Here is a 132,178-nt window from a genome sequence, read left to right as displayed (position 1 = left end):
GAGGTCAGGAGATCGAGACCATCCTGGCTAATGCAGTGAAACCCTGTCTCTACTAAAAATACAAAAAATTAGCCAGTTGTGGTGGCGGGTGCCTGCAGTCCCAGCTACTCGGGAGGCTGAGGCAGGAGAATCTCTTGAACCCGGGAGGCGGAGTTTGCAGTGAGCCGAGACCACATCACTGCACTCCAGCCCGGGAGACAGAGGGAGACTCCTCCGTTTCAGGAAAAAAAAAAAAAAGAAAAAAAAAAAGGTCATTTGAAGTAAGGAACGTCAGAGCCAGGGGCTGAGGGCCTGGAAATGGGGGCACAAAAGAGGGTGATAAATGGGCATGCAAGAGAGCATTGGAAAATGTAGGGGGCAAAGGAGGTCTGGGAAATGTGGACTCAAGGGAAAGCAGGAAAATGGGGGTGCAAAGGAGGGTGCAGAGAAGGGGGACGCAAAGATGCGAGATGGAAACTTGGCTGCAAATGAGCAGTGGGAAAATGGGCTTAAAGGACGGTGGGAAAATGAGGCTCAGATACAAGAGAGCTGGGTGAGTAGCAGAGGGCGCTGTAGACGTGGGAGCAGCTCCTGGAAAGAACTGGCCAGAAAGGAATCTGGGCCGGCTGCACGCGGCCCCGCCCCTCGACCGCCCCAGCCCCTCGACCCTCCCAGCTTCTCTGCAAAGCCGCATCTGCAGCCTCGCGCGTCTCCTGGCGGCGGCCCGTGGAAGCGCGGCCCTACGTGCCGGGGCTGGGCCAGGACTCTCCCTGCCAAACACGTCCAAATGTGCCCGGGTGCCCCAGGGACCCCGCCCAGCCCGTCAGCGTCAGGAAATGAAGCAAGAATACCTTCCCGTGCCCCAGATCCCTACATCACACACCCACGGAACTGTGCAGGCATCCGACGAATTGCAAATGCAAGATACTTGCTTTTTTTTTTTTTTTTTTTGTAGAGACGCTGTCTCGCTATGTTGCCTGGGCTGACCTCTAACTCCTAGGTTCAAGCCATCCTCCTGCCTCGGCCTCCTAAAATGCTGGGATTACAGGGATGAGCCACTGCGCCCGGCCAGGACGTTTAATACCATTGTCAAAGTAATAGAAGGGCCACTCCAATACATCCTTATGGTGTGTTGAGACATTTATTTCTCCACATGCTTGGTCTCCTTTTTTATTTTTAGGGGATTAAAATTGTTTAATTTTTAATTATGTGGGCACATAGTAGGTGTACATATTTATGGGGATGGGAGATATTTTTTAAAAGCACAATTAACCAGCCGGGCGCGGTGGCTCACGCCTGTAATGCCAGCACTTTGGGAGACCGAGACGGGCGGATCACAAGGTCAGGAGATCGAGACCATCCTGGCTAACACGGTGAAACCCCGTCTCCACTTAAAAAAATACAAAAAAAAAAAAAAAAATAGCCGGGCGTGGTGGCGGGAGCCTGTAGTCCCAGCTACTCGGGAGGCTGAGGCAGAAGAATGGTGTGAACCCGGGAGGTGGAGCTTGCAATGAGCCGAGATCGCGCCACTGCCCTCCAGCCTGGGCGACAGAGCGAGATTCCGTCTCAAAAAAAAAAAAAAAAAAAAAAATCACAATTAACCAAAAAATGAAATGTGTTGAATACAATCACACACAGAATATTTATGTCAACGACCCATATTAGTCAACAAACTCTCCTCTTTTTTTTTTTTTTTTTTTTTTAATTTTCAGACGGAGTCTTTCTCTGTTGCCCAGGCTGGAGTGCAGTGGTGCGATCTCGGCTCACTGCAACCTCTGCCTCCCAGGCTCAAGCAATTCTCCTGCCTCAGGATCCTGAGTAGCTGGGATTACAGGCGCAACGCCACCACGCCCGGCTAATTTTTGTATTTTTAGTAGAGATGGGGTTTCACCACGTTGGCCAGGCTGGTCTCAAACTCCTGATCTCAAGTGATCCACCCCCCTCGGCCTCCCAAAGTGCTGGAATTACAGGCGTGAGCCACCGTGCCTGGCCTGAACTCCTCTTCTTAAATTCATGTGTTTGTTGTCAAGGGCAACAATTGGGTGTTTGGGAGCACTGAACAACAAATAGTGAATGAATGAGACCTGAGCTTGCGCCCACCCTTCAAGGTCAGAGAGGAGCACGGCAACAGGTTTGCCTGCTCACTTGTTCATGTAAACTTTGCGGCAGAAATGTATTTGTCTGTTTACGCCTCACAAAACCTAGATCCATCCTTGACAAAGGGGCATTTTATGGTTTCAGGTATTTTAATAGCCATCGTTGGGGAAGGAGGCAAATCAGAATCCACCATCCAAAAAAAAAGTCTGGGACACACAAAAGAAAGGTGTCTGTCCTTGCAGAGGCTGGTCCATACCTTTGGCATCAGTCACTTGTTCTAGGAGTTCCCAGGTTGTGCACCTCAGCCCTCACTGGGGACAAGCACAGAAGTGTCACCAAGTTTCAGCATCAGGGGCTGACGTCATTGTGGCAGGAGAGGAGCATGATGGTAATCATTGCTACCAAATGAAAAAAAAAACAAACAGCATTTCCACCATTAGGGATTTTTTTGTTTGGCTGGTTGTTTTTTAAAATTGCATTTGTTTCCCCATGTTCACATTCTGCCTTAGGGTTAACACTTTGTGCTCTGTATGGTGGGTTGGGAGGCACTGAGGAGTGATCAGAAGACCCCTGTCAGGCCAGGCACGGTGGTTCACACCTGTAATCCCAGCACTTTGGGAGGCCGAGGCGGGTGGATCACCTGAGGTCAGGAGTTCAAGACCAGCCTTGGCCAACATGGGGAAGCCCCGTCTCTACTAAAACTACAAAATTAGCTGGGTGCGGTTAATTACAGGTGGGCACCTGTAATCCCAGCTACTCAGAAGGCTGAGGCAGGAGAATTGCTTGAGCTGGGGAGATGGAGGTTGCAGTGAGCTGAGACCGCACCACTGCACTCCAGCCTGGGCAACAAAGCGAGACTCTGTCTCAAAAAAATAAAATAAAATAAAATAAGAAGACCCCTGTCCTACAGGGACACTCACTGCTTTCCCAGTTCCTCTCTCTTGCTACATAAAGAAAGATCTGCAATTTCTACCCCTTCAGCTACCTTAGCTTCTGGCTGGAAAAGAGGGGAGTGAAATTAAGGAGAACCAAGAGATGGGTTTTTGTTTGTTTGTTTGTTTTTTGAGACAGGGTCTTGCTTTGTCTCCCAGGCTGGAAGTACAGTAGTGTGACCTCAGCTCCCTGCAAGCTCGCCCTCCTGGGCTCAAGCGATCCTCTCGCTTCGGCCTTTAGAGTAGCTGGGACCAATGGCACGTGCCACCATGCCCGGCTAATTTTTTTTATTTTTTGTGGAGACAGGGGTCTCGTTATGTTTCCCAGATTGGTCTCGAACTCCTGGGCTCAAGCAGTCCTCCTGACTTAGCCTCTCAAAGCGCTGGGATTACAGGTATGAGCCACCACACCCAGCCAAGATCCTTGATAATATTAAAAGTATTTAGTATATAAGGTATACCCAGGCAGTGATGAGAAGGGAGGGTCTCAGGGGTATCAACCTTGAAGGGTTAGGAGGACTGGAGGGTCCTGATGAGAGTTCAGGAAGCAGCGAGTGGCCCCAGACCAGTGCATGCAGGTGACACATCTCGAGGGGGCTTCTGTTCTTGTTAGCACGGGGGATCGGGTTCTAATTCCCTCTGTTGTCTGGGCAGCTGGTCCCAGGGTGGCCAAGACTGTTCCCATCCCATATTCCTCAAGTATCTCACTTAAACACATTGAAAAGGTTGGCCAGGTGCAGTGGCTCACGCTTGTAATCTCAGCACTTTGGGAGGCCAAGGCAGGCGGATCACTTGAGGTCAGGAGTTTGACACCAGCCTGGCCAACATGGTGAAACCCCGTCTCTACCAAAAATGCAAAAATTAGCCGGGCATGGTGGTGCATGCCTGTAATCTCAGCTACTCAGGAGGCTGAGGCAGGAGAATCGCTTGAACCCGGGAGGCAGAGGTTGCGTTGAGCCGAGGTCTTGCCACTGCACATGCCAGCCTCGGCAACACAGTGAGACTCTGTCTCAAAAAAAAAAAAAAGGACCTCATAAATAGCTTTTGGAGATTTTATTACAGGCGGACCTGTAACAACCGCAAATGGACTTTTAAAACTTTGTGGGGAATGTTTCTCCTTCTAGGAATTCCTACTACAGATTTATTCAAATGCACATAGGCCAAGAGCTGGCAGATTTTTCTGGAAAGAGCCAGAAAGTAAATATTTTCAGCTTTGCGGACCATACCGTCTCTGTTGAGACTCTGCTATTGCAGCCATAGAAAATATGTAAATGGACAATATGTAAATATATGTAAATGAACAAGTGTGACTCTGTCAAAATAAAATGTTATTTATAATATGAGATGGTTTTGTTATTTACAAAAATGGGTGGCAGAATGTAGTTTTGCTAACGCCTGCTCTTAAGCCTCGCTTGACTTGTGAATGATTGGAAACAACAACTTAAGTGCCCTTTGTTTTTGTTTTTTTGGTTTTTTTTTAGACGAAGTCTCACTCTGTTGCCCAGGCCGAGGGCAGTGGTGCAATCTCAGCTCATTGCAACCTTCACTTCCTGGGTTCAAGCGATTCTCCTGCCTCGGCCTCCCCAGTAGCTGGGACTACAGGCATGCCCCACCACGCCCAGCTAATTTTTGTATTTTTCGTAGAGACAGGGTTTCACCATGCTGGCCAGACTGGTCTCGATCTCCTGACCTCAGGTGATCCACCTGCCTCGGCCTCCCAAAGTGCTGGGATTACAGCCGTGAGCCATCGTGCCCGGCCTTAAATGCCCTTTGAAAGTATTAGTAGCTGATTAAGTATAAGATTGTCCAACTAGAGGAAAAGATGCTCAAAAGCTGAGAAAATGAATGCAGAAATCTTTGTTGCTTTTTTGCAGACTGGATCTCACTTTGTTGCTCAGGCTGGAGTGCAGTGATGCGATCATAGTTCATTGTAGCTTCAAACTCCAGGGCTCAAGTGATCCTCCCGCCTCAGCCTCCTGAGCAGCTGAGACTACAGGCACACACCACCACGCCTGCCTTTTTTTTTTTTTTTTTTTTTTTTCCGTTTTTGGTAGAGACAGGCTCTAGCAATGGTCTTGAACTCCTGGACTCAAGTGATCTGGCTGCCTCGGCCTCCCAAAATCCTGGGATTACAGGCATGAGCCACCACACCTGCTCAAATTCTTAACTAAAAGAATTGACAACGGGAGCCAGGCGTGGTGGCTCATGCCTATAATCCCAGCACTTTGGGAGGCCAAGGCTGGCAGATCACTTGAGGTCAGGAGTTTGGAGCCTGGCCAACATGGTGAAACCCCGTCTCTACTAAAAATACAAAAATTAGCTGTATGTGGTGGCAGGCGCCTGTAATCCTGGCTACTTGGGAGGCTGAGGCAGGAGAATCATGTGAACCCGGGAGGCGGAGTTTGCAGTGAGCCGAGATCACGCCACTGCACTCCAGCCTGGGCGACAAAGCGAACTCTGTCTCAAAAAAAAAAAAAAAAAAAAGACAAATACTGCATGATTCCACTCATTTGAGGTCCCTAGAGTCATCAAATTCATAAAGACAGAAAACAGAATGGTGGGTACCAGGGAATGGAGAGGAGCGTGGGGAGTGAGTGTTTCATGGGGACAGAGTTTCAGTTTGGAAAGATGAGAAAGTTCTGGAGATGGATGGTGGTGATGGCTGCACAGCGATGTGAATGTGCTTAATGCTGCTGAACTGTACTTTTCTTTTTTTTTTTTGAGACAAAGTCTTGCTCTGTTGCCAAGGCTGGAGTGCAGTGGTGTGATCTTGCGATCTCAGCTCCCTGCAACCTCCACCTACTGGGTTCAAGCAACTCTCCTGCCTCAGCCTCCTGAGTACCTGGGACTACAGGAGCGTGCCACCATGCCCGGCTAATTTTTGTAATTTTAGTAGAGACGGGGTTTCACCATGTTGCCCAGGCTGGTCTCAAACTCCCGACCTCAAGTGATCCGCCCGCCTCGGCCTCCTAAAGTGCTGGGATTACAGGTGTGAGCCACCACACCCGGCCTGAACTGTACACTTAAAATGGTTAAAATGACAAAATTTTAAGTTGTATATATTTTGCCACAGTAGAAAAGAAATAAATGTTGTAAAAGGAACAGGACTACAAGGCCTCCTGGTGGGAAGAGAAGGAAATGACTCGGCCCAGTACCTGCTAATGTTCTTGCAGTTCCTGTAGAACTTCATGTCCAGCTCTGGTTACCGTGGGCACCACAGTGGGTTAAGTCATGTCACCACAAAATTCATATCCATCTGGAGCCTCAGATGAGACCTTATCTGAAAACAGGGTCTTTGCAGATGTCATTGGTTAAACATCTTGAGATGAAGTCAGCCTAGATTTAGGTCAGGTCCTAAATCCAATATCTGGTCAATATCTGGTGTCTTTATAAGACATAGGAGAGGGGTTAGGGGTGGTGGCTCATGCCTGTAATCCCAGCACTTTGGGAGGGCAAGACCAGAGGAGACAGGAGGCTTGAGGCCAGGAGTTCAAGACCAGCCTGGGCAACATATCGAGACCCTGTCTCTACAAAAATAAAAATTAGCCAGGTATGGTGGCGTGTATCTGTAGTACTAGCCACTCTAGAGGCAGAGTCGGGAGGATGTCTTGAGCCCGGGAAGTCGAGGCTGCAATGAAGTATGATGGTGCCACTGCATTCCATCCTGGGCAACAGAGCAAGACCTTGTCTCAAAAATAAATAAATAAGGTTGTTGGTTAAAAAAAAAAAAAAAAAAAAAGACCAGGCTCTGTGGCTCACACCTGTAATTCCAGCACTTTGGGAGGCCAAGGCGGGCGGATCACAAGATCAGGAGATGGAGACCATCCTGGCTAACACGGTGAAACCCCGTCTCTACTAAAAATACAAAAAAAATTAGCCAGGCATGGTGGCGGGCGCCTGTAGTCCCAGCTACTAGGGAAGCTGAGGCAGGAGAATGGTGTGAACCCAGGAGGCAGAACTTGCAGTGAGCCGAGATTGCACCACTGCCCTCCAGCCTGGGTGCCAGAGCAAGACTCTATCTCAAAAAAAAAAAAAAAAAAAAAAGGAGGCCGGGTGTGGTGGCTCATGCCTGTAATACCCAGTGCTTTGGGAGAGCGAGGTGGGTGGATTTTGAGGCCAGGAGTTTGAGGTCAGCCTGGCTAACATGGCAAAACCCTGTCTCTATTAAAAATAGAAAAATTAGCTGGGTGTGGTGGCGGGCGCCTGTACGCCAGGCTACTAGGGAGGCTGAGGAAGGAGAATCACTTGAACCCAGGAGGCAGAGGTTGCAGTGAGCTGAGATTGCACCATTGCACTCCAGCCTGTGTGATAGAGTGAGACTCTGTCTCAAAAAAAAATGAGAGAGAGAAAGAGAGACAGGAGAGGAACATTTGGACACAGACAGAGAGGAGAAGGCCACAAAATGATGGAAGAGGCAGTGATTGGAGTGACGTGGCCACAATCCAGCGACCACCAGGGGCCACCAGAAGTTGGAAGAGGCAAGGAAGGAACCTTCCCCAGAGCCTTTGGGGGCAGCACGGCTCTGTTGACACCTTGATTTCACACTTCTGGCATCCAGAACAGTGAAAGAATAAATTTTAGGGGGCTGGGCGTGGTGGCTGACGCCTGTAATTCCAACACTTTGGGAGGCCAAGGCGGGCGGAGCACCTGAGGTCGGGAGTTTGAGACCAGCCTGACCAACATGGCGAAACCCTGTCTCTACTAAAAATACAAAAATTAGCCGGGCATGGTGTCACATGCCTATAATCCCAGCTACTCAGAAGTCTGAGGCAGAAGAATCGCTTGAGCCTGGGAGGCAGTGGTTGCAGTGAGCCAAGATCGCCCCACTGCCCTCCAGCCTGGGTGACAGAGGGAGACTGTGTCTCAAAAAAAAAAAAGAATAAATTCTTGTTGTTTTAAACCAGCAAGCTGGTGATGATTTGTTATGGCAGCTCCCAAAAATCTAACACAGACAGGAAGCAGTGGGTGGGCGATGACATATTTCGGCTGCCTGTGGGGGCTGAGAAACACAGCACAAGATTTGGGAAAAGGGTTCACATCCGGTGAAGGAGACCTTTCCTTCCTTCCTTTTTTTATTTATTTTTATTTTTTATTTTTTTATTTTTTATTTTTGACAAGGTCTCACTCTGTTGCCCAGGCTGGAGTACAGTGGCTCCATCATAGCTCAGTCCAGCCTCCAGCTCCTAGGCTCAAGGGATCCTCCCAGCTCAGCCTCCCTAGTAGCTGGGACCACAGCCATGCACCACCCCACCCAGCTAGTTTTTTTTTAATATATATATATTATTTGTAAAGACGGGGTCTCCCTATGTTGCCTAGGCCACCACCCCTGGTCCCTTTCTTCCTTAAGAAGAGAGAGAATGTTCATGGCTTGCTGGTGACTTTGACTTTAAAAAAATCAAGGCACGAGGCCAGGCGCGGTGGCTCACACCTGTAATCCCAGCACTCCGGGAGGCCAAGGTGGGAGGATCACTTGAGCCCAGGAGTTCGGGACCAGCTTAGGCAAAATGGTAAAACCCTGTCTTTACCAAAAATACAAAAAATAAGCCAGGTGTGGTGGTGCACGCCTGTGGTCCCAGCTACTCTGGAGCCTGAGGCATGAGAATTGCTTGAACCTGGGAGGCAGAGGATGCAAAGAGCTGAAATCGTGCCACTGCACTCCAGCTTGGGTGACACAGTGAGACCCACTTTCAAAAAAAAAAAAAAATCAAGGCAAGCTGTGGTGGCTCACACCTGTAATTCCAGCACTTTGGGAGGCCGAAGCGGGAGGATCCGCTTGAGCCCAGAAGGTCAAGGCTGCAGTGAGCCATGATGGTACCACTGCACTCCAGCCTGGACAACAGAGTGAGACTCTGTCTAAAAGAAATAATAATAAAATAAAAATTCAAAATATTTTCAATGGAGAAGTCTGGATTTGAGGCATCTCGAAAAATCCAGCCAGGCATGGTGGCTCATACCTGTAATCCCAGCACTTTGGTAGGCCAAGGAAGGTGGATCACTTGAAATCTGGAGTTCGAGACCAGCCTGACCAACATGATGAAACCCTGTCTCTACTAAAATACAAAAATATGCCGGATGTGGTGGTGCACACCTGTACTCCCAGCTACTCGGGAGGATGAGGCAGGAGAATTGCTTGAACCCGAGAGGCGGAGGTTGCAGTGAGCTGAGATTGCGCCACTGCACTCCAGCCTGGGCGACAAAGCGAGACTCTGTCTCAAAAAAAAAAAGAGAGAGAGAGAGAAAGAGAGGAGAGGAACATTTAGACACAGAAGGGAAGAGGCCACGAGACATCAGAAGAGGCAGTGATTGGAGCGACCACTGCCTCTTATCTCAGCATGCACTATGCAGTTATTATTACTATAATAGGATAAAAAGACCAAGAAGAAAAAAAAAGATCTGCCTTTATTATTATTATTTTATTTTATTTTTGAGAGGGAGTCTTGCTCTGTCGTCCAGGCTGGAGTGCAATGGCGCGATCTCAGCTCACTGCAACCTCCGCCTCCCAGGTTTAAGCAATTGTCCTGCCTCAGCCTCCCAGGTAGCTGGGATTACAGGCATGTGCCACCACGCCCCGTTAATTGTTTGTATTTTTAGTAGAGACGGGGTTTCACCATGTTGGCCAGGCTGGTCTCAAACTCCTGACCTCAGGTGATCCGCCCGCTTCAGCCTCCCAAAGTGCTGGGATGACAGGTGTGAGTCACCGTGCCCGGCCTATTATTCTTATTATTTTTGATAGAGACGGTGTTTCACCATGTTAGCCAGGCTGGTCTCAAACTCCTGGACTCAAGCCATTCACCCATCTTAGCCTCCTAAAGAGCTGGAATTACAGGCACGAGTACATTGATTATACTCCTGGCCTTACAATTGTTTTTAAAGGGTGACCGGAGCCGGAGCCCAAGCTGAATTACAAGTGCTGTCCTCAGCTGAGGCCTCTGCATTCTTGGGTGGGTTTTCTTGCTGTCTCAGCGGACGCTCCCTGCTGCGCCTGGCGGGAAGGGGGTGGGGGCGGGGGGACACTGGGAACCAGGATCTCCACTTGGCCCAGAGCAAATGAGAGCATTTTGGGGGAAAAAAAAATACAGCTCTGACCTGAAACTTAGCCAGGTCCTCAGGGTTCATGGAAAATAACCCACCCAGCACAGGAATTCTCCTTCCAGGCTGTGTTCAGACTGTTTTCTGTGCTTCTCTTTCAGAAGATCTGGGAGAGTTGGTGTTTACATTTATTGAAGCCTTTACTTCATGCCAGGTGCTAGAATGATCTAGAATCTTCACTCCCATGCTTAGAGGTAGGTGCTATTGTCATGTCCACTTTACAAATGAGGCTTGGCCGGGTGCGGTGGCTCACACCTGTCATCCCAGCACTTTGGGAGGCTGAGGTGGGCAGTTCACCTGAAGTCAGGAGAAGTCAGGAGATCAGCCTGGGCAACATGGCAAAACCCTGTCTCTACAAAAAATACAAAAATTAGCCGGGCACAGTGGTGCATGCCTGTAATCCCAGCTACTCGAGAGGCTGAGGCAAGAGAATCGATTCACCTTGGGAGGTGGATGTTGCAGTGAGCCAAGATTGCACCACTGCACTCCAGCCTGGGCAGTAGAGCAAGACTGTCTCAAAAAACAAAAAACAGATGAGGCTCATTGCCTGGAACAGAGGAGCCCAGATTTGAAGATGGGTCTCCTGACTCCAAGGTCAGTGATTCTTTCTGATGGGTGACATCTGCTCATTCACTAATTCATTCAACTTTTCATTCAATAAGCATCCATTGAGCACCTAGTGTATGCCAATTGTGATGCCAAAAAAGACAGATGTAGTCCCTGCCATCCTGAATTCAAATATTTTTTAAATTTTTAACTTTTTTTTTCTTTTTATTAAGGCAGGGTCTCAGTCTGTTACTGAGGCTGGAATGCAGTGGCGTGATCTTGGCTCACTACCATCTCAACCTCCCCAGGCGCAAGCAGTCCGCCCACCTCAGCCTCCTGAATAGCTGGGACTACAGGCATGTGCCCCCATGACCAGCTAACCTTTTTTTTTTTTTTTTTGAGAAGGAGTCTCGCTCTGTCGCTCAGGCTGGAGTACAGTGGGAGCACTGCACTTTGGGAGTGCCTTACCGATGACCAGCTAAGTTTTAGATTTTTTGTAGAGATGGGGTTTCACCATGTTTCCCAGGCTAGTCTCAAACTCCTGGGCTTAAGTGATCATCCCGCCTTGACCTCCCAAAGTGCTGGGATTACAGGTGTACACCACTGGGCACTGGCCTATTATTATTTTAAGCTATCTGAGTCCTTTCTACATTGGTTTGTTCACTGTGTGTCTTCAGTGCTTGGTATGTAACAGGAGCTCAATAAAGATCCACAGAGTCTTTGTTAAAGCCTTAATGAAATGAGCAAATCCTGATGTCTGGAGTCTGGATACCTGGGCACCTGCCCCAGCTCTGTGTCTCAGTAGCTGTGGGAACTTGAGCTCGTTGCTGGGCCTCAGTATATTTTAGTCTTATCTGTAAAATTGGTTCAAGAAGTATTTTCACACAAGGACACAAAGAAATCAGAACCCTCATACACCACTGGTGGGAATGTCAGCTGGGGCAGCAGCTTTGGAGAACAGTCTGAGAGCTTCTCAAGAGGTTACACATAGGGCCGGGTGCGGTGGCTCATGCCTGTAATCCCAGCACTTTGGGAGGCCAAAGTGGGTGGATTACCTGAGGTCAAGAGTTGGAGACCAGCCTGGCCAACATGGTGAAACCCTACTAAAACCCTACTAAAAATACAAAAAATTAGCCGGGCGTGGTGGTGAGCACCTTTAATCCCAGCTCCTTGGGAGGCTGAGGCAGGAGAATTGCTTGAACCCAGGAGGCAGAGGTTGCAGTGAGGCAAGATCGTGCCGCTGCACTCCAGCCTGGGCGACAGAATGAGACTGTCTCAAAAAAAAAAAAAAAAGATTACAGAAAGGGCTGGGTACAGTGGTTTATGCTTGTAATCCCAGCACTTTGGGAGGCCAAGGCAGGAGGATCATATGAGTCCAGGAGTTAAAGACCAGCGAGAATCCACCTCTACAGGAAAAAAAAAAAGATTAAAAGTGGAATTACCATATGACCGAGCAATTCCACTCCTAGGTATATACATACCCAAGAGAAATGAAATCATATGTCCATGGAAAAATGTGTAACTCAAATGTTCGTAAGAGCACTGCTAACAATAGTCCATAGGGGCCATCCACTGATGAATGGATAAATAAGATGTGGTCTATCCATACAATGGAATATTATCCAGCCTTTAAAAGGAATGAATGTCGGCCAGGCGTGATGGCTCACGCCTGTAATCCCAGCACTTTAGGAGGCAAAGGAGGGCGGATCACCTGAGGTCAGGTGTTCAAGACCAGCCTGGCCAACATGGTGAAACTCCTTCTCTACTAAAAACACAAAAATTAGCCAGGCGTGGTGGCGCATACCTCTAGTCCCAGCTACTCAGGAGGCTGAGGCAGGAGAATCGCTTGAACCCAAGAGACAGAGGTTGCAGTGGGCTGAGATAGCGCCACTGCACTCCAGCCTGGGTGACAGAGCAAGACTCTGTCTCAAAAAAATTAAAAAAAGGAATGAATGTCCAGACACGGTGGCTCACGCCTGTAATCCCAGCACTTTGGGAGACTGAGGTAGGAGGATCGTTTGAGCCTAAGAGTTCAAGACAAGCCTGGACAACATGGGAGATTCCATCTCAATTTTAAAAATTAAAACAAAATTTAAAGGAATGATACAGTCACACAGGCTGCAGATGAATCTTACAAACTTTAAGCTATGTGAAATAAGCCAGACACGAAATGACAGATGTTGTATGATTGCACTCGTCATAGTCCAGACTAGTAGATTCGTAGTTGCTTAGGGGTGAGGCGGCAGGGACGAGGGGATAGGGGAATGATAGCTAAAGGCTGTGGAGCTGCTTTTTGAGGAGATGAGACAGTGTTCCAAAATAGGCTGGGTGATGGTTGTACAATTCTGAATATAGGAAAAACCACTGAACTGTACACTTTCGAGGGGTGAATTCTATACTGTGTAGACTATATCTCAGTAAAGCTGTTTTTAACAAAAAGAAAGAAAAGTTTTTGCCTCTAGGCTGAGAGTGAGGAGAAGCTGCAAGCCAAACCTTGGCCCAAAGCCAGTCATCCATCCACAAGGCTGAGTGTGCAGCCCAGGGGCTCAACCTTAAATTAAGAGTAAACCTGGCTGGGCGCGGCGGCTCATGCCTGTAATCCCAGCACTTTGGGAGGCCAAGGTGGGCGGATCACCTGAGGTTGGGAGTTCACAACCAGCCTGACCAAGATGGAGAAACCTCGTCTCTACTAAAAAAAAAAAATACAAAATTAGTAGGGCATGGTGGTGCATGCCTGTAATCCCAGCTACTCGGGAGGCTGAGGCAGGAGAATCGCTTGAAACCGGGAGGCAGAGGTTGCAGTGAGCCGAGATCATGCCATTGCACTCCAGCCTGGGCAACAAGAGCGAAACTCTGTCTCAAAAAAAAAAAAAAAAGAGTAAACCTGGGGGCTGAGCGGCAGTGCCTCATGCCTGTAATTCCAGCACTTTGGGAGGCCGAGGCGGGTGGATCACTTCAGGTCAGGAGTTTGAGTCCAGTCTGGCCAACATGGTGAAACCTTGTCTCTATTAGAAATACAAAAAAATTAGCTGGGGGTGGTGGCACGCACCTGTAATCCCAGCTACTCAGGAGGCTGAGGTGAGGCACGAGAATCGCTTGAACCCAGGAGGCAGAGGTTGCCGTGAGCCGAGATTGTGCCACTGCACTCCAGCCTGGGCAACAAGAGCAACATACTGTCTAAAAAAAAAAAGAGTAAACCTGGGCCAGATGTATTGGAGGCAATAGGATTGTTTGAGGCCAGGAGTTCAAGACCAGTGTGGGCAACATAGCAAGACCCCATCTCTACAAAAAAAAATTTTAATTACTGGGTCAGGTGATGGACACCTGTAGTCCCAGCTACTCAGGAGGCTGAGGCAGGAGGATCACTTGAACCCAGGATTTCAAGGCTATAGTGAGCTATGATCATACCACTGCATCCAGCCTGGGCAACAGAGCAAACCCCAAATAAATTCTTTTTAGAAAGAGTAAACTTGGGCCAGGTGTGGTGGCTCACGCTTGTAATTCCAGCACTTTGGGAAGCCGAGGTAGATGGATCACTTGAGGTCAGGAGTTTGAGACCAGCCTGGCCAACATGGTGAAACCCCATCTCTACTAAAAATACAAAAATTAGCCACTGAGCATGGTGGCACATGCCTGTAATCCCAGCTACTCGGGAGGCTGAGGCATGAGAATCGCTTGAAGCCAGGAGGTGGAGCTTGCAGTGAGCCGGGATCGCGCCACAGCACTCCAGCCCGGGTGACAGAGTGAGACTCCGTATCAAAAAAAAAAAGAGTAAACTTGAAAAACAGGAGAGAGAAGATGCCGGAAGAGAAGATGCACCATTGCCCAGGGTGCAGCAGGAAGGTTGAGGTCAGATCCTCCCAGCAACCCAAGCGAACCATCACCCAACTGGAAACCATTTCCTTTGTGGCCATGAAACAATGGGCTACAACTTTCTTTTGTGGCTCAAAACCACAGAGAAGCTTCCTATTGTGGGATTCACCACCACCACCACAGCAGAAGTTTTTTCTCATGGGTTCTGGGAGCAAATACAATGGCTTCTGAAACTGAGGTCTGGCTCTACTTCCTTGAAGACCTCTCCTTTCCTTTCTCTGCATGACAATGCTCCCCAGAGACTCTCTTCTTTCCCCATGCCACTTTTTGTACCCTGGGGTGGCCTTGTCTTAGTTTGGGTTCCGTGGAAGCCACCACTGAAACAAGGATTTAATACAAGTACTTTGTCTGAGAGGTGGTGATGCCAAGAAGCAGCAGTTGGGAAGAGGGGACGTGTATGAGTTTGCTAAGGCTGTCATGACCAAGCACCACAGACAGGGAAGCTTAAAAAACAGGGCATCTCACAGTTCCGGAGGGTGTATGTGCAAGAATAAGGTGTCAGCAGGGTTGATTCTTTCTGAGGTCTCTCTCCTTGGCTTAGAGCCAGTTGCCTTGTTTCTGTGTCTTCACATGGTCTTTCTTTAATGCTTGTCTCTGTGTCCATATCACCTCATCTTTTCTTTTTTTTTTTTCTTTTTTTGAGACAGAGTCTTCCTCTGTCCCCCAGGTTGGACTGCAGTGGCACAATCTGGGCTCACTGCAACCTCCACCTCCCAGGTTCAAGCAGTTCTCATGCCTCAGCCTCCCAGATAGCTGTGATTACAGGCATGCGCCACCACACCCAGCTAATTTTTGTATTTTTGGTAGATACAGGGTTTCACTACGTTGGCCAGACTGGTCTTGAACTCTTGACTTCAAATGATCCACCTGCCTCAGCTTCCCAAAGTGCTGGGATTACAGGCACGAGCCACTGCACCCAGCCCATACCTCCTCATTTTATAAGGATAGTGGTCATTTGGATTAGGGTCCATCCTAATGACCTTGTTTTAATTTGTTCTTTATTTTTTCAATTTATTTTTATTTTGAGGGGAGGGGATGGAGTCTTGTTCTATCACCCAGGCTGGAGTACAGTGGCCTGATCACAGCTCACTGCAACATGGAGCTCCTGGGATTAGGCGATCTTCCCACCTCAGCCTCCTGAATAGCTGGGACTACAGGCTGATTTTTAATTTTTTTTTTTTTTTTTTTTTTTTGGAGACGAGGTTTCTTTTTCTCTTTCTCTTTTTTTTTTTTTTTTTGAGACAGAGCCTTGTTCTGTTGCCCAGGCTGTAGTGCAGCAGTGTGAACACGGCTCACTGCATCCTTTATCTCACAGGGTCAAGGAATGTGGAGCCTCAGCACTAACTTCCCCTCCTCTGTGTTCCTTGGAGATTTCTCTTACTTTTTTGTGAACTTAGCTGATAACTTAAAAGCATGTTTGCTGTATTTCATTCAGCGTTTTTGTTGCTATTGTCTTTTACTCTGTCACCCAGGCTGGAGGGCAGTGGCACAATCATAGCTCACTGCAGCCTCAAATTCCTGGGCTCAAGCGATCCTCCCTTGTCAGCCTCCCAAGTAGCAGGGACCACAGATATGCGCCACTACACCTGGCTAATTCTTTATCTTTTTTATAGACAGGGTCTCACTATGTTGCCCAGGCTGGTCTCAAACTCCTGACCTCAAGCCATTCCTCCCGCCTCACCCTCTGGAGGCACTGGGATCACAGGTGTGAGCCACCACACTCAGCCTTGCCCAGCTCATGTACAGGTTTTTTGTGGTTTTTGCTTGTTTGTTTGTTTTTGAGACAGAGTCTCGGTCTGTCGCCCAGGCTGGAGTGCAGTAGCACCATCTCAGCTCGGTACAACCTCCACCTCTCAGGTTCAATTCAAATGAATTCTGAATGTGCAGGGCTGGGCAGGGCATTCATGCACAATCTAGAAATTTCATGCACAATCTGGAAAAGTTAGGGCGAGAAGGGGAGGAGAGAGGAGGAGGCATGTGGAAACTGGAAGATTCAGCGATTAACAATTGCCTGGCTGGGCACGGACGCTCACGCCTGTAATCCCAGCACTTTAGGAGGCCGAGGCATGTGGATCACCCGAGGTCGGGAGTTTGAGACCAGCCTGACTAACAGGGAGAAACCCCGTCTCTACTAAAATACAAAATTATCCAAGTGTGGTGGCGCATGCCTGTAATTCCAGCTACTCAGGAGGCTGAGGCAGGAGAATCACTTGAATGCAGGAGAATCGCTTGAACCCAGGAGAATTGCTTGAACCCAGGAGGCGGAGGTTGCAGTGAGCAGAGATCGTGCCATTGCACTCCACCCTGGACAACAAGAGCAAAACTCCATCTCAAAAAAACACAAAAAAACAATTGCCCATGCCTCCCTTGGAATACTTTCTGCTTCTCCCAATCATTCACTCAGAAAGCACTTACTGAGCACCTACTGTGTGCCAGGCTGTGTGCAGCGCACTAGGGATAGAGTGATGCACAAGAAACCACATAGCCAGCTGGGTGCAGTGGCTCACACCTGTAATCCCAGCACTGTAGGAGGCTGAGGCAGGAGGATCACTTGAGGCCAGGAGTTTGAAACCAGCCTGGGCAACATAGCAAGACTCTGGCCTCTACAAAAAAAATTAAAAAGAGCTCTCCCTCTCCCTCTCCCCACAGTCTCCTTCTCCCTCTCTCTCTCCCTCCACGGTCTCCCTCTGATGCCGAGCGGAGGCTGGACTGTAATGCCGCCATCTCGGCTCACTGCAACCTCCCTGCCTGATTCTCCTGCCTCAGCCTGCCGAGTGCCTGGGATTGCAGGCGCGCGCCGCCACGACTGACTGGTTTTTGTATTTTTTTTGGTGGAGACGGGGTTTCGCAGTGTTGGCCGGGCTGGTCTCCAGCTCCTAACCGCGAGTGATCTTGCTAGCCTCGGCCTCCCGAGGTGCCGGGATTGCAGACGGAGTCTCACTCAGTGCTCAATGCTGCCCAGGCTGGAGTGCAGTGGCGTGATCTCTGGCTCGCTACAACCTCCACCTCCCAGCCGCCTGCCTTGGCCTCCCAAAGTGCCAAGATTGCAGCCTCTGCCCGGCCGCCACCCCGTCTGGGAAGCGAGGAGCGTCTCTGCCTGGCCGCCCATCGTCTGGGATGTGAGGAGCCCCTCTGCCCGGCCGCCCAGTCTGGGAGGTGAGGAGCGCCTCTTCCCGGCCGCCCAGTCTGGGAGGTGAGGAGTGCCTCTTCCCGGCCGCCATCCCGTCTAGGAAGTGAGGAGCGTCTCTGCCCCGCCGCCCATCGTCTGAGATGTGGGGAGCGCCTCTGCCCCGCCGCCCCATCTGGGATGTGAGGAGTGCCTCTGCCTGGCCGCGACCCCGTCTGGGAACTGAGGAGTGTCTCTGCCCGACCGCCACCCCGTCTGGGAGGTGAGGAGCGTCTCTGCCCAGCCGCCCCGTCTGAGCAGTGAGGAGACCCTCCGCCCGGCAGCCGCCCCATCTGGGAAGTGAGGAGCGTCTCCGCCCGGCAGCCGCCCCCTCCAGAAGGTGGGGGGCAGCCCCCGCCCGGCAGCCGCCCTGTCCGGGAGGTGGGGGGCGCCTCTGCCCGGCCGCCACCCCGTCTGGGTGGTGTACCCAGCAGCTCATTGAGAACAGGCCATGATGACGATGGCGGTTTTGTCGAGTGGAAGGCGGGGAAGTGTGGGGAAAGGAAAGAGAAATCAGATTGTTGCTGTGTCTGTGTAGAAAGAAGTAGACATGGGAGACTCCATTTTGTTCTGTACTAAGAAAAATTCTTCTGCCTTGGGATGCTGTTAATCTATAACCTTACCCCCAACCCCTTGCTCTCTGAAACATGTGCTGTGTCCACTAAGGGTTAAATGGATTAAGGGCGGTGCAAGATGTGCTTTGTTAAACAGATGCTTGAAGGCAGCATGCTCGTTAAGAGTCATCACCACTCCCTAATCTCAAGTACCCAGGGACATAAACACTGCGGAAGGCCCCAGGGTCCTCTGCCTAGGAAAACCAGAGACCCTTGTTCACATGTTTATCTGCTGACCTTCCCTCCACTATTGTCCTATGACCTTGCCAAATCCCCCTCTCCGAGAAACACCCAAGAATGATCAATAAATACTAAAAAATAAAATAAAATAAAAAATAAAAATAAATAAAAATTAAAAATTAAAAATAATAAAATTAGCCAGATGTGGTGGCACGCCTATGGTCCCAGAAACTTGGGAGGTTGAGGCAAGAGGATTGCTTGAGCCTAGGAATTCGAGACCAGCCTGGGCAACATAGCAAGACACCATCTCTACAAAAATAAAAATAAATTAGCTGGTCATGGTGGTATGCGTCTGTAGTCCCAGCTACTTGGGAGGCTGAGGCGGGCAGATCTCTTGAGGTCAGGAGTTCGAGACCAGCCTGGCCAACAATGTAAAACCCCGTGTCTACTAAAAATACAAAAATTAGCCGGGAGTGGTGGTGCGCGCCTGTAATCCCAGCTACTAGGGAGGCTGAGGCAGGAGAATCGCTTGAACCTAAGAGACAGAGGTTATGGCTAGCCAAAATCACGCCACTGCACTCCAGCCTGGGCTACAGAGTGAGACTACGTCTCAAAAAAAAAGAAAAAAAGAAAAAGAAAGAAAGAAAGAGAAAGAAAACTTTGCAAAGTGGGCTGGCTGGCTGCAGGTTGCACAATGGGTCACCCCTATTGTCTCAGCAGGGGTGACTGGGATTTACAAGGATAAATAACCACATTCCTAGAATCTCACGGACCCATTCCCCCTGCAAATGTCTCTCTCTCTAGGTATAAATACAGTAAAATTTCCTCCTGGAGAGGTGGACAGTTCTATGAATTTTAACCCATGTCCAGATTCATAGAGCCACCAGGGCCATCAGACAGAGCTGCTGCATCCCCCTGAAGCTCCCTGGCGCTGCCCCTCTGTCATCAGCCCCTCCCCCGAGCCCTAGGCAGGCCCTCATCTGTCTGCTATCTCACACTGTACTTTTGTCTTTTTGAGAATGTTATATAACTGGAATCATACACTATGTGGCCTTTTCAGTCTGGCTTCTTTCAGGCAGCATAATGCATTTGAGATTCATCCAAGTACTTGCCTGTCTCAATAGTTTGCTCATTTTTGTTGCTGAAGAATATTCCATTGTAGGGAAAGACCCTGGTTTGTTTTACATTCACCCACTGAGGGACAACTCCATTGTTTTAAGCCATGTGTGATGATGAATAAAGCTGCTATCAACATTCACGCACAGCCTTTTCTTCTATTTTACTTTTTATTTTTTGAGACACAGGATCTCGCTCTGTCACCCAGGCTGGAGGGCAGTTGACGTGATCATAGCTCACTGCAGCCTTGAACTCCAGGCTCAAGTGATCCTCCTCCCTTAGCCTCCCAAAGCGCTAGGATTACAGGCATGAAGCACTACACTGAGGCTTTTAAATTATTAGTTTATTTTTTAGAGATAAGGTCTTGCTATGTTCCCCAGGTTGGAGTGCAGTGGTGCAATCGTAGCTCACTGTAACCTTGAACTCTCAGCCTCAAGTGATCCTCCCACTTCAGTCTCCCAAGTAGCCATGCCCAGCTCATGTACAGGTTTTTTTGCTTGTTTGTTGAGACAGAGTCTTGCTCTGTCACCCAGGCTGGAGTGCAGTGGCACCATCTCAGCTCACTACAACCTCCGCCTCTCGGGTTCAAGCTATTCTTGTGCCTCAGCCTCCTGAGTAGCTGGGACTACAGGCACCCACCACCATGCCCAGCTAATTTTTCTATTGTTAGTAGAGACAGGGTTTCACCATGTTGGCCAGGCTGGTCTCGAACACCTGGTCTCAAGAGATCCACCCACCGCAGCCTCCCAAAGTGTTGGGATTACAGGTGTGAGCCGCCACTCCTGACCGTATACAGGTTTTTATGTCAATATCCATTTTCATTTCTCTTAGGTCACTACCCAAGAGTGGGGTTGCTGGGTCATACAGTGCTTGCATGGTAAGCATTTTAAGAACCACCGTTTTCCAAAGCAGCTGCACCATTTTGCATCCCCACCAGCAGCGTATGAGGGTCCAGTTTCCCTGAATCCTCCTCAGCACTTGGTGGTGTTGGTATTTTTCATTGTAGCCATTCTAATAGGTGTGAGCAACCGTCTATTAAAGCTGGTGTTGTGAGCTGAGGTGTAGGATTTGAACTCAAGTGTCTGGTTGTCTAACTACTGCGTGATGTCACCTCCTTTTCTTTGCAGAGCTACTGGGCTAAGAAAATGTGGTCCATAGGCTGGGCGCAGTGGCTTGCACCTGTAATCCCAGCACTTTGGGAGGCCGAGGCGGGCAGATTACGTGAAGTCAGGAGTTGGAGACCAGCCTGGCCAACATGGTGAAACCCCGTCACTACTAAAAATACAAAAATTAACCGGGAGTGGTGGCACATGCCTGTAATCCCAGCTACCTGGGAGGCTGAGGCAGGAGAATTGCTTGAGCCCAGGAGATGGAGGTTGCAGTGAGCCAAGATCATGCCATTGCACTCCAGCCTGGCTGATGGGGCAAGACTCTGTCAAGAAAAGAAAGAAAGAAGGAAAGAAGGACAGAAGGAAGGAAGGAAGGAAGGAAGGAAGGAAGGAAGGAAGGAAGGAAGGAAGGAAAATGTGGTCCCTCTAAAAGACAGAGCTTTATCAAAGTCATTGCCACCTGCTCTGAAAGGTTGTGCTAAGAAGGAAATACAGGCCAGGCACCGTGACTCACGCCTGTAATCTCAGCACTTCAGGAGGCTGAGGCGGGCAGATCACATGGTCAAGAGATCGAGATCATCCTGGCCAACATGGTGAAACTCTGTCTCAAAATAAATAAATAAATAAATAAAATAACCTCCATCTTTTGGTGGCCCCTTTACTGGCCTTATTTCACTCAATCGTTAGGGCACCTTGTCTCTGTGAGATGGGGCCTGCAAGGCCCATTCACCAGATAAAAAATCTTGGACCCCATAGGACTTGGGCTTCCCAGCTGGCAAGTGACAAAATTAAGATTTGAACACAGAGCTAGACTTTGCACCAAGACTCTATTTCTTTCTTCTTATTTATTTATTTTTTTGAGATGGAGTCTCGCTCTGTTGCCCAGGCTGGAGTGCAGTGGTACAATCTCAGCTCACTGCAACCTCTGCCTCCTGGGCTCAGGCCATCCTCCTACCTCAGCCTCCCGAGTAGCTGGGACTACAGGCATGTGCCACCACACCCAGCTACCTGTTGTGTTTTGGTTTTTTGTTTTGGTTTGTTTGAGAGACAGAGTCTCCCTCTGTCACCAGGCTGGAGTGCAGTGGCGCGATCTCAGCTCACTGCAACCTCCGCCTCCTGAGTTCAAGCGATTCTCCTGCCTTAGCCTCCTGTGTAGCTGTGACTACATGCATACACCACCACGCCCAGCTAATTTTTGTATTTTTAGTAGAGACGGGGTTTCTCCACGTTGGTCAGGCTGGTCTCAAACTCGCTACCTCAGGTGATGCATCCACCTCGGCCTCCCAGAGTGCTGGGATTACAGGCGTGAGCCGCCACACCCAACCTGGGTGGAGGTTATTAAGGGGGAAAGGGGCTGGGCAAGGTGACTCATGCCTGTAATCTCAGCCCTTTGGGAGACCAAGGTGAGAGGATTGCTTGACCTCAGGAGTTGGAGACCAGCCTGGGCAACATAGCAAGACCTTATCTCTACTACCAATTTTAAAAATTAACTGGGTGTGGCCAGGTGTAGTGAGTGGCTCATGCCTGTAAAGCCCAGCACTTTGGGAGGGCGAGGCAGGTGGATCACTTGAGGTCAGGAGTTTGAGACCAGCCTGGCCAACATGGTGAAACCCCGTCTCTACTAAAAATACAAAATTAGCCAGGTGTGGTGGCAGGCGCCTGTAATCCTAGCTAATCGGGAGGCTGAGGCAGGAGAATCGCTTGAACCCAGAAGGCAGATGTTGCAGTGAGCCGAGATCGCACCACTGCACTCCAGCCCAGGCAACAAGAGCAAAACTCCATCTCAAAAAAAGAGAAAAAAAAAAAAAAAAAAGCCGGGCGTGGTGGCTCACACCTGTAATCCCAGCACTTTGGGAGGCCGAGGCAGGCAGATCACAAGGTCAGGAGATTGAGACCATCCTGGCTAACACGGTGAAACCCCATCTGTACTAAAAATACAAAAAATTAGCCGGGCATAGTGGTGGGCGCCTGTAGTCCCAGCTACTCGGGAGGCTGAGGCAGGAGAATGGCGTGAACCCAGGAGGCAGAGCTTGCAGTGAGCAGAGATGGCACCACTGCACTCCAACCTGGGCGACAGAGCGATACTCCGTCTCGAAAAAAAAAAAAAAATTAGCTGGGTGTGGTGGCACACACCTATAGTCCCAGCTACTTGGGAGGCTGAGGTGGGAGGATCGTCTGAGCCCAGGAGATGGAGGCTGCAGTGAGCTTATGATTGTGCCACTCTGCGCTCCAACCTGGGCAACACAGCGAGACCTTGTCTAAAAAAAAAAAAAGTGGGCCAGGCGTGGTGGCTCATGCCTGTAATCCCAGCACTTTGGGAGGCCAAGGCAGGCAGATCATCTGAGGTCAGGAGTTTGAGACCAGCCTGACCAAAATGGCAAAACCCCATCTCTAATAAAAATACAAAAAAATTAGCCAGGCGTGGTGGTATGTGCCTGTAATCACAGCTACTAGGGAGGCTGAGGCAGGAGAATCGCTGGAACCAGGAAGCGGGATTGTAGTGAGCCAAGATTGCGCCATTGCACTCCAGCCTGGGTGACAGAGCAAGACTCTGTATCAAAGAAAAAAAAAAAAAAAGGTCAGGATTGCCCAGGGCCTATGGGAAGGGAGAGATGAATTGGCAGATTTTTAGCACAACGAATATGATACTGTGCACTGTGAATATGATACTGTATGATACTATAATACCAGATACAAGACGTGCACCTTGGCCAGGCACAGTGGCTCATGCCTGTAACCCCAGCACTTTGGGAGGCAGAGGCAGGCAGATTACCTGAGGTCAGGAATTCAAGACCAGTCTGGCCAACATGGCAAAACCCCGTCTCTGCTAAAAATACAAAAATTAGCTGGGCGTGGTGGCACATGCCTCTAGTCCCAGCTACTCGGGAGGCTGAGGCAGGAGAACAGCTTGAACCCGGGACACAGAGGTTGCAGTGATCCGAGATCGCGCCACCACACTCCAGCTTGGGTGACAGAGCAAGACGCCATCTCAAAAAAAAAAAAAAAAAAAAGCCGGGTGCGGTGGCTCACACCTGTAATCCCAGCACTTTGGGAGGCTGAGGTGGGCGGATCATGAGGTCAGGAGATCGAGATCCTCCTGGCTAACGCAGTGAAACCCCGTCTATACTAAAAATACAAAAAAAAAATTCGCCGGGCGTGGTGGTGGGCACCTGTTGTCCCAGCTACTTGGGAGGCTGAGGCAGGAGAAGGGCGTGAACCCGGGAGGCAGAGGTTGCAGTGAGCTGAGATCGCGCCTCTGTACTCCAGCCAGGGCCACAGAGCAAGACTCAGTCCCAAAAAATATATATATATATAGCTGGGAACGGTGGCTCATGCCTGTAATCCCAGCACTTTGGGAGGCCAAGGCGGGCAGATCACTTGAGGTCAGGAGTTTGAGACTAGCCTGGTCAATATGGCAAAACCCCGTCTCTACTAAAAATACAAAATTTGGCTGGGTGCGATGGCTCACACCTGTAATCCCAGCACTTTGAGAGACTGAGATGGGCAGATCACCTGAGGTCAGGAGTTCAAGACCAGTCTGGCCAACATGGTGAAACCATGTCTCTTTTTTTTTTGAGGCGGAGTCTCGCTCTGTCGCCCAGACTGGAGTGCAGTGGCGCAATCTCGGCTCACTGCAAGCTCTGCCTCCTGGGTTCACGCCATTCTCCTGCCTCAGCTTCCCGAGTAGCTGGGACTACAGGTGCCCGCCACCACGCCCAGCTAAGTTTTTTGTATTTTTAGTAGAGACGGGGTTTCACCATGTTAGCCAGGACGGTCTCGATCTCCTGACCTCTTGATCCACCCGCCTTGGCCTCCCAAAGTGCTGGGATTACAGGCGTGAGCCACCGCACCCGGCTGAAACCGTGTCTCTACTAAAAATACAAAAAATTAGCCGGGCGTGGTGGTGGGCACCTGTAGTCCCAGCTACTAGGGAGGCTGAGGCAGGAGAATGTCTTGAACCTGGGAGGCAGAGGTTGTAGTGAGCCAAGGTCCTGCCATTTGCACTCTAGCCTGGGTGAAAAAGCGAGGGTCTGTCTCAAAACAAACAAAAAAAAATTAGCTCGGCGTGGTGGCAGGTGCTTGTAATCCCAGCTACTCGGGAGGCTGAGGCAGGAGAATCTCTTGAACCCAGAAGGCAGAGGTTGCAGTGAGCCAAGATCGCGCCATTGCACTCCAGCCTGGGCGACAGAGCGAAACTCCATCTCAAAAAAAAAAAAAAAAACATATGCACTTGCCAAAAACCAGTAGGATGTATAACAGGAACAGTGCATCGGAATGTAAACTATATGAATAATGATGTATCAAGATTGGGTCATCAATTATAACAAATGTTCAGCAGGATGCAAGTTGTTAATAGGGGAAACTGCTGGGGGCGGGGGTGGAAACTCTCCTCTGTCTGCTCCATCTTCTGTCATTTACACGACTCTAAGCAATAAATCTGTCAGTTAAAAAGCAAAGCATCCCTCCTGCTTATCCTCCAGTCCCACCAGTTTCTTGGAAGTCTGAAGAGAATGTCTGGAAAACCAAGGAAATACAGATATATACATTTTTCCAAATATTTTACACAAAAGTGGCCTCAGCCAGGTGTAGTGGCTCATGCCTGTAATCCCAACACTTTGGGAAGCTGAAGTGGGAGAATCACGTGAGGCCAGGAGTCGGAGACCAGGCTGGGTAACATAGTGAGACACCATCTCTAAAAATAAAGTATTTTAAAAAGAAGCAAGTTCCTTGGACAATGCACACGTGTCCGGACAGACAAGCATCTGGTGGCTGGGCCATCTGTTCAAAGAAAAACAGGAAGCCTGTGTCCTGCCCTTCTGACCTGTCTAGGCCCAGCTTTTGTCTTTGTAACTTAAACTCCCAAAGGCAGGCCTGGACACCCTGTGTTGGCTTCTGGCTTCCTTCCCCGGCTCCGGAAACAGCAGAAAAAACAATCCAACACGTCAGCGTCTCCCTCGGTTTTGTGCTCTCCTGACGCCACCTCACTGGCCCCGTGCCAGTGGAGCACTGAGGTTGCTGCGCCCACTTTGCAGATGAGGAAACTGAGGCCCAGAGAGGTCCAGGTCACGCAGTCCAGCTGTGTGGCCAAGCCAGAACTCCAATCCACGTCTCTCGGGACTCCAAATCCTGCTCATGCCTGTTCCTACTCTGAGCTCACCACTGACTGCAAGACACCCATTCATTCACTCAAGTAATTCACCAATTGCCGAAATGCATCTGAAAAACCACAGGAGAGAGTTCCCTGAAGTTGACAGACGTGGGTTCGAGTCCTACGACTCCAGTGTTATGTGATTTTATTTTTTTTTGAGACGGAATCTTGCTTTGTCGCTCAGGCTGAAGTGAGGGCAGTGGCGCAATCTCAGCTCACTGCAGCCTCTGCCTCCCAGATTCAAGCCATTCTCCTGCCTCAGCCTCCCGAGTAGCTGGGACTACAGGCGCACACCACCACACCCAGCTAATTTTGTATTTTTAGTAGAGAAGGGGTTTCAACATGTTGGCCAGGTTGGTTTTGAACTCCTGACCTCAAGTGATCCATCCACCTCAGTCTCCCAAAGTGCTGGGATTACAGGCGTGAGCCACCGTGCCTGGCACACCAGTGTTGTATGATTTGAGGCTGGTGACTGCTCCTCTCTCAGCCTCAGTTTCCTGCACCTGTAGGAGGGTGACCCGGGATGATGATTCCACCTCCCGGGGTGAGTCGGCGCCTGCAGATGGCAGATGCTCCGTGGATGCCTGTTGCATGGATGTGCCTTGCATGCTCTTGCTCCTCAATTCTCCACGTAGCAGCAGGGTCCTCTGCCTATGGGCAGGATGGGGCAAGTGTCCTAGGCTGGCTGGGCCCACCATTTCCACCACAGGCACCAGGGGCCAGTGGGCAGCCTCACTCAACCTCCCTCTTCACCATCACCCCCGACACCTCTCAGTTTGGGAGGCCCAGGCAGATTCCCTCTCCACAAGGAAGCTATCTCCCTGCTGTGGGACTGGTTGCTCTTGCCACATTGGTGGTATCAACAGCGGACACCAGGGGACAGAGAGGCACTGAGGTCCTCTGGCCAGTGAGGCCCTGTACTACTCTGGCTCACTCATTCTCTTACTGAGCACCTATAGTATGCACAGCTGCGTCCTGGGTGTTGGGGATACAGCAGTGAATAAGGCAGAGAGGCCAGGAACGGTGGTGGCTCACGCCTGCAATCCCAGCACTTTGGGAGGCTGAGGTGGGAGGATCGCTTGAGTACAGGAGTTGGAGATTGCAGTAAGCTATGATCATGTCATGGCACTCCAGCCTGTTTGACAGAGCAAGACCCTGTCTCCAAAAAAAAGCCTGGGCAACGTAGTGAGACCCCATCTCTACAAACAATTTAAAAACTAGCTGGGCATGGTGGCATTCACCTGTGGTCCCAGTTACTCAGGAGGCTGAGGCAGGAGGATTGCCTGAGCTCAGGAGATCAAGATTGCAGTGAGCTATGATTGCATCACTACACTCCAGCCTGGGTGACAGAGCAAGACCCTGTCATGGAAAGAAGGAAAAAAGGAAAAGAAAAATTTCTGTCCTCATGGAGCTGACATTGGAATGCGAGGAGCAGACACCACAGAACCAGACAGTTATTCTGAGGGTGATCAGGACTGCGATGGGGAGACCCAGGGGCTGGAGGGGACGGGAGCCCAGAGGAGCCCCTGACCCAGCTTCCACAGGGGAGGGAGGTGGTCACGGAAGTCTTCCAAGAGGCATCAGACCTGAAGAATGAATAGAAGTTTGTTTAGGTGGCAGGGTGCAGTGGCTCACGCCTGTAATCCCAGCACTTTGGGAGGCCGAGGCGGGCGGATCAGCTGAGGTCAGGAGTTCAAGACCAGCCTGACCAACATGGAGAAACCCCATCTCTACTAAAAAGGCAAAATTAGTCGAGCGTGGTGTCGCATGCCTGTAATCCCAGCTACTTGGGAGGCTGAGGCAGGAGAATTGCTTGAACCTGGGAGGCGGAGGTTGTAGTGAGCCGAGATCACGCCATTGCACTCCAGCCTGGGCAACAGGAGCAAAACTTTGTCTCCAAAAAAAAAGTTTGTTAAGGTAAGGAGTCGGGGAACCATGTTCTGGGCAGAGGGGATGGCCTGTGCAAAGGTCTGGAGGCAGCTGCACCCAGCACAGAAAGATACAGAAGCATATTATGATGCTACAGTGATTCCAACAGCGAGGTCGGGGACAAGCTCTGAGCAGCAGATCAGGAAAACAAAAGAGGGCACGTCTGTAATCCCAGCACTGTGGGAGGCCAAGTTGGCAGCATCTCTTGAGGCCAAGAGTTTGAGACCAGCCTGGGCAACATAGTGAGACCCCTGTCTCTACAAAAAAAATCAGAAAAATTAGCTGGCCATAGTGGTGCATGCCTGTAGTCCCAGAGTTGGGGACTGAGGTATGAAGGTTGCTTGAGCCTGGGAGGAGGAGGCTGCAGTGAGCCGTATTGGAGCCACTGCACTCCAACCTGGGCAACAGAGTGAGATCCTGTCTCAAAAAAAAAAAAAAAAAAAAAGAGCAAAACCAAAAAGTCAATATTTATGGAGCTCCTACTAAATGTCAGGTGCTGGGAACCCCACAGAGAAAGGTAACCCAGCAACTGGGGCGTGACTGGGGCCTCCATGGCGGAGGCAGCGGGCAAAGGCAGGGATGTCCAAGCTGAGATATAAGGGACAAAGAAGGGTGCAGGCAGACGAGGAGTGGATGAACAGCATTCCACGTGGAGGGAGCAGCATTAGGCAGCAGCGTGGGTGAAGGAGACGGTTTTTGACTCGTCTCTTACTCTAATGTGCAGATGGACTCACTGTCCAGCCACCAGTGAGTCCATCTGCTCGGAGCCCACCGACTTCTCGCCTCCCCTGTATCCTCACCCCATCCAGGCCTATCATCCCTAACCTGGACCAGTGCAGCCCCTCCTCCCTGGTCCACCAGCTCCAGCCTCATGTCCGCAACGTGTTCTCCACGCAGTAGAGCAGAGGAGGCCAAAGTCCCCGCCACCACGCTCAGCCTCTGTTTGATCAGCTGTCAGGGGTACCCCAGCCACACCCAGCTGAGTCAGGGCTGGTGGTGCTCTGGAGAGAAATAGCCTCACCAGTCAGGTCTGGCAGGCACTGGGGCGGGTACTGGGCTCGAGGCATCTGGGGTAGGGCCTTTGATTGGAGCAATCTCTGAAGCAGCGTTTCCACGAAGGCAGGACGTGGAGTCGCTGAGCTCAAAACCCCCTTGGGCTTCGACAGGGAATGGGCCCTGACAAGGCCCTGAAGTTTGTTGCTCCATGGCTCAACCTACCTCCTGATGTCTGGGTCTCAAGCTGTGACCAACCACAAACTCTCAGGGAGCAAACAAGGAAACTGGGGCTCAGAGAAGTTGAGCAATTTATCCTGGGTCACACAGCCAGGTCTGATGGAGACCCAGTGAGACTTTAGAGACAACCGCTTTGGGGTCAGGCTCCCTGGAGTCAAATCTTGGATCTGACACTGATTCACTAGGCTACTTTAGGGCGAGTCCCCTCTCTGGGTGTTCTTGTTTCCTTATCTGTAAAAGGGGGCTACTGGCAACACCCATATGTGGGAAAGGGAACAGAACATGCAAAGGTCTTCGAGTGGAGCTGTGTCCTGGTGTTTAGAGGAACATCCAGGAGGCAGGGGCAGCTGGAGTGGAGTGAATGAGGGAAATAAAAGGAAGAGGCAAGCCGGGGAGGTGACAGGGTTGATCATGCTGGGCCTTGTGGGTTGTGGGAGGACTTTGGTTTTGTTTGTTGGTTGTTTTGTTGTTGTTGTTGTTTTGAGACAGGGTCTCACTCTCGCCCAGGCTGGAGTGCAGTGGCGCAATCTCAGCTCACTGCAACCTCCACCTCCTGGGTTCAAACGATCCTCATGCCTCAGCCTCCCGAGTAGCTGGGATTACAGGCTCCCACCACCACGCCCGGCTATTTTTTGTATTTTTAGTAGAGACGGGGTTTCGCCATGTTGGCCAGGCTGGTCTGGAGCTCCTGACCTCAAGTGATCCACCCGCCTCGGCCTCCCAAAGTGCTGGGATGACAGGGAGCCACTGTGCCCGGCGGGTTGTGGGAGGACTTTGGCTTTTACCCTGAGTGAGGTGGGAGCCATGGAAGGTTCTGAACAGAGGAGGGAACTGATGTGATGCAGGTGTTCCCAGGCTCTTCCTGGCCACTGATGCAGGAACAAGCTGGGGGGAGGATGAGAAAGGAAGCTGGGAGACCGGATATAAAGGGGGCTGGACTGGAACTAGGCTAAGAAATGTGCAAATCTTCGCTCATCTGCATATTTCCTGCCCAGCCCAGCTCCCAGCCGCCTGAGAGGCAAGGCGGGGACACTTGGTGGGGCATGGCGGGGAGTGATGGGCGGAGCTCCACCTGGCCAAAGTGGCTGGACCACTCTGGGCAGGCACGTGGGCTGTGTGCACATGTCACATGCCAGGCTGTGAGCAGCTCTACTGCGGCCTGACTAGCAGGATGCTATCCTGCGTCTGACTGGCAGGGTTTGGGGGTTCCCCTACAATCCAGGCCTCTCTCCTGTGGGTTCAAGGTCTGACATGGATTCATTGGGCAGCAAGGCAAGAAACTGTGTCTCGGGGGCGCATGGTGACTCAGGGTGGGCATGGTGGCTCATTCCTGTAATCCCGGCACTTTGGGAGGCCGAGGCGGGTGGATCACCTGAGGTCAGGAGCTCCAGACCAGCCTGGCCAACATGGTGAAACCCTGTCTCTACTAAAAATACAAAAAATTAGCCAGGTGTGATGGTGGGTGCCTGTAATCCCAGCTACTCGGGAGGCTGAGGCAGGAGAATTGCTTGAACCTGGGAGGCAGAGGTTGCGGTGAGCCGAGATTGTGCCATTGCACTCCAGTCTGGGCAACAAGAGCGAAATGCCACCTCAAAATAAATAAAATAAAATAAAATAAATAAATAATAGAGGATAAAATGCCAGCAACCCATAGATGGGAATGAGAACAGCACGTGCAAAGGCCCTGAGGCAGAGCCACGGCCTTGTCTGATTCAACCTCAAATTCTCCCTGGGGCATTTGCTGACCAGGGAAAGAAGGGCTGTCCAGGAGGAAGGACCTGCCGGTGCAGAGGCATGCAGGTGAGAAAGGGGTGAGCTCCTCCAGAGGGGAGTGTCGGCTGGAGAATTCTCTAAAAACGCTGCAGCGGTGCTGGGAGAGAGGCCAGTGGGGAGAGATTTGAGACCATAGATTAACCAAGACATCCCCACCTCTTCCTCTTGGTAGAGGCGGCCCCGAAAGTCTAGACTCCCAAACTGGCTCACTCAGGTCCCACCATCTGGACCTGGGGCACATCTCTGAGCACCCCAGTGCCTAGCCAGGCTCCTCTGCCTCCCATGCTGTAGACTGGGAGCACGGACAATGCAGGCGCTGGAGACCCCTGTGAGTCACACTGAGCAAGCACCCGAACACCTCTGTGCCTCAGTTTACTCATCTGTAAAAGGAGGAAAACAATCATTTCTTCTGCATGTGTGAACTGCAGGGCCAGGCTCAATGACATCTTAGCAATTAGACTTTTTGAGACAGGGTCTCGCTCTGTCACCCAGGCTGGATTGAAATGGCACAATCACAGCTCACTGCAGCCTTGACCTCCCAGGCTCAAGCGATCCTCCTCCCTCAGACTCCCAAGTAGCTGAGATTACAGGCACACACCACCATGCCTGGTTAATTTTTGCATTTTTTGTGGACACGGGGTCTCATTATGTTGCCCAGGCTGGTCTCCAACTCCTGGGCTCAAACAATCCTCCTGCCTTGGCCCCCCAAAGTGCTGGGATTACAGGCGTGAGCCACCATGCACGGCCACGATTATACTTACAGGTATGATTATTAGATACATGAACATCGTTATTGTTTTCCAGCCAGGAGTCAGAGGGCAGAAAGAGCGACCCCCAAACCCCGGAAATCTGGGGTCTACCCTGCCTGGGTCCCAGCGCCTCCCCTCCCTCCCTCCCTCCTGAGCTTCAGTTTCCCCAGCCCTGCTCCTGGGGTGGGAAGACCACCCCACTAAACCCCGGGAGCCTGGGGTCCACCTAGCCCGGGTCTCAGCGCCTCCCTTCCCTCCCTCCGGCCTCAGGCTCAGTTTCTCCAGCCCAGCTCCCAGGGTGGAAAGAGCGCCCCCGCCAGCCCGGGAGTCTGGGGCACCCCCAGTCTGGGTCCCAGCGCCTCCTCTCCCTAACTTCCCTCCTCAGCCTCAGTTTCCCCAGCCCTTCTCCTAGGGTAGAAAGAGCGTCCCCCCAGCCCGGGAGTCTGGGGCCCGCCCAGCCTGGATCCCGGGGCCTCCTCTCCGTCCCCAGCCTCAGTTTCCCCAGCCCCCAGGACTCCAGGCGACCCCTCCGGCCTGCAGGGGCAGCACGGAGCGGCCCGGGCCACCCGGAAGGGCCCCGCCCCCGCGCCGGCCCCGCCCCGCCCCGGCTGCCCAGAACCGGGAGGCGGCGGCGGCGGCGGGGCCGGGGCCCGGGGCGGCGGCGGCGGGACGCGAGGACCATGGCGGCCTCCGAGCGCCGCGCCTTCGCGCACAAGATCAACAGGTAGTGTGGCCGCGGGGCCCCCTCCCACCTCCCCCACGTGGCCCGGCTCCGCCCCGGGGCGGTGCGACCCTCCCCGCCCGGGCGCCCCCAATTCAACCCTTTTCCGCCTCGGCCCGGGTCCCGCCAGCTTCCTCCGGCCGGGGCTGGGAGCGGGAGAAGGCGGGGAGGGCCGCGGGGGTCCCGGCGGGGGTCCCAGATGGGAGTCGCGTCGGGACTGGGAGCGCGATGGCGGCTGCCGTTCTGCCTCCGTGACGCGCGGGGGTGTGTCCGGAGGGCTTCGCGGAGGAGGTGGCGTGGGGATGCGGATCACCGGCGCCCCCTGAACTCCCTGCGCTCCCCGTCCGCCTCTCTTGGCCCCTCACTGTCCCCGCGCTCTCGGAGATCGGGGTGGGCCGGACTTTCTGTTCCTTCCTCAGTGCCTGGTTTGGGGCAGGGAGGCTCCAGGCTCTGAAATTTGGGGACAGAGATGGGCTCCTTGGTGGCGTTTGAAACCCCTCGAGGAGTTTCCCGTGCCCTTCCCCCTCCAGGGTCCAGTGCCCAGCTGTCGGGGGGGGGAAGGGGGACAGCTGTGGACGCCCCCCCACCTTCTGCTTCAGGCTCTCCCATCACGGGCTGGACCGCGCTGGGGATGGATGGGTGATTGAATGGAGGGAGTGGGGGCTGGGGACAGAACCAGTTGGTGGGCAGACGGGGGAGGGGACAGGCCCCAGGCGCTGGGCGATCCATTTCCGTGGCCACTGGGGATTGTGAGAGTCACAGCCTGGGAGGGGGATATCAGACTCTCTGGGGCTGAAAAGCCTCGCCCCCAGTTGGCGGGGGGGTCTTTGCGACAAGGGTGCGTTCAGAAGCTCAGGTATCCTCTCCCCGGGGGACCTGTCCTGACTGCCCCCAGGTGAAAGAGCTGCCCTGTGGGTTGGGCCCTGGTCTTATGGAGACAAAAGATCCCCCTCTTGGGATATAGTGGCGGAGAGAGACCAGAAGCCTGATCAAGTAGATTACCTGTCAGTGACAAGTGCTGTAGGGACAAGAAGACAGGGAAGGGGGATGGGAGGGTGGGGGCTGCTTGAGATGCGGGAGGTGGGTCAGAAAGGCCTGGATGAGCAGGTGCCTTTGAGCAAAAACCTCAAGGAGATGAGAGAGGCCTGTTTGTGGGGGGAAAGAGTGGGAAGGGTTTGTGCAAAGGCCCTGAGGCAGGAACAGAGAGCTGGAGGGGGACAGTAAGAGTAGAATGTACAGGGTCGTGTGGGCTGTGCAAGGGACTTTGACTTTGGACCCCAGGTGAGGTGGGAGCCATGGGGAGTTCTCAGCAGAGGAGGGATGAGACTTGGTGGCTGGGGCATAATGGCTGGGCAATTTTTATGTTCTATCATTATCTTTGTCTGTAAATTGGCTTTCTGTCTTAGACCTTTGGCGTCTTTGAGGCTGCAAACATTATTGCTGTGTGTTTCTTTTTCTTTTCTTTTCTTTTTTTTTTTTTTTTTTGAGACAGAGTCTCGCTCTGTCACCCAAACTGGAGTGCAATGGCACAATCTCGGCTCACTGCAACCTTCGCCTCCTGGGTTCAAGCGATTCTTGTGCCGCAGCCTCCTGAGTAGCTGGGGTTACAGGCCCCACCACCACACCCAGCTAATTTTTGTATTTTTAGTAGAGAGGGGGTTTCACCATGTTGACCAGGCTGGTCACGAACTCCTGACCTCAGGTGATCCGCCCACCTCCCAAAGTGCTGGGATTACAGGTGTGAGCCACTGCACCCAGGCTTTTTTTTTTTTTTTCCTTTTCTGTTTTTGAGACAGGGTCTTGCTCTGTCACCCAGACTGGAGTGCAGTGGTGATACCTTGGCTCACTGCAGTCTCAATCTCCCAGGCTCAAATGATCCTCCTGCCTCAGCTTCCCAAGTAGCTGGGACTACAGGTGTATGCTGCAACACTCAGCTAACTTTTTAACCTTTTGTAGAAACGGGATCTCACTATCTTGCCCAGTAGAAACGAGATCTCACTATCTTGCCCAGGCTGGCCTCAAACTCCTGGGCTCAAGTGATCCTCCTGCCTTGGCCTCCCAAATGCTGGGATTACAGGCATGAGCCATTGCGCCCAGCTTGCTGTCTGTTTCTTTGCATTTTGGTCTGTATGTCCTTGGGTCCTGGTTTTTACTCAAGTGAGAAAGAGAGGTTTTGGATACTGTAGAGCTCAGGGTAAGAGTAGAGAATGATCCTGGGGCCCTAGTGAACTGTGAGGGAGTGGCCCAGGGCTTCCAGAGCAACTTCGCTCTTGGGCACCCAGGTGTCTACATACTCAGAGCTGGTCCTATATTCATCTGTTCATCTATTCAGTCATTTATTCCACAAATACCAGATTAACCAGAATATTAGACAATCTTCCAGCTACTCCAGAGGCTGAGGCAGGAGGATCACTTGAACCCAGGAGGTGGAGGTTGCAGAGATCGTGCCACTGCACTCCAGCCTGAGTGACAGAGTAAGACTCTGTCTCAAAAAAAAAAAAAAAAAAAGGCCGGGTGCAGCGGCTCACGTCTGTAATCCCAGACTTTGGGAGGACGAGGCAGGTGGATCACCTGAGGTCAGGAGTTCAAGACCAGCCTGGCCAACATGGTGAAACTGTCTCTACTAAAAATACAAAAAGTTAGCTTTTTGTAACTTTACAAATTTACAAAAGCGTGGTGACGCATGCCTGTAATCCCAGCTACTCGGGAGGCTTAGGCAGGAGAATTGCTTGAACCTGGGAGGTAGAGGTTGCAGTGAGCCGAGATCCCGCCACTGCACTCCAGCCTGAGCGACAGAGTGAGACTCCATCTCAAAAAAAAAAAAAAAAAGAAAAAAGAAAAGAAATAATGATTCATTGGAGGGGTGGGAAGAAAATGAGGTATTTATTGACAAATTTCAAAATCCCAAAGTTACCAGTGAAATTTCAGGTAAACATCTCTCTCCCTCTCTCTCTCTCCCCCATCCTTGAATATATTGGCAAACACAAGCACATACATATATTGTTATTTTTTACCATTTAAAAAACTGTAACATACAACATTCATACCAAAAACTACAAATTTTGGGCCAGGTATGATGGCTCACACCTGTAATCCTACCACTTTGGGAGGCCAGGAGTTCAAGACCAGCCTGGGCAACATAGCGAGACCCTGTCTCTACAAGAAACAAAATTACCCAGGTGTGATGGTGGCTCATACCTGTAGTCCCAGCTCCTGGGGAGGCTGAGATGAGAGGATTGCTGGAGCCCAGGAGGTTGAGGCTGCAGTGAGCCGTGATTGCGCCACTGCACTCCAGCCTGAGTGACAGAGTGAGACCCTGTCTCAAAAGAAAGAAAAAGAAAGTAGCCTGGGTATGGTGGCTCATGCCTATAATCCGAGCGCTTTGGGAGGCTGAGGCAGGTGGATCACCTGAGGTCAGGAGTTCGGGTCTGTAGATGGTGAAACCCCGTCTCTACGAAAAATATAAAAATTAGCCAGGCATGGTGGCGAGTGCCTGTAATCCCAATTACTGGGGAAGCTGAGGCAGGAGAATCACTTGAACCCGGGACGTGGAGGTTGCAGTGAGCTGAGATCACGCCACTGCACTCCAGCCTGGGTGACAGAGACTCCGTCTCAAGAAAGAAAAAAGAGAAAGAAAAGTGCAAAGTTTAAAGAATAGTTATAGGCCGGGCGCGTTGGCTCATGCTTGTAATCCCAGCACTTTGGGAGGCTGAGGTGGGCGGATCACCTGAGGTCAGGAGTTCCAGGCCAGCTTGGCCAACATGGTGAAACCCCATCTCTACTAAAAATACAAAAATTAGCTGGGCATGGTGGTGGGTGCCTGTAATCCGAGCTACTCGGGAGGCTGAGGCAGGAGAATCGCTTGAACCCGGGCCGTGGAGGTTGCAGTGAGCTGAGATTTCACCACTGCACTCCAGCCTGGACGACAGAGACTCCATCTCAAGGAAAAAAAAAGAGAGAGAGAGAGAGAAAGAAAAGTGCGAAGTTTAAAGAATAATTATAAAGCAAAGGGCAAGGAAATGAGGAAATGGCCACTTGGTCAATTTCCCATGGGGACTATCTCCACCTTCCTGGCTCCCTCCCGCATGCCAGCACCCCTACCTGATCTGGCCTGTTTTATATTGTCATATAAACTGAATCATGAGATGTTGCATCCATGTGCCCAACTTTGTTCACTCAGCATCATGTCAGGAAGGCTCAGCTGGGCCATTGCCTGCAATCCTTTTTCATTGCTGGGTAGTATTCCCCTGCCTCATGCATTTATTTCCCTCTTTGGTCAGTGAACATGTGAGTTTCACTTTGGAGCTGTCATGATCAGAGGTGTCAACATTCTTGGCCATGTGTTTCCTTCTGAGTAATCTACACCTTGGAGTAGAATTGCTGGATTGGCATGTTTTCAACCTTGCTTAATAATCACAGATGGTTTTTTCTGTGTGCGTGTGTGTGTGTACATTTGTGTTTATTAGAAATGGGGTCTCGCTATGTTGCCCAAGCTGGTCTTGAACTCCTGGCCTCATGTGATCCTCCCACCTCAGCCTCCCAAAATGCTGGGAATATAGGCATAAGCCACAACACCTGGCTTATAGATGGATTTTTTTTTTTTTCTTGAGACAGCGTTTCATTCTGTTGCCCAGGCTGGAGTACAGTGGCGCAATCTCGGCTCACTGCAACCTCCACCTCCCGGGTTCAAGTGATTCTCTTGCCTCAGCCTCCCGAGTAACTGAGATTACCGGCATGTGCCACCATGCCTGGCTAATTTTTGTATTTTTAGTAGAGACGGGGTTTCACCATGTTGGCCAGGCTGGTGTCAAACACCTGACCTCAGATGATCTGCCCGCCTCGGCCTCCCGAAGTGCTGGGATTACAGGCATAAGCCACAGTGCCCAGCTTTTTTTTTTTTTTTTTTTTTTTAAGAGGCAGTGTCTCTGTAGCCCAGGCTGGAGTGCACTGGTGCCATCACTGCAGCCTCAAACTCCTGGGCTCAAGCGATCCTCCCGCCTTGGCCTCCCAAAGCACTGGGATTATAGGTGCAAGCCACCATGCCGGACACTCATGGTTGCCATCTACATCTCACCTTGGTGTAAAAACAGGGTCAGAGGCCAGGCACAGTGGCTCACACCTGTAATCCCAGCACTTTGGGAGGCTGAGGCGGGAAGATCAGGGGAAGTCAGGAGTTTGAGACCATACTAGGCAACATAGTGAGACCCCATTTCTACAAAATAATAATAATAATAATAATTAGCCAAGCATGGTGGTGTGCATCAGTTGTCCCAGCTACTCAGGAGGCTGAGGCAGGAGGATTGCTTGAACCCAGGAGGTTGAGGCTGCAGTAAGCCGTGATTGCACCACTGCATTCCAGCCTGGGCAACAGTAAGACCTGTCTCAAAAAAACAGACACAAAAAAACAAAAACAGGCCGGGCTTGGTGGCTCATGCCTGTAATCCCAGGACTTTGGGAGGCTGAGGTGGGTGCATCACCAGAGGTCAGGAGTTCGAGACTATCCTGGCCAAGATGATGAAACCCCATCTCTACTAAAAATACAAAAAATTAGCCGGGCATGGTGGTGGGTGCCTGTAATCCCAGCTACTTAGGAGGCTGAGGCAGGAGAATCGCTTGAACCCTGGAGGTGGAGGTTGCAGTGAGCTAAGATCATGCCACTGCGCTCTAGCCTGGGCAACAAGAGCTAAACTCTGTCTCAAAAAAATAAATAAAAATTTTTTTAAAAATGAAAACAAAAAACCAGGGTCAGAAATCCCAGCTGCCTAGGATTGTCTTAGAAGACAACATGGTGGCAGCAAGCCCTAATTGAGCACTTACTGTGTGCAAAGCCTTACACTCAGAACAGCTCAAGAAGGTGGTCAGTGGCCTGAGCCCCGAGGCTGAGAGACTGATGGTCACTCATCCACGCTTGACGGCTCTCCGTGCAGAGTCCTGTGATGCAGTCAGCTGGCTCTGTGGCTGTGGTGTTGCAGACCCGGCGTTTTCCCACTGCAGGGGCCTCTCTCCAAGGCCAAGGGGAAAAGGAAGCTGGAGGCCCAGCCGTCCCTTCTCCCGTCTCCCTCCTCTGGAGCAGCAGCTGCAGAACAGCTGGGACCAGGGCACAGCTTCGTCCCCTGTCCCAGCATCTTTTGTAAATTATCCCCCAGCCCCTGTGTGCCCACGGTTCTGGAGGCAGCAGCCCGACTTTGGGAATTTGAAGACAAAAGCCCTAATTTTTCACATCCTTTGAATTCCCCACAAGCGCTTTTCTCAACCCCCCCAGTCAGTAGAAGCAAGACTCCAAGACTGTTAAGAGCAAAAATGGGGCCGGGCACGGTGGCTCACACCTGTAATCCCAGCACTTTGGGAGGCCGAGACGGGCGGATCACCTGAGGTCAGGAGTTCGAGACCATCCTGGCTAACACGGTGAAACCCTGTCTCTACTAAAAATACAAAAAATTAGCTGGGCATAGTGGTGGGCGCCTGTACTCCCAGCTACTCAGGAGGCTGAGGCAGGAGAATGGCGTGAACCCGGGAGGCGGAGCTTGCAGTGAGCCGAGATTGCGCCACTGCAGTCTAGCCTGGGCAACAGATCGAGACTCCGTCTCAAAAAAAAAAAAAAAAAAATTTACAATTACACAGGGAATTGGGAAGCAGAAGGGAGTAAGCCCTGAAAACCCAGGCAATCAGCTTGTCTATTTTAAGAGGGACTAAGGCCCAGAGAGGGTATCCTACCTGCCCAAAGCCACACAGCCAGAAGACCTGGGGCTTCCCCTCACTCAGCAGATTTGGGCAAGTTGTAGAAAAAGACTGGAAGGGACTCACTCATTCTGTCAAAAAAAAGTACAAGGCGGGCAGATCGCTTGAGCTCAGGAGTTCGAGACCAGCCTGGGCAACATGGAAAGACCCTATCTCTACTGAAAATAGAAAGATTAACCAGGCATGGTGGTGCACACCTGTAATCACAGCTACTTGGGAGGCTGAGGCTGAGGTGGGAGGAGGATCACTTGAGCCTGGGAGGCGAAGGTTGCAGTGAGCCGATATCATGCCACTACACTCCAGCCTGGGCAACAGAGCAACCCTGTCTGTCTCAAAAAAAAAAAAAAAAAAAAAGTAGGTCGGGAGCGGTGGCTCATGCCTGTAATCCCAGCACCTAAGGTCAGGAGTTTGAGACCAGCCTGGCCAACATTGTGAAACCCCGTCTCTGCTAAAAATACGAAAAATTAGCCGGGCGTGGTGGCGCATGCCAGTAATCCCAGCTACTCAGGAGGCGGAGGCAGGAGAATCGCTTGAACCCGGGAAGCGGGTGTTGCAGTGAGCCGGGATTGTGGCCATTGCACTCCAGCCTGGGCAACAAGAGCGAAACTCCATCTCAGAAAAAAAAAGGAGTGTGTGCCTAGTATGTGCAAGGCCCTCTTTGGGGGACACACAGCCCTAGCTCCTGCCTTCACAGAGACCCCAGGGAGCAGGAGTCTCCACACTCAAAGCACGGAGCCCGAACTCAGGTCCTTTGCACCTGCTGTGCCCCCTGCTGGGCACCCTCTACCCTCAGGTAACTGTATGGCTCTCTCATCCACTTCTGAGCTCAGCCAGAGGAATTGGAGGGCTGAGCCATCCCTGTCCCCACTGGCTCTGCTCCACATTCCTGCAGAGTCCCCTCTACTGCGAGTCTTGCCCCTTTACCCCCATCCTCCCTGATTTTTTTTTTTGAGACAAAGTCTTGCTCTGTTGCCCAGGTTGGGGTGCAGTGGCGCGATCTCGACTCATTGCAACCTGCGCCTCCCGGGTTCAAGCGATTCTCCTGCCTCAGCCTCTTGAGTAGCTGGGACTACAGGAGTCTGGCTAATTTTTGTACTTTGAGTAGAGGCGGGGTTTCCGCTTGTTGGCCAGGCCCTTCTTGAACTTCTGACCTTAGGTGATCTGCCTGCCTCAGCCTCTCAAAGTGCTGGGATTATAGGTGTGAGCCACCACGCCTGGCCAACCTCCCTGATTTTGAAGGCCTGCTCAGATCCAGGTGGCCCAGGAAGGCCCCAGGGCCCACCTTGGTTGCTTGGGGTTACTTAAAAGGCCTCCCAGCTCTGGGCCCCGCAGGCCAGGTTGACCTCTGACACAATGGCCTCATCTCAGGATCTCTGTGACTTCAGGCCAGGCCCCAGGCTCCGCTCTGCCCAGCAGCTCTGTGAAGTCAGGGCATCAGCTACAGATGGGTAAACTGAGGCTCAGAGGTGGAAATGACTTATCCAAGGCCCCAAAGCAAGGATGGGAAGGGATGTATGTTCTGGATGGGGTCCAGGGGCAGGGCTGGGTGTGTCGGGGAACAGCAGGATGGACAGAGGTCCCCCAGATGAGGGAGCAGAGGCCAGGGACCCGTGGGCCTCCCTCCAGACCTGGAAGGCCACAGGCCCAGCCGGGAGGGGAAGGAGAGTCCATGATGGCTTCAGACCCCACTGGTGGCAGCATTCTCATCTCCTGATCTGTGCTTGATGGGGAAGGGGTTGGGGGAACTGGGGAGCTGTGGGCCCTTAAAGCCTCAGCACTCCTGGTTCTCTTGGCCCTCAGCCTATTTATTTCATTCCACAATCTGGATTTTCCTCATAGAAAGAATCTGTCCGCTCCGCTGCCTGAGTTTTCCCGTCCGCAGTGTCCCCCTCCCTGTCTTTCCAGGACGGTGGCCGCAGAGGTGCGGAAGCAGGTGTCCCGGGAACGCAGTGGCTCCCCCCACTCCAGCAGGCGCTGCAGCAGCTCCCTGGGGGTAAGTATTTGGGGGGTCCGCCCCCAGCCCCCTGCCCTCTCTCAGACAGAGGTAGGGGCTTCCTTGGCCTAGGTTCTATCCCACCCCCTCCCTCCTGTGGCCTGTCCTGGGGGGAAACCGAGAGGGACCCAGCAGTGTTGGGGGAGGGAGTCCCTGTCCTGGTCCTAGCAGTCTCACCAATTCCTGTGGCCACTCTCCCTGCCGCTGCTTGTCACCCTGTGGGTGGTCGGGGGAGTGGCTCCCTCCTGATGTCCCCCATCTCCAGCCACCTGGACCACCTAGATGGGGATGGAGGAGGGAGAAGTTGGGGAGGGGAGTGACTTTCGCCTGAGAGGGGTGGGGCCATGTTGCCCACAGGGTTGCGGGGGCTTTAGGAATTGTCTCTTGCCTGGCCTCTGTCAACATTTGTTTCCTTCCACTGTTAGTTTCTGCCCTTCCAGGCATGGGGTGTGATTTCCTTCCTGGAGCCCCTGGAGGGAGGGGCAGGGCAGGGAAATCTGAGGTGGGGGTGGAGAGTCTGAGGTCATCATCCTCCATGGTTCCTCCGTAACTCCAACACCCTCCATGGCTCCCACCGCCCTCCTATTTGAGTTTGAAGCCATCACGCACCCACCCCTGCCTCGTGCCCCCACTCTCAGCCTCCTAGGCAGTGCAATCACAGCCACTTTGCTCCAATCCAGGTCCCACTGACTGAGGTTGTCGAGCCCCTGGACTTTGAGGATATACTTCTGAGCCGGCCACCAGATGCTGAGCCCGGGCCCCTCAGGGACCTGGTAGAATTCCCAGCTGATGACTTGGAGCTGCTGCTGCAGCCCCGGGAATGCCGGACCACGGAGCCCGGGATCCCCAAGGATGAGTGGGTTCAGCCCCACGCCCTCTCTGCCTGTGATTCCACTCTGTCTCTGCCATCCCCATCAACAGCCCAACTTCAGCTCCTGGCTTGGCCGTGACGTTGGACAAGCCATGCTTCTTCTCTGAGCCTCCATCTCCCCTTGTCTGGAATAGGGAGGACAGTGCTAACCTTACAGGCTAGCAGAAGGATTCACAGAGGCCTTGCCTCTGTTTACCCTGATCTTCTTTTGCTGCAGAAAACTGGATGCCCAGGTGAGGGCCGCGGTGGAGATGTATATTGAGGACTGGGTCATTGTCCACAGAAGGTGAGTCTGACTTGGGGGCAGCTCAGGGGGTTCGGAACCCAAAAGGGCTGAGCTGATGTCTGCAGCCGGTCCTACTGTGTATCTGCCCATTGTCCCTGCAAGACCAGGCAAACTTGTCTGGTGGAGCACAAGGACGGTGGCTTTGAAGGTGCCATGTAGGTGTGTCAGAACACACTGGGGACCCCCTGGGGGCCCTCAGCCCTCCCTACCTGCCCAGCCCCGTTTCCTGCTAGGTATCAGTACCTGAGTGCAGCATACAGCCCCGTCACCACGGAGACACAGCGGGAGCGACAGAAGGGCCTCCCCCACCAGGTCTTTGAGCAGGACGCTTCTGGAGACGAGAGGTCCGGCCCTGAGGACTCGGTGAGGAAGCCCCTGGCTGGGGTCACTGAAGGGGTATGTGTGGAGGCTCCGGCCTCAGCTTTTGGTCACATGTGACAGGAAATGACCCAAACAGCCTTGAGCTCAAAAGGAATTGCATCAGTCCCCATGAGTAAAAAGTTAGGGGTCATAATTATAAACATTTATTGAGTGCTTAGGGTGTACTGAAGGCTTCATATGTGTCCTCTGCTTTCATCCTAGGAGTCAGGGCAGCCATTACACCCAGGTAAGGAAACTGAGGCACAGCAAGGTTCTTAGAGGCCGTGAGCCTGTATTTTGTCAATCAACATTTACTGAGCACCTACTGTATACCAACCATAATTATTCCAAAGATTATTGTTGTTTTCATTATTATTATTATTTTAATTAATTAATTATTTTGAGATGGAGTCTCACTCTGTCGCCCAGGCTGAAGTACAGTGGTGCAATCTCAGCTCACTGCAACCTCCACCTCCCGGATTCAAGCGATCCTTCCACCTCAGCCTCCCGGGTAGCTGGGATTACAGGCATGCGCCACCATGCCGGCTAATTTTGTTATTATTTTTAGATGTACATAGGGAAACTGAGGCCCTTAGAGTTGGGGGTCAGAGACCCAGTGTCACAGAGCTGAGCTGGGATTTGATCCAGTGCAGGAAGGTCAGGAAGAACTCTCTCCTTCCCTGGCGACAGTGAACAAAGTCCCAGGGAAGGCTTTCATTGGCCAAGCCCAGGCCCTTGGAGCCAGTCCCTAGGGTGGGTAGATGTGTTTTGATTGACCAGATAAGGATCATCTACCCCAAATGTGGGATAAGGAGTAGCCTCCCCCAGCAATGGTAAAAGTTGGGAGGCTCTCCAGACAGAATTTTCTGGAAAGAGGGTAGGCAAAACCCCCAGGTGACCCTTAGAGTGATGACCCTCACCCCCTGACCTTCAATTTCCCCATCTCTAGAGTGAGTATGAGGACACTCTCACCAGAGTGAGGTGAGGGTGTATACAGCTGGCACTCAGTGCTTGCACATTCTCCACTGGCAGAATGACTCCCGGCGTGGCTCGGGCTCCCCGGAAGACACCCCTCGAAGCAGTGGTGCCTCTAGCATCTTCGACCTGAGGAACCTGGCAGCTGACTCATTGCTGCCCTCTCTGCTAGAGCGGGTGGTCCCAGAAGATGTGGACCGGCGCAATGAAACCCTTCGACGGCAGCACCGGCCCCCGGCCCTGCTCACCCTCTACCCGGCGCCTGACGAGGTGGGTGCCCCTTCCCAGATATCAGCCAACCAGCATTTACTGGGTGCCTATTGTATACTTCATGTTTATTCAATAGCTTCTATAGATGGACATCTACTATATACACCTGTATTAATCCAATCAGTGTTTATTGGGCACCTACTGTATATCCTATGTTTATTCAATAGCTTCTATATGTGGACACCTACTATATACCCCTATATTTATCCAACCAGCATTTATTGGGTGCCTATTGTATACTCTATGCTTATTTAATAGCTTCTAGGCCGGGCATGGTGGCTCATGCCTGTAATCCCAGCACTTTGGGAGGCTGAGGTGGGCAGATTGCTTGAGGCCAGGAGTTTAAGACCAGCCAACATGGTGAAACCCCATCTCTACTAAAAATACAAAAGTTAGCCAGGCATGGTGGCAGGTGCCTGTAATCCCAGCTTCCCAGGAGGCTGAGGCATGAGAATCGCCACAACCCGGGAGGTGAAGGCTGCAGTGAGCCGAAATCACCGTCACTGCACTCCAGCCTGGGCAGCAGAGCAAAACTGTGTCTCAAAAAAAAAAAAAAGTAGCTTCTGGCTGGGCATGGTGGCTCACACCTATAATCCCAGCACTTTGGGAGGCTGAGGCGGGTGGATCACCTGAGGTCAGGAGTTTGAGACCAGCCTGACCAACATGGTGAAACCCCATCTCTACTAAAAGTACAAAAATTAACCAGGCATGGTAGTGGGCGCCTGTAATCCCAGCTACTCTGAAGGCTGAGACAGGAGAATCACTTGAACCTAGGAGGCAGAGGTTGCAGTGAGCCAAGATCACACCACTGCATTCCAGCCTGGGCAACAGAGCGAGACTCTGTCTCAAAAAAAAAAAAGATAGCCTCTGTATATGGACACCTACTATATACCTTTATAGTTAGCTAACCAGTATTTATTGGGCACCTACTCTATCCCCTATGTTTATTCAATAGCTTTTTTTTTTTTTTTTTTTTTTTTGAGATGGAGTCTCGCTCTTGTCGCCCAGGCTGGACTGCAGTGGCGCTGTCTCCGCTCACTGCAAGCTCCGCCTCCCGGGTTCACGCCATTCTCCTGCCTCAGCCTCCCGAGTAGCTGGGACCACAGGCGCCAGCCACCACGCCCGGCTAATTTCGTATTTTTTTTAGTAGAGACGGGGTTTGGCCATGTTGGCCAGGCTGGTCTCAAACTCCTGACCTCAGGTGATCCGCCCACCTCGGCCTCCCAAAGTGCTGGGATTACAGGCTTGAGCCACCGCGCCTGGCCTCAATAGCTTTTATATATGGACACCTACTATATACTCCTATATTTATCCAACCATCAACACCATAGGAAAGGTAAAAAAATATATAAAATAATTTTTTTTTAATTAATTAATTTATTTATTTATTTATTATTATTTTTTCTTTTCTTTTTTTTAATTGATCATTCTTGGGTGTTTCTCGCAGAGGGGGATTTGGCAGGGTCACAGGACAATAGTGGAGGGAAGGTCAGCAGATAAACAAGTGAACAAAGGTCTCTGGTTTTCCTAGGCAGAGGACCCTGTGGCCTTCTGCAGTGTTTGTGTCCCTGGGTACTTGAGATTAGGGAGTGGCGATGACTCTTAAGGAGTATGCTGCCTTCAAGCATCTGTTTAACAAAGCACATCTTGCACCACCCTTAATCCATTCAACCCTGAGTGGACACAGCACATGTTTCAGAGAGCACAGGGTTGGGGGTAAGGTCACAGATCAACAGGATCCCAAGGCAGAAGAATTTTTCTTAGTACAGAACAAAATGAAAAGTCTCCCATGTCTACCTCTTTCTACACAGACATGGCAACCATCCGATTTCCCCACCTTTCCCCCCTTTCTATTCCACAAAACCGCCATTGTCATCATGGCCTGTTCTCAATGAGCTGTTGAGTACACCTCCCAGACGGGGTGGTGGCTGGGCAGAGGGGCTCCTCACTTCCCAGTAGGGGCGGCCGGGCAGAGGCGCCCCTCACCTCCTGGACAGGGTGGCTGGCTGGACGGGGGGCTGACCCCCCCACCTCCCTCCCGGACAGGGCGGCTGGCCGGGCAGAGGGGCTCCTCACTTCCCAGTAGGGGTGGCCGGGCAGAGGCGCCCCTCACCTCCCGGATGGGGTGGCTGGCCGGGCGGGGGGCTGACCCCCCCAATTTTTTTTTTTTTTTGAGACAAGTCTCGTTCTGTCACCCAGGCTGGAGTGCAGTGGCGCCATCTGAGCTCACTGCAACCTCCACCTCCCAGGTTCAAGCGATTCTTCTGCCTCAGCCTCCTGAGTAGCTGGGACTACAGGCACGTGCCACTATGCCTGGCTAATTTTTGTATTTTTAGTAGAGATAGGGTTTCACTATGTTGGCCAGGCTAGTCTCAAACTCCTGACCTTGTGATCTGCCCGCCTCAGCCTCCCAGAGTGCTGGGATTACAGGCATGAGCCACTGCGCCTGGCCAGAAAATAAATTTTTAAAAATTATTTATCCAACAAGCATGTATTGGGTACCAACTGTATATCCCTATATTTATTCAATACATGAATGCCTACCGTATAGTTCTCTATTTAATCAACCAATATTTATTGAACACCTACCACATATGTCTATTTTTATCCAACCAACATTTATTTGGTACCTAGTATATACTCCTGTGTTTGTATTTGGCCATTTATTGAGTGCTTACTATATACACCTATATTTATTCAATCAGTACTTACTGGGTGCCTTATTGGGTGTATATCCCTATATCTCCAGTCAACATTTATTGAATGCTTTCTGTATTTGCTTATGTTCATCCAACTAACTTTTAGTAGGTACCTATTGTATACCTCTATAATTATTCGACTAACATGTTTGGGTACCCACTGTATTGTTGGCATTGGGGATATAGCCATGAATAGAGAGACCCAGTCCCTGCCTTCAGAGTTCACTAGCGGAGGAGAGACCTCTCTACTAGGAACGTATAATCCAGACAGAGTAGTGCCATGATGAGGTGCTGGTAATTGTCCCTCACACGGTCCTCAGTGTCCCAGCCACCATGGCTCCTTACACCAGGACATTGTGGGCACCCGAAAGAGGTGCCTGCCCAGGACTCAGGGGTCAGGGAGGACTTCCTGGAGGAAGTGTTGGCTAAGCTGTAATCCCAGCTACTCCGGAGGCTGAGGCAGGAGAATCACTTGAACCTGGGAGGCAGAGGTTGCAGTGAGCCAAGATCACACCACTGCACTCCACCATGGGTGACAGAGCGAGACTCCATCTCAAAAAAAAAAAAAAGCTTCTATATATGGACACCTACTATATACCTCTATATAGTAGAAGTATATATGAACAGTGAGCAGACATTAGCAAGACAAGGAGGAGTGGGAGAAGACGGGCATTCCAGGCAGGGGAACAGCACGTGTAAAGGCTCACAGGCAGGGACGGAAAGACGGTTAGTCAGGCTGGGGTAGAGCTGGTCTGAGGCTGGGCATTCCAGACCCTTCCTGGAGGATGTCCCAGCTCCTCCCGCCCAGCTCCCACCCCCTACTCTTGGCAGGATGAAGCCGTGGAACGCTGTAGCCGCCCAGAGCCACCCCGCGAGCACTTTGGGCAGAGGATCTTGGTCAAGTGTCTGTCGCTCAAGTGAGTATACTGACATGTCTCTCTTCTTAGATGCGTGAAGCGACCACATGGGTTCCGGTGGGGTGCACACTACGTGAGTAGTGCCATTACCGTGTGCAGCCCTGTCACCTATGTGGCCACCTATGTATGGGCTTTTATGGGGGAAGGAAGACTTCCTTTTTCATTATCCTGAGTCTCCAATCCTTAAGTGCCAATTGTATGCCAGGATCAGTTCTCAGCCTTTCATGTATATGAACCCCGTCTAATCTTCACCACAACCTCATGAAGTGGGCACAGGTGGGGAAACTGAGGCACAGAGTGGTAACATGACACCAAGACCATACAACTTGTAAGGCTGGAGTCTGGCGCTTGCCTGCTCTGCTGCTGGGATCCAGGGTTTGGCCGGGAGGCTTTGGGGCGGGTGCTAGTGGCCCCGGGCCTGGCTCTCAGCCGCCCAGGGCCCCTCCACACCAGCCCCCGGGGAGCAGCAGAAGTGCGTGGGAACAGAGTTGAACAGGATGTGGACTTGGACCTGAGCCTGGCCCTGCCTCTCCCCACCCCGAGTTCTTGCCTGGATCGGGGCAGGAAAGGGAGGCTCCATTCTGGCCTGAGGCCTGGGTGGGCCTCCTGCCCTAAACACAAGGATTGGGAACTGGCTCTGTGGGCTCATCCAGTCATTCAACAAACACTTATTGGCCGGGCACGGTGGCTCCCACCTGTAATCCTAATACTTTGGGAAGCCAAGGCGGGCGGATCACCTGAGCTCAGGAATTTGAGACCAGCGTGGCCAACATGGCAAAACACCATCTCTACTGAGAAAAAAAAAAAAAAATTAGCCAGACGTGGTGGCAGGCACCTGTAATCCCCACTACTTGGGAGGCTGAGGCGGGAGAATCTCTTGACCCGGAGGGCAGAGGTTTCAGTGAGCCGAGATTGTGCCACTGCACTCCAGCCTCAAACAAACAAAGAAACAAAAATAAAACATTTATGAAGTCCCTACTGTATACAGGACACATAACCATGCGATGACCACACAGAGCCGGGGTAAGCGATGCTGAAAGTGCCTAGAGTCCTGGAGGAGTCCCCTGGCCCAGCTTGAGGGGTGCGAGCGGGTATCTGGGACAGCTTCCCTTGCAGGGGGACGTGTACATGAAGACCCAGTGAGGAAGAGGAGCTGGCTGAATAGAGAGGATGGAAGGGGTGTAACGGGGAGTGCTCAGTGTTTCAGTTTGGAGGTGCATGGTGAGCGGAGGCCAGCAAGGTGGAGTAAGACAGGGAAGGACTTTTATGGTGGCCATTCAGGTGAGCAAGATGGGAACTCCGTGCAGAGTGACAGTGGCTGCAGATGACACCCCAGAAAGGAGGGACAGGGAAACCCGGAAGTTGAGAATTTCAAGATGTGGGGATTGTTGAGCCCAAAACTGCCCCCATGCCGACTGAACAAGGGCCGTGGTTGCAGGGAGGAGCGCTGTGTGAGTTACTTACTGAGGGTGTAGGGAGGGGGAAAAAAAACTTCAGTGTCGGCTGGGCGTGGTGGCTCACGCCTGTAATCCCACCACTTTGGGAGGCTGAGGCGGGTGGGATCAGCCTGGCCAACATGGTGAAATCCCACCACGCACTTCAGCCTGGGCAACAGGGGAGACTCTGTCTAAAAAAATAAAATAAAAAATTCACAGCAAGCGGGGGACGTGATGGCTCATGCCTATTATCCCAGCACTTTGGGAGGCAGAGGCGGGGGCATCACTTGAGCCCAGGAGTTTGAGACCAGCCTGGGCAACATAGCGAGACCCCGTCTCTATATAATAAATACATACATACATAGAAACCCTGTCTCTACTAAAAACACAAAAAATTAGCTGGGCATGGTGGCATGTGCCTGTAGTCCCAGCTACTCAGGCGGCTGAGGCAGGAGAATTGCTTAAACCCGGGAGGCAGAGGTTGCAGTGAGCCGAGATCGCACCACTCCACTCCAGCCTGGGCAACAGAGCGAGACTCTGTCTCAAAAAAAAAAAACCAAGAAAAAACTTCAGTGCCTCAGTTTCCCCTTTTGCAAAATGAGATGTACCTTTTCTGCAAGCCCTTAAGTGGCGGTTCCATGCGGCCCAGTGGGAGTCAGATGCCCCCCACCTTGGGCCTCAAGAGGGAGTGGGGTGTGTGGACAGCGGGAAGTGTTAAGGAGAGCCCCCTCCCTCCCATTTACTTGTAGGTTCGAGATTGAAATTGAGCCCATCTTTGGGATCTTGGCTCTGTATGATGTGCGGGAGAAAAAGAAGGTAGGAGGCCCTTTTTTCTCTTTCCTCCCCTTCCTTCTCCTTGTTGGGGGGCTGTGGGCTTCCCAGAGCTGGTGGCCCAGCTGCCTCTGGTGTCCCCAGATCTCGGAGAACTTCTACTTCGACCTGAACTCGGACTCCATGAAGGGGCTGCTTCGGGCTCATGGCACCCACCCTGCCATCTCCACCCTGGCCCGCTCTGCCATCTTCTCTGTGACCTACCCCTCACCTGACATCTTCCTGGTCATCAAGGTGCCTGCTGGGGCTGGGCAAGGGGGTGGTAATGGCGAATGTCACTGATTTAGTCCCTGCCTTCACAGAATGAGACAGATACATCACCAAGAAGGGTAATCAGGGCTGTTGTGGGGGAAACACAGGCAGGGAGGAGGCCCCTGACCCAACTCAGGTGGGGAGAAATCACCAAGGGCTTCCAGGGAGAGGCGACAGTTGAGCTGAGAACCATATGTGGGCAGCCTGGGGAGAAAAGCCATCCCTGGGCACATGTGACAGGCTGGGGTCCTTGGAGGTGGGTGAGATGCTGTTGGGAAGTTTGTGGACAGATGAAAGACATAGTTGGCACCCTCATTTGAGATTTTCTGTTTCTGGGAGGGAGGTCAAATTTCTTTTCTCAAAACCTTCAATTAGTTTGCAATGATGAAATGAATCCAGTGTCCACAGGCAAGTGCTGCTATGGTCACGCTTCACAGGGATCCCTCCTTCAGTCCTCACCACAGGGCCCAAGGTGGAGGGGTGCCATGGCTCCCATTTTCCAGATGGGGAAACTGAGGCACAGAGTGGATAGGGTCCCACTGCCCAGGGTCCCACAGCCCCTGAGTGGTCAGGATTGGAGTCTAGGCCTCATGGCTCAGAGCCATGCCCAGAGTGGCCTCTGTTTACACTAACAAAGAAAAATGTAGGGAAGGCCAGGCACAGTGACTCACAACTGTAATCCTAGTACTTTGGGAGGCTGAGGCGGGAGGATCGCTTTAGCCCAGGAGTTCGAGACCAACCTGGCCAACATGGTGAAACCCATTCTCTACTAAAAACACAAAAATTGGCTGGGCGCGGTGGCTCACGCCTGTAATCCCAGCACTTTGGGAGGCCGAGGCAGGCAGATCACCTGAAGTTGGGAGTTCCAGACCAGCCTGACCAATGGTGAAACCTCGTCTCTACTAAAAATACAAAAATTAGCCGGACGTAGTAGCAGGCGCCTGTAGTCCCAGCTACTCGGGAGGCTGAGGCAGGAGAATTGCTTGAACCCGGGAGGCAGAGGTTGCAGTGAGCCGAGATTGGGCCATTGCACTCCCGTCTGGGTGACAGAGCGAGAACCCATCTCAAAAAAAAAAAAAAAAAAAAAAAAAAGCCAGGTGTGGTGGGTCATACCTGTAATCCCAGCTACTCAGGAGGCTGAGGCAGGAGAATTGCTTAAACTCAGGAGGCAGAGGTTGCAGTGAGCTGAGATCCCATCATGCACTTCAGCCTGGGCAACAGGGAGACTCTGTCTAAAAAAAAAAAAAATTCACAGCAAGCCGGGAACGTGATGGCTCATGCCTGTTATCCCAGCACTTTGGGAGGCAGAGGCAGGGGCATCACTTGAGCCCAAGAGTTTGAGACCAGCCTAGGCAACATAGCGAGACCCCTGTCTCTATATAATACACACATACATACATACATACATACATACATACATACATAAATGTAAATAAATAAGTAAATTTAGGGAAAATATCACCAGCTAAAGGTAGGCTTGGAGTTTAGGGGTAGATCTGAAGAATGGGAGGGAGTAGCCACCAGGCAGGCCAACACTAACCCTTGATCCCAAGGACAGCGGGAGCCATGGGAGGTGTTGGAGCAAAGGCCTTCATATGATAGGAGTGTCCGAGGGCCCATGAGGGGTCCAGGAGGCTGGGGAGCCAGCACGGGGGAACAGAGCGTTCGGGCAGCGCCTAACTGGATTCATTCATCTGCCCCGCAGTTGGAGAAGGTGCTTCAGCAAGGGGACATCAGTGAGTGCTGTGAGCCTTACATGGTATTGAAAGAAGTGGACACAGCCAAGGTAAGCGTGTGGAGGCTGGACTAGGGGCAACAGATCCCTGACTCAGCAGGGCTAGGATGCTGAGCTGGCAGGGGACGGGGTCTCCCCATAGAACAAAGAGAAGCTAGAGAAGCTGCGCCTGGCGGCCGAGCAGTTCTGCACCCGCCTGGGCCGCTACCGCATGCCCTTCGCCTGGACGGCCGTGCACTTGGCCAACATCGTGAGCAGCGCTGGGCAGCTGGACCGGGACTCTGACTCGGAGGGCGGTGAGGAGGCGGGGCTAACAGGCTTGGGGCGGGGCTAAAGGGTGGTGCTGACAGGCCTGGGGCGGGGCTACGGGGCGAGGGGGTGCGCCCTCTGCTGGCCGAACTGTGCCGCCCCTGAGTCTCCCTGTTTCATCTTGGTCCCCCTTTTGTCATTGTCATTCCCTCCCCTAGAGCGCCGGCCAGCCTGGACAGACCGCCGCCGTCGGGGGCCCCAGGACCGGGCGAGTAGTGGGGACGACGCCTGCAGCTTCTCTGGCTTCCGTCCAGCCACGCTAACTGTCACAAACTTCTTTAAGCAGGTGTCCTACCCTGGGGCCAGGCACTCCCCCACTCCCTGCTGGCTGCATTAGCCCTGGGGACCCCTAGCCCCCTGGCCCAGGCTGACGGGAACGGGTCCCATGTAGGAGGCTGAGCGACTCAGTGACGAGGACCTCTTCAAGTTCCTGGCTGACATGAGGCGCCCGTCGTCCCTGCTGCGGCGACTACGTCCTGTGACTGGTGCGTGGCACACCCCATACACAAGAAGTATCACTCTCACTCAGCCACTCAACAAACCTACACTGAGAGCACCTACTGTGCCAGGGGCATCAGAGACCCAACGATGACCATGATAGACAAATCCCTGACCTCAGGGGCTGGCTACAGCTTCTAATGGGGACCATAGACAAGAAGCAGAATAAATAAGATGGATACAGCGTCAATAGGTGGTTAATGGCAGCGGGGCAGGCAGGGGTCCTGGGGGCAGAGTTGGTCAAATGTAGGGGTAAGGCTGGGGTGCAGTGGCTTAAGTCTGTAACCCCAACACTTTGGGAGGCTGAGGCAGGAGGATGACTGAGCCCAGGAGCTCAAGACCAGCCTGGGGGCCAGGTGTGATGGCTCATACTTGTAATCCCAGCACTTTGGGAGGCCGAGGCGGGCAGATCACTTGAGGTCAGGAGTTTGAGACCAGCCTGGCCAACATGGTGAAATTCCATCTCTACTAAAAATACAAAAATTCACCAGGTGTGGTGGCACACACCTGTAATCCCAGCTACCTGGGAGGCTGAGGCAGGAGAATCACTTGAACTGGGGAGGCAGAGGTTGCAGTGAGCCGAGATCGCCCCACTGCACTCCAGCCTGAGCAACAGAGCGACTCCACTTAAAAAAAAAGAAAAACAAAAACGAAAAAAAATTTAGGGTGACAGACAGCAGAGTTGAGGGCAATTTCTGGCCTTGGCGCCTGAGGGACACAGCCCCCAGTCCCCAGAGAACATCGTGGGAGAGTCTGCCCTGACTCCACAGCCCAGAAAGGGTGGGCTGGGCCAGGAGGCTCCCAGGCAGGTGCAAACCGGTTCTTCCCTTCCCAGCCCAGCTCAAGATCGACATTTCTCCGGCTCCTGAAAATCCCCACTTCTGCCTCTCCCCTGAGCTGCTTCATATCAAGCCCTACCCGGACCCCAGGGGCCGGCCCACCAAGGAGATTCTGGAGTTCCCCGCCCGCGAAGTCTATGCCCCCCATACCAGCTACAGGTACGGCCTCTGGGGCCCAGCTGGGCACTTGAATGGGAGGTATTCATACATCATGCTGGGTGGGGTCTCCCTAAGCCGAGGACACACACGGACACCCTGGGTGAGATGCCACGACTCTGCTTTAATGAGGGGTGTGTAGGCATGAAAGGGTACACGTCCTTCCTCCACCCCTCCCCAATGGGGCTACATCCTCTGCCTTTGTCCCCGCCTGCGTCTGTCTCTGCTCTGTGCTCAGAAGTGGGGCCCGGCGCCCTGGCTGATCCCAGTGAACAGGCAGCTCCTCCCTGCACACGGGCCTCACGGGGCGGGGAAGTGCTCCTTGCAGCATGATTGGTCCTCAGTTCCATCCAGGCAGATTCAGGCTGGGAGCGCCGCTGTGTGGAGTCTGGGGAGGGAGATGTGGCTCAGCCCAGGTGAGGGGGCCCCTTTCCAGCTGCCCTGTGCGCCCCCCATCCAACTGCCCTGCCTGCCAAACCCCTGCCAGGCTCACCTCTCCTGGATCTGTCGCAGCCGATGCTGCTGTGCCACCATCTCCCGCCTCTGCCGCTGCACGTGGCCTGTGAGGGCCCATAGGATGTGGCTCTGCTTGTCAGCGTGAGCCTGTAGGGGTCAGAATGGAAACCTCAGCCGACAGCCACCTCACCTCCCATCCCCTGACCCTCTGCCCCAGCCCCCCATTGTATCTATGTGACCCAGCAAGTCAACAATGCTCTTTGGCCTCAGTTTCCCCATCTGTAAAATGGGGATAAAATAGGACTCACTTCATGGGGAGGTGATGAACATCCTATGGATTTTTTTTTTTTTTTTGAGTCTCACTCTGTCACCCAGGCTGAGTGCAATGACACGATCTCAGCTCACTGCAACCTCCGCCTCCCAGGTTCAAGCGATTCTCCTACCTAAGCCTCCTGAGTAGCTGGGACTACAGGCATGTGCCACCACACCCAGCTAATTTTTTGTATTTTTAGTAGAGACGGGGTTTCACCATGTTGGCCAGGGTGGTCTCGAACTCCTGACCTTAAGTGTTCCACCCACCTTAGCTACCCAAAGTGCTGGGATTACAGGCATGAGCCACCATGCCCGGCCATCATATGGATTATTAAAGGGCATAGAACAGTGCTGGGTACTTACTGGGTGCTCACGAAATGTTACCAGTTTCTCTAGTAGTAAGAATTTATTGGCCAGGTGTAGTGGCTCACACCTGTAATCCCAGCACTCTTTGAAACCGAGGCAGGCAGATCCCTTGAGGTCAGGAGTTCGAGACCAGTCTGGCCAACATGGTGAAATCCCATCTCTACTAAAAAGTACAAAAATTAGCTGGTGCACCTGTAATTCCAGCTACTCGGGAGGCTGAGGCAGGAGAATCACTTGAACCTAGGAGGTGGAGGTTGCAGTGAGCCAAGATCACACCACTGCACTCCAGCCTGGGCAACAGTGAGACTCTGTCTCAAAAAAAAAAAAAAAAGAGTTTATTGAGCACCAACTGTGTGCCCGCCCCATGCTGAATATTTTACCTGCATTGAGTACCTGGCCCTACTGTGAGATATCAGGTGTTGCCCTTATTTGCAACTGAGGCACACAAAAGGGAAACTGAGGCACACAAAAGGACTTGAGTTTTGTCTGGGGACATGCAGGGTAGAGGCCACAGAGCTGGGAGGCTGATCTGGGAGGTCTTTGGGACTCAAGGTGCAGAAGCGAGTTCTGGCCAGAAATCAGGGTCTCAGCCCACTAGGGTTGGGGGAGCTCCTTACCTTTAAGACCTCAAATTCTCGGTAGGCAGGGCCCAGCCAGGCGCTCCTCAGCTGGACTTCTAGCCGCCGCACGCTGTCCCGTAGCACCTTCTGTGCCTGGGCCACCTCCCCCAGCACCTCAGCTGTGGCCTCTGCCTGCAGCTGCAGAATATCCTCCTCCATCTGCTTAATAAACAGTGGGTCACTAGTAGGATGACCAACTCATCTTTGTGTACCTAAGGACTTGCCTGAGTTTATCGCTGAAAATCTTGTATCCCAGGAATCCCTTCAGTCCTGGGCAAACCAGGATGGTTGGTTACCCTAGACACGAACTCCTCTTCGGACTCCTGGCCACCCTACAGTGTCGCAGCTACGGTGCCCACCTGAGTCTCCAACAGGCTTGCCCGAAGTTCCTGGGCTGCATCCCGGCCCCGGCTGACCTCCTGCCCCAGGAGTTCTATTGTGCGGCCATAGAGACCCAGGCTGTTCCTGGCCTTTGTCAGCCGTCCCTCCGTGGTCCTGTACACACCGTTGAGGGCCTGGCCCAGCTGCAGGGTCCCGTGGAAGAGCAGGGTCAGCTCCTCATGCTGTGCCAGTTCTGGGCCGCCCATGGGGGCCGCTGAGGCAGGCCGGGTCACCATTGCCAGGGCCCACAGCAGGCACAGAGCAGGCACTGGCATGACTGAGGGTCTCAGTGTGTAGCCACAGCACTGTCACTGAAGCCTTTTATGCCTCACACCCCCACTGATCCCCAGTCAATCGTTAACTGGCCAACCTGGTGCCCCGCATTGCACAAGGGCCTGGCGGTGGTGCGATAGTTGCATCAGGCGAATGTCCGGCTAGGCCACGCCGGGATCACGCTTCCTGGGGCTCAGGGCCAGGTGTGGGTGGGGGGCATTGGGAGAGGACGGGCCCCAGACCCTGCTGGGAGTTCCTGAGACTCACCATGCTGAGCCTGTTTCTCCATCTATGAATAGGCATCGCAATTATGACGGTAATAACAGTAAAGATTTTATAAGCATTGATGGTTTGCCCTGAGCTGTTTGACCTGCCATTACAATATCTGCTCTTTTTCCCCTCCCACACACTTGCCACGTGGGGGCTTTTATTGGCCTGGTTAGTATCCAAGGGGGCAGGTGCAGGTGGCAGAGACTCTCCCAAGGTCACACAGCCTGATCTCCAAGACCTGCATATGCCCAGATCACCACTGACTGCCATTTTACTCCCTGGGTGATTGTGCAAGTACCTCAGTTTCCCTGCTTGTAAAATGGCGGTGATGTTAGTCCTGCCTCATGAGCTACTTGTGAGAAGTAAATGAGTTATTTCATGTTGAGTGCTTAGAACAGAGCCTGGCACACAGTAGGCGTGATTATTTCATTGTTGTAGTAATAGTGTTTGGTGCAATTATTGTCATTGTTGTTATTTATCATCATCAGTATCATTACAAAGGCTCAGCTGGAAGGCCTGAAGTGCCCATTATACACATAGGGAAACTGAGGCCCAGAGAGGGTCAAGGCTTGCACAGAGTTGCCCCTGGGGGAAGGAGGCATGACTCGGACTCTGGCCTCAGTTTCCCCACCTGAGAAATAGGCCACATAACTCTAGTGACCTCCTGGGGGAAGGGCAGTCAGGCCCTTGGGTGGGGCTTAGGCTTGACCACTGGCCACCTGAGGTACCTTGGAACTCTGGCCCTGAGTGCCTCGCTATTCTCTGCCTTCTGTGTGTCACTGTGCCCCATGAGTGCCTCCAATGTCCTTCTGTATTCCCACCCTCTACCACACTGTTCCCAATCTGTGTTTGTAGGGTGCTCGTTTGTCCCCCACCCTCTGCCTTCTGTCCTGTCTCCTGACTGATACCTGTATTACCTCTCGCTGGGCCCTCAATGCCCCAGCCTCATGACCTACTCTTCCTGGACTGTCTGTGCTCCCAGCCAGCCTTGTCCCATCACCCCAGCCTTGTATGTGCACCTTCAGGGCCCCTGTCCCTCTGACACCCCCATCCTGCCCCCCACAGGAACCTGCTGTACGTGTACCCACACAGCCTCAACTTTAGCAGCCGCCAGGGCTCCGTGCGCAACCTTGCTGTGCGAGTGCAGTACATGACAGGCGAGGACCCCAGCCAGGCTCTGCCGGTCAGTGGCTGTGCCCCAGGGAAGGGGGGTAGGGCATCCCCCATGGGTCTCTCATGAATCCACTCTCCCAGGTCATCTTTGGCAAGTCCAGCTGCAGTGAATTTACCCGCGAGGCCTTCACACCGGTGGTCTACCATAACAAGTATGTAGGGGGACACATGAGGAACTTGGGGGCACTCATGGGGGTAGGAGGATGTCCCTTATATATACACATAAGGCAGCATCGATGGGAAGATGGGGGACAGGAAGAAGAGAGGTAGAGGCTCCCAGAGTGCTAATGAGGGAAGCTGGGGCAGACAGCAGAGACAGTGGGGCCTAGCAGCAATGAGGGCGTGGCATGGCAGAGGTGATGGGGCAGACAGTGGGGACCCCAGCCCCCAGCAGATCCCCCAGCCCGATTCTGCCAGGTCCCCCGAGTTCTACGAGGAGTTCAAGCTGCATCTTCCAGCCTGCGTGACAGAGAACCATCACCTGCTGTTCACCTTCTACCATGTCAGCTGCCAGCCCCGGCCGGGCACTGCCCTGGAGACACCCGTGGGCTTTACTGTGAGCCGTCCCCTCCCTCCCTCCCCCTGAGCCCTCCTCGTCCCCCAACCTGGCCGCAGACCTGACCTCCAGCCTCTCCCCAGTGGATCCCACTGCTGCAGCACGGGCGCCTGAGGACCGGCCCCTTCTGTCTCCCAGTGTCTGTGGACCAGCCGCCGCCCAGCTATTCCGTGCTCACACCCGACGTATGTGCCCTGGAGCTCCTGCCTGCCAATGCACTGTCCCCAGAAGCACTCCCGAGTCACCTGCCTTCCTTCCTGTCAATCCTGGGAGGCTTGTTATCCTCTACTGGTGCCTCCAGGGCCCCTGTGTAGCTCATTATCCCCCTATTAATGCCTCTCTGTGTCCTACATGTCCTCCCCAAAGATTCCCATTGCCTCTCTGCTCCATTCCCACTTTAGCGACCCTGACTGCCTTCCTGATCACTGTCCCCTGCCCTCGTAGTACCTTATCATTCCCCATGAATGCACCATCGTTAATGACCCTAGGCCTCAAATCCTCCTATCCTGTTTCCTGACCTACTCAATGAATATTCATTCACCCTGTGTCTCCATTCTCTGCCCCCCTCTTGGCATGTGGATTTCCAGCCTGCCCAGTGGACCCTCTCAGTCTACTGGGACCAGGGCTGGGGGCAGGGTGCTTGGCTGCACCCCCAGACCGGGCTACACTCACGCTGCAGTGTCGCAATGGCTGGGGCCGCTGGGTGACCTGATCAGTTGGGGAGGGCTGACCAGTGCCCACCTGGTGCCTCCCTCCCACAGGTGGCGCTTCCGGGCATGCGCTGGGTGGACGGTCACAAGGGTGTGTTCAGTGTGGAGCTCACGGCCGTGTCCTCTGTGCACCCCCAGGTACGGGGTGGGGCGGGAACCAAGAGTCCCGCCCTGCTCCCCTCTTGCCTGCCCTAGGATTGAGTAACAGTTGCCGATGGCCGGGGAGGTCTGGCCTCAGGCCTTGGACGTGACTTTGGTCAGCTGGACCCAGCTTTAAGGGAAGCTGCTGATTCAGGCAGGGGTGGTCTTCATCCCCTGAGGCCCCACCCTGCTCACTCCACATCCCTACCCAGGACCCCTACCTGGACAAGTTCTTCACCCTGGTGCACGTCCTGGAGGAGGGAGCCTTCCCATTCCGGCTCAAGGACACTGTGCTGAGCGAGGGCAACGTGGAGCAGGAGCTGCGGGCCAGTCTTGCAGCACTGCGCCTGGCCAGCCCCGAACCCCTCGTGGCCTTCTCCCACCACGTGCTGGACAAGCTCGTGCGTCTGGTCATCAGGCCCCCGATCATCAGTGGCCAGATTGGTAAGCGAATGTGGCCTCAGACCTCAGTTTCCCCATCCACATGGCTCCTCAGTCCTGAGGTCCTGAGGGATCTTCTATAAGCCCATTTACCTCTCTGGCCATTTTTCTCATCTGAAAAATGACCTCCAGTCCCCTGCACCCAGAGAAGGTCTTCTGTGACCCTTTGGCTCGGGTGCAGCGGTTCACGCCTGTCATCCCAGCACTTTGGGAGGCCGAGGCGGGCAGATCACCTGAGGTCGAGAGTTCGAGACCAGCCTGACCAACATGGAGAAACCCCTTCTCTACTAAAAATACATAATTAGCTGGGCGTGGTGGCGCATGCCTGTAACCCCAGCTACTCGGGAGGCTGAGGCAGGAGAATTGCTTGAACCTGGGAGGCGGAGGTGACAGTGAGCTGAGATCATGCCACTGGACTCCAGCCCGGGCAACAGAGCAAGACTCCATCTCAAAAAAAAAAAAAAAAAAAAAAAAAAAAAAAATTTGTGACCCCTTAATGAGCACATGATCCCTCAAATCCTGATGTCTTTATATTTGGAAAGTGGGCGGGGAGGTGAGAGGCCTTGGGCCCTGGAACTTGGCCTCTGCTCTGCCCTGCAGTGAACCTGGGCCGTGGAGCCTTTGAAGCAATGGCCCATGTAGTCAGCCTTGTTCACCGGAGCCTGGAGGCAGCCCAGGATGCCCGCGGTCACTGCCCACAGCTGGCTGCCTACGTCCACTATGCCTTTCGCCTGCCTGGCACTGAGCCCAGCCTCCCGGATGGTGAGTTTGTAGAAATCCCTGGGAGACGAGAAATATCTGGGAGAAGAGGCTGGGTGCGGTGGCTCACGCCTGTAATCCCAGGACTTTGGGAGGCCGAGCTGGATGGATCATTTGAGGTCAGGAGTTCGAGATCAACTTGGCCAACATGATGAAACCCTGTCTCTACTAAAAATACAAAAATTAGCTGGGGCCAGGCATGGTGGCTAATGCCTATAATCCCAGCACTTTAGGAGGCCAAGGCAGGGGGAATCACTTGAGGGGGTCAGGAGTTCAAGACCAGCCTGGCCAACATGGTGAAACCCCGTCTCTACTAAAAATACAAAAATTAGCCAGGCATGGTGGTAGGTGCCTGTAATCCCAGCTACTAGGGAGGCTGAATCATTTGAACCCAGGAGGCAGAGGTTGCAGTGAGCCAAGGTCATGCCACCGCACTCCAGCCTGGGTGACAGAATGAAACTCCATCTCAAAAAACAAAAACAAAAACAAAAATTAGCCAGGTGTGGTGGCACATGCCTGTAGCCCCAGCTACTCAGGAGGCTGAGGCAGAAGAATCACTTGAACCCGGGAAATGGAGATTGCAGTGAGCTGAGATCACGCCACTGCACTCCAGTCTGGGCAACAGAGCAAGACCCTGTTTCAAAAAAAAAAAAATAAATAAGAAAGAAAGATCTGGGAGAAGAGCATCCAGGTAGTGAGAATAGCATGTGCAAAGGCCCTGAGGCCTCACAGGCCTTGGCTGGTGTGAGCAACTTGCAAGAGAGATAATGTCTTGCCCACTTTTGCCCCATCCCTGGGGTGTGGCTTCTGTGTGCTTGGCTGGAAAACGATTCAGATAGTCAGCAAGCCTCTTCAGTAGCTTGGAGCGGAGACTGAAGCTGAGCTGCCTAGATGTGAATCCTGGCCCTGCCACCTACAGTCTCTGTGACCTTGGGCAAGTGACGTCACTTCTCTGAGCCTGTTTTTCCTTTTGTAAAACAGGGATAATAATAGTACCCACCTCATGGGGGCACTGGTAATAGTAAGTGACATAGTAATCCACACAAAATGGTTAGCACATAGTGAACCCTCAATAGAGTTGGATTTTTTTTTTTTTTAATTTGCCAAATAAACACCAATCCCTATGTGTCAGGCATTATTCTCAGGGTTTTTTTCTTTTTTCTTCTTTTTTTTTTTTTTCTTTTTTTTAAGAGTCAGGGTCAGCCAGGCATGGTGGCTCACAGCTGTAATCCCAGAACTTTGGGAGGCTGAGGCAAGTGGATCACCTGAGATCAGGAGTTTGAGACCAGCCTGTCTCAAAAAATAAAATAGGCCAGGCACAGTGGCTCACGCCTGTAATCCCAGCACTTTAGGAGGCTGAGGCAAGTGGATCACCTGAGATCAGGAGTTTGAGACCAGCCTGTCTCAAAAAATAAAATAGGCCAGGCACAGTGGCTCACGCCTGTAATCCCAACACTTTGGGAGGCTGAGTCAGGCAGATGACAAGGTCAACAGATCGAGACCATCCTGGCCAACATGGTGAAACCCCGTTTCTACTAAAAATGCAAAAATTAGCTGGGCATGGTGGCTCACGAATGTAGTCCCAGCTACTTGGGAGGCTGAGGCAAGAGAATCACACGAACCCAGGAGATGGAGGTTGCAGTGAGCCAAGATCTCCCCACTGCACTCCAGCCTGGCGACAGAGCAAGACTCCGTCTCATAAAAAAAAAAAAAAAAAAAAAATTAGCTGAGCATGCTGGTGCGTGCTTGTAATCCTAGCTACTCAGGAGGCTGAGGCAAGAGAATTGCTTAAACCTGGGAGGCAGAGGTTGCAGTGAGCTGAGATCGTGCCATTGCACTCCAGCTTGGGCAACAAGAGTGAAACTCTAAGAAAAAAAAAAAAAAAGTCAGGGTCTTATTCTGTCGGCCAGGCTAGAGTGCAGTGTCACGATCATAACTCACTGCTGCCTTAAACTCCTGGGCTCAAGTAATCCTGTTGCCTCAGCCTCTCCAAGTAACTGGAACCACAGGCGCACACTGCCATGCGCGGCTAATTTTTTCATTAATTTTTTTGTAGGGACAGAGTCTCGCTATGTTGGCTGGGCTGGGCTTGAACTCTTGGGCTCAAGTGATCCTCCTGGCTCGCCCTCCCAAAGTGCTGGGATTATAGGCATGAGCCACTGTACCTGGCCTATTCTCAGTTTTTCAGTGCCCCCCCAATCTCTGTGAGGCGGCAGCCATTATGACTATTTTATAGATGAGGAACTTAGAGGCTCAGAGAAGGAAAGTGATTTTGCAGAGATTAGCTGAGTAGGAAGGGACTGGGAGGCATCACATCAGGTGGGTGGGTAGTTGACCCTATTCACTCCATCCTCAGGGGCCCCTCCAGTGACAGTGCAGGCTGCCACACTGGCCCGTGGCTCTGGTCGCCCCGCAAGCCTCTACCTGGCGCGTTCCAAGAGCATCAGCAGCAGCAACCCTGACCTCGCCGTGGCCCCTGGCTCTGTGGATGACGAGGTTTCCCGCATCCTGGCCAGCAAGGTAGGGCAACGGGGGCCCTGGAATCTCCAGCCTCAGTGGTTGTGGTTGCCACATGGGTGGGCGAAGAATCTTTGTTGATGAAGCATGGGAAACAACAGAGACGACAGCGTGAATGAAGGCGTAACTCTGGGCAGCAGAGTTGGGCTGGGCTGTCACAGGTTGTGGGGTATGGATCAGACTTTGTGTTGAGCTCTGTACTCCATGACTGACCCGAGGATGGGTGGCAGAGCTTGGCGTGGCTGAACAAAGAGCAATATGTACCTAGTGTGGCAGGTACATATACACATTCACCTTATGCATATACCTACACAGGTGCATATACACATTCACCCCATGCATATATGTACATGGGTGCATATACACATTCACCCCCCATGCATATACATACACAGGTGCATATACACATTCACCCCATGCATATATGTACATGGGTGCATATACACATTGACCCCCACATGCATATACCTACACAGGTACATAGGCACATTCACCCTATGCATATATGTACATGGGCACGTATACGTGTTCACCCCATGCATGTGTGGACACAAGTGTGTATACACATTCACCCCATGCATATATGTACACAGGTGCGTATACACATTCACCCCATGCATATACAGACACGGGTGCGTATACACATTACCCCATGCATATACAGACACGGGTGCGTATACACATTCACCGCATGCATATACTTACACAGGTGCATATACACAGTCATCCTGTGCCTGTATGTACCTGGGTCTGTATACACATTCACCTGATGCATATATGTGTACGGGTGTGTATACACATGCACCCCATGCACAGACTTACAGGGGTGTGTATGCATGCACCTGTGGACCCACATACACAAGTTATGTAAAGGCATGCACCCAATGGACCTATATACACGTGCACATTTTTCAGGATTGTGTGTAGGTGCACATGTGGGCACATGTATGGTCGAGAACCGTGTCCACACTTGGTATTTCATGCTGCTTTCCCTGTCCTCCACTGGGGATGCTACCACTTCTCCGTGTATCTCCAGGGCATCGATCGCTCACACTCCTGGGTGAATTCCGCTTATGCTCCAGGAGGCAGTAAGGCTGTGCTGCGGCGGGCGCCCCCTTATTGTGGGGCCGACCCCAGACAGGTGCCCTTCCTACCTGTCCCTGCACTCATGTGACACCACCTCAGCATGAGCTCCTCCCACCTTCCTGGCTGCATCTGACTAACCTAGGGGGTCTGCCTGAAGGAGGTGGCAGACCCCTCTCCTGCCTTTGTTTGGGGCTGTGAAGTCTGTGTTTAGGCATCACTGGGTCATCTTAACTGGCCTTTTGCTGCCACATAGGCCACAGTCTCAGATGGAGACAGAAGGCACAGGGGTAATATGCAAATAGCATGCAAATGAAGTGCAAATCCAGTCACCCATAACCTCACTGCCCTGCATGGCCTATTCACCTCCCTTTAATCCACCCCTGATGATGGGACTCTCAAAGGGCTGGAATGGAACCTCTCGGCTCCCCTATCCCATTTTAGACAAAGAGCTCCCCTTACCCTGCCTCTTTCCAGGTACCTGGTGTAGGGGGACGCTTTGCCTCCAAACAGACCTGGGTTCAAGTCCTAGCTCTGCTATGAGCTCACCCCATGCTCTGAGCAATTGGATGCATCTTCCTGAGCCTCAGTTTCTTCATTTGTAAAATGGAGATAACACTCCAAATTTTCGGATGCAGTTTAGACTCAAAATATAGTGCTCCCCCAGCAGTCCTGAGCCTGTGCTTGAGTTAGGGCTGAGGGCACTGCAGTGGGATTTTGTTGGGATGATAGATTCTTGGTCTGGCCTTGACCCTGAGCTTCCAGCTAGTTGGGGAAATAGACCGGATCAAACAAATGCATAAGTATATGATCACACAGCGTGGAAAGGAAGCAAGTAGCAACCGAATACCAGCTTCCCTCTGGGTGGTCTTGGGGGCTTCTCCAGGGGAGTGACATCTTTTGCTGGGACCCGAAGGGTAAGATAGAGTCAGCTAGGGAAGGGTGGGTGGGTGTGGGTGTTCAGGAAGAGGGAAAGGCATGTACAAATATTGGGACCAAGGTCAGAGGACTGTACGCACAGAGAGGAGGCCACAGGGCTTGCTTCCTTACACACTTGGCCCTAGGGCCTATTCCAGCTCTGTGCCCATCACCAAGGTAACCTGTACCCTATGACAGGCCCAGGGGACTCCTAGCAGAACAAGCAGGGGGGCCTTTGGGCAGTCATTTCCTTGGATTGCTGGGAATCTGGAAATCAGGGTGACACTGAGGCTGGGCCTTTTCAATGGAAGGCCCTCACGGTGCACAGTGAGTTGCCAGGGCATGGCTGGGACTGGGGTAGCGGGAGAGCCCTCAAGTGTCAGAGTAGGTCCCAGGGTTGGGTCGTCTCTGTCATCAGACCTCCTGTTCCTGCAAGCAGCCTCACCCCCTAACCAGCGAAGGAGGAAGCGAGAGTGGAGCTTGAACTCCTCTGCCTATACCCATTTCACAGATGGGGATACTGAGGCCCAAGCCAGGCTTGGGCAGGGCCAGGCCTGGAACCTTGGGCTCTCTCTGCTATTCCTGGCACCTCACCAACATCTCACCTCCTCTGTCCTTATCTTCCTGCCTTGTCTTTCTCCTCCTTCCCCATCTTGTGTTTAACCTCCTCTGTCCACACTCACCCTCCTCCACCTCTGCGTCCTCCTCTCTGTCCTCTAGACTCACTGACTCGGTCACACTCTACACCTCGTCTACACTCACCCTCACCTTCTCTGGCCACACACATTCTTGCTGTCTACACTGATTTCATCTCCTCTGCCTTCACCCCACACACCACGTACCCATTCCCAGCCTTCGTGTGTTCTCGGTCCCGTTCCATCCACACTCCTCCTGCCTGTTGTGGTTGCACTGCTGTCACTGGTCACTGGCGTACTGTGTTTTCATTGTTATTCTCACCTCCTCCATCACATTCTTTTTTTTTTGAGACGGAGTCTCGCTCTTATCACTCAGGCTGGAGTGCAATGGTGCAATCTCGGCCCACTGCAGGCTCTGCCTCCCAGGTTCAAGCGATTCTCCTGCCTCAACCTCCCAAGTAGCTGGAATTACAGGTGCCTGCCACCACACCCAGCTAATTTTTGTATTTTTAGTAGAGACGGGGTTTCACCATTCACCATGTTGACTAGGATGGTCTCGATCTCCTGACCTCGTGATCCACCTGCCTCGGCCTCCCAAAGTGCTAGGATTACAGCATCCTCCTTTTTTTTTTTTTTTTTTTTTTTTTGAGATGGAGTCTTGCTCTGTCACCCAAGCTAGAGTGCAGTGGTACCATCACAGCTCACTGCAACCTCCAAGTCCCAGGGTCAAGCAATCCTCCTACTTTGGCCTCCTGAGCAGCTGGGACTACAGGCACACGCCACCAGGCCCAGCCATATATATATATTTTTGTTTGTTTGTTTGTTTGTTTGTTTTTGTCTTAGTAGAGTCAATGTCTGACTGTGTTGCCCAGGCTGGTCTTAAACTCCTGGGTTTGAGCAGTCTTCCTGCCCCAGCCTCCCAAAGTGCTGGGATAACAGGTATTGAGCCACCCCGCCCAGCCTCACGTTCTTCTCCCATACCCACACACCTTGATCTTGACTCACCCAGCTCTCTCCAGCGACTCTTTTATTTGTCCCTGCCTCCACTGCCCCGTCTACTCCCACAGCACCCTGGCCATTCCAACCAGCCTCCCCTCCCAACCCACGCCGGCCCATCTCTCTTTCTTGCCTGCCCCCATTGGCATCCATGGCCCTGGTCCATCCATGTGGAAGCATTTCTTTCTCTATATTCACACTAACCCACCTCTTTTCCCCATCCCTGTCTGTGTGGACACGTCTTTCCTCCAACCACGTACCCCTTCACCTCATCCACACTAACCTTCTCCTCGCCATCACATCCCATCATAGGCCATCGACCGCACCTCTAGCCGAGCCTCCTCCTACCTCGAGGGTTCCTCCTCGGCCCCACCAGCCACCCAGCTGAGACCCACTGTGCAGAAGGTAGTGGGGGGAGGGGCGGATGACTCTATTTTTGTCCTGGTCCCCAGCAAAGGGGTCCAGTGCTCCTCCCCCATCCAGAGTCCAGGGGGGTCTGGCGAGCCCAGGGAAAGGGCACTTCCACTCCTCTTGTCCCCCTCCTCCTGCCTGGCTCCTGCTGCACTAACCCCGAGCCCTCCAGCTGCATCTTCCCCTGGCATGTCTCCAGAGGGGGTACGGGAAGGGGTGGCACCTCGTACTCTGTGACCCCTGCCTCTGTCCCCAGCTGCTTCACGAGGAGCTGGCTCTGCAGTGGGTGGTCAGCAGCAGTGCCGTACGCGAGGCCATCCTCCAGCACGCCTGGTTCTTCTTCCAGCTCATGGTGAGACCCCCTCCTCCCTGCCTGGTGGCAAGAGACCCCCAGTGGAGCCCCTTCCTTTTTTAAAGAGAGAAGCCCCCTGGCCAGGCATAGTGGCTCACGCCTGTAATCCCAACACTTTGGGAGGCCGAGGCGGGCGGATCACGTGGTCAGGAGATCGAGACCATCCTGGCTAACACGGTGAAACCCCGTCTCTACTAAAAATACAAAAAAAAATTAGCCGGGCGTGGTGGCAGGCGCCTGTAGTCCCAGATACTTGGGAGGCTGAGGCAGAAGAATGGCGTGCACCCAGGAGGAGGAGCTTGCAGTGAGCCGAGATCATGCCACTGCACTCCAGCCTGGGCGACAGAGCGAGACTCTGTCTCAAAAAAAAAAAGAGAGAAGCCCCCTGAAATTGCACCTGAAATATTTGAAAAATAGCCCCAAGAGACCCCCCCCCCCCAACCTAGGGAGGTGAGAGGCACTTAAGGTGGTGTCTCCCTGGAGAGACTGTACCTGAAACCACCTTTAGAGAGAGCCTCCCTTCCCCATGAGACTCTTTAAGGAGAGAAACCATTAAGAGACCCTCACCTAGACGGGAGACCTCCATCCTGCAAGAGATATTCCTGGATAGAGAGAGAAAGCTGTGGTCAGGCACAGTGGCTCACGCCTGTAATCCCAGCACTTTGGGAGGCTGAGGCGGGTGGATCACTTGAGGTCAGGAGTTTGAGACCAGCCTGGCCAACATGGTGAAACCCCATCTCTACTAAAAATACAAAAGTTAGCCGGGCGTAGTAGTGCGTGCCTGTAATCTCAGCTACATGGGAGACTGAGGCAGGAGAATCGCTTGAACCCAGTAGGCAGAGGTTGCAGTGAGTCAAGATTATGCCACTGCACACCAGCCTGGGTGACGGCAAGACTCCATCTCAAAAAAAAAAAAAAAAAAGAGGGAAAGCTTTCTGATCAAGGTAAGACACATCCCTAAAACTCTTCAATAGGTTATTTGAAGCCTCCTTCCCAGGGCCTGCTGGCTGCATCCCCTCTGGGCCTCCAATAAAGCTCCCTTCAAATCCAGTGCCTCAAGCCCCACCCTTTGTCCCACCTCTGGACTTGCCCTGGGGAGACCCGCATAAGCCCCTTCCACATCCTCTCAGCCTTCCCACTCTCTACACTTTGCCTGGGATGCTCACAGGATCTGCCCACGGCTTTCTTAAGCCCCATCCATAGGTCACAAGCCCCACCCACATCCCTCAGGCCCCAGCTTCTACCTGCAGCTACAGGGCTCAAACCTACCTTCAGCCCACCTCCATTGCTAATAAAGCCCCGCCCCTCCTGTCAAGCCTCCTCCACCCACAGCCCTTCAAGCCCCACCCACAGCCCTTCAAGCCCCACCCACAGCCCTTCAAATCCCACCCACAGCCCTCTCACCTCACCCCCAGGTGAAGAGTATGGCGCTGCACCTGCTTCTTGGACAGCGACTAGACACACCCCGCAAGCTGCGCTTCCCCGGACGCTTCCTGGACGACATCACTGCCTTGGTGGGCTCTGTGGGCCTGGAGGTCATCACCCGTGTCCACAAGGTGAGAGATGCAGGGTCTCAATGTGGGAAGAAACCTGAGGGAGGACATAGAGCCAGCCAGGTGGTGGCGCCAATCCTGCCCAGTGCCTCCTGGCCGTAAGACCAGGAATCCACTTTGCTGGGTGGATCCGTTCATTCATTGTCTGTTTCTTAAGTGCCTGTGACGTGCACAGCCCTGTGCTGGGTGTAGCAATATAACAATAAACAAAACAGACCCAAATCCTTACCCTTGTGTAGCTTTTAAGGGGAGACTTGAAGAAAGTAAGGGATCATTCCATGCAATGTCTGGGGAAAGAGCATTCCAGGCAGGGGGGAATAGCAGGTGCAAAGGCCCTGAGGCAAGACCATGCTTGGGCTAACAGTAGAGCAGTAAGGATGGCTAGATTGTATTGAATGAGGAAGGAAATGAGGGTTAGTGGGAGCAGGGAAGTGACAAGGCAGATCCATTAACCCTTAGCACAGTCAGAGTATACAGCAAGTGCTCAATAAATGGATGTTGATGTTCTGAGACCCTGACAGTGGACTTGTTCAGGCCCTGGATTACCAATTCCAATGCCCTCGGGGGCTAGGCAGGCAATATTAATCATAATAGTAATAATATCGAGCATTTATTGAGCACTTACTGTATAAGCAATTTATATAGATCGCATCATTTTTCTGTTGTTGTTTTTTTTCTGAGACGGAGTTTCACTCTTGTTGTCCAGGCTGGAGTGCGATGGCGCAATCTTGGCTCACCACAACCTCCGCCTCCCAGGTTCAAGCGATTCTCCTGCCTCAGCCTCCCAAGTAGCTGGGATTACAGGCATGCACCACCACGCCCAGCTAATTTTGTATTTTCAGTAGAGACAGTGTTTCTCCATGTTGGCCTGGCTGGTCTGGAACTCCTAACCTCAGGTGATCTGCCCGCCTTGCCCTCCCAAAGTGCTGGGATTACGGGCGTGAGCCACCGCGCCCGGCCTTGGATCGTATCATTAAATTCTCACAACAACTCATGAAGTTAGTATTATTGTTATCTCCATTTTACTGATGGGGAAACTGAGGCATCGAATGAATGAGTAGCTTAATCTTGTACCACGTGACTGAGAAGGGGCAGAATGAGGCTTTTGAATCTGAGCCACCAGCTCCAGACCCCTCACTGTCAATACCAGTTTCAGTTGGGAAAGTGGGGCTTATGGTGGAGCAGAGGGCAGATGTCCCACCTAACAGGGGTGACCATCACTCAATCCAGCCAACAGAAACCCTGCAGGAATGTGGCTCAGCTATGTCCAGATTGGCTGTTTTGTTTTTTTTGGAGATAGGGTCTTGCTGTGTTGCCCAGGCTGGAGCGCAGTGGTGCAATCATAGTTCACGGCAGCCTTGACCTCCTGGGCTCAAGGGATCCTCCCTCCTCAGCCTCCCAAGTAGCTGTGACCAGAGGCACAAGCCAACATACTCGGCAATTTTTTTTTTTTTTTTTTTAGTAGAGTCAGGGTCTCACTATGTTGCCCAGACTGGTCTCCAACTCCTGAGCTCAAGGGCTTCTCCCACTTTGGCTTCCCAAAGTGCCAGGATTACAAGCGTGAGCCACCATGCCTGGCCAGATTGTCTGGGGTTTTTTTGTGTGTGGTTTTGTTTTTGTTTTTTTATTTGTTTTTGTTTGAGACACGGTCTTGCTCTGTTCTCCAGACTAGAGTGTGGTGGTGTGATCATGGCTCACTGTAGCCTCAAACTCCTGGGCTGAAGCAATCCTCCCACCTCAGCCTCCAGAGTAGCTGGGGCTACAGGTGCGTGCTACCATACCCACCTATTTTTGTGTGTGTGTGTGTGTAGAGATGGGGTCTTGCTATGTTCCCACGCCAGGAGATGGCCTGGTGTCTAAGGAGAAATGGGACCTCTGGATTTGCTGGGAACTTTCCAGATTTTTGAAATGGCGTTCTGGCCCAGGCCAACCCTTACACAATCACATGTGACCTCCAAGCTGGTCTCAAAGGTTCTGGCCTTGTCTCACTGGAGCCTTCCCAAAGACTGACATTCCCAGGGGCTGATCCAGATGGTGAGGAAACTACCCCAAGAAAGAGATCCAGAGAAGAACAATGCCCGTGATAATCCACTTTTTTTTTTGAGATGGAGTCTTGCTCTGTCCCCCAGGCTGGAGTGCAATGGCACGATCTCGGCTCACCGCAACCTCCGCCTCCCAGGTTCGAGCAATCCTCCTGCTTCAGCCTCCTGAGTAGCTGGGACTACAGGGGTGCGCCACCATGCCCGGCTAATTTTTTTTTTTTTTTTGAGACGGAGTCTCATTCTGTCGCCCAGGCGGGAGTGCAGTGGCGCAATCTCAGCTCACTGCAACCTCCTCCTCCTGGGTTCAAGCGATTCTCCTGGCTCAGCCTCCCAAGTAGCTGGGACTACAGGCGCCCGCCACCACCCCCGGCTAATTTTTTGTATTTTTAGTAGAGATGGGGTTTCACCATATTGGCCAGGCTGGTCTCAAACTCCTGACCCTGTGATCCACCCACCTCAGCCTCCTAAAGTGCTAGGATTACAGGCATGAGCCACCATGCCTGGCCGGGTTGCGGGGATTTGAGGGCCACTGAGGCTAACTTGTGAGGCCTCAGAGTGGCTCAAGAGAGTATGAGGGCAGAACGAATACCAGCTGGGCCTCGGGGCCACATCAGCCACCTCACTGTTCCCCGGACTTGCTAGTCACATCCTGCCTCAGGGCCTTTGCACTGACTGTTCCCTTAAGCCAGGATGCCATTCTCCCCATGGCTCTTTGGTATCCTTCAGTATCTCTGAAAATGTCATCCCCGTCTGTTAAGGTTGGTGAAAAGTAATTACAGGCCGGGCATGGTGGCTCACGCCTGTAATCCCAACACTTTGGGAGGCCGAGGAGGGTGGATCACCTGAGGTCAGGAGTTTGAGACCAGCCTTACCAACATGGTGAAACCCTGTCTCTACTAAAAACACAAAAGTTAGCCAGGTGTGGTGGTGCACACCTGTAATCCCAGCTACTCAGGAGGCTGAGGCAGGAGAATCGCTTGAACCCGGGAGGCAGAGGTTGCAGTGAGCCGAGATCGCGCCATTGCACTATAGCCTGGGCGACAGAGCAAGACTCCGTCTCAAAAAAAAAAAAAGAAAGAAAGAAAGAAAGAAGTAATTACAGTTTTTGCCATTGAAAGTAATTGCAAAACTGCAATTACTTTTGCACCAATCTAATATTGTCTTTGAAGCACATAGAACTATCTGAAATTCTTGTTTATTTTGTGTCTCCCTGCCCCCGCCCCCCACACACACACTGGACTGAGTTGGACCCGCAGCAGGGATGGCATCTGCCTCATTCACAGGGTTTGGCACAGAGTAGATGCTCAGTAAAGCTCACATTAAATGGTGCTGAGAGGCCGGGTGCGGTATCTCACGCCTGTAATCCCAGCACTTTGGGAAGCCAAGGGAAGCAGATCACCTGAGGTCAGGAGTTCGAGACCAGCCTGACCAACATGGCAAAACCCCATCTCTACTAAAAATAAAAAAATTAGCCAGGCGTGGTGGTGGGTGTCTGTAATCCAAGCTACTGGGGAAGCTGAGGCAGGAGAATCGCTTGAACCCGGGAGACAGAAGTTGCAGTGAGCCGAGATTGTGCCACTGTACTCCAGCCTTAGTGACAGAGCAAGACTCCATCTCAAAAAATAAATTAATTAATTAATAAAAATAAAAATAAATGATGCTAAGAGTCGATCAGTTAGGGCAGAGGCTAATTCGCTTCAACACAGTCACAAGTGATTTAAATAACCATAGCTTATTTCTGAGTATTAAGTAGGTTGTAGAGGCATCACTGTGTGGGCCTGGCCCTGGCAGTTCCCCGGCACCCACCTGCTTCTGCCATATAAGTGGCCACCTCACTTTCCCCTCAAATCCCATTGTCCAGAATTGGTCATGTGGTTCGACTGGAAGGGAGGCTGGGAAATATAGTCTCTCCCCAGCTCTGAACTCTGGACAGAGAGAGCGAGAGGATCTTGCAGGGAGTTAGCCCATATCTGCCTTGGTGTCTTAAGGAGCATGGGAGGGGAAGGCAGCCTGAGGAGGACAACCAGGAAGTCCCAGAGTCACCACAGCCCACAGACAAAGGCTTTGGGGCAGTGATACAGCTCCTAGGGGTGGCAGATGATCTTGGTGAGAGCCAAGCCCCTGTCGGGTCTAAGGTTTGGGGAGGAGGTATGGGTGTGTGGGTTGACAGGCACCTGTGTCCCCAGGATGTGGAGCTGGCCGAGCACCTCAACGCCAGCCTGGCCTTCTTCCTCAGTGACCTTCTGTCCCTGGTGGACCGGGGCTTTGTCTTCAGCCTGGTCCGGGCCCACTACAAGCAGGTAGGAGTGGGCGTGGGCAGGGTGGGCATGGCATGGATGGAAGGCGGAGCAATGTTGACATCACTGATGGCCGCCCCTCTCCCGCAGGTGGCCACGCGGCTCCAGTCGTCCCCTAATCCAGCAGCCCTGCTGACCCTGCGCATGGAATTCACCCGCATCCTGTGCAGCCACGAGCACTACGTGACCCTCAACCTCCCCTGCTGCCCCCTGTCACCTCCAGCCTCGCCCTCCCCCTCTGTGTCCTCCACCACCTCCCAGGTGGGCTGGCTTCACTTCTGCCTCCCTCTCTTTGACCTACAACCTCTCACCTTCAGTCCATCTCCTATGGTTCCCTCATCTCTGTCCCTTTCACGGTGGACCACTGCCTAGGTGAACTAATCCCTTATGTTTGACTTTTGACTTCTGACCCTTCACCTCTCTTGTCATTCTCAGCAATTTCCCAGAAGGACTAACTTCTGATTTCTCTCCCCTAAATCCTAACTCCCAGCCCAGTGTTCCATCTGCTATTTCTCAGTCCTCTGACTTTTGACTCCATGCCCTGTTACATCACAGATGGGTTAATGTCAGCCCCTCACTTCTGGCCTTGAAACCCATACCCACTGTCACCTCCAGATGACTTAACATCAGTCTTTCATCTGTGGCTATTGGCACCGTGATTTCTGTCACCTCCAAGATGGCTTTAATGGTGACCTCCCACCTCTGACCCTTGACCACTGGCATCCCCCATTTTTCCCCCACTCTCTGCAGAGCTCCACCTTCTCCAGCCAAGCCCCAGACCCCAAGGTGACCAGCATGTTCGAACTGAGTGGACCATTCCGGCAGCAGCACTTCCTAGCTGGGCTCCTGCTGACGGAGCTGGCACTGGCCCTTGAACCTGAGGCTGAAGGGTGAGCAGAGCTCCTGTCTAGCCCCAGGACAGGTGGGACAGTCCAGGAGCCATGTCCACCCTGTCCTGAGCACCTCATTACCCCATAGGGCATTCCTGTTGCACAAGAAGGCCATCAGTGCTGTGCACAGCCTGCTATGTGGCCATGACACTGACCCCCGCTACGCCGAGGCCACTGTGAAGGCTCGTGTGGCCGAGCTGTACCTGCCACTGCTTTCGATTGCACGGGATACCTTGCCACGGCTGCATGACTTTGCTGGTCAGTGGGCCAGGGGAAGATGGGGTCACATGATCCAGGGACTTGGTCACAGAAGGCACAGGATAGCAAAGGTGGGAGAACACAGTCACTGGTATGAGTATAGACATTAGGATTAGCAGAGCAGGTTAAAGTGCTAGGACAGACTACTTAAGTCATAACATCTCTGAGCCTCAGGTTTCTCCCCTGTAATGGAGACAGTAACAACACTAACTACTTCATAAGGTTATGTGAAAATGTGGGGGGCTGCAGTACTGAGATATTGTCAGCCTACAATAGATGGAAGATATTATTGTACCATTTATTATTTTCTAAGAAGAGCAGAAAGTAGGGAACATCCAAGTGAGAAAATGATTGGAGTTCATTCATTCACTCATTTTCAACAAACATTTATAGGCATTGTTGAGGGGGGTGGTATAACAGTGGTTGGAAGTACAAAATTGGGATTTGTGGGTGGATGCCTTTCATCAATTTGGGGAAATTCTCAGCCATTCTCACTTGAATTTTTTTCTGCCTCATTTTCACTCTTCACTCCTGGGACTCCAATTACACATATATTAGGCCTTTTGATCACATCTGTTATGTCCTGTTCTGTTTTTTCCATTCTTTCTTCTCTGTAATCCAACTGGGAAGTTTTTTGTTCACTTGTCTATGAGTTCACCACTTATGTCTTCTGTTGTGCCCAGTGTCCTGTTGACCCCATCTGTTGAGTTCTTAATTTCAGATATTAGGCCGGGCGCAGTGGCTCATGCCTGTAATCCCAGCACTGCAGGAGGCTGAGGCAGGCAGATCACGAGGTCAGGAGATCGAGACCATCCTGGCTAACATGGTGAAACCCTGTCTCTACTAAAAATACAAAAAATTAGCTGGGCATGGTGTTGGGTGCCTGTAGTCCCAGCTACTCGGGAGGCTGAGGCAGGAGAATGGCATGAACCCAGGAGGCGGAGCTTGCAGTGAGCTGAGATCACACCACTGCACTCCAGCCTGGGCGACAGAGCGAGACTCCGTCTCAAAAAAAAAAAAAAAAAAAAAAAAATTCAGATATTATATATTTTTTTCCATTGTAAAATATCCATGTGATTTTTTTGTAGATCCCAATTCCCTGTTGAAATTCTCCATCTTTTGTCTCATTTTTGCTCATCTTTTCTTCTAACTTTAAAAGTTTCTGTTTGCTGACTTCAAGATTTGGTCATCCATGTGTCTGCTTCTGTTGTCTCTTTTTCTCTCTTATCCACCACATTTTCCTGCCTCATCCCTTGCCTTGTAGTTTTTTATTATATTCTGGACATTGTATAAAAAAGAACCATAGGGATGAGGCAATGTCATCTTTGCCCAGTGAGAAGTGTCCTTTCCCTCTCTTAGGCAGATAGGATAACAGGCTGATCACCTCAGTCCAATCAGGAATTGAGCTAGGCTGGACTGGGCTAGAGCTTTATTTACACTCAGTCTACCTTTTGTTTCAGGAGACTCTAGGGCAAGATCTGCTATATATTTGTTGACAACTCCTCCCTCTGTTGAGACTTTTTAGGGGAGAGAATGGGGGTTACCTTTTTAAGAGCATAGACTTGGGAACCAGACTGTTGAGGATAAAATTGTAGCTTTTGGGCTGGGCACATGTGGTTCATACCTGTAATCCCAGCACTTTGGGAGGCCGAGGCAGGTGGATCACCTGAGGTCAGGAGATCAAGACCAGCCTGGACAACATGGTAAAACCCTGTCTGTCCCAAAAATACAAACATTAGCTCGACGTGGTGGTGGGCACCGGTAATCCAAGCTACTTGGGAGGCTGAGGCAGGAGTATCGCTTGAACCTGGGAGATGGAGGTCGCAGTGAGCCGGGATCGTGCCATTGCACTCCAGCCTGGGCAACAAGAGCAAAACTCTGTCTCAAAAAAAAATACAAAAAACAAAACAAGAAAATTGTAGCTCTTCCATTTACCTGCTATGTGACCCTGGGCAAGTAACTTAACCTCACTGTACCTCAATTTCTTCGTCCATAAAGTGGGACTAATGAAAGTACTTATCTCCATATGGTTGTTTTGATGATTAAGAGTAAATTTTTTTTTTTTTTTTTTTGAGACAGAGTCTCGCTCTTGCCCAGGCTGGAGTGCAGTGGCGCTATCTCGGCTCACTGCAAGCTCTGCCTCCTGGGTTGACACCATTCTCCTGCTTCAGCCTCCCGAGTAGCTGGGACTACAGGCGCCCGTCACCACGCCTGACTAGTTTTTTTTGTATTTTTAGGAGAGACAGGTTTCACTGTATTAACCAGGATGGTCTCGATCTCCTGACCTTGTGATCCTCCCGCCTCGACATCACAAAGTGCTGGGATTACAGGCGTGAGCCACCACGCCCAGCCGATTAACAGTGATTTTTTTAAGCCGGGTGCAGTGGCTCATACCTGTAATCCCAGCACTTTGGGAGTCCAAGGTGGGCGGATCACTTGAGTCCAGGAGTTGAGGACCAGCCTAGACAACCTAGTGAGACCACGTCTCTGCAAAAACTACAAAAATTAGCTGGGCGTGGCAGCACGCACCTGCAGTTCCAACTACTCAGGAGGCTGAGGTGGGAGGATCACTTGAGTTCAGGAGGTTGAGGCTGCAGTAAGCCAAGATTGTGCCACCGCACTCCAGCCTGGGTGACAGAGTGAGATCCTGTCTGAAAAAAATAAAATAAAATTGGCCAAGTGCAGTGGCTCACGCCTGTAATCCTAATACTTTGGGAGGCCGAGGCGGGCAGATCATTCGAGGTCAGGAGTTTGAAACCAGTCTGGCCAATGTGGTAAAACCCCATCTCTACTAAAAATACAAAAATTAGCCATGCACGGTGGCGCACACCTGTAATACCAGCTACTCGGGAGGCTGAGGCACGAGAATTGCTTGAACCTGGGAGGCAGAGGTTGCAGTGGGCCAAGATGGCGCCACTGTACTCCAGCTTATGCGACAAAGCAAGACTGTATCCAAAAAAAAATAAAATAGGCCAGGTGCCATGGCTCATGCCTATAGTCCCAGCACTTTGGGAGGCTGAGACGGGCGGATCACAAGGTCAGGAGTTTGAGACTAGCCTGGCCAACATGGTGAAACCCTGTCTCTACTAAAAATACAAAAATTAGCCGGGTGTGGTGGCGGGTGCCTGTAATCACAGCTACTCCAGAGGCTGAGGCAGGAGAATTGCTTGAACCTGGGAGGCAGAGGTTGCAGTGAGCTGAGATCAGGCCACTGTACTCCAGCCGGGGCAACAGAGCAAGACTCCATCTCAAAAAACAATAATAAATAAAATAAGTAAAATAAGTGAATTCCAGGAGCAGACAACCAGAAACCCACTCTTGGGGACTGTTGTGAGGGAAGACTTCTTTTTTTTTTTTTTTTTTGAGACAGAGTGTCGCTCTGTTGCCCAGGCTGGAGTGCAGTGGCGCGATCTCGGCTCACTGTAACCTCCACCTCCCAGGTTCAAGTGATTCTCGTGCCACAGCCTCCCGAGTAGCTGGGATTACAGGCGCCCGCCACCACATCCAGCTAATTTTTTGTAATTTTAGTAGAGATGGGATTTTGCCACGTTGGCCAGGCTGGTCTCGAACTCCTGACCTCAGGTGATCCACCCGCCTCTGCCTCCCAAAGTGCTGGTATTACAGGCGTGAGCCACTGTGCCTGGCCATGAGGGAAGACTTCTGAAATTTGAGACAGGGACAGCACTTACCAAGGGTTTATCTTTCTTTCCCTCTGTCTTTTCCTGCCAGAGGGCCCAGGTCAGCGGTCAAGACTGGCCTCAATGCTTGACTCAGACACAGAAGGCGAAGGGGACATTGCGGGTACCATCAACCCCTCTGTGGCCATGGCCATTGCTGGTGGCCCCCTAGCCCCTGGCTCCCGTGCCAGCATCTCCCAGGGGCCACCAACGGTGAGTAGGGAGGCTTGTCCCCATAGACATCATCCACTTTGAATGAGAGAAGCCATGTATCAAGATACAGATTGGCCAGGATTCATCTCACATGGAGAAAATGGAAATTGACTTTGATTCCTCTCTGGCCCCAGGCTTCTCGCGCAGGCTGTGCCCTCTCTGCTGAGTCAAGCCGGACCTTGCTGGCGTGTGTGCTGTGGGTGCTGAAAAACGCCGAGCCGGCGCTCCTGCAGCGCTGGGCCACTGACCTGACACTCCCCCAGCTGGGACGTCTGTTGGACTTGCTGTACCTTTGCCTGGCTGCCTTTGAGTACAAGGTTTGAGGGCGTGGGCAGGAGATGATGGAGGAGGCAGGCTAAGGATGCACCCAGGGCCCCAGCGTGCTGCGGGCTGAGTGGGAAAGGGTGGACTGTCTTTGTGCAGAGGACTCTGTGGGACTGAGAGGAAAGGGGTGGACTGTTTCTGTGCTGAGGCAAGGAATAAAGTCAGAAGTGCTTTGTGAATAGAATTTGGAAGGTGGAGGCCGAGTGCAGTGGCTCACACCTGTAATCCCAGCACTTTGGGAGGCCGAGGCAGGTGGATCGCCTGAGGTCAGGAGTTCAAGAGCAGTCTGGCCAACATAGTGAAACCCCGTCTCTACTAAAAATACAAAATAATAGCTGGGTGTGGTGGCGCGCACCTGTAGTCCCGGCTACTTGGGAGGCTGAGACAGGAGAATCACTTGAACCCGGGAGGTGGAGGTTGCAGTGAGCTGAGATTGTGCCACTGCACACCAGCCTGGGCAACAGAGTGAGGCTCCACCTCAAAAAAAAAAAAAAAGAAGAAAAGAAATTTTTTTAAAACAGGGCCTGGTGCGGTGGCTCACACCTGTAATCCCAGCACTTGAGGAGGCTAAGGCAGGCAAACTGCTTGAGCCCACAAGTTTGAGACCAGCCTGGGCAGCATGGTGAAACCCCATCTCTACGAAAAATACGAAAATTACCTGAGCATGGTGGCACATGCTGGTAGTCCCAGCTATGGAAGTGGCTGAGGTGGATTGCCTGAGCCCAGGAGGTGGAGGTTGCAATGAGCCAAGATCATGCCACTGCTCTTCACCCTGGGCGACAGAATGAGAGAGACTCTGTTTCAAGAAAAAAAAAAAAATTTTTTTTTTGGTAAGTGCTAAGAATTTAGAGGAAAAAGGTAATCTGTCTTTAAGCACAGGGGCCCAGAGGTGAGAAAGAGCACAAAGAAAGGGATGGGGCCAGCCGAGGTCCCCCCGAAAAGAGCAGAGTCAGCCTTGAACCCCAGTTCTCTGCACCCCCAGGGGAAAAAGGCCTTTGAACGCATCAACAGCCTCACATTCAAAAAATCTCTGGATATGAAGGCACGGCTGGAGGAAGCCATCCTGGGTACCATCGGAGCTCGACAAGAAATGGTTCGGCGAAGTCGTGGTAAGAGGGTGACATACCCACGTGTCCCCATCCCACCAGCTGCTCCCACCTTGTGTCAAGGGGACCCCATGAAGGGGGCCATCCCTAGCTTACTTTCTGCCTCACTTTTCCTGGAGAGAAGTCCACAAATCATCACCGTACACGTGCGCCTGTGCGTCCCCATCTGTCACTCGTGTTTGCCCCCGTGCGTCCACCCGGCAGGCTTCTGCTCCACCCAGTGCCCTCATGGGTCAGCCCACCTGAATATCTTCATGCCTGTGCATTTCTCCTGATGTTCACGTGTGCCCTGTGTTTTTACGCATCTGTGATCGTGCGCCCACGCGTCTCAGAGAGGAGCCCGTTTGGGAATCCGGAGAACGTGCGCTGGCGGAAGAGCGTCACACACTGGAAGCAAACCTCAGACCGCGTGGACAAGTAGGTGTGGGCAGGAGGGTGTCTGCTGAGTTCAGAACAGTTCGGGCCGAGGCAGGAGGATTGCTTGAGTCCAGGAGTTCGAGACCAGCCTGGGCAACATAGTGAGACCCTCTCTACCAAAAATTTAAAAATTAGCCGGGCATGGGCCGGGCGCAGTGGCTCATGCCTGTAATCCCAGCACTTTGGGAGGTCGAGGCAGGCGGATCACAAGATCAGGAGATCGAGACCATCCTGGCTAACGGTGAAACCTTGTCTCTACTAAAATATATATAAAAAATTAGCCAGGTGTGGTGGCGGGTGCCTGTAGTCCCAGCTACTAGCGAGGCTGAGGCAGGAGAATGGTGTGAACCCGGGAGGCGGAGCTTACAGTGAGCCGAGATCGCGCCACTGCACTCCAGCCTGGGTGACAGAGCGAGACTCCATCTCAAAAAAAAAAAAAAAAATTAGCCAGGCATGGTGGCATGTGCCTGTGGTCCCAGCCACTCATGAGTCTGAGGTGGGAGAATGACTTGAGCCTGGGAGGTTGAGGCTGCAGTGAGCTGGTGATCACACCACTGCACTCCAGCCTGGGCAACAGAGCAAGACCCTATCTCAGAAAACAAAAAAAACAAAAACAAAAAACAGAACAGCTTCCAGGGAGCCAGCGCCCCCTGGGCTGCCAGGGGAAGGAGAGAGCTCAGCCATGGAGTAGGATCTCACCCTGAGTGGGCCCCCAAGACCTCCTTTCCCCTTCCAGGACCAAGGATGAAATGGAACACGAGGCCTTGGTGGAAGGGAACCTGGCAACCGAGGCAAGCCTAGTGGTTCTGGACACACTGGAGATCATCGTGCAGGTAGGGCTTGATCCAGCATCTGCCTTGTGCTCTGAGCCCAACTGCAGTGCCCTGTGGTCTCTGACTCCATAATCCTTCTCCTTCCCTTTCCCCATAACCACCCTAGGCTCTAACACCTGGATTTCTGACCCCCTCCCCTCCAGACGGTGATGCTTTCAGAAGCCCGAGAGAGCGTCTTGGGGGCAGTGCTGAAGGTTGTGCTGTACAGCCTGGGCAGTGCCCAGAGTGCCCTCTTCTTGCAGCATGGCCTGGCCACCCAGAGGGCCCTTGTGTCCAAGGTGAGCACCACTCAACAACCATGATTCTTAGAAAAACAGTAGCAGCTCTAGGCTGAGCACGGTGGCTCATGCCTCTAATCCCAGCACTTTGGGAGGCTGAGGTGGGAGGATCGCTTGAGGCCAGGAATTTGAGACCAACCTGGGCAACATAGTGAGGCCCCTGTCTCTACAAAAAAATTAAAAATTAGCTAGGACTAGGCATGGTGGCTCACACCTGTAATCCCAGCACTTCGGGAGGCTGAGGCAGGAAGATCATGTGAGCCTAGGAGTTCGAGACCAGCCTGGGCAACACAGTGAGACCCCATTTCTACAAAAAAATAAACTGAGTGTGGTGGCATGCGCCTGTGGTCCTAGCTACTCGGAAGGCTGAGGATCACTTGAGCCCGGGAGGTCAAGGCTATAGTGAGCCATGATCGTGCCACTGGACTCCAGCCTGGGCAACACAGTGAGAGCCTGTCTCAAAAAAAAAAAAAAAAAAAAAAATGTTAGCCAGGCAGGATGGCACACACCACCTGAGATCCCAGCTACTAGGGAGCTACTAGGGAGGCTGAGGCAGGAGGATGGCTTGAGCCTGGGAGTTCAAAGCTGCAGTGAGCTGTGATTGTGCCACTGCACTCCAGCCTGGGAGACAAAACTCCGTCTCAAAAAAAAAAAAAAAAAAGGAGCTCATTCATTGAGCACTTACTGTGTGCTCTGCAACTCCATGGAGCTGACTGCTTTGCCACAGTTTACAGTGGAAGGAAGGCAGAATCAGAGTGGCCAAGTCACTCACCCGGGGTCACACAGCAAGGGGCTTAAACCCAGGTCTGACTCCGAACCCAGTGGTACTTGGCCAAAGAGGACAGAACACAAACCCCTGCCCAAGCAGTCCTCATTTGGGCCAGTCCCCTTCTGAGCCAGAACGGGGAGGGGCTGGACAGTGTCTGTCTGGGTCCTTGGGGGCAGTTCCCGGAGCTGCTGTTCGAGGAGGACACGGAGCTGTGTGCCGACCTGTGCCTGAGGCTCCTACGACACTGTGGCAGCCGCATCAGCACCATCCGCACGCACGCCAGCGCCTCGCTGTACCTGCTCATGCGACAGAACTTCGAGATCGGCCACGTGAGTTGGGGCTAGGAGGCATGGTCCACACATGGCTCTGGTCAGGGTGGCCAGTGGGGTCTCAGCCATACAGGGAGTGAGGGAGGGGGAGACAGTCATTGAGCATAATGGGCAGGAGGAGGGCTCAGAATGCAATTGGGGGTCAGGTGACGTGGCTCATTCCTGTAATCCCAGCACTTTGGGAGGCTGAGGTGAGAGGATCACTTGAGGCCAGGAGTTTGAGGCTGCAGTGGGCCACGACTGTGCCACTGCACTCCAGCCTGAGCAAGAGTGAGACCTTGTCTCAAAAAAAAAAAAAAAAAAAAAGCCAGGCACAGTGGCTCATGCCTGTAATCTCAGCACTTTGGGAAGCTGAGGCAGGTGGATCACTTGAAGTCAGGAGTTCGAGACCAGCCCAGCCAACATGATGGAACCCCGTATCTCTACTAAAAATACAAAAGTTAGCTGGGCATGGTGGCGAGTGCCTGTAATCCCAGCTACTTGGAAGGCTGAGACACGAGAATCGCTTGAACCTGAGAGGCAGAGGTTGCAGTGAGCCAAGATTGCACCACTGCATTCTAGCCTAAGTGATAAAGTGACACTCAGTCTCAAAAAAAAAAAAAAGAAAGAAAAAAAAGAAAAAACGCTGGGTGCAGTGGCTCACACCTGTAATCCCAGCATTTTGGGAGGCCTAGACAGGTGAATCACTTGAGTTCAGGAGTTCGAGACCAGCATAGCCAACACAGTGAAACCCTGTCTCTACCAAAAATACAAAAATTAGTAGGGCGTCTTGGCGTACGCCTGCAGTCCCAGCTACTCGGGAGGCTGAGGCAGGAGAATTGCCTGAACTCGGGAGATGGAGGTTGCAGTGAGCTGAGATCATGCCACTGCACTCCAGCCTGGGCGACAGAGTGAGACCCCCATCTCAAAAAAAAATAAAGAACGCAAGGGCCATGTTGGCAGGTTGAGCAGACCCTGATGTGGGGTCTGGGGTCTGAGACTCCCGGCTCCACTCTCCCGCCCCTGTCCCTGCAGAACTTTGCCCGTGTGAAGATGCAGGTCACCATGTCTCTCTCGTCCCTGGTGGGGACGACGCAGAACTTCAGTGAAGAGCACCTGCGACGTTCACTCAAAACCATCCTCACCTATGCTGAGGAGGACATGGGGCTGCGGGACAGCACCTTCGCAGAGCAGGTGACACCTGCTGGGTCCCCGCCCCGCCTCCCCTTCATATAACCCCCAACCCCACCACCTTGGCTCCCTTCACTTCCTAATGCTGTCATTGGCCCCTGGACGTTCCCCGGCTCCAGGTCCAGGACCTGATGTTCAACCTGCACATGATCCTGACGGACACAGTGAAGATGAAGGAACACCAGGAGGACCCTGAGATGCTCATCGACCTCATGTACAGGTGAGGCGGGCCAGCCGGCACCTTCAGCCACGCCCACGCCCCAACAGGTGCAGGGAGAACAGGGATGAGAGTAGATGTCTAAGGAGGTGAGGAGGGAGCAGGGGAGCGTACAGTCCCTAACAGAGGCAAGTGAGGGGGACAGGTGAGCAGACAGCTGAGCAGACAGGTGAGGGGGACAGGGGAGCAGACAGGTGAGGGGGATAGGGGAGCAGACAGGTGAGGGGGACAGGTGAGCAGACATGAGGGCACAAGTGAGGAGAAAACAGATGAGCAAACAGGTAAAGAGGATGCCAGGAGAATGTACTGATGAGGATGACAGATGAGAGCCAGGACAGGTGAGGGGGACAGGTGAGGTGCTTACAGGTGAAGGGAAATGAGATCCAGAGACTAGACCCGTTGAGGAGTGTAGGAGGGGCGGATGGGTGATGGAGATGGGGGAGGTGGGGCATATGGGAGGGATAGGTGGATAGACAGGTGAGATGGTGCACAAGGAAGGGGAAATAGTGAGTTCAGGTGACTCAAGTTTCCACAGGTAGAGTCAACTCATGAGCGGAGGGTCAAGTGAGAAATGAAAAGGTGGGGCAGGGGGGTGAAGGGATAGACAGGTGAGGGGTTGGATAAGTGAGGAGACAGGTGAATAGAGGAAGCGGGGAGATGCTGCACAGGTGAGGAGACAGGTGAGTAGGATGGATGGGTGAGGAGACAGGTAAGTGGGAAGACAGGAAAAGGGTTGGACAGGCAGGTGAGTGGGTGAAGAAATGGACAGGTAAGGACACAAGTGAGGGGGTGGACATGTGAGGACACAGGTGACAGGATAGACAGGTGAGGGGATGGACAGGTCAGGAGGTAGAGAAGTCAGGAGGTGAACAGGTGAGGAGACAGGTGAAGGGATGGACTGGTGAAGAGATGGCCAGATGAGAAGATGAACAGGTGAGGAGGTGGACAGATAAGGAGACAGCTGAAGGGATGGCCAGGTGAGATGAACAGGTGAGGGGGTGGACAGGTGAAGAGACAGTGAAAGGATGGACAGGTGAGGGGTAGATAGGTAAAGGGGTGGACAGATGAGGGGATAGACAGGCGAAGGGATGGACAGGTGAGAGGGTGAACAGGTGAGGGGACAGACAGCTGAAGGGATGGACAGGTGAGGGGATGCACAGGTGAGGGGGTGGACAGGTAAGGGGATGGGCAGGTGAAGGGATGGACAGGTGAGGGGGTGGACAGGTGAGGGGATAGACAGGTGAGGAGGTGGACAGGTGAAGGGGTGAACAGGCAAGGAGACAGGTGAAGGGATGGACTGGTGAACAGATGGCCAGATGAGAAGATGAACAAGTGAGGAGGTGGACAGATAAGGAGACAGGTGAAGGGATGGCCAAGTGAGATGAACAGGTGAGGGGTGGACAGGTGAAGAGACAGTGAGGGGATAGACAGGTGAGGGGTGGACAGATGAGGGGACAGACAGCTGAAGGGATGGACAGGTGAGAGGGTGGGCAGGTGAGGGGATGCACAGGTGAGGGGGTGGACAGGTGAAGGGATGGACAGGTGAGGGGGTGGACAGGTGAAGGGATGGACAGATGAGGGGGTGGACAGGTGAAGGGATGGACAGGTGAGGGGGTGGACAGGTGAAGGGATGGACAGGTGAGGGGGTGGACAGGTGAGGGGATAGACAAGTGAAGGGATGGACAGGTGAGGGGGTGGACAGGTGAGGGGATAGACAAGTGAAGGGATGGACAGGTGAGAGGGTGGACAGGTGAGAGGGTGGACAGGTGAGAGGGTAGACAGGTGAGGGGATAGACAAGTGAAGGGATGGACAGGTGAGGGGGTGGACAGGTGAGGGGATAGACAAGTGAAGGGATGGACAGGTGAGGGGGTGGACAGGTGAGGGGATAGACAAGTGAAGGGATGGACAGGTGAGAGGGTGGACAGGTGAGAGGGTAGACAGGTGAGGGGATAGACAAGTGAAGGGATGGACAGGTGAGGGGGTGGACAGGTAAGTAGGATACAGGTGAGACTGGCTGGTCAGTGGGAGACAGCAGGACAAGTGAGGAGGAAGATGACTAGAGGAATATGTAAGGTAGGCAGGGGAGGAGTCAGGTGAAGACAGATGACTGGCCAGCAGGTGAGAAAATAGGCGAAGGGGAAGACAGGTGGGGAGATAGCTGAGGGATGGCCAGGTGAGGGAATGAGTGAGGGGATGGGGTACAGGTGAGGAGATTGGCTGGTCCTTGGGGCGGACATGGGGGTAACCAGTGAAGAGAATGGACAAGTGGGAGGCAGGTGGGGAGGACCAGGTGAGTCCCCTCCTCACATCCCCCCTCACCTGGACTCCAGAATTGCCCGGGGCTACCAGGGCTCACCGGACCTGCGGCTGACCTGGTTGCAGAACATGGCCGGGAAGCACGCAGAGCTGGGCAACCACGCCGAGGCTGCCCAGTGCATGGTGCACGCGGCCGCCCTCGTGGCTGAGTACCTCGCCCTGCTCGAGGACCACCGCCACCTGCCCGTGGGCTGCGTTTCCTTCCAGGTGAGTGGCCAGGGGTTGGCAGGTGGCGGACGGCACGAGTGCAGTGGGGACCAGGGTCTGACGCCACCTCTCCCACCCCAGAACATTTCATCCAACGTGCTAGAGGAGTCCGCCATCTCCGACGACATCCTGTCACCCGACGAGGAGGGCTTCTGCTCCGGGAAGCACTTCACTGAGCTGGGGCTGGTAGGGTTGCTGGAACAGGCAGCCGGCTACTTCACCATGGTGAGGCCTTGGGGACCGGGTGCAGGAGAGGGGGCTCGGGCCAGGGAGGTGCCATCAGATCTGCTTCCTAGACCCTTCCAGCAGGGGATTTAGAAAGGAGAATTGGCTGGGTGCGGTGGCTCACGCCTGTAATCCCAGCACTTTGGGAGGCTGAGGCAGGCAGATCATGAGGCCAGGAGTTCGAGACCAGCCTGGCCAGCATGGTGAAACCCTGTCTCTACTAAAAATACAAAAATTAGCCGGGCGTGGTGGTGCACGGCTGTAATCCCAGCTACTCGGGAGGCTGAGGCAGGAGAATCGCTTGACCCAGGGAGGCAGAGGTTGCAGTGAGCCAGAATTGCACCACTGCATTCCAGCCTAGGTGACAGAGTGAGACTCTGTCTCAAAAAAAAAAAAAAAAAGGAGAATTGGGTTTCTCAGAGGCCCTGTTATTTGCCTATGTCTCCATGAGACCCTTGATGCAGGCCTGATATAGCAAGCCTTACGTACATTAGAGATGCTTTCAATTTTCCTTTTTTTCTTTTTTCCTTTCTTGTTTTTTTGTTTGTTTGTTTTTGACAGAGTCTTGCTCTTTTGCCCAGGCTGGTGTACAGTGGTGTGATTGTAGCTCACTCAGCCTCGAACTCCTGAGCTCAAGTAATCCTCCCACCTCAGCCTCCCAAGCAGCTGGGAACACAGGCACGTGCCACCATGCCTGGCCAATTTTTAAATTATTATATATATTTTTTCTTTGTGATATTTTTTGAGACAGGACTTCCATTCTGTCACCTAGGCTGGAGTGCGGTGGCGTGATCATGGCTCACTACAACCTCGGCCTCCAGGGCTCAGGTGATTCTCCCACCCTGGCCTCCTGAGTAGCTAGGACTACAGGCACACATCACTATGTCCGGCTAATTTTTTGTATTTTTTTGTAGAGACGGGGTTTTGCCATGTTTCCCAGGCTGGTCTTGAACTCCTGAGCTCAAGTGATCTGCCCGCTTCAAACTCCCAAAGTCATGGGATTACAGGCGTTGTGCCACTACACCCTGCCAATTTTTAATTTTTTCATAGAGAGGGAGTCTTACTATGTTGCCCAGGCTGGTCTCAAACTCCTGGCCTCACTCAATCCTCCCACCCAAGCCTCCCAAGTAGCTGGGACACCCAGCAATGCTTGAAACTTTCTATACTAAAATAAAAATGAGTCAGGTGCAGTGGCTCATGCCTGTAATCCCAGCACTTTGGGAGGCTGAAGCAGGAGGATCACTTGAGGCCAGGAGTTCAAGACCAGCCTGGGCAACATGGCAAACCCTGTCTCTACAAAAAAATACAAGAAATTAGCTGGGTGTGGTGGCATGCACCTGTAGTCCCAGCTACTCAGGAAGCTTGAAGCGGGAGGATCACTGGAGCCCAGGAGGTTGGGGCTATAATGAGTTGTAATCGTGCCACTGTACTCCAACCTATGTGACAGAGTGAAACCTTGTCTCAAAAAATAAATAAAATAAAGATTTGGGATATTCGCATGCATCTTCAAGTTGGAGAAGCTCCAGCTTAAAGCAAATCCCAGGCTGGGTGCAGTGGCTGACTCCTGTAATCCCAGCACTTTGGGAAGCCAAGGCAGGCGGATCACGAGGTCAGGAGTTCAAGAATAGCCTGGCCAACATGGTGAAACCCCGTGTCTACTAAAAATACAAAAATTAGCTGGGCGTGGTGGCAGGTGTCTGTAATCCCAGCTACTCGGGATGAGACTCGCTTGAACCCGGGAGGCGGAGGTTGCAGTGAGCTGAGATCATGCCCACTGCACTCCAGCCTGACAGAGCAAGACTCTGTCTCCAAAAAAAAACAAAAAAACAAAAAAACACCACAAATCCCAGCTATTTTCCCACCACTCCCACAAGTACCCCCTGTGCAACCCTTCCTGATAAAGACCCTTTTATACAACTTTTATCCCGCGTGGCCAAGTTGATGGTCATCCTTTATTTCATTGCACTCTATATTTAGATGTCCCAGATGATCTCTGATGTATCTTTTTTGGGGTGACTTGGTTTGAATCAGGATCCATTAAGGGCCCACAATGGCTGTGGCTGATCTGTATCCTAAGTCTCTTTTTTCTTTCTTTCCTTTTTTTTTCTGAGACAGGGTCTTACTCTCTCACCCAGGCTAGAGTGCAGCCTGGCTCACTGCAGCCTCTATGTCCTCGGCTCAGGTGATCCTCCCACCTCAGCCTCCTGAGTAGCTGGGACTATAAGTGTGCACCACCACACCCAACTAATTTTTTTTTCTTTGTTCATTTTTTTTTTAAGAGATGGGGTCTTGCTATGTTGCCCAGGCTGGGCTTGAACTCCTGGACTCATGCAACCCTCTCGCCTCGGCCTCCCAAAGTGCTGGGATTACAGGCGTGAGCCAGCACACCTGGCAACTGATTTTCCACTGTGGAAAAGGGGTTTTCTTCTCTAGTTTGCTTGTTTGTATGAGGGCAGTTGGTGGTTTCTACATTTAACTTGCAGGAGCCCTGGGGCCTTTGCTCCGTGTGTTTTTCTGGTTTGTGTGGGGCTGGCTGTGTCCATGTGATGTCATTTTACCTGTTTCTCAGTTCCTCACATTTTGGGGAACTGGCAGTTACATCCGAGAGCTCAGTGAGATTCAAGGTCACACTTGAAGTCAGGTGTTCCAGTGAGATTTCTTCTGTGGTGCTGGCCCTTTAGTGACATTATTTTCATTATTGTCACTTTGCTGGATTCTTGGAGATGAAGGCCTCAGAGGAAGGGCCAGGTGCGGTGGCTCACGCTTGTGATCCCAGCACTTTGGGAGGCTGGGGCGGGCAGATCACTTGAGGTCGGGAGTTCAAGACCAGCTTGGGCAACATAGAGAAACCCTGCCTCTACAAAAAAAAAAAATTAGCTGGGCATGGGCGCAGTGGCTCATGCCTGTAATCCCAGCACTTTGGAGGCCGAGGCAGGCGGATCACGAGGTCAGGAGTTTGAGACCAGCCTGGCCAATATAGTGAAACCCCATCTCTACTAAAAATACAAATATGGCCGGGTGCAGTGGCTCACGCCTGTAATCCCAGCACTTTGAGAGGTCGAGGTGGGTAGATCACAAGGTCAGGAGTTCGAGACCAGCCTGGCCAATATGGTGAAACCCCGTCTCTACTAAAAATACAAAAAAATTAGCTGGGCGTGGTGGCACATGCCTGTAATCCCAGCTATTAAGTAGGATGAGGCAGGAGAATTGCTTGAACCCAGGAGGCAGAGGTTGCAGTGAGCTGAGATCATACCACTGGACTGCAGCCATCTCAAAAAAAAAAAAAAAAATACACGGGTGGGGTTAAGGGGAGGGATAGCATTAGAAGAAGTATCTAATGTAGGTGACAGGTTGATAGGTGCAGCAAACCACCATGGCACGTGTGTACTTATGTAACAAAACTGCATGTTCTGCGCATGTACCCCAAAGTATTAAAAAAAAAGTTTACGAAAAAAAACCATACACACACAAAAGCCTCAGGGGAAGAAACCAGGGGGTGGACACAGGCCTTCTGACAGTCAGCAAACCTCACAGGGTGCCTGTTTTGAGCCAGGCTTGATGTCAGCACCCGCTGGGGGTGAGGGGCATATTACCACATGCCAGAAGGCAGTTGGGCATGGAGGTCATGGGCACAGGGCCAGATGGGCGGGTGTTTGGGTCTTGGCCCTGGGGAATGCCTCTGTATCTCTGAGACTCACCTTCCTCTTTGAGGAATAGGAAAAAAAAAACTGCTTCTCCCATCAATGAGGGAAGACAGATGGGTGAAGTGCAGATGTACATCGTACCTGTGCCATAGAATATTCTTGCTAAAAGTGGTGAAGGGCTGGGAGAGTGGGGGCTCACACCTGTAATCCCAGCTAATCGAGAGGCCAAGGCAGGAGGATCACTTGAGCCCAGGAGTTCAAGACCAACTAGGGCAATATAGTGAGACCCTGACTCTACAAAAACTAAAATATAATTAGCTGGGCATGGTGGCATGTACCTGTAGTTCCAGCTACGTGGGAGGCTAGGGTGGAAGCATCTCTTGAGCCCAGGAGTTGGAGGTTGCAGTGAGCTATGATTGTACCACTACACTCCAGCCTGGGTGATGGAGTGAGACCCTATCTCAAAAAAAAAAAAAGATAAGTAACAGTGAAGACCATGGAGCCCTCTGTGGGAGCTGAGTGGAAAGGCTCAACCCCTATCTGGGATAGGGGTGGTCAGGGTGGGCTTCCTGGAGGAGGTGATGGAGGGTGGGTAGGAGCACAGAGGATCACAAGGGAGATGGGTAGACAGGAGCACATTGGAGAGGGGAAGACAGTCTGGGGAATCCTGACCCCACCTCACCCTCAGGGTGGGCTCTACGAGGCGGTGAATGAGGTCTACAAGAACCTCATCCCCATCCTGGAAGCCCACCGTGACTACAAGAAGCTGGCCGCGGTGCACGGCAAACTGCAGGAGGCCTTCACCAAGATCATGCACCAGGTGGGCCCAGGACCCCCTCCCCAGACCCCACCCTCAGCCCCACTCCTCATCCCCAGGGATCTGCTGACCTTGACCCTTCTCTTCCCCACAGAGTTCCGGCTGGGAGGTGAGTCAGCTTGGTGGACAGCCACCTGCCTCTGGGACCCCCGTGATGACTGGCCAGCAGCCATCAGTGAACACCAGGGGGCGCCAGAGGAGCATGGCCGCTGGCCGTTGGGGCTGGGGCTGTGGCCACAAGGGACCCACCCCATTACTTCCCTCCCTTCCCCAAAAATGCCCCCCCCACCGCCCCAGATCTCGAGGGCAGCTTGTGACTCACCCAGCTGGGAGCTCTCCAGAGACACCCCTCCCTCTGCCAGGGCCAACTTGGTCACTGCAGGGGGGTGGCGGGGTGACTCTTGACTCCCTCATGGTCTCTTGGTCTCTTTCTCATCTCTCCCCAGTCTATCACGTGGCTCTCCCTGTCTTGGTATCTCACTATCTCTTAGTCTCTGTCTCTCCCTGCGTACCCAGCTTCCAGCCTCCCCCAGGCTCTCTGCTCCTCATTTCTGGTTAATGTGTCCCCCCGCTCCAGCCCCCACCAGTCCCGCTTCTTCCCTGCTTAGGTCTATTTTTAGGCATCTCCTAGTTTGGGGAGAATGTTCTGGCCAAAGATGGCAGAAACCCAGAGCCCAGGCAGGCAGGCTGAGTGGGAGCTGGGTGGGGAGGGCAGGTCCTCTGCGCCCCCGCCCCCCTCCCGTCTCTGATCTCTCCCCCTATGGAATGATTCTCATGGGGCAGTGTTAACCAGGACCCTGGGGGTTGAGGGAACTCTGACCTCTGACCTCTCCCATGACATTGTCTCTCTGTCCCCCACACCTCTGGCCCCACCATGTCTGCCCCATCCTCCCCGGATCGGCCTTGGTAAGTGAACATCCAGCCATTCCACTTCCTTTCCAGTCATGGGGTGGTGTTTTTAGGGTGGTAGGGAGGGGGTTCCTTCTTCCAAACTTAGGGCTGGGGACAGGAGCAGGGGAATGCCATGGAACAAGGGAACCGGAGCCTCTGTCCTAGAGTGAGACACAGCCATCCCTTCCCTCAGCCATCCAAGCATTTATTGGGTACCTACTGTATACCCATTCTTGTGGGCATCAGGGCACGGGAGGGAGAATGCCCTAGAACAAAGGAGTCAGAGCCTCCGTCCTAGAGTGAGAGACAGCCATCCCTCTCCTCAGCCATCTATGCATGTATTGGGTACCTGCTGTATACCCTGTCCCATGGGCATTAGGGACACACCTGTGAACAATACAGCCCCAGTCCTAACTTCCTATTGCAATCCATGCCCCAATGTTCTCAGGGCCCCCTGCCTGTGCCCATGCCCTGATGTTCTCGGGGTCCTCACACTCCCATCCTGATATTCGAGACACCTATCTCTGGGGCAGGGAGACCTCCAGCAGGGGCCTCCCGGACAACCACACCCTTTCTCACAGCCCCAGCGCGTGTTCGGGACGTATTTCCGCGTGGGCTTCTACGGCGCCCGCTTCGGTGACCTGGATGAGCAGGAGTTTGTGTACAAGGAGCCATCGATCACGAAGCTGGCAGAGATCTCACACCGGCTGGAGGCACGTCCTTGTGGTTGGGGGTGGAACGGGGCATGGGGCTGCCTTGGGGCTGGAGTAGGGGCTGTCCCTGGGTGGCCCCGAGTCAGCCCTGTGTCTCCAGGAGTTCTACACGGAGAGATTTGGCGACGACGTCGTTGAGATTATCAAAGACTCTAACCCTGTGGACAAGTCCAAGCTTGACTCACAAAAGGTGGGTCCCCCAACCATTTCCCCAAAATCTTAGATTCACAGAGACTCCAAGTGCTGTTTCCTGGGGACCTTCAAATCCTCTGGGAAACCCCAAATCATATTTCACTGAGGGACCCCAAAACCTATTCCTCAGGGGATTCCCAAACATCCAGACATAGGAAGACTTGGAAATGACAAAGTCCCCAGATCCCCTCTCTCCAGGAACAGGGCCTGGGCTGTGCGTGCTGGGGCTGTGGGACCCTCACACCTGACCCTGCGCCCAGGCCTACATCCAGATCACGTATGTGGAACCGTACTTTGATACCTACGAGCTCAAGGACCGGGTGACCTACTTTGACCGCAACTATGGGCTTCGCACATTCCTGTTCTGCACGCCGTTCACACCGGATGGGCGCGCACACGGGGAGCTGCCCGAGCAACACAAGCGTAAGACGCTGCTCAGCACCGACCACGCCTTCCCCTACATCAAGACTCGCATCCGTGTGTGCCACCGGGAGGAGGTGGGTGGGGATCCTGGGCCTGGCGGGGGTGGGGAGGTGAGGGGACATCAGACCCTGGGAAGGGAGGGGAGGGTAGACACAGGGACCCAGACCCAAGGTGGTTCACGGATCTCAGACCCAGAGAGGGGTGGCACAGGGACCCTAGACCAGATCCCCAGGGAGGGGAGGGGAGGAGACCAGACCCAGGGAGACCTGGGAGGCAAGATGTAGGGACCCCAGACCTAGGGTGGCCCAGGGATTCCAGACCCAGAAAGAGGAGGCAGAGGGAGCCCAGATCTAGGAAGGCCCAGGGAGGAGAGGTGTGGCCCAGGAAGAGGCCCAGGTACCCCAGAACTGGGCTGAGAAGATATGGAGACCCTGCATTCCAATCTCTAAACTGAAACCTCTACCTCCAGACCCAGGAGGACCCAGGGATTCTAGACTCACAAAGGGGAGGCACAGGGACTCCAAATCTAAGAAGGCCCAGGGAGGAGAAGCCCAGGGATTCCAGACCCAGAGAGGAGAGGCGTGGACACGCTAGACCCAGAAATTGGCTCATGTACCCCAGAACCAGGTTGGGGACCCCAAACTCCAACTTCCAGTCCAAATCTCTACCTCCAGACCCAAGGAAGTCTGGAGACCCCAGAGGTAAAGCCCCTGGACCCCAGGGCACCAGACCCAGCAGACCCAAGGCTGGACCCCCCCCCAGAGTCAGACCCAGGAAGGCCCCCAGATTCTGTTCATTGCCTGGGTTCTTGGACCCCTCTCACTCCCAGCGGGGTCTGAGCTGCCCCCGAGTGGCTTCGATCAGGACCTCCTCAGGCCCCAGCGAGTACACACCCCTCCCCTTACCCCACAGACGGTGCTGACACCGGTGGAGGTGGCCATCGAGGACATGCAGAAGAAGACACGGGAGCTGGCCTTTGCCACCGAGCAGGACCCACCAGATGCTAAGATGCTACAGATGGTGCTTCAGGGCTCTGTAGGGCCCACCGTGAACCAGGCACGGCTGGTGGAAGGGGGATGCAAGCCGCACGGGGGACTCCAGGTGCCATGCAGGCTGGCTCACCAGTCCCTCTCACCCCACAGGGTCCCCTGGAGGTGGCCCAGGTGTTTTTAGCAGAGATCCCGGAAGACCCCAAGCTCTTCCGGCATCACAACAAATTGCGGCTCTGCTTCAAGGACTTCTGCAAGAAGTAGGCGCAAAACCCCCCAGGAGGGGTCTCGTGTCTGCCTAACCTGCATAGGCCTGCTCTCTGCCCATCTGATCTCTGCATGGCACCCCCATCTGCCCGATTCCCATTAAGTCCACTCTCCCAACCTGACCTCCTATTGCGGGTCTTTCTGCAGGCCTGGTCCCGCCTTATGGGTGCCCCCACCCCTAGTCTTGCTTTCAGTCCCGTGTGCGAGTCTCTGAGCATCTCCCACCCTCTGGCCCTCAGATGTGAGGATGCGCTGCGGAAAAATAAGGCCCTTATTGGGCCGGACCAGAAGGAGTACCACCGCGAGCTGGAGCGCAACTACTGCCGCCTGCGGGAGGCTCTGCAGCCCCTGCTTACCCAGCGCCTGCCCCAGCTGATGGCACCCACCCCACCCGGCCTCAGGTGCCTGACCTGGTGCCCCCATCCTAGAGACTAGAGAGGGGACGCAGAGGCAGACCAGGACAGATACAGGATGGGGGCTGTTGTACACATACACAGCAACATGTTTGCTGGTAGCTTGGACTTTGTTTTGTTTCCGGTTTTTTTTTTTTTTTTTTTTTTGAGAGACTCTCCCTCTGTCGCCCAGGCTGGAGTGCAGTTGGCACAGTCTCGGCTCACTGCAACCTCCGCCTCCCAGATTCAAGCGAGTCTCCTGCCTCAGCCTCCTGAGTAACTGGGATTACAGGCATCTGCCACCACGCCTGGCTAATGTTTTGTATTTTTAGTAGAGACAGGGTTTCACCATGTTGGCCAGACTGGTCTCGAACTCCTGACCTCAGGTGATCCATCTGCTTTGCCCTCCTAAAGTGCTGGAATTACAGCATGAGCCACCACCACGCCTGGCTGCGGTGGCTTCAATTTTGCATAAGCATCTGAATTATGTCATCCAGATGTACAAAGGCAGGGCAGGCTCTGAGCAGTCATTTCCCAGATACATGAATTCATCTTTCTGAGCCTCAGTTTCTACATCTGTAAAATGGGGATGCTTCATACCTTCCGTGGTGGACTGCAAGAGAGAATCGGAGAATCCCACAGCCAGATCAGGGACAGGAGAGATCCCAGAAGGATCCTTGGAGGAAGACGAGGAGGAGGAGGAAGAGGATGTGGGCTGGGAGGTCTATGGAGTTGGGGGCCCCATGGCCATGCTGACCCACCCTCATTCTTTTTCCAGGAACTCCTTGAACAGAGCAAGTTTCCGAAAGGCAGACCTCTGAGCCCACAAGGACCAAAGCTGTGCCTAGAGGAACCAGCACCCGGGCCTCAGCTGTCTGTGCTGCGAGGGGAGTCTGCCCTGGTGCCCACTGGGCTGTGGGGTGACCACACTGTACTTGGGGCTGGGCCCTCTGCCCCTGTGTCCCCATCTGTATGCACTGATGCTTCCTCCCTTTTTTAATTTAAAATGGTTTTTATAAGCAACCTGTGCCATGTGGTGCGGTCACTAGGGGCTGGGTCACATGCTCATCACATGCTCACAGTCCACTGCCCCATATCCACACATCCCTGCATCATCAATGGAGACACCAAGAACATACTGGGTGCCAGGGACATCGTGGTGACAACAGGCACAAATTCCTGCCCTTGTGGAGCTGATGTTCTAGTAGGGAAGGCAACACACAAATAATGTCACATGCTTACCTGCAATAACAATACCTGGTTTTTGTTTGTTTGTTTTTAACAGACGCTCTCACTCAGTCCCCCAGGCTGGAATGCAGTGTCACAATCATAGCTCACTGCAGCCTCAAACTCCGGGGCTCAAGCCTCCTGAGTAGCAGAGATTATAGGCACATGCCACTGTGCCTGGCTTTTTTTTCTTTTTCTTTTTTTTTTTTTTTAGACAGAGTTTCGCTCTATCACCCAGGCTGCAGTGCAGTGGTGCAATCTCGGCTCACGGCAACCTCCACCTCCCAGATTCAAGTTATTCTCATACCTCAGCCTCCCGAGTAGCTGGGATTACAGATATGCACCACCATGCCAGGATAGTTTTTGTATTTTTAGTAGAGAAGGAGTTTCACCATGTTGGCCAGGCTGGTCTTGAACTCCTGACCTCAGATGATCCACCCACCTCGGACTCCCAAAGTGCTGGGATTACAGGCATGAGCCATTTCTCAGCCCCAGGTGGTTTTTTGTATTTTGTTTTTTGTAGAGATGGCGTCTTACCATATTGCCAAAGCTGGTCTCCAACTCCTTGGCTCAAATAATCCGCCCACCTTGGCCTCCCAAAGTGCTAGGATTACAGGCATGAGCCACTGCGCCTGGCCTAATTTTTTTTCACTTAAAAATTTTTTTGCATAGACAGGGTCTTGCTATGTTGCCCAGGCTGGTCTCGAACTCCTGAGTTCAAGCAGTCCTCTTGCCTTGGCCTCCCTAAGCACTGAGATTACAGGTGTGAGCCACCTCGCCGGCTTAATAATATTTATTAAGCCCTTGCTGAGTGGCTGGCTGTGTATAAAAGGGCTCCCAGAAAGATCTCTGCAAAAGTAGGCCACTCCATTTATGAGAGTTTTTAACCCGAAGGGCCTTCCTGATGGTTAGGCCCCTTCCTAATGGTCAGTGAATCTTCTCAACGCTCCTATCAGGTAGCTAACATGATCATCTCCATTTTACAAATGGGTAAACTGAGGCACAGAGCAGCAAAAGTTTGGTGGGTCTGGGATGGGAGTCCAGGTCTGGCCGGCGCCTGCGGCGGCGCCCAGGACTCTGCAGCCTCCCTTCTCGCGCGGCGGTCACGCCACCGTGTGCCAGGCCTTCGCTGGGCCGCTTCCAGCCCTGGGCCGCCTGGGGGAGGGGTGACCTCCCGCTGCCGCGCCCGCCCCGCGCGCCCTCCCCGAGCTGGGCCCCGGCCAGCTCCACCCCCTCCCGCCGCCGAGCCGTTCCGCCCCCCGCAGCGGCCCAGGGACAGCAGGCGGTGGGGGGAGGCCGGCATTGGGAGGACCCTGCCTAGGGGACTTAGGGAGGAAGGAAGGACGAGGCCGGACACCCCGGCGCGCACACACACCTGCTGTCCAGGTGAGATCCAGTCTCCAACCAGCGTCTCTGCATCCCCACCCCCCACCGCGGCCGGGGCGCCCGGGCGGCTGGAGGGGGCGGTGCCGGCTGGGGGGGCGGGACCAGCCGGAGGGGGCGTGGTGCGGGCGGAGCCACCTCCGAGGGCCGGGCGCCCAGGCTGCGGCGCGCGCGAGGACGCTCGGGCGGCGGGACCCAGGGAAGGCAGCGGCCGGAGCGCGCAAGGCGAGTGGGACCCGGGGCTGGGTAGGGGTTCAAGTCCGGTTCGGGGATCGAGTGTGCACCCCCCCACACACACACCTACTACCCTACCCCACGCCTCCAACCCTGGGACACGACCTCGCTGGTCTCAACGAGCTGCTGCCTCCAACTCCACCTTCTGTGCCCAAACTTTCCAGACTTGGAGTGTCTCTGTCCCCGCGTCCCTGCCCCCTCCTCGTCTTTGACCCCATACCCCCATCGATTCCTCCCAGTACCCCCCATCGATTCCTCATGCCCTGCCCGTTTCTCCTGTCCTGGCTCCCCTCTGCCCCCTCTCCCCTGTCTCTGTCCCACTTTCTGCCTCTGTTCCCCCCCGGCTCTGCCCTTTCCCCGCACTGTCCCCCCTCGCCCTCCTCCGCGGCCATGCCCCAGGCGGCGGGAAGGCGGCCGGGCGTCCGGCTGGGCTGGGCCTGGGCTTGGCGGCTGGGCCGGCGTGGGGAGCGGCAGCTGTTTGCCATTAGCCGGGGATCCCACAGGCCCCGCCCCCTCTCTGCACGGGGCGGGGTCCTTCTCGCCTCCCCCCACCCCGAGTTTGGGGCGGGAAGACCCCCCCACCACCACCACCGACCTCCGCGATGTGCAGGCCGGTCTTGGGTGGTGGGTTGGGGAGACCCGCGCCCCTTCCCTGCGCTCCCTACCTGTCCCCTCATATAGGCTCCAGTCTCTCCATCTCTGTCTTATCCTGTCACCCTTTCCCCATTCCCCAGGGGTCCCATGGCGAGAGAAGGGTCTCAGCCACAGACATCCATCTCCCCCACCACACCCCCTCGTCTCCTTTCTCTTCCCCTTACTCGGACGTGCTGGTCCTCATCGAGGGCGGTGAGATGACTGAGGACCCTCAGACCTCAGTCTCCGTATCTGGGAAACGGGTAGAGATATCTGATGTGGGGTCTGAGGGTGGTGGCTTGGTGGGCAGTGGGGGGATCCACCAGGCTTAGGTTCACGTTCAGGCCCAGCCACTTCCCCATGGCCCCAGTGACCCCGAGGCAAGCCGCGGTACCTTTCCGTACCCTCTGCATCCCCTGTCTGTGAAACGGGGCGATAAGTGCCCATCTCATAGAATTGTCATGACAATTAAAAGAGTTGATGTTAGGCTGGGTGCAGTGGCTCATGCCTGTAATCCCAGCACTTTGGGAGGCCAAGGCGGGTGGATCACCTGAGGTCGGGAGTTCGAGACCAGCCTGACCAACATGGAGAAACACCATCTCTACTAAAAATACAGAATTAGCTAGGCGTGGTGGCAGGTGCCTGTAATCCCAGCTACTCGGGAGGCTGAGGCAGGAGAATCGCTTGAACCTGGGAGGCAGAGGTTGCCGTGAGCTGAGATCGCGCCATTGCACTCCAGCATGGGCAACAAGAGCAAAACTCCGTCTCAGAAAAAAAAAAAAAAAAAAAAAAAAAGAGTTGATGTTATTATTACTGTTACTATACTATTTGCCCAGCAGCACCCTCACTTCCCCCACCCCCACCCCACCCCGCTCGGCTATTCCAATCCTGCTCCAATCCCGCTTGCTCCCTGCTTCTCCATCTCTCTTTGGTGGCCAGAAAATATTTTCAATCAACTTTCTGTTGCTCAGGGGTGAGCCTCCAGGCAAATGGAAAACGGAATTTCCTGCAATTGGTGACCATGTGTTCCAGGTGTTGAAAGACAGAGAAGCGAAGACAGAGACGTGGAAAGACAGGGAGAGAGACACGGAGAGAGACGCAGAAGGACAGAGACGTGGAGAGAGACGCAGAGAGACAGAGACGTGGAGAGACACAGAGAGACTTGGAGAGAGACAAAGCAAGACAGGACGGGAGAACAAAGACAAGCTCAGGTGCCCCTGGAGCCCCAGCCCTGCCTTCATGCCCAGCAGGTGCCCTACCTGGCCCATCCTCCCAAGGTACCTGCCGGCCCCAGCACTCAAAGGCCAGAAAGGATTTACTCTGATGGTGGGATGGGCTGGGGCCTCTGCAGCATGATGGCTGGAGGTCAGATAACAGAAAGGACCAGCCAAGTTCAGATGGGTTATATTGGGGACAAAAGAGCCCTGGCCAGCCTCCAAGGCTGAGGGGGGTTTAGTGAGAGGCTCTGATTGTCCCTCCGTTTTGCAGCCTCCAGGCGCCCCCTCTTACTTCCTCCCCTCCACCCCCAGGACTTCCTGGGCCTCCACCCGGCCCTCTATCCCTACTGCGCCCCTGGGCCCGGACGCATCCTAGGCGGGCAGGAAGTTCTGTGTAGCCCGGCAGTGAAACTGTTTATTTTTAGAGAAAATTGTTTCCATAAAGGGGAAAGGCTTCACTCCTAGCTGCCTCCCCAACTTTCCCTACCCCTTCCCCCCTACCCAGTCCAGGCCTGACCCAGCTCTCAGCTTTGGGGTCACTGGGGGTCCCCTTCGCCATGCTTTGCCTCTCTTTGTCCCCCTGCGTCTCTGTCTCCTCAGATCCTTGCAGGAAGACGAGGTTCCCTTCTTCCCCAACCCCTTAGCGCCTCAACCCCCATCCTTCCCTGTGGCCAGCTCCGGGCCTGGGCTGAGGGGAGGGGGTGCAGGAAGGGTGGGGCCTGTTGGGCTCGGGGCCCCCCAGCCCCAGGGCTATGTGGAGGCTGGGCTGTGGGAACAGCTGGAGCCTGTCCAGGGCCTGGACAGATGTGCAAGCAGGCAGTGAGGTTTGGTTTCTTTGTTCCAGACCTGTGGGGGGGAGGGGGTCGGGGGGGGGGCCCTTCCGCAGCCAGGCTGGGTGTGCGTCTATGAGTGGGTCCCAGACCTGGGTTGGGGGGCTGGGTGAACCAGCTGTGGAGGGGGCTGGCCTCATCTCCTCCCCTCCCCCTACAGACTCCTAACTCCCGGCGCCGTGGTTCTCTTTCCCCAGGTAAGCCTCAGCCGGTGCTGCAGGCAGTCTGACTCGCAGTCCCTCAAGTGACTTCCAAGGAGCATCTGTAGAAAAGAAGATGGCCCAGGTCCTGCACGTGCCTGCCCCCTTCCCAGGTCAGGGGACTCAGGGAAGAGGGCCCTGCCCTGGGGAGCTTCAGTTCTGGAGGCCTGAGGGGGCTGGGAACCTTGCCATGGGGACTTTGAGGGTGGGACACAGCCCAACAATTAGAGGTCTGAGGGAGGAGGCAGAGTCCTGCCCTGGGAGGGTCTGAAGGGGGAGGCAGAGTCTTACCGGAAAAAGGGGGTAGTCTAAGCCGAGGGATAGAGCCCTGTCCTGGGGGATTTGAGAGGCGACATAGCCTAGCGCCGGGAGTCTGAAGGGGAGGCATAGCCCTGCTCTGGAGGGTCTGAGAGCAGACGCGGTTGAGTACCAGGTGGGCTCCCATCTCTTCGGCAAATAAACCCCAACTCTCCCCAGGCATCAGTCTTCACCCTGAGAATGGGGACAAGAGGATTCAAAGGTCCTGGTGTTTCTCCCATCCCCAGGGACCCCTGGCCCAGCCTCCCCACCTGCCTTCCCTGCCAAGGACCCCGATCCACCCTACTCCGTGGAGACCCCGTATGGCTACCGCCTGGACCTGGACTTCCTCAAGTACGTGGATGACATCGAGAAGGGCCACACGCTGCGACGCGTGGCAGTGCAGCGCCGCCCCCGCCTGAGCTCGCTGCCCCGTGGCCCTGGCTCCTGGTGGACGTCCACTGAGTCGCTGTGCTCCAATGCCAGTGGGGACAGCCGCCACTCAGCCTATTCCTACTGCGGCCGTGGCTTCTACCCTCAGTATGGTGCTCTGGAGACCCGCGGTGGCTTCAATCCGCGGGTGGAGCGCACGCTGCTGGATGCCCGTCGCCGTCTCGAGGACCAGGCGGCCACACCCACCGGCCTGGGCTCCCTGACCCCCAGTGCGGCCGGCTCGACAGCCTCCCTGGTGGGCGTGGGGTTGCCACCCCCGACACCACGGAGTTCAGGACTGTCTACACCGGTGCCTCCCAGTGCCGGGCACCTGGCCCACGTGCGGGAGCAGATGGCGGGTGCCCTGCGGAAGCTGCGGCAGCTGGAGGAGCAGGTGAAGCTGATCCCTGTGCTCCAGGTGAAGCTCTCGGTGCTCCAGGAGGAAAAGCGGCAGCTCACAGTACAACTTAAGAGCCAGAAGTTCCTGGGCCACCCCACAGCGGGCCGGGGTCGCAGCGAGCTCTGCCTGGACCTCCCCGATCCCCCAGAGGACCCAGTGGCACTGGAGACCCGGAGTGTGGGCACCTGGGTCCGAGAACGGGACTTGGGCATGCCTGATGGGGAGGCTGCCCTCGCCTCCAAGGTCGCTGTGCTGGAGACCCAGCTCAAGAAGGCGCTGCAGGAGCTGCAGGCAGCTCAGGCCCGGCAGGCTGACCCTCAGCCCCAGGCCTGGCCACCGCCGGACAGCCCGGTCCGCGTGGATACAGTCCGGGTGGTAGAAGGGCCACGGGAGGTGGAGGTGGTGGCCAGCACAGCCGCTGGCGCCCCCGCACAGCGGGCCCAGAGCCTGGAGCCTTACGGCGCAGGGCTGAGGGCCCTGGCAATGCCTGGTAGGCCTGAGAGCCCACCTGTGTTCCGCAGCCAGGAGGTGGTGGAGACAATGTGCCCAGTGCCCGCTGCAGCTACCAGCAACGTCCATATGGTGAAGAAGATTAGCATCACAGAGCGAAGCTGCGATGGAGCAGCAGGTAAGCGGTCGCAGGCAGGCAGGGGAGAATGGCTTGGGTGGGGGGGCCTCTTTCTTCCCATGGCTCATCCTGGACTCTCAGAATGCCAGGGTCCAGGCAGGGTGCGGTGGCGCATGCCTGTAATCCCAGCACTTTGGGAGGCCGAGGCGGGCAGATCACTTGAGGTCAGGAGTTGGAGACCAGCCTGGCCAACATGGTGAAACCCATCTCTACTAAAAATACAAAAATTAGCCAGGTGTGGTGGCGTGCGCCTGTAACCTCAGCTACCCAGGAGGCTGAGGCAGGAGAATCGCTTGAACTGGGGAAGCGGAGGTTGCAGTGAGCTGAGATTACACCACTGCACTCCAGCCTGGGCAACAGAGGGAGACTCTGTCTCAAAAAAAAAAAAAAAAAAAAAGAATGCCAAGGTCCAGCCCCAGCCCCCGACCTTCCACCAGACACATCAGTCCAACTCTTAGAGTCTCTGTCTTATCATCCACAAAAGGGGGAGAATTGTGCAGCCAACCCTCAGGGCTGTAGCAACCATGCAGAGAAATTAGGTGACTGCCACTTTGTCAGTATCCAGAAAGTGGGAGGTATTTGGGGGAAAGTTCCCCAAGGCTGTTGGTTTACCAGGCAGAAACCTCCCTGTTTATTCAGTAAGTGGCAGGAATCAATCTCGGAGCTGTTCAAGCAGTGAAAAGGAAATGTGTTATTATGTAACTGATGACAGCTTCAGGCATGGCTGGATCCAGGTGCACAAATATCTTGTTGTTGTTGTTATTAAGAGATAGAGTCTCGCTCCATTGCCCAGGCTGGAGTGCAGTTGGTGTAATCATGGCTCACTGCAGCCTTGACTTCCTAGGCTCAAGCAATCCTCCCGCCTTAGCCTCCCAAGTAGCTGGGTCTACAGGCACGCACCACTGTGCCTCGTTAATTTTTTTTATTTTTTGTAGATACAAAGTCTTGTTATGTTGCCCAGGCTGGTCTCAAACTTCTGGGCTCAAATGATGCTCCTGTCTTGGCCTCCCAGAGTGCTGGGATTACAAGCATAAGCCACCACGCTGGCCTCAGTGCTCAGATATCATCAGGAATCTAACTTGGTGCCTTTCTCTTCTTGTTTGCCCTGGGAGCTTCTCTTTCAGGCAGGCAAGGGAAAGTGACCTCACTGCTCTAGGCATCTGTCTGTCCAGTTTAGTGGAGAGGGAGATCCTTAATCCAAAGAGCACCAGTAAAAATCCCAGAGGGGGCCCTCATTGGCTGGCCTGGGTCATGTGCCCATTGCTGAGCCAATCACGGTGTCCCTGTCTGCCTAGCCATGGACGCCGGGGGTAGGGGAGCCCCACCCAAGACCTGTGGCCTTTGAGGGAGGAAGGGGGTGCTTCCCAGAGGAAGTACTGAGTCCTCATGCCAGGAAAGGGGATGCCGGCTGTGCAGAATGTCAGCTGCTGGGTTGTCCTGAGGTCCCTGGGAGAAGCCACCCAAATGACTCATAATAATGACAGCTGGGCCGGACGCAGTGGCTCACGCCTGTAATCCCACACTTTGGAGGCCAAGGCAGGTGGATCGCTTGAGGCCAGGAGTTCAAGACCAGCCTGGCCAACACAGTGAAACCCCGTCTCTATTAAAAATACAAAAATTAGCCGGGTGTGGTGGCGCACACCTGTAGTCCCAGCTACTCCGGAGGCTGAGGCAGGAGAATCGCTTGAACCCGGGAGGCGGAGGTTGCAGTGAGCCAAGATCACACCACTGCCCTCCAGCCTGGGCGACAGAGTGAAACTGTATCTCAAAATAATTAATAATAATAATGACAGCTGGCTGGGCACGGTGGCTCACGCCTGTAATCCCAGCACTTTGGGAGGCAGAGGCAGGCAGATCACTTGAGGCCAGGAGTTCAAGACCAGCCTGGCCAACATGGTGAAACCCTGTCTCTACTAAAAATACAAAAATTAGCCGGGCGTGGTGGCCGGCACCTGTAATCCCAGCTACTTGGGAGACTGAAGCACAAGAATCGCTTGAACTTGGGAGCCGGAGGTTGCAGTGAGCTGAGATTGTGCCACTGCACTCCAGCCTGGGCAACAGAGTGAAACTGTGTCTCAACAATAATAATAATAATAATAATAATAATAATAATAATAATAATGACAGCTGTTCTTCTGGAAACATGGTCAGGGAGGCTCTGCCAGGTGCGTTCAAACTCATGCTGTGTGATACTGGTGAGCAACATCACCTCTCTAGCCCTAAACGTCCCTATCTGTGAAGTGGCATGATAATGCTCTCCACCTCTAGAGAGGTGGAGAATTTATGAATTAATGCACACAGTTAAGTACTGGTTGCTGCTTCTGCTGATAATGTTCTGGTCAACCTGTTCATACCTGGGGAAACTGAGGCTTAGGGAGGAGATTCATTTGTCCTGTGTCACACAGCCAGGAAGTGGCTCAACTGAGCCAGTATCCAAACCCAGAACATCAGGCCTGTAATCCTAGCACTTTGGGAGGCCGAGGTGGGTGGATAACCTGAGCTCAGGGGTTCAAGACCAGCCTGGCCCATATGGCGAAACCCTGTCACTACTAAAAATACAAAAATTAGCTGGGCGTGTTGGCACACGCCTGTAGTCCTAGCTAGGCTAAGGGAGGAGAATTGCTTGAACCTAGGAGGCGGAGGTTGCATTGGGCCGAGGTCGCACCACTGCACTCTAGCCTGGATGACAGTGAGACTCCATCTCAAAAAAAAAAAAAAAAAGAAAAGAAAAGAAAAAAGAAATAAATAAACCCAGGACAGCTTGAATCTGCAGCAGGGCTCGAAGGTAGGGCCCAAGTTCTCATCCCAGCCTCAAATGTCAGGTGGCCAGAGCCCCTACCAACAGACTGGAGGGCACAGGCTGGAGGGCAGGGACCCAGCTGTGTTTTCTCGCCGGCCCGTGTTGTTCCTGGCCAGCTCTGGACACCACCCGCCTGTTCTATGTCTATCCCAAACACCAGGCCCTGAGGTTCTGGCCCCCTGCCAGAGGCTCCGCCTGGCCCAGCCTCGGAATCTCTGAGAGGCAACCACCATTCCAGACGTGCCTCCCAGAGCAGCTGAAAGGCCTTCTGCCTGCAGGACAAACAGACATAGCGATGTCCACCTTCTTTGCATGCAAGCTGCTGCCTGAAAGTTCTTCCTGGAGTCTCATTTTATTCCCTCTTGCTGCAGCCAGCCCCAATCTCTGCCTTGCTTGAGCCAAGCTGGAATGTCTTAATTCATTTCTATATCTTCCTTTTTTTTTTTTTTTTGAGACCGAGTCTTGCTCTGTCGCCCAGGCTGGAGTGCAGTGATGCAATCTCAGCTCACTGCAACCCCCGCCTCCGGAGTTCAAGCGATTCTTCTGCCTCTGCCTCCCGAGTAGCTGGGATTACAGGCATGCACCACCATGACTGACTAATTTTTGTATTTTTAGTAGAGATGGGGTTTCACCGTGTTGGTCAGGCTGGTCTCAAACTCCTGACCTCAGGTGATCCAACCTTCTCGGCCTTTGAGCAAGCGATGAAATCTCTCTATGCCTCAGTTTCCTCATTTGCAAATCGGGGGTCCTGATGGCACAGTGTCACTGGAATAATGTGAGGCTTTAATATGTCAATTCAGCCAGGCGTAGTGGCTTATGCCTATAATCCTAGAGCTTTCGGAGGCCAAAACAGGAGGATTGCTTGAGCCCAGGGGTTTCGAAGCTACAGTGAGTTGTGACCACGCCACTGTACTCCAGCCTGAGCAAGACCAATCTTGTGGGCGGGGGTGGGGGGGAGAGAATCAATTCATGTCAAGTGTTCATCATGGTACCAGGCATGGTTGATACTTGGTGCCCAAGGTCAGCTCTTGGCCCTATAGCCTCTCAAAGGAGCATTTTTTTTTTTTTTTTTTTGAGATGGAGTCTTGCACTGCCACCCAGGCTGGTGTGCAATGGCGCTATCTCAGCTCACTGCAACCTCCACCTCCTGGGTTCAAACGATTCTCCTTGCCTCCACCTTCCAAGTAGCTGGGATTACAGGCACCCACCACCACACCCAGCTAATTTTCTTGTACTTTTAGTAGAGACGGGGTTTCACTATGTTGGCCAGGCTGGTCTTGAACTCCTAACCTTGTGGTCTGCCCGCCTCGGCCTCCCAAAGTGCTGGGATTACAGGCATGAGCCACGGCACCCACCCTCCAAGGAGCATCTTTGAATGAAGACATGAAAGGAAAGAAGTCACCAGAAGAGGTGGAAAAAACAATGTTCCAGGGAGGAGCACAGCAGGGACAAAGGCCCTGAGATAAGCAAAGGCTCGGGCTTATCAAGGGGTTGAACAAACTGGAATGAGCTACCGCACCCAGCCTAAATTAAAAAAAAAAAAAAAAAAAGAACTTACATGGGCCGGGTGTGGTGGCCCATGCCTGTAATCCCAGAACTTTGGGAGGCCAAAGTGGGCAGATCACCTGAGGTTCAGGAGCTCGAGACCAGCTTGGGCAACATGGCAAAAACCCCTACTAAAAATACAAAAATTAGCCAGGTGTGGTGGCGCACACCTGTAATCCCGGCTACTTGGGAAGCTGAGACAGGAGAATCGCTTGAACCGGGGAGGCGGAAATTGCAGTGAGCTGAGCTCGCATTGCTGCACTCCAGCCTGGGCGACAGAGTGAGAGTGAGACTCCGTCTCAAAAAAAAAAAAAAAAAATTTATTTTGGCCTTCAGGAGTCCAAAACTGAGTTCATCTCATTCCTCAGCTCCTGACAACCATCCACGTTAGTCTGTGCAGACCACTTCTCTTGTATTACTTATTATTTTTTCACCTTCAGCCTCCACCTTCAACCTTCAATGCTAAGGGTCAGTAAATATTTTCACTTTTGCAGGTCATACGGTCTCTATTGCATTGATTCAACTCTGCCTCAGTTCTTTTTTCCTCCCCACTTTATTTTTATTCCTTTTATCCTTTTTATTGAGATGAGGTCTCACTATGTTGCCAGATGAGGTCTCACTATGTTGCCCAGGCTGGTTTCGAACTCGGGGACTGAAGTGATCTTTCCACGTCAGCCTCCTAAATAGCTGGGATTGCAGGCGTGTGCCACCATGCCCAGCTTTTTCTGATTTTATTGACGTATACTTAATATGCAAAAAAATGCACATATTTAATGTATACATTTTTGAATTTGGTGCTTCAGGGCCTTCATTTTGCAGTTGCAAAAGCAGCCGTAGACAATATGGAAATGAACGAACGTGGCTGCGTTCCAATAAAACTTTATTTGCAGACCCTGAAATTTCTATTTCACATACTTTTCATGAGTCCCAAATTAAATTCTTCTTTCCCATCCATTTAGAAATGTAAAAACAGCACCCACAGGCTGAAGCTCACCACCCTCCGCTCTCCACCATCAGTGCCACCCCCACCCCATCTATTACCATTCCTTACAAACCACCTTCCAGAAACTTATTTAGACATTTGAGTGTCCTTGAAAAATATGCCTTGTGCGTGTTTCATTTCCTTAAATGGTGTTGTGCTTCAGAAAAACAAAAATCTCTTTCTGTTTCTTATTTTTTCCTCTCCTTACACTATTTTTGAACTCTCCACACTGATGTTTGTAAATCTGGCTTATCACTTTTTATTTTCTTTTTTTTCTTCCTTTTTTCTTTTGAGATGGAATCTCGCTCTGTTGCCCAGGGTGGAGTGCAGTGGCGTGATCTCGGCTCACTGTAACCTCTGCCTCCCGGGTTCAAGCAATTCTCCTGCCTCAGCCTCCCAAGATGCCTGCTACCACGCCTGGCTAATTTTTGTATTTTTAGTAGAGACGGGGTTTCACCACGTTGGCCAGGCTGGTCTCGAACTCCTGACCTCATGATCTGTCCGCCTTGGCCTCCCAAAGTTCTGGGATTACAGGTGTGAGCCACCCCACCCACCTACCCTCTTCTCTAATCCCCTCACAGTAGGTATCTGGTTACTTCTAATTTCCTGCCACCACGAACAATGCTGGAGTCATCTTCACACGACCCCTCCTGTGGGACTGCCCATTCCTAGAGGATTTGCAACTTCACTCCAAGTCCTGTCTGATCCTTTCCAAAAAAGGCTGTCCCTATCCGCACTCCTAACACCGTGCTCCGGTTCAAGTTGTCCATTTTCTCATATCCTCACCAACATATGGCTTTATCTGTCTTTCTAATTTTTCTTCTTTTTTTTTGAGACAGAGTTTCACTCTTGTTGCCCAGGCTGGAGTGCAGTGGCGCGATCTTGGCTCACCGCAACCTCCACCTCCCGGGTTCAAGCGATTCTCCTGCCTCAGCCTCCCGAGTAGCTGGGATTACAGGCATGCACCACCACGCCCGGCTAATTTTGTATTTTTAGCAGAGACGGGGTTTCTCCATGTTGGTCAGGCTCGTCTCCAACTCCCGACCTCAGTTGATCTGCCCGCCTTGGCCTCCCAAAGTGCTGGAATTAACAGGCGTGAGCCACCGCGCCTGGCCTCTTCTTTCTTTTTTTTTTATTTTTTGAGACAGAGTCTTGCTCTGTTGCCCAGGCTGGAGTGCGGTGGCGCGATCTTGGCTCACTGCAACCTCCGCCTCCCAGGTTCAAGCGATTCTTGTGCCTCAGCATCTCTAGTAGCTGGGATTACAGGCACCCGCCACTACGCCTGGCTGATTTTTGTATTTTTAGTAGAGATGGGGTTTCACCATGTTGGCCAGGCTGGTCTCAAACTCCCGTCCTTAGGTGATCCGCCCACCTCGGCCTCCCAAAGTGCTGGGATTGCAGGTGTGAGCTACCACGCCCGGCCCTGTCTTTCTAATTTTTTTTATCCATCTGATAGCTGCTACATAATGGTATCTCCTCATTGTTTTGTTTGTTTTTTGAGACAGGGTCTCATTGTGTCACCCAGGCTGGAGTGCAGTGGCACAGTCACAGTTCACTGCAGCCTAAACCTCTCGGGCTCAAGTGATCCCTCCACCTCAGCCTCCTGAGTAGCTAGGACTAAAGGCAAGTGCCATCCCATTCAGGTAATTTTTTGTAGAGATGGGGTCTTGCTCTGTTGTTCAAGTTGGTCTCGAACTCCAGGGCTGAAGTGATCCACCTCAGCCTCCCAAAGCCCTGGGATTATAAATGCGAGCCTCGGAATTCAGCCCTCCTTATTGTTTTCATTGGCATAGCTCTGATAGGCAGTGAGAGATAGGGCTTCTCTGTGTATGCCTAATAAGGTTCCTCTGTAAGTCAATTACTTGTAGCCTTTCTCCATTTTTTCTCTGAGCAGTTTTTAGAAGTTGCTGGTATCTTCCAGAGTCAAAACTGGCAAACTACGGCCTGTGGGCCAGATACAGCCTGAAACCTGTTTTTCTACAACCCACAGCTAAGAATGATTTTTAAGTTTTTTTTTAATGGTTGAATGATTTTAAAAATATATTTTGGGCCAAGTACAGTGGCTCACACCTGCAATCCCAGCACTTTGGGAGGCCAAGGCAGAAGGATCACTTGAGGCCAGGAGTTTGAGACCAGCCTGGGCAATATAGTGACACCCCATCTCTACTAATTAAAAATTAGTTTGGCATGGTGGCGTGCAGCTGTAGTCCCAGCTACTTGGGAGGCTGAGGCAGGAGGATTCCTTGAGCCCAGGAATTTTGTTGTTGTTGTTGTGGAGATGGGGTTCCACCATGTTGCCCAGGCTGGTCTCAAACTCCTGGGCTCAAGCGATCCACCCACCTCGGCCCCCCAAAGTGCTGGGATTACAGGCGTGAGCCACCATGCCCGGCAAGCCCAGGATTTTGAGGCTGCAGCTAGCTATGATTGGACTCCAGCCTGGGCAACAGAAGTTGCCTGAAGTAGACTGGGCGTGGTGGCTCAACTGAGGTCAGGAGGTCGAGACCACCCTGGCCAACATGGTGAAACCCATCTCTACAACAATACAAAAATTAGCCGAGCATGATGGCGGGTGCCTGTAATCCCAGCTACTCGGGAGGCTGAGGCAGGAGAATCACTTGACCTCGCGAGGCAGAGGTTGCTAGTGAGCTGAGATCACGCCATTGCACTCCAGCCTGGGCAACAAGAGCGAGACTTCATCTCAAAAAAAAAAAGAAAAAAAAGAAGTTTCCTGAAGTCACTTCCTGCTTCTCTGTTGGGGCAGAATGGGATTTAGGTGCTGCTCTAGTTTATTTATTGATTTTTTTTTCACATTAAAAAAAAAAAGTAGAATCTCGCCCTGTCTCAAAAAAAATATTTCTTGACATGACAAGATTATGTGAAATTCAAACTTATTGGATACAGCCACGCGGAATCACTTACATACTGTCTGTGACTGGTTTTGTGTTAGAACTATGCCACAGTTGAGCAGTTGCAACCGAGTCCTTATGTGTGACGTAACCAAAAATGTTTGCTATCTAGCCCTTCCCAGAAAGTTTGTTGACCCTGTTCTAGAAGATTATCCCTTGCCAATTTTTGCCTGTGCCAAACTCCGGCACTCCCCCACCGCACCCATGAGGATCTCAGAGGTCTTCATTTTTGTTTTTGTTTTTGTTTTTGAGACAGAGTTTCGCTCTGTCATCCAGGCTGGAGTGCAGTGGCACGATCTCGGCTCACTGCAACCTCCACCTCCCAGGTTCAAGCAATTCTTCTGCCTCATCCTCCCGAGTAGCTGGGATTACAGGTGCCTGCCAGCATACTCTGCTAATTTTTGTATTCTCAGTAGAGACTGGGTTTCACCATGTTGGCCAGGCTGATCTCGAACTCCTGACTCAAGTGATCCGCCCACCTTGGCCTCCCAAAGTGTTGGGATTACAGGCATGAGCCACCATGCCTGGCCAGAAGTCTTCATTTTGAATATAGTTAAAACCATTATATTTTGCATATGTGGATTGTGCTTGGAAGAATTTTTAAAAGAATCTTAACTGGGCACGTTGACTCACACCTGTAATCTCAACACGTTGGTGGGAAAATTGCTTTGAGCCCAGGAGTTCCAGGCCAGCCTAGGTAACATAGTAAGACCCCCATCTCTACAAAAAATACAAAAATTGGCCAGGAGTTCAAGACCAGCCTGGCCAACATAGTGAAACCCCATCTCTACTAAAAATACAAAAAAATTAGCTGGGCATGGTAGCGGGCACCTGTAATCCCAGCTACTCGGGAGGCTGAGGCAGGAGAATCGCTTGAACCAGGGAGGCGAAGGTTGCAGTGAGCTGAGATGGCTCCACTCCACTTCAGCCTGGGGTGACAATGTGAGACTCTCTCAAAAAAAAAAAAAAAAAATTAGCTGGGCATGGTGGTGCATGCCTGTAGTCCCAGCTACTCGGGAGGCTGAAGTGGGAGGATCACTTGAGCCAAGGAGTTCGAAGCTGGAATGAGCTGTGATCACGCCACTGCGCTCCAGCCTGGACAACAGTGTGAGACTGTGTCACTGAATGAATGAATGAATGAATCTTTCCCCTTCCTGAGTCCCTGATAGTCTGCTACATTATCTCCCTTTAGCTTTGTAGTTGTACCTTCATCTTAATTCTTCACAGTTTCTTTCTTGTGTATGCTATGAGATAGAGATCCACCTTGGCTCTTCTCATGTAAAGTAAGCTGCTTCTCCTAAAACCACACCACAGAATCCACCGTCTCCCACTGGCTTGGGGAAACCCCCTCTGTCTTACCCTCAGTGCCCAGAGATTGGAGCCTGTCTTCTCTGTCCCATTGGTCCATTTATTAATGCAAAAATGCCCTGCTGTTCTCATGGTTGTAGCTTTGAAATATGTTTTACTCTCTCACAGACCAACTACTCCATCTGTGCTCTTGTTTTGTAGAATTGTCTTAGCTTATCAATGGACTTTAGTTCTTTTGTGTAAATTTTAGTGTCAGTTGGCCCCATTCCCCAGTGGGATAACAATAATAAGTATCATCAATTTTATTATTACTTCTTGTTATGCTAGCATTCTGAGTCTAACCTTCAATTCCTTAGACTGGAAGGAGCCATCCCAGGTTTTGAAGTCACTGCCTGCTTTTCTGTTGGGGCGGAGTGGGCTTTGGTTCTGCTCTAGTTTGTTTGATTTTTTTTACTTTTTTTTTTTTTTTTTTTTTGAGGCAGTCTCACTCTGTCACCCAGGCTGGAGTGCAGTGGCATAATATCGGCTCACTGCAAGCTCTGCCTCCTGGGTTCAAGCGATTCTCCTGCCTCAGCCTCCCAAGTACCTGGGACTACAGGCACGTGCCACCATGCCTGGCTAATTTTTTATATTTTTAGTAGAGATGGGGTTTCACCGTGTTAGCCAGGATGGTCTCGATCTCCTAACCTTGTGATTGGCCTGCCTCGGCCTCCCAAAGTCCTGGGGTTATAATCATGAGCCACCGCGCCTGGCTTTTTTTTTTTTTTTTTTTTTTTTAAAGATAGGGTCTCACTCTGTCACCCAGGCTGGAGTGCAGCAGTGCTGTCATAGCTCAATGTAACTTCAAACTCCCGGGCTCAAGCAATCCTTTCATCTCAGCCAAGTATAGTCCCAAGTAGTTAGAACTATAGGCGCACTCCACCACACCTGGCTAACTTTTAAATTTTTTTTAGAGATAGAGTCTTGCTATGTTGCCCAGGCTGGTCTTGAACTCCTGGCCTCAAGCGATCCTCCTGCCTCAGCCTCTCAAATTTTTTCACCATTTGCAATATTGTGGTAACATAGATAGAACATAAAATTTGCCATCTGGCCGGGTGTGTTGGCTTAAGCCTGTAATCCCAGCACTTTGGGAGGCTGAGGCGGGTGGATCACTGGAGATCGGGAGTTCGAGACCAGCCTGGCCAACATGGCAAAACCCCATCTCTACTAAAAATATAAATTAGCCAGGCATGGTGGCACACACCTGTAATCCCAGCTACTCAGGAGGCTGAGGCAGGAGAATCGCTTGAACCTGGGAGGCAGAGGTTGCAGTGAGCCAAGATCACGCCACTGCACTCCAGCCTGGAGGATGGAGAGAGACTGTATCAAATAATAATAATAATAATAATAAATCTTGACAACTCTAGGGAACTCCTGTGAATCGAATCATGCAATGTTTTTGTCCCTTTTGCATCTGGCTTCTTTCACTTAGCATAATATTGCTCCACCTCATTTTTTGGCTCTCCCAGGATTTCTTTTCTGTTTTGTTTTTTTTTTTGGAGACAGAGTCTCGCTCTATCCCCCAGGCTGGAGTGCAGTGGCATGATCTCGGCTCACTGCAACCTCCGCCTTCCGGGTTCAAGCGATTATCCTGCCTCAGCCTCCCAAGTACATGGGATCACAAATGTCTACCACCATGCCTGGCTAATTTTTATATTTTTAGTAGAGGCGGGGTTTTGCCATGTTGGCCAGGCTGGTCTCTTAATTCCTGACTTCAAGTGACCCACCCACCTCAGCCTCCCAAGGTGCTGGGATTACAAGCGTGAGCTACTGCACCCGGCCTCTCCAGGATTTCAAGTTAGGCGCCCTGCATTTTGGGCAGAGATTGAGATTGTGAATCTGTCTCCTGGCCATGCAGTATGTTTGTTTGTTTCACGTGAATTTATTGCCAAGTTTAAAAAGAAAAATCATAGAGGGACATAGCAACTGGCGTTTGCTCTCGCTCAGTTCCCCACTCATGAGTTCAAGCCTTGGCTCTGGCATGGTTTTTATGTTTTCTGTGGTGTGAGCTGGCCACACCCTGGTCTGGGGATGCTGTTGGCCATGCCGATGACCGAGTGTCTCATGCAGCCGGCCCTGTCTATGTTACTCTTTGCCTATGTCCAGCATTTGGACACCGTTCTGTACTAAAGTTGAATATTGCCTGTGGGCCTCAGGAAGTCACTGTATATGGCAAAAAAAAAAAATTTAAGGCTGGGCATAGTGGCTCATGCCTATAATCCCAGCTATGCGAGAGGCTGAGGTGGGAGGATCCCTTGTGCTCTGGAGTTCTAGAGCAGCCTGGACAACATAACAAGACCCTGTCACAGAGAAAAAAACCCCAACAACCTTTTTAGCCATTAAAGGGAATTCAAATTAATTGGTCTTCAGAGTTGGCGCCCCGGGGGACAGGAAGGGGAACCCCCGAGGAAATGCTGACACAGAAACCATGCATGGGCCGGGCGGTGCTGCTCAGGCGGTAATCCCAGCACTTTGGAAGGCGGATCGCTTGAGCTCAGGAGTTCAAGACCAGCCTGGGCAATATAGTGAAACCCCATCTCTACAAACATTACAGAAAATTAGCCGGGCACAATGGCATGCGCCTTTACTGCCTGCCGCTCAGGGGGCTGAGGCAGGAGAATCACTTGAATCCGGGAGGCACAGGTTACAGTGAGCCAAGATCGCATCTCTGCACTCAAGCTTCAGTGAAGGGAGTGAAACCCTGTCTTACAAAGCAGCCATATGTGGCCCAGGGGGACCTGAGTGGATTCCAAGACATTGGTGGCTACACAAAAAGGAAACTGGACTTTTATTCCACGCTGTTGGCTGGCAGTCCAGGACCTCAGCGTCCAGGAAGTCACCTTTGTCCTCAGACCAACCTGGGTGGGTGTTTTTTGTTGTCTTTTGTTTTCTTTCGTTTCGTTTTTTTAGTCAGGATGTGTTTTTTTATTTTTATTTTTTATTTTCAGGACAGTCTCGCTCTGTTACCCAGGCTGGAGTGCAGTGGTGTGATCTCAGCTCACTGCAACCTCTGCCTCCGGGTTCAAGCCATTCTCCTGCCTCAGCCTCCTGAGTAGCTGGGATTACAGGCATCCCCCCACCACGCCCAGCTAATTTTTGTATATTTAGTAGAGATGGGGTTTCACCATGTTGGCCAGGCTGGTCTTGAACTCCTGACCTCGTGATCTGCCCGCCTCAGCCTCCTAAAGTACTGGGATTACAGGCATGAGCCACTGTGCCTGGCCACCAAGACGTGTTTTTATCTCTGATTTTTTTTTTTTAAGAGGCAGGGTCTTGCTCTGTTGCCCAGGCTGGAGTGCATTGGCGTGATCTCTGCTCACTGCAACCTCCGCCTCCCGGGTTCAAGCAATTCTCCTGCCTCAGCATCCTGAGTGGCTGGAACGACAGGTGTGCACCACCACGCCCGGCTAATTTTTCTATTTTTAGTAGAGATGGGATTTCACCATGTTAGCCAGGCTGGTCTCGAACTTCTGATCTCAGGGGATTCGCCCGCCTCAGCCTCCCAAAGTGCTGGGATTACAGGCATGAGTCACCGTGCCCGGCCAAACCTTATTTTTAGCGATCACTCAGGCTCGAGCCAGGAATATGGGGCCACAGGGTTGTCCCTGTCCCTGACTAGCTGCTGGGCAGGCACCAAACTGGATTCTGCCACCTGCTCAAGGGGTTACCTTGGCAGCTCTGTGCCTCAGTTTCCTCATCTGTAATAATCCGATTTCCCTCCAAGGGGCAGGAAGACTGGATGTGGTAACACAAAAATCAGCCCTGTTACAGCTCCTGGCCCAGGGTGTATGACCCGCAGGGCTGAGGTGGTTTGGCTTTTATGACCGAGAGCAGACACTCATTTCCTGTCCCTCCAGGCCTCCCAGAAGTTCCTGCCGAATCGTCCTCATCACCCCCGGGGTCCGAGGTAGCCTCCCTTACACAGCCTGAGAAGAGCACAGGCCGAGTGCCCACCCAGGAGCCCACCCACAGGGAGCCCACCAGGCAAGCAGCCTCCCAAGAGTCCGAGGAGGCCGGGGGCGCCGGTAAGTGGTGGGTGGCCGCCAAGAGGGACGGGGCACCGGGATGGCACCAGTTCGGAGTCTGGCCCTGAAGGACTCTCATAGCACCTCCTCTGTCCTCCCCTCCAGGCGGGCCCCCGGCAGGCGTGCGATCTATCATGAAACGGAAAGAGGAGGTTGCAGACCCCACGGCCCACCGGAGGAGCCTCCAGTTCGTGGGGGTCAACGGCGGGTGAGAGGAGAAGACCCCACCCCCCACCCCATACTTCCCGCCCCCTCCTCCATTCATCCACGCACGAGAGCCTCCTAATTACCTCATTCCGAGCTCCTTGCTTTGGTTAATTCGTTTAATCAAACCACAACACAGAGATGAGGAAACTGAGGCATGGGAAGGCTAAGCGCATTTCTGGAGCTCACTCAGTGACCCAGGAGTCAGCCCCGGGTACCCTGGCTCAAGAGCTCAAGGTGTAACCACTGCACAGCTCTACCCCACAGAAGGTGCCGGACGCCGCTTCCTGCCCTGATAGAGCTCCTGGTCCAGTGGGGAGCTGGGCGCTGATGGGTGGTTGGAGCCGTGATGAGGAACACTCAGGTGGTGCAGGTCCTCAAGAAAGACACAGGTGGCCCTAGGGGAGTCCCAGAAGGAGGAGACACAGGTGGTACGGGAGAAGTAGGAGCTAGCAAGGTGAAGAGAGGGTGTGGGGAGGGCTCTCCTGGCAGGGGCACAGCGTGGGTAAAGGCTCAGAAGCGGGAAAGCAGAGTGACACGAGAAGTGGGAGGTGCAGGGAGTGATGGCTGGTTTGGGGCCTTGAATGCCGAGCCTAGAAGCTTGATTAGGTTTTGTCCAGAGCCAGCAAGAAACACGAGAGAGCCCTATTTGCAGTGGAACAGGAGTCTGAATCACCTGTGTTAAAAGGGCTAGAAGTGGCCGGGCGCGGTGGCTCACATCTGTAATCCCAGCACTTTGGGAGGCTGAGGCGGGTGGATCACTTGAGTTCAGGAGTTCGAGACAAGCCTGGCCAACATGGTGAAACTCCATCTCTACTGAAAATACAAAAAATAGCTGGGTGTGGTGGGTGCCTGCAGTCCCAGCTACTTGGGAGGCTGAGGCAGGAGAATCACTTGAACCCAGGAGACAGAGGTTGCAGTGAACTGAGATTACACCATTGCACTCTAGCCTGGGCGACAGAGCGAGACTCCGTCTCAAAAAAAAAAAAAAAAAAAAAAAAGGCTAGAGGTGGCTGTGCACAATGGCTCACACCTGTAAACCCAGTTCGAGATCAGCCTGGCCAACATGGCAACATGGCGAAACCCCGACTCTACTAAAAAATACAAAAATTAGCCGAGCACAGTGGTGCAAACCTGTAGTCCCAGGTATTTGGAAGGCTCAGGCAGAAGAATTGCTTGAACCCAGGAGGCAGAGTTTGCAGTGAGTGCCACTGTACTCCAGCCTGGGCAACAGAGCAAGACTCCATCTCAAAAAAAAAAAAAAAAAAGGAGGGTGGGTATGCTAGAAGTGTCAAAAGGCAGGAGGTGAAAAGCAGTGCCCCTCCCCCCGAGCATGATCATAATCACTGCTAATGTTTATTGAGCGCTTACTGTGTGCCAGTTGCTGTAAACCACGTCCCACAACCCTGGAATGTCAATATTGCCATTGAACAGATGGGGAAGCTGAGGCCCACAGAGGTCAGATCGCCAGATCCCTGCCTTCCTTTCCCACCATTTCTCATCCCGCCTGCAGCATCTCCCCCTCCCCGCTCGTTCCTCCCCAGGTATGAGTCGTCATCCGAGGACTCCAGCACAGCAGAGAACATCTCAGACAACGACAGCACAGAGAACGAGGCCCCAGAGCCGAGGGAGAGGGTTCCGAGTGTGGCCGAAGCCCCCCAGCTCAGGCCTGCAGGGATGGCAGCGGCCAAGACCAGCCGGCAGGAGTGCCAGCTGTCTCGAGAATCTCAGCACATACCCACTGCTGAGGGGGCATCAGGATCAAACACGGAGGAGGAGATCAGGTCAGTTTTCTGGGTAGGAGGGATTCAGGCAGGGCTGGGGGTGGATGGCCTCCGCCTCAAACCCCCACGGTTCAAGCCCTTTGAAGGACCCTCCTATCAGTCACACACACTTTAGTCTGAATTAGCGAACGAGCACTTGCTCCTTCTGGGCATCTGAAGTTCTGGAGGCTTTGCTAAAGGGCCTGGTGGAAGTATTTTGGGCTGCCGGGGTTAGGATTTAGGGGACCAGCCAAAGTTTATCCCGAAATCACCCACCTACTTTGGGACGTTTCCTCTACCTGCCTGTTCTATTTATGTCTCTTTTTTATTCCCCTGGTGAAAAAATTTGCCCTTGGGAAATATTTTCCATCTGCCAGTGGGCATTTGGAATAAACTTTGGCTTGTGTGTCCACTCTCCCTTGGGGGTCTGCATGTTCCCCACAGCTGCCCCTTGGGGTGCAATGTAAATGTGTGTCCCGGGTGAAGGAGGGTCTGAGATGCCACCATTCAGGTGACCCTATTGTGAGTGACGTGGTGCAGAATGTCAAGTCCCTTCCCAGGCACCGCAGTGGGGCTTACTTAGTTCCCCGCTTTGTCTGTTCCTGGCAGGATGGAGCTAAGCCCTGACCTCATCTCAGCCTGCTTGGCCCTGGAAAAGTACCTGGACAATCCCAATGCCCTCACAGAGCGGGAGCTGGTACGATCTGGCCCTGGGCCAAGTTGGCCACCCCCCGGACCCCTACCTCCACCCCACCCGTGGCCTCTCCTCATCCTCAGTGACTTCCTGCTCCTGCCTAGTGGGGACCCTGACACCCAAGCCCAGAGCATGGGGGTGGTGGTGCTCGAGTCATGGGCCTCGGAGAGAGGCCAGGGAGATGGGGAGAGGCTGGAGGACGAACACTCACTGGCCAAGCCTGGCCTTGGGTTCCTGTTCTTCCTGGGGGCTTCAGGGGCGGGGCACCCAGATTTCCCTTTTTGGGCATCTACACTTGACTTTGGCGATTATAACCAGGGCTGGGCGCGGTGGCTCATGCCTGTCATCCTGGTGCTTTGGGAGGCCAAGGCAGGAGGATCTCTTGAGGCCAGGAGTTCAAGACCAGCCTGGGCAACACAGTGAGATCCGATTTCTACAAAAAAATTCTTTTTTTTTTTTTTTTTTTTTTTGAGCTGGAGTCTTGCTCTGTCACCCAGGCTGGAGTGCAGTGGTGCGATCTCAGCTCACTGTAACCTCTGCCTCCCAGGTTCAAGCAATTCTCCTGCCTCAGCCTCCCAAGTAGCTGGGACTACAGGCATGTGCCACCACGTCTGGCTAATTTTTTGTATTTTGAGTAGAGATGGGGTTTCACCATGTTGGGCAGGATGGTCTCGAACTCGTGACCTCAAGTGATCCGCCCACCCTGGCCTCCCAAAGTGCTGGGATTACAGGCGTGAACCACTGCACTCAGCCTCTACAAATTGTTTTAAAAATTAGCTGGGCATAGTGGTGCACGCCTGTGGTCCCAGCTACTTGGGAGGCAGAGGCGGGAGGATAGCTTGAGCCTAGGAGGTTGAGGCTGCAGTGAGTCCTGATCATGTAACTGCACTCCAGCCTAGGCAACAGAGCGAGACTCTGTCTCACAAAAAAAAAAAAAAAAAAAAAAAAAAAGAGAGAGAAATTATGTCCAGGGTGGAGGTGCTCACACCTTCCTCGGGGAACGTGTTGGGGATTGCAAAGTCCACACCTCACTCCAAGGGTCTTATTGGGACAGAGATGTCTACACTTCCCTCTGGGAGGGTCTGCACTTCCCTTGAGATCGTTTTCCAGGACAAGGGCACCACGCTTTGCTCCGGGGGCGCATCTGGGGTGGGGGGTGTCCCAGTGGGCCTCCCCCGCCCTCACATCCTCTCCCACCTGACTGGCATGCAGAAAGTGGCCTACACCACAGTGCTGCAGGAGTGGCTGCGCCTGGCCTGCCGCAGCGACGCACACCCCGAGCTGGTGCGGCGGCACCTGGTCACGTTCCGGGCCATGTCTGCGCGGCTGCTGGACTACGTGGTCAACATCGCCGACAGCAACGGCAACACGGCCCTGCACTACTCCGTGTCTCATGCCAACTTCCCCGTGGTGCAGCAGCTGCTCGACAGCGGTGAGCCCAGCGGGGAGGACGAGGCGGCTCTAAACCAGCCAGCTGTCCGCCATGCCCAGTCTGATAGGGAAGACACTGCCCTCCCCATCTGATGGGGAAGATGATGGAGGAGACGCGGCCTTCTCAGTATAATAGAGGGAACACCTCTCTCCCAGTCTGATGTGGCAGATGCCACCTTCCGATCGGATGTGGAGGGACACCAGCCTTCCAGTTTGATAGAGGAGACGGCACCTTCCCAGTTCAATGGGGTGGGGTATATGGCCCTCCCAGTCTGATGGAGGAGATGCCGCCTTCCCAGGCTGATGGAGGAGATGCCACCCTCCCAGGCTGATGGAGGAGACACCTTCCCAGTTCATTGTGGCGGGGATGTGGCCCTCCCAGTCTGATGGAGGAGATGCTGCCTTCCCAGTCTGATGGGGGAAATGTGACTTTCCCAGTTTGATATGGGAGATGCCACCCTTCCAGTCTGATGGGGGGGCACCACCCTCCCAGGCTGATGGAGGAGACACCACCTGCCTAGTTTGATGGAGGAGACATCATCTTCCCGGTTCATTGTTGGGGGAATGTGGCCCTCCCAGTCTGATAGAGGAGACGCTGCCTTCCCAGTCGAATGGCAGAGACACCACCCTCCTGGTCTAATGAGTGAGACACCACCTTCCCAGTCTAACGAGGGAGACATGACTCTCCTAGTCTGATAGCAGAGACTCTACCCTCCTGGTCTTATGGGGGAGATGCTGTCCTCCCAGTCTGATGGAGGAGACACTTCCTTCCCAGTCTGGTGGGGGAGGCACGGGCCCTACCTTTAGCCAGCATAATGGAAAAGGCAGAAGTGATGTTAGGGAGACATGTGGCCCTAACACGCCTGCATGATGGAGGTGACATCTCTGGAGCCCTGGTCTAAGAGAAGGATGCGTCCTCAAGTCTGGGGCTTGGAAAGAAGACGTGGTCCTCAGTTAGTAAGAAACTTGCCCTTCCCTCTCCTACTGGGGGAGACAGCCTCCCGGGCTGATGAAGGACTCAGGGCCCACAATCTGATGGGGGAGACATGGGCCAGTCTGAGGGTAAATGGCTGTTCCAAAATTAACAGGGGAGACCCAGTTTCTATTCTCAGCCCTAAATATAGATGCCAGCATCAGGGGCCCCAAATCTGATGGAGGAGGGACTGTCTCCAACTTTAGGAGCCCCTGGTCTAATGGAGATGGAGACCTCTAGGGCAGAGTGGGGTCCTCTGAGAAAAGGGAGGGATTAGGGCATGCCTAGACTGATGGAGGAGACGTGACATCCACGTTCCTTGGGGCAGTCCACTAGCAGCGATCCCTGGTCTGAGGGTTCACACCATGTCTCTTAGGTGTCTGCAAGGTGGACAAACAGAACCGTGCTGGCTACAGCCCTATTATGCTCACCGCCCTGGCCACCCTGAAGACCCAGGACGACATCGAGACTGTCCTTCAGCTCTTCCGGCTTGGCAACGTCAATGCCAAAGCCAGCCAGGTATGGGGACCCCGGCTGCTGCAGATCCAGGTGGCTCTTCCTACTTTATGACATCCCAGCTGAGTGACAGGCCCAAACCCAGGTGGTCTAGCTCCAGAGCCCTGCTCTTCATGGCCAGGCTGTCTCTGACACAGGACCTTCTTGTGGAAACTAGAAGGAGTAGAGGATATGAGGGTCCTTACCTTTCTTAATATGACCCCATCCCCATCCTGCTGGACAGTTCATTGAGCAGCAGCTGGGTTCCCTGGGCCAAAAACTGGGGACTGAAATGGCGAACAAGTAGGCATGGTCTCCTGAAGCTCACTAGCCCGTGCTTCAAGCCATAAGCATTTCAGGGAGCACCGGGACTCGAGCCAGTTTGGACTCAGGGCTGCAGGAAACCGCCAGGGGAGTTTAGGCAGGGAAGTGGCGTGGCCTGATTCCTGGTTTGAGTGCTCCCTTCGGCTGTGTGTTGGGAAGCAGAAACAGGCACTGTGGAGGTGACTGGGGCTTATGAATAGGTGTCTGGGCAAAAGAGCAGGGAAGCCAGGACCCACTGAGGACAGTGAGGAGGAGACGGATTGCCAATAGTCTGACGACAGCAAAGGAACAAAACGGAGCTGTGGCGGGGCATAACAGGCATGATCCTGCTTTATCTTTATTGATTTAATTTTGTTTTAATTTCCAAGAAATTTTTTTAGTGGCTTCATTTTCAAAAAATTAAGGCCAGGCGCCATGGCTCGTGCCTATAATCCCAGCAATGTGGGAGGCCGAGGTGGGCGGATCACCTGAGGTCAGAAGTTCAAGACCAGCCTGACCAACATGGTGAAACCCTGCCTTTACTAAAAAATTTAAAAATTAGCTGGGCGTTGTGGCATGTGCCTATAATCCCAGCCACTCGGGAGGCTGAGGCAGGAGAATCGCTTGAACCTGGGAGGTGGAAGTTGCAGTGAGCTGAGATTGCACCACTGTCCTCCAGCCTGGGCTACAGAGTGAGACTGTCTCAAAAAAAAAAAAAAAAAAAATTAGCTGGGTGCGGTGGCTCATGCCTGTAATCCCAGCACTTTGGGAGGCCAAAGTGGGCAGATCACGAGGTCAGTAGTTCGAGACCAGCCTAATCAACATGGTGAAACCCCATCTCTACTAAAAAAAAATATAAAAATTAGCTGGGCATGGTGGCATGTGCCTGTAATCCCAGCTACTCAAGGCAGGAGAATCGCTTGAACCCAGGAGGCGGAGGTTGCAGTGAGCCGAGATCGCACCACTGCACTCCAGCCTGGGTGACAGAGTGAGACTCCATCTCAAAAAAAAAAAAAAATTAAGGTGAGGCTCACCAAGGTGGCTCATGCCTGTAACCCCAGCACTTTGAGAGAACAAAGCGGGATAAATTGCTTGAGGTCAGGAGTTCCAGACCAGCCTGGGGAACCTAGAGACACCCCCCCAGCCCCACCTCCTCTCTATTAAAAAAAAAAAGAAGGTGAAATTCACAAAACATAAGATTAACTCCTTTATTTCTAACTTTCATTTTATCTCTATTTTTTATTTTTTGAGACAGGGTCTCACTTTGTCACCCAGGCTGGAGTGCAGTGGTGCAATCACAGCTGACTGCAGCCTTGACCTCCCATGCTCAAACAGTCCTCCCACCTCAGGCCACCAAGTAGCTGGGACTGCAAGCGTGCGGCACCATGCCCGGCTAATTTTTTTTTAGAGTTGGGGTTTTGCCAAGTTGTCCAGGGTGTATTTTATTAATTTTATTTTTTACTAGAGACATGGTCTTGCTATGTTGCCCAGACTGATCTCTAACTCCTGGCATCAAGCAGTCCTCCCACCTCGGCCTCCCAAAGTGCCAGGATTACAGGCGTAAGCCACAGTGCCCAGAATTAACCCTTTTAGGCTGGGCACGGTGGCTCACGCCTGTAAACCTAGGCGGGTGGATCACGAGGTGAAGAGATTGAGACCATCCTGGCCAACATGGTGAAACTCTGTCTCTACTAAAAATACAAAAATTAGCTGGGCGTAGTGGCACACGCCTATAATCTCAGCTACTCAGGAGGCTGAGGCAGGAGAGTTGCTTGAACCCAGGAGGTGGAGGTTGCAGTGAGCCGAGATCGCGCCTTTGCACTCCAGCCTGGTGACAGAGCGAGACGCCATCTCCAAAAAAAAATAATTAACCCTTTTAAAGGAACAATTAGCCTGGGCAACATGGCAAAACCCTATCTATACAAAAGATACAAAAGTTAGCCAGGCATTGTGGCGCATGCCTGTAGTCTCAGCTACTCGGGAGGCTGAGGTGGGAGGATCACCTGAGCCTGGGGAGGTTGAGGCTGCAGTGAGCTGCGATCGTGCCACTGCACGCCAACCTGGGCAACAGAGCAAGACCCTGTCTCTAAAATAAAGCAAAACCAAACCAAAAGCACTACTGGCATGAAATACATTCACCCTGTTGTGCAATCAACACCTCCGTCTAGTTCCAGAACGTTCTCTTCACCCCCAAAGGAAACCTGTATCCATCCTCATTTCCTCCGCCCCCGCTTCTCCCAGCCTCTGGCAACCACTCATCTGCTTTCTGTCTCTGTGGATTTATTACTCCCCTGGTGGCGGGAGGGTTGTTTGAGATTCAGGAGGAGATCAGCAAGTTGAGGGTACATTTCACCATCAGAGTATGTGGGAGCTACAGCAGGTTCTAGACCAAGGGGTGTCCTGCCCTGGGGCCTGCATGAGCCATAATCCTGTTCCTTGCCCTCCCCAGGCAGGACAGACGGCCCTAATGCTGGCAGTCAGCCACGGGCGGGTGGACGTTGTCAAAGCCCTGCTGGCCTGTGAGGCAGACGTCAACGTGCAAGATGATGACGGCTCCACGGCCCTCATGTGCGCCTGTGAGCACGGCCACAAGGAGATCGCGGGGCTGCTGCTGGCCGTGCCCAGCTGTGACATCTCACTCACAGATCGCGTGAGTCTCCAACCAGGTGCACCCCGGGGAGGGCGGGAGCACAGCATGGGGACGTCATTCATAGCACCGGATACTTTGCAGGATGGGAGCACAGCTCTGATGGTGGCCTTGGACGCAGGGCAGAGTGAGATTGCGTCCATGCTGTATTCCCGCATGAACATCAAGTGCTCGGTGAGTCTCAATCCGGCCGGGTAGGCACGGGATGGGTGGGTCTCTGAAAGGACAGAGATTTGTTGTTTTTGTTTTTGAGGCAGAGTCTCACTCTGTCGCCCAGGGTGGAGTGCAGTGGCACGATCTGGGCTCATTGCAACCTCCGCCTCCCGGCTTCAAGCCATTCTGCTGCCTCAGCCTCCTGAGTAGCTGGGATTACAGGCGTGCACCACCACACCCGGCTAATTTTTGTATTTTTAGTAGAGACGGGGTTTCACCATGTTGGTCAGGCTGGTCTCAAACTCCTGACCTCGTGATCCACCTGCCTCAGCCTCCCAAAGTGCTGGGATTACAGGTATGAGCCACCATGCCCGGTCTTGTTTTTGTTTTGAGACTGGGTCTTACTCTGTCACCAAGGCTGGAGTGCAGTGGCACAATTAAAGCTCACTGCAAACTCCACTTCCTGGACTCAAGTGATCCTTTCACCTCAGCCTCCTGAGTAGCTGGGACTACAGGCGCACGCCACCACACCTGGCTGAGTTTTTTTTGTTTTGTTTTTTGAGACAAAGTCTTGCTCTGTCACCCAGGCTGGAGTACAGTGGCACAATCTTGGCTCACTGTAACCTGTATCTCCCAGGTTCGAGCAATTCTCCTGCCTCAGTCTCCAGAGTAGCTGGGATTACAGGTACACACCATGCCCGGCTAATTTTTGTATTTTTAGTAGAGATGGGATTTCACTGTGTTGGCCAGGCTGGTCTTGAACTCCTGAGCTCAAGTGATCTGCCCGCCTCTGCCTCCCAAAGTGCTGGGATTACAGGCGTGAGCCACCGCACCTGGACATTTTTTAATATCTTTTGTAGAGACTGGGTCTCACTATGTTGCCCAGGCTGGTCTTGAATACCTGAGCTTAAGCCATGCCTCCTCTTCGCCTCTGAAAGCGCTGGGATTACAGGGGTCAGCCACTGTGCCTGACCAGAGGAGACGGATGTTTATGAAGAGCTGATTGTGCATGGGGTTCACGCTAAGGATAAAGTCAGAGTATGGTCAGCTGCTTGCTGAACCTTCATAGTGCCCCAGTGAGGAAATTAGTCACAGAGAGGCTGCATGGTCATGGTTGGCATAACAGTATTCACGCCTGGGTCTGTCTGGTTCCAAATGCGTGTCTTAGTCACCATTCACTCATTTGAAAAATATTTATTGAGCGCCTGCTGCATGTTAGGCCCAGTTCTAGGTAGTCCCCAGTGGTCACAGCACTGATCAAAACAGAAAACAGTATCCACCCTTATGGAGTGGGCATTCTGGTAAGAGACACAATCAGGCTGGGCGCGGTGGCTCACGTCTGTAATCCCAGCACCTTGTGGGGCCGAGGTGGAAGGATTGCTTGAACCCAAGAGTTCGAGACCAGCCTGGGCAACACAGGGAGATCCTGTCTCCCCCAAAAATACAAAAATGACTAGGCGTGTTGGTGCATGCCTGTACTCCCAGCTACTCGGGAGGCTGAGGCAGGAGGATCACCTGAACCCAGGAAGTTGAGGCTGCAGTGAGCCGTGGTTGCATCACTACATGCTGACAGAGTGCCACCTTGTCTTGAAAAAAAAAAAAAGAGGCCAGGCGTGGTGGCTCATGCCTGTAATCCCAGCACTTTGGGAGGCCAAGGTGGGCGGATGATTTGAGGTAAGGGGTTCAAGACCAGGCTGGCCAACATGGTGAAACTCCATCTGTACTAAAAAAACAAAATATTAGTCGGGTGTGGTGGCGCATGCCTTTAATCTCAGCTATTCTGGAGGCTTAGGCGGGAGAATCACTTGAACCCGGGAGGTGGAGGTTGCAGTGAGCCAGAGATCATGCCATTGGGCAACAAGAGCAAAACTCTGTCTCAAAAAAAAAAAAAAAAAAAAAAAAAAAACAAGGACGTGGGATGGCGAGTGATGGGGAAGCTGTTGGAGTCCCTCAGAGAAGAGATGACATTTGAGTCAACACCTGGAGAAGTTAGGGAGTGAATCACGTGGTCTTCCGGGCAGCAGGAACAAGCAGGGCAAAGGCCCTGAGGCAGGGGTGTGTCTGATGTGTTTAAGGAGCATTCAGGCCAGACTCAGTGGTTCACGCCTGTAATCCCAGCACTTTGGGATGCCATGGTGGGCAGATCACCTGAGGTCAGGAGTTCGAGACCAGCCTGGCCAACATGGTGAAGCCCTGTCTCTACTAAAAATAGAAAAATTAGCTGGGTGTGGTGATGGGCACCTGTAATCCCAGATAGTCGGGAGGCTGAGGCATGAGAATTGCTTGAACCTGGGAGGCAGAGGTTGCAGTGAGCTGAGATCGCGCCACTGCACTCCAGCCTGGGTGACAGAGTGAGATTCCGCCTCAAAAAAAAAAAAAATTAGCTGGGCCTGGTGGTGCATGCTTATAGTCCCAGCTACTCAGGAGGCTAAGGCAGGAGGATTGCTTGAGCCCAGATAGTCAAGGCTGCTGTGAGCTATGATTGGACCACTATACTCCAGCCTGGCGACAGAGCAAGACCCTGTCTGTAAGCAAAAAAAAATCTAGGCCGGGCACGGTGACTCACGCCTGTAATCTCAACACTTTGGGAGGCCAAGATGGGTGGATCACCTGAGGTCAGGAGTTTGAGACCAGACTGACCAACATGGAGAAACCCCATCTCCACTAAAAATGCAAAATTAGCCGGGCGTGGTGGTGCCTGCCTGTAATCCCAGCTACTAAGGAGGCTGAGGCAGGAGAATCACTTGAACCCAGGAGACAGAGGTTGCAGTGAGCTGAGATCATGCCATTGCACTCCAGCCTAGGCAACAAGAGTGAAACTCTGTCTCAAAAAAAAGAAAAGAAAAAGCCAGGGTCCTCTCCAAAGCCCACCAGGCCCTGCACAACCACCCTCACCTTCCCCACTACTGTTTCTCTCCCCCTCTAGCCACACTGGCCTTATTGCCACACCCCCTCTGCACTTATCCCAGGGCCTTTGCACGTGCTGTTTCCGCTGCCTGGAATGCTCTTCCCTGCTCGCTGGCCCCTTGATGCCGTTCACAGTCAGCTGAGAACTCACCCTCCCTGACCAGCCACTGTCCACCCTCATTCCTTTGCATCCCTCATCCCTGGTGAACATCCTCAACCACAGTCATGAGTTTGCTTCTTCAAGGCGGTGCCCCCAGATCGCCACCTCCTTGGGGCCAGGGGCCACGCCTCCCTCCTGCTTACCCATCATATCTACCAGGCCAGCCACCACGTTGGCGCCTCCGGGTATTGGAAAGGATCCCAAACAAAAAGAATTCTGCTTCTCTGTTTCAGTTTGCCCCAATGTCAGATGACGAGAGCCCTACATCATCCTCGGCAGAAGAGTAGCTGTGAGGGAGGCGGGGGCCAGCCAGACCAGGAGCAAACCATCCGTTGTCCCCGTCTCCTCCCTGTTCCCGTTCCTCCCTGGCCCACCCCACTCACACTCCCCAAGGCCCACGGCTCAAAGGCAAGCGAGCTCTCCCTCTGCTTCCCTGGGGGAGCCCCGACGGCCACAGGACTCCAGCTCCAAGTGGGTTTTCTTGGCTCCCCTGTTCAAAGTGGCCACAGCGCAGACCGAAGCAAAATTCTTGTATACATTGGCGCCAGGGCTGATGCTGGGGTGTGGGTTTTATGAAGAACATTGAGAACAATCAGCTGGTAATTATGGATGGAGGAAGAGGGAGAGGAAAAAAATATTGTATTTTTGAATCATTGTTGCAGGAGGGGGTGGGAATCTTAGGATTTGTTGCCAGATTTGAAAGTCACTGGAACTTGCATATTTTCATTTTAATCCTAAGTGTTATTACGCACCAGTTGGGGTTCACCCTTCATCCCTCACATTTAATTGTCTGATATAGAATAGTGTTGTGTCCACTGCCCCGCTAGACGGCTTTCTTAGGGGAATTTTCTTCTGGTTGTTTCACAAGACAAATTCTGTGCTTGTCACCCGGGACAGAAAACTCAGTCTTTTCACCCTCATTCAAATGAAGGGACTCAGGACAGGCTCTGTGACTTACAGGGACCCAATCAATTCACAATGAGAAATTACCGGCCAGGCGTGGTGACTCACATCTGTAATCCCAGCACTTTGGGAGGGCAAGGCAAGAGCTTGAGCTTGAGCCTAGACGTTAAAGACCAGCCTGGGCAACACAGCAAGACCCATCTCTACAAGAAATTTAAAAACTAGCGAGGCGTGGTGGTGCGCGCCTGTAGTCCCAGCTACTTGGGAGGCTGAGCCCTGGAGGTCGAGGCTGCAGTGAGCTATGATCACACCATTGCACTTCAGCCTGGGCGACACAGCGAGACCCTGTCTCAAGAAAGAAAAAAAAAGAGACAAATTACCCAGAAACCCCTCCCTTCCCCACATGGAGGCCTTGGCAAATGTTAATTTTCCTAGAAAATCCTTCAGACCTGAAGACGCAGGAAAAGAATCTGGCTCTCAGGGTGGCTTCTGCGTCCCCCCCCGCCAGGCCCCAGACTATGGTCACAGGGCCGTCCTGTTCCTCCCCGGGACTCCAGAATTTCTCTCCTCAAAGGAAAGAAAACAGGGCATGCGCTTGTTGGCAAAACGCAGGGCCGGCTCCCAAAAACCCCATGTGTGTACGATTAAAAGTTGGCCATCCCCAGGCCTCCCAGCGCAAACTTAAAGAGACAGGGCTTTGCTGAAAACCAAACATGGGCCAGCTGGGCTTTTTAACAACCTAGAGACTTTCCGGAGCTGCCTGGAACAGAGCCTGCAGGAAACGGGGCTTGCCAGAGACACTCACAGTTTCCTTCATGGCCTGTTTTGGTCCCCTAAGAATCTCCACATCATTTTCTTTCTTGTGCCTTTTCCTTGGTGAGCAACAGAAAGGGAAGGGTTCCAAGCCTCTAAAAATGTGCCTTGTGATCAGGAGTGCGCTCCAAACCAAATACGCGCGCTGCCCTTTCGAGGCCAGTGAGCTCAGCCTCCAAGGCTTTAAAAGCCACATTTCAGCAAGAGAAAGCACGGAGAGCTCGCAGGTTCATTAAAGAAGGCAAAGCACTGGTTTCTTTCCTTAGAAAAGTAGGTTTCTTGGCTTGATGTAGACTGGCTTGCTTTGATTTTTAGTGAAGGGAATGTACGTAAAACAAAATAGGGCTTGGCTGGTCAAAGGAGACAAGCAGGATGGATGGATGGATGGATGAATAGATAGATGGTGTTTGCATGTAAATTGCAGAGAAAACAAAACCAAAGCTGATTGGAAACAATTAATTGTGGGTGTCTGAGGGGGAAGGTCGCAGCTTTGGGCAGCTTTGAGAAGCGGTGCAAGAGTTCTGTGCCTGTGTGTCCAGCCCTGGAGCCAGCCAGTGCATTTATTTTAAGCTCTTAGAAGCAACTCCTTGGCCCAGGAATGCGTGACCCCTGAGATGGGTCCACGCATCTCTCTCCACTTCCTTCTCTCCGTGGGATACTGGACTCGTGCCTCTGCGCCCATTCTCTTCTCACGCATATCCATGAGCTTTAATTTCACTTTCTGATCACGGTACGTCCATAAAGCCAGTATTACACTTAAATGAAGTATTCTTTTTTGTAATCGTTTTTTTTAAGAAGGTAAACCAATTTAATAAAGCTACCAATAATGTTGATGATTCTGTGTCTTTTCTTTTTTCACTGTGCTCCCTTTTAAGCTTTAAGATAGATATCTTTCCTTTTTTGTTTCTTTTTTCTTTTTTTGAGACGGAGTTTTGCTTCTCGTCACCCAGGCTGGAGTGCAGTGGCGCGATCTTGGCTCAGTGCAACCTCTGCCTCCTGGATTCAAGTGATTCTACTGCCTCGATTCTCCCAAGTAGCTGGGACTACAGGCGCCCACCACACTCGGCTAATTTTGTATTTTTGGTAGAGACGGGGGTTTCGCCATGTTGATCAGGCTGGTCTCAAACTCCTGACCTCAGATGATCCACCCGCCTCAGCCTCCCAAAGTGCTGGGATTACAGGTGTGAGCCACCACTTTTTGTTTTTGGAGAGAGAGTCTCACTCTGTCTCCCAGGTTGGAGTGCAGTGGTGCGAATCATAGCTCACTGCAGTCTCTACCTCCAGGGTTCAAGCGATCCTCCCACCTCAACCTCCCGACTAGCTGGTACCACAGGCTGCGCCACCACCCCTGACTTTTTGTTGTTGTCGTTGTTGTTGAGACGGAGTCTCCCTCTGTCTCCCAGGCTGGAGTGCAGTGGTGTGATTTAGGCTCACCGAAACCTCTGCCTCCTGGACTTAGGCAATTCTCCTGCCTCGGCCTCCCGGATAGCTTGGATTAGAGGCACCCACCACCACCCCCAGCTAATGAATGAATGAATGAATTATAATTAGCAGGCTTGGTGGCTTGTGCCTGTAGTCCCAGCTACTCAGGAGGCTGAGGCGGGTGGGAGGATCACTCGAGGCCAGGAGTTCGAGGCTGCAGTGAGCTATGATTGTCCCACTGCACTCCAGCCTTGGTGACAGAGTGAGACCTTGTTTCTAAAAAAAAAAAAAATCTTAAGTAAATGAATTATGCCTGGCATGGTGGCTCACGCCTATAATCCCAACACTTTGAGAGGCTGAGGCAGGTGGATCATTTATGTTTGAGACCAGCCTGGCCAACATGGTGAAACCACATCTCTACTAAAAATAGAAAAAAAATAGCTGGGCATGGTGGTGCATGCCTGTAATCCCAGCTACTGGGGAGGTTGAGGCATGAGAATCACTTGAACATGGAAAACGGAGGTTGCGGTGAGCTAAGATTGCAGCACCGCACCCCAGCCTGGGCGACAGTGAGGCTCCAACTCAAAAATAAGTAAATAAATAAAGTCAATGAATTATAATCAGTTCTCGATAGCTTTACGTGGTTGGTGGCTACTGTATGGACTTGCAGAGATACTGAATATTGCCATCGTACAAAGTTTTGTTGAACACCTGCTGTGAACACCTCAGGAAAAAAAAAATCAATCTTTTTCTTTCTTTTCTTTTCTTTCTTTTTTTTTTTTTTTTTTTTGAGATGGGGTCTCACTCTGTTGCCCACCAGGGTGGAGTGCAGTGGGGCGATCATAGCTCACTGCAGCCTCAACCTCCGGGGCTCAAGCAATCTTCCCACCTCAGCCTCCAGAGTGGCTGGGACTACAAGTGTGTGCCACCATGCCTGGCTAATTTTTTTTATTTTTTGTATAGACAGGGTCTCTCTATGCTGCCCAGGCTGGCCTCAAACTTCTGGGCTCAAGCAATCTCCCCATCTCAGCCTCCCAATGTGCTGGGATTGTAGGCATGAACTACTTTGCCTGGCCTAAAAATTGGCTCTTCAGTGACTTTTGTGTTCTAATGCCAAATAATTTATAGCGATTTATTATAAAAGTCAAAATTCAGCCGGGCACAGTGGCTAACCCCTGTAATCCCAGGACTTTGGGAGGTCAAGGGGGGCATCACCTGAGGTCAGAAGTTTGAGACCAGCCTGATCAATACGGTGAAACCCCGCCTCTACTAAAAATACAAAAATTAGCCAGGCGTGTTTGCACACGCCTGTAATCCCAGCTACTCAGGAGGCTGAGGCATGAGAATCGCTTGAACCTGGGAGGCACAGGTTGCAGTGAGCTGAGATTGTGCCACTGTGCTCCAGCCTGGGCAACAGGGAGACTCCATCTCAAAAAAAAAAGTTAAAATTCGAGCCGGGTGCAGTGGTTCACGCCTGTAATCCCAGCACTTTGGGAGGCCAAGGCGAGTGGATCACCTGAGGTCGGGAGTTCGAGACCAGCCTGACCAACATGGTGAAACCCTGTCTCTGGCCGGGTGTGGTGGCTCACGCCTGTAATCCCAGCACTTTGGGAGGTCGAGGCGGGCGGATCACGAGGTCAAGAGATCGAGACCATCCTGGGCAACATGGTGAAACCCCACCTCTACTAATAAATACAAAAAATTAGCTGGGCGTGGTGGCGTGTGTCTGTAGTCCCAGCTACTCGGGAGGCTGAGGCAGGAGAATGGCGTGAACCTGGGAGGCAGAGTTTGCAGTGAGCCAAGATCACGCCACTGCACTCCAGCCTGGGTGACAGAGTGTGACTCCGTCTCAAAAAACAAAAAAAAGGCCAGGAGCCGTGGCTCAAGCCTGTAATCCTAGCGCTTTGGGAGGCCAAGGCGGGCACATCACGAGGTCAGGAGCTCGAGATCATCCTGACTAGCACGGTGAAACCCCATCTCTACT

The 132,178-nt window shown here is 52.8% G+C and overlaps 3 protein-coding genes across 22 annotated transcripts; 2 read left to right on the top strand and 1 right to left on the bottom strand.

Annotated features, from left to right (window-relative positions):
* The first annotated feature begins 32,130 nt into the window (after window positions 1-32,130).
* Window positions 32,131-95,263, top strand: DOCK6 (dedicator of cytokinesis 6). 8 transcript variants are annotated; one of them, XM_016935049.4, is made up of 50 exons: window positions 32,146-32,258; window positions 40,899-40,986; window positions 41,667-41,842; window positions 42,075-42,143; window positions 42,377-42,506; window positions 43,536-43,748; window positions 47,279-47,364; window positions 49,550-49,616; window positions 49,716-49,865; window positions 51,589-51,669; window positions 51,761-51,914; window positions 52,086-52,213; window positions 52,319-52,412; window positions 53,261-53,423; window positions 57,164-57,281; window positions 57,353-57,423; window positions 57,689-57,827; window positions 57,911-58,012; window positions 58,589-58,675; window positions 58,891-59,122; window positions 59,720-59,881; window positions 62,235-62,398; window positions 63,432-63,536; window positions 66,340-66,432; window positions 66,695-66,790; window positions 68,206-68,346; window positions 72,572-72,685; window positions 72,773-72,943; window positions 73,433-73,572; window positions 73,661-73,830; window positions 77,560-77,720; window positions 77,855-78,037; window positions 79,027-79,153; window positions 79,483-79,567; window positions 80,304-80,400; window positions 80,544-80,678; window positions 81,624-81,776; window positions 82,791-82,949; window positions 83,066-83,166; window positions 85,495-85,687; window positions 85,769-85,912; window positions 90,245-90,376; window positions 90,468-90,482; window positions 91,852-91,977; window positions 92,078-92,167; window positions 92,430-92,666; window positions 93,505-93,648; window positions 93,735-93,841; window positions 94,088-94,249; window positions 95,019-95,263. In XM_016935049.4, exons 1-50 carry the CDS (start codon window positions 32,215-32,217, stop codon window positions 95,059-95,061), a joined length of 6,342 nt encoding a protein of 2,113 aa, XP_016790538.1. In that variant the 5' UTR covers window positions 32,146-32,214; the 3' UTR covers window positions 95,062-95,263. The 8 variants fall into 8 exon arrangements, with proteins under 8 accessions (XP_016790542.1, XP_016790545.1, XP_016790538.1 ...); XM_016935053.3 differs by lacking the exon at window positions 66,340-66,432 and having other exon boundaries at window positions 32,131-32,258; XM_054674168.2 differs by lacking the exon at window positions 63,432-63,536.
* ANGPTL8 (angiopoietin like 8) lies at window positions 50,073-55,878 on the bottom strand. 3 transcript variants are annotated; one of them, XM_054674181.2, is made up of 5 exons: window positions 55,534-55,878; window positions 55,172-55,333; window positions 53,914-54,023; window positions 50,997-51,115; window positions 50,073-50,087 (listed from the first exon to the last, which is right to left on the bottom strand). In XM_054674181.2, exons 1-4 carry the CDS (start codon window positions 55,828-55,830, stop codon window positions 51,013-51,015), a joined length of 672 nt encoding a protein of 223 aa, XP_054530156.1. In that variant the 5' UTR covers window positions 55,831-55,878; the 3' UTR covers window positions 50,073-50,087; window positions 50,997-51,012. The 3 variants fall into 3 exon arrangements, with proteins under 3 accessions (XP_054530156.1, XP_054530155.1, XP_003316163.3); XM_054674180.2 differs by having other exon boundaries at window positions 50,082-50,151; XM_003316115.6 differs by lacking the exons at window positions 50,073-50,087; window positions 50,997-51,115 and adding an exon at window positions 53,525-53,808 and having other exon boundaries at window positions 55,534-55,871.
* Window positions 95,264-96,728: 1,465 nt separating the features above from the next.
* Window positions 96,729-129,605, top strand: KANK2 (KN motif and ankyrin repeat domains 2). 11 transcript variants are annotated; one of them, XM_054674178.2, is made up of 13 exons: window positions 96,729-96,853; window positions 98,750-98,994; window positions 99,962-100,077; window positions 100,510-101,721; window positions 115,159-115,326; window positions 115,432-115,534; window positions 117,075-117,314; window positions 117,903-117,990; window positions 119,200-119,419; window positions 120,768-120,910; window positions 123,639-123,839; window positions 123,921-124,010; window positions 127,290-129,605. In XM_054674178.2, the coding sequence occupies exons 3-13, from the start codon at window positions 100,041-100,043 to the stop codon at window positions 127,341-127,343; spliced, it is 2,556 nt and encodes an 851-aa protein (XP_054530153.1). In that variant the 5' UTR covers window positions 96,729-96,853; window positions 98,750-98,994; window positions 99,962-100,040; the 3' UTR covers window positions 127,344-129,605. The 11 variants fall into 11 exon arrangements, 9 of the variants coding, with proteins under 9 accessions (XP_054530153.1, XP_054530152.1, XP_016790558.1 ...); XM_054674177.2 differs by lacking the exon at window positions 96,729-96,853 and adding an exon at window positions 96,972-97,075; XM_016935069.4 differs by lacking the exon at window positions 96,729-96,853 and adding an exon at window positions 96,987-97,075 and having other exon boundaries at window positions 98,750-98,928.
* Window positions 129,606-132,178: the final 2,573 nt, after the last annotated feature.

Source organism: Pan troglodytes, chromosome 20 (genome assembly GCF_028858775.2).
Source record: "Pan troglodytes isolate AG18354 chromosome 20, NHGRI_mPanTro3-v2.0_pri, whole genome shotgun sequence".
NCBI lineage: Eukaryota > Metazoa > Chordata > Mammalia > Primates > Hominidae > Pan > Pan troglodytes.
The sequence above is the reverse complement of the archived record's forward strand: the minus strand, read 5'-3'. Positions and strand labels throughout refer to the sequence as shown.

Excerpts from the sequence above, each read along its gene's own strand:
- ANGPTL8 (XM_054674181.2), bottom strand. The coding sequence starts at position 55,830 with ATGCCAGTGCCTGCTCTGTGCCTGCTGTGGGCCCTGGCAATGGTGACC. Across the intron at positions 54,024-55,171 it reads GAGAATTTGAGGTCTTAAAG|GCTCACGCTGACAAGCAGAG; the intron begins GTAAGGAGCTCC and ends TGACCCCTACAG. Across the intron at positions 51,116-53,913 it reads CTGCGACAGATCCAGGAGAG|ACAGAGTCTCCCTGTTGCCC; the intron begins GTGAGCCTGGCA and ends TTTTTTTTTTAG.
- DOCK6 (XM_016935049.4), top strand. The coding sequence starts at position 32,215 with ATGGCGGCCTCCGAGCGCCGCGCCTTCGCGCACAAGATCAACAG. Across the intron at positions 42,144-42,376 it reads TGGGTCATTGTCCACAGAAG|GTATCAGTACCTGAGTGCAG; the intron begins GTGAGTCTGACT and ends GTTTCCTGCTAG. Across the intron at positions 93,649-93,734 it reads TAGGGCCCACCGTGAACCAG|GGTCCCCTGGAGGTGGCCCA; the intron begins GCACGGCTGGTG and ends CTCACCCCACAG.
- KANK2 (XM_016935064.4), top strand. The coding sequence starts at position 100,041 with ATGGCCCAGGTCCTGCACGTGCCTGCCCCCTTCCCAG. Across the intron at positions 100,078-100,509 it reads CGTGCCTGCCCCCTTCCCAG|GGACCCCTGGCCCAGCCTCC; the intron begins GTCAGGGGACTC and ends TCCCATCCCCAG. Across the intron at positions 101,722-115,158 it reads AAGCTGCGATGGAGCAGCAG|GCCTCCCAGAAGTTCCTGCC; the intron begins GTAAGCGGTCGC and ends CTGTCCCTCCAG.